The sequence below is a fragment of the Hoplias malabaricus genome, chromosome X2 (genome assembly GCF_029633855.1).
Source record: "Hoplias malabaricus isolate fHopMal1 chromosome X2, fHopMal1.hap1, whole genome shotgun sequence".
Taxonomy (NCBI): domain Eukaryota; kingdom Metazoa; phylum Chordata; class Actinopteri; order Characiformes; family Erythrinidae; genus Hoplias; species Hoplias malabaricus.
In genome coordinates this window covers 36709928-36854106 of record NC_089819.1, presented here as the reverse complement: position 1 = coordinate 36854106, position 144179 = coordinate 36709928, and the positions used below count along the sequence as shown (strand labels likewise).

The 144179-nt window shown below is 38.8% G+C and overlaps 6 protein-coding genes and 1 long non-coding RNA gene across 16 annotated transcripts; 3 read left to right on the top strand and 4 right to left on the bottom strand.

The window, feature by feature from the left end:
- Window positions 1-14776: 14776 nt before the first annotated feature.
- On the top strand, window positions 14777-21432 carry LOC136676636 (heme oxygenase 2-like). Of its 3 annotated transcripts, none has more exons than XM_066653751.1 (6): window positions 14777-14888; window positions 15584-15644; window positions 16678-16795; window positions 17999-18490; window positions 19273-19396; window positions 20010-21432. In XM_066653751.1, exons 1-6 carry the CDS (start codon window positions 14783-14785, stop codon window positions 20135-20137), a joined length of 1029 nt encoding a protein of 342 aa, XP_066509848.1. In that variant the 5' UTR covers window positions 14777-14782; the 3' UTR covers window positions 20138-21432. The 3 variants fall into 3 exon arrangements, with proteins under 3 accessions (XP_066509848.1, XP_066509850.1, XP_066509849.1); XM_066653753.1 differs by having other exon boundaries at window positions 14833-14888; window positions 15556-15644; XM_066653752.1 differs by lacking the exon at window positions 14777-14888 and adding an exon at window positions 15093-15178.
- A 2441-nt stretch (window positions 21433-23873) lies between these two features.
- Window positions 23874-28183, bottom strand: LOC136677280 (transmembrane protein 186-like). Of its 3 annotated transcripts, none has more exons than XM_066654772.1 (2): window positions 28052-28183; window positions 23874-25060 (listed from the first exon to the last, which is right to left on the bottom strand). In XM_066654772.1, the coding sequence occupies exons 1-2, from the start codon at window positions 28058-28060 to the stop codon at window positions 24350-24352; spliced, it is 720 nt and encodes a 239-aa protein (XP_066510869.1). In that variant the 5' UTR covers window positions 28061-28183; the 3' UTR covers window positions 23874-24349. The 3 variants fall into 3 exon arrangements, with proteins under 3 accessions (XP_066510869.1, XP_066510870.1, XP_066510871.1); XM_066654773.1 differs by lacking the exon at window positions 28052-28183 and adding an exon at window positions 26626-26689 and having other exon boundaries at window positions 23874-25063; XM_066654774.1 differs by lacking the exon at window positions 28052-28183 and adding an exon at window positions 26626-26687.
- A 1608-nt stretch (window positions 28184-29791) lies between these two features.
- LOC136677528 (uncharacterized) lies at window positions 29792-32591 on the bottom strand. Of its 2 annotated transcripts, XR_010796364.1 has the most exons (5): window positions 31625-32591; window positions 31437-31520; window positions 30674-30784; window positions 30517-30593; window positions 29792-30072 (listed from the first exon to the last, which is right to left on the bottom strand). It is a non-coding gene; the product is annotated as an uncharacterized lncRNA (long non-coding RNA). The 2 variants fall into 2 exon arrangements; XR_010796363.1 differs by having other exon boundaries at window positions 31437-32591.
- Window positions 32592-33774: 1183 nt separating this feature from the next.
- On the top strand, window positions 33775-40846 carry LOC136676845 (glycerophosphodiester phosphodiesterase 1-like). 2 transcript variants are annotated; one of them, XM_066654104.1, is made up of 7 exons: window positions 33794-33845; window positions 33971-34099; window positions 36340-36515; window positions 37039-37144; window positions 37332-37424; window positions 37754-37965; window positions 38560-40846. In XM_066654104.1, the coding sequence occupies exons 3-7, from the start codon at window positions 36409-36411 to the stop codon at window positions 38705-38707; spliced, it is 666 nt and encodes a 221-aa protein (XP_066510201.1). In that variant the 5' UTR covers window positions 33794-33845; window positions 33971-34099; window positions 36340-36408; the 3' UTR covers window positions 38708-40846. The 2 variants fall into 2 exon arrangements, with proteins under 2 accessions (XP_066510200.1, XP_066510201.1); XM_066654103.1 differs by having other exon boundaries at window positions 33775-34099.
- Window positions 40847-41898: 1052 nt separating this feature from the next.
- On the top strand, window positions 41899-48080 carry LOC136676731 (MAPK regulated corepressor interacting protein 2-like). Of its 2 annotated transcripts, none has more exons than XM_066653925.1 (5): window positions 41899-42425; window positions 42594-42663; window positions 44212-44345; window positions 45849-45950; window positions 47673-48080. In XM_066653925.1, exons 1-5 carry the CDS (start codon window positions 42371-42373, stop codon window positions 47678-47680), a joined length of 369 nt encoding a protein of 122 aa, XP_066510022.1. In that variant the 5' UTR covers window positions 41899-42370; the 3' UTR covers window positions 47681-48080. The 2 variants fall into 2 exon arrangements, with proteins under 2 accessions (XP_066510022.1, XP_066510020.1); XM_066653923.1 differs by having other exon boundaries at window positions 41903-42425; window positions 47599-48080.
- A 124-nt stretch (window positions 48081-48204) lies between these two features.
- Window positions 48205-68345, bottom strand: LOC136677267 (structure-specific endonuclease subunit SLX4-like). Of its 3 annotated transcripts, none has more exons than XM_066654756.1 (15): window positions 68284-68345; window positions 67030-67460; window positions 66435-66609; window positions 64914-65144; window positions 63475-63713; window positions 62507-62802; window positions 57373-57616; window positions 56886-56968; window positions 56346-56492; window positions 55765-55934; window positions 53272-55142; window positions 51964-52521; window positions 50686-50788; window positions 50161-50454; window positions 48205-49474 (listed from the first exon to the last, which is right to left on the bottom strand). In XM_066654756.1, exons 2-15 carry the CDS (start codon window positions 67340-67342, stop codon window positions 49093-49095), a joined length of 5106 nt encoding a protein of 1701 aa, XP_066510853.1. In that variant the 5' UTR covers window positions 67343-67460; window positions 68284-68345; the 3' UTR covers window positions 48205-49092. The 3 variants fall into 3 exon arrangements, with proteins under 3 accessions (XP_066510853.1, XP_066510855.1, XP_066510854.1); XM_066654758.1 differs by having other exon boundaries at window positions 56895-56968; XM_066654757.1 differs by lacking the exon at window positions 68284-68345 and adding an exon at window positions 68216-68251.
- Window positions 68346-82077: 13732 nt separating this feature from the next.
- On the bottom strand, window positions 82078-143346 carry LOC136676174 (CREB-binding protein-like). Its single transcript, XM_066653016.1, has 31 exons — window positions 142269-143346; window positions 119008-119675; window positions 108033-108203; window positions 107064-107304; window positions 106256-106369; window positions 102655-102918; window positions 101598-101703; window positions 101080-101217; window positions 100868-100985; window positions 100462-100633; window positions 99663-99725; window positions 99191-99312; window positions 98856-99023; window positions 98171-98422; window positions 97492-97656; window positions 97069-97249; window positions 95479-95597; window positions 93952-94191; window positions 93074-93162; window positions 92221-92301; window positions 91885-91941; window positions 91422-91499; window positions 91264-91331; window positions 90948-91098; window positions 88760-88906; window positions 88560-88673; window positions 87891-88056; window positions 87595-87762; window positions 87220-87381; window positions 85823-86104; window positions 82078-85383 (listed from the first exon to the last, which is right to left on the bottom strand). Exons 1-31 carry the CDS (start codon window positions 142357-142359, stop codon window positions 83200-83202), a joined length of 7140 nt encoding a protein of 2379 aa, XP_066509113.1. The 5' UTR covers window positions 142360-143346; the 3' UTR covers window positions 82078-83199.
- Window positions 143347-144179: the final 833 nt, after the last annotated feature.

Here is a 144179-nt window from a genome sequence, read left to right as displayed (position 1 = left end):
GGTGGGGGAGTGTGTGTGTTTACAGGTTCAAACCATTTGTAATAATTTTGATTCTTTACAGTTGGAATTTTCTATAACAAATGTCTAGAAATTTTTGGGTGAAGCCCAAAGAGGACACAATTTGGATTCCACAAAATGATATGATTAAACTTTTGACGTGCAAGACAATAGATCTGATGTTCAGGTGAATGCAGTCCATTGTCTGAAGCTTCAGAGCCTCACCCTCTTGAATAAAGACTCAAAGATGAGAGTACTATTGCTGGAAAAAACACAAAATTGTGAAGTGGACAAGCAGGTGCTTTTAGTCTCAAACAAATCTTCCCCGCTTCTGAGATTCTGATACTTGCTGTCAGTTTTCAGAACTCAGATTAGGGCAAAAAAGATATTTAAAATCATCAAAGCTTTTTTAAAATGTATCAGATTCTAGATATATCAGAGTCTCTACGCCAATGAGTAAGACCCACTTGATGGAGCATAATATTGTAATATTCAGGGACTACGATATCCCTAAGGTAATTTATAAAGGTAATTTTCTTCCAAAAAGGTGATTTTTTTAAAATCCTTTTCTGCAAGATCAACGTCTTATATAATATAAACATCTATATGAAAAAAACAAAATTAGGCAAGTTTAACTGGATTTAGTACAGTGTACTATAAGCTGACTTAATACTATAGTGTAACTGTACTTACACTATAGTGTGGTGTACTATAGTGTCCCATGGGCAGCGCCCAGTGACCACTGATGAAGGACTAGAGGATGACCAACACAAACTGCAGCAACAATTGAGCTACTGTCTCTCACTATACAGGTGGACCAACAAGGTAGGGCTTCTGGAGTTTATAACCTCTCAGTGTCATTGCTGGACTGAGAATATTCCACCAACCAAAACTATCCAACGAACAGTGTCTTGTGTGTGTAGTTTCCATAAGATGGACTAACAAAGCAGGTGTGTCTAACAGAGTGGACAGTGAGTGGACACAGTGGATAAAAACTCCAGTAGCACTGCTGTGTCTGATCCACTCATAACAGCACAACACACATTAACACACCACCACCACATCAGTGTCAGTGCAGAAGAATGAGCATGAATAATGGGGTGAAAGGGGGCAAGCAAATTATGCAGGGCAACCAATGGGCATCAGTTTGTAATTGCAGAAGAACAAAGTCCTGTGTGGTCAATGGAGCTGAGAGAATGCACAGTGAGGGTAGAAATAAAGAGCTGGTCAAAATATTATGGTTGATTGATTTAGGATTAAGAGACCTTGAGCAAGACTCTTAACACTACACTCACCAATGTCTGCAACGTGGATAAGAACATTTACCAAATTGAATAAATATAAATTATGCAATATAAATAAATATCACATTTCTAGGGAGACACTAGAACCAGCTTATCAAAATGAAAAACTTAGATATGTATCGTGAAATTATATTGTAATATAAAAATTGTGATTTATCGTTCACCTTTTCGTAGGTGTGATATTTCTAATTCTTTCTAATATGGTCCAGGTCATCCTTGATGTGGGTCATTTGAAGTAAAATGTCTTTTCCCTTCCAGACCAGTACAATCTGACTCCCCCCTAGAGAATGATTTGTTGAACCAGTACACTCCACTGTGATGAGGGCTCTATATCTCAGTTTTAATCTCACGATGTATCTTTGATAGCAGTCAGCTGAAGAAATGTGATCAGAACATCAATCACAATAAAAGTCCCAGAACAGAGGCTTTAGTTCCCATGCCATGTTTCCAAATGTTCCACATTTACTACTTTATTCCAGCTCCCCTGAGCCAGGCAATAGAACAGCTGAACAAAGTACAGGATTCAGTTTACAGCATCTGCTACACAGAGAAATCTGTAATCTCTAAAAAGAAGAATAAGGTAATTTTAAAGGTCCCTTGTGATTGAAAGAAGACTGAAAACGTTCATACAGAAGCCAACTAAATCAAATTGTTACAGTTTCACAAATTCAAAAAGAAGAGATTGTTGAAGACAATAGAGTTATTCAATTGAGAGCAGCATTTCAATATATTTTAAATGACAATCACTCAATACAGTTAATTGCTTTGAACTTTAGGGATTAAACGTGTATCTTTAATACTACATTACTATAACTAGATACTCCAATCAACATAATAACAAACTCCTTGTTTCCACATTCACTCTTAATTCTCTCAGTTCCTCTGACCACACAGGAATATGTTGTAATTCAACTATTAAAAACTGTAGTTCATTTGTTGCTCTGCATACCTTGTTTACCCCTTTTCAACCTTTTGACTCTGAAGTGTTGATGGTGGACACAGCAGGGCTGCTGGAGTTTTTTAACCCCTCAGTGTCATTGCTGGACTGAGAATAGTCCACCATCTAAAACTATCCAAGCAACAGTGTCCTGTGTGCGGCCTGTACAAGATGGACCAACAAAGCAGGTGTGTCTAACAGAGTGGACAGTGAGTGGGCACAGTGTTCAAAAACTCCAGCTGGACTGCTGTGCCTGATCCACTCGTAACAGCACAACACACTTTAACACACCATTTCATTGTCACTGCAGCGCTGGGAATGATTGACTTAAATTTTAGAACTACAAAGTGCTCCTGTGTTTGTGGTCAGTGGAGCTGAGAAAATGGACAGTGAGTGTAGAAACAAGGAGGTTGTTTGATCGGTGTAAAATTCATAGCGATTTTGGACCTTCTCTCTTGGTTAATTAATTTAGAAGATTTGATATGACTGATATGATCAATTAAAGCTCCCATCATATGGAAAACTGAAACTTTCATTCATTCATTTTCTGTGCTTCCATCTGTCACTCCAGCTCTGTACTGAATGAAACTAAAGTGTAAATGCATGATCTGTAGGCTTGGGTTCAGTTTATTATATGTAAATTCTTCCATTATTTTCAGACTCATTTTAAAATGAGTTTCATAGCCTCTGCCAAACTTTGTGTAACATGTGTTGTATGTGTAAGGCTGTAGTAGGAGTCAAAAGCAGGGCTTCAAGTACTTGATTTGATCAATGTCATCTAAAAGCATAGACATAAAAGCATAGTGCCTGCCTGTTTAAAACAGCCACTCTGCTACTGAGACATAACAGAAAGCATGACAAAGCACATACCTTTTGTGATGTCCCCATTTTGTTGGTTTTACTCTCAGTACACAAGAGCCACTTGGCCAGTCCTGCTTTAGAGTGAGGTTAGGAATGCCCACCCAGTTAACCTAAATATTAAATATAAAAATGCATAAATAACTCAACTTATTTGTTAGGACAGGGCTATTTTGGAAGGTTCTTGTTAGTTGGGCTATTTTAAGTAGGTGAGGTAACGAATTGACTGCTGCAGTTGTAGTCTAGTTTTTTTGTTTTTTTTTAAGTCGCGCCTGACGAGCCATTGTAGGACCAGATCTACTGGGACATGTATCTCCACAGTCCTGCAGGCACCAGTGAGTCTGCTTTTACACTATTGTTTTCTCTCCATTAGCCCTAGTGATGGATGCGGTCACTTTCCCGTGCTCTCTGCCCACCTGTACTTGGTAACGAGGGCCGCCAGAGTTCAATCATCCAGCATAATACCAACACGTTCCTCTCTTTGTTATCACAGCGGCACTCGGAGAACTGCAGCATTTCCTCAGCACCACGCCAGGCATGTTTCACATTATGCAGCCAGGGAGTGAGCCCACAGGATTTGCATTTTACAGACCAAATACCAACAACACTTCCCTCCTGGATTCCTTAGAGATCATTAATCCGATGATTAATCAGCGCCTATTGGGAAGCCTAAACTATATTTTGGGCCATTGCTGTGATGATTTGATTGCATTCAAACACAAAAGCACAAGTTACTGATGAGATATGCTTACTTTTGGAACTCTGTCTCTCACAGGAACTCTGTCGACAAAGTTCCACTGCTCCACCTCACAGTGTATGTAGGCCTTCAGAAGTGGCCATTCAGGTCTAGAAATTAAAAAATGAAGTGATTAAATCCAGAAGGGCGTGTCTGAGGTCAGACACTAATGTTGGTTAAGGAGAGACTGGCTTGAAATTTCCACACACTCAGAAAAAATAGACAGTCATTATTGGTCACTAAATGTACAGTGTATGTGTACATGTAAAAGGTAAAACTGTTGGTTTTAATGTCCATTTGTGTCCCCTAAAGTTATATTACGTTCTCTTCTCCAGAGGTAGAAGTGAATATTTGTAGGATTTCATTATAGAACTATGCAAACTAAAATAACAAAATATAAGCCCTGGAGATTAAATGTGACGTATGAAGTCAACAAAATTTTAAAATCTACATTTATGTCCCCTAACTAATGGTACTGAATATGTACCCTTGAGGGTACCACCACAGTGACAGTTTTTCTGACAGTACTATAGTTAATTTGACAGGTGTTCAATGAGACTGAGGCCAGGTTTCTGTGTGGGCTAGTCATGTTCTTCTACACCAAACTCACCCAGACATGCCTTTATGGATCTTGCTTTATGCACTGGGGCATAGTCATGCTGGAAACAAACAGTGTCAACCCCCAACTGTTTTCACAAGGTTGCAAGCATACAATTGTCTAAAATGTTTTGCTATGCTGAAACATTAATATTTCCCTTTACTGGATATAAGGGGCCTAGCCCAACCCCTGAAATTACCCCATAGCATTATCCCTCCTCCATTATGCTCTCCAGTTGGCATAGTGCAGTCTAGCAAGCAATGTTTTCCTGGCATTTGCGAAAAACCCAGATTTGTCCATCAGAATGCCAAGTAGAGAAGTGTGATTAGCCCTTCACTGAAAATGCTTCCACTGCTCCAGAGTTGTGGCAATGTGTTTTACACCTTTCCATCTGATGCTGATACTTGCATGCAGCTGCTCATCTATGGAAACTCAGGCAATGAAGCTCCTGGCATACAGTTTTTGTGCTCATATTAACACCGATAATTTCATTTTATACACCTGTATCAGTAGGACTGAATGAAACACCTGAACCAATGATTAGGAGGTGTGTGTATACTTAAGTACATATAGTGTATTTAGAATGAAATCCTGGAGAGAGGCTTTATGCTGCCTTCAAGTCCTGTCAGATATATAGTAATTACAAGCTGAGTATACATGAACACTATCACAATGTCATATTTAGAAGGAAACATGGATTTTTCAATAAACATTTAGAGTCAATAACAAAACCATACAATGAGAAGAGGAAATCATAATAAACATGGGGTAATAGGTGGGAAACATGTTAATCATTTTTAACTCCAAGCAGTCACATTAAAAATTTCAGTTGTCAACCACATTTTCCATGATATCCATTCTTCCCTGATCAAATCATGTTGTAAATGTAACCTCCAAACTTGTAAATAGGAACCTCTGTGGAGAACTTGAAGGCAGTAATATACCCCTTGGCTTTAGCCTCATTTGCAGCTACTCCACCTTGCCTTATTTCCGTTCATGGTTCTGTTGAGATGGGCATAACTTATAATAGCTGTACTTTTTATTATATTTGTCAAAATTTTGAACATACATTGCAAAATATATTGGAATTTATGGGGGAAACAGCACAATTGTAAAGTGACTGCCTGCAAAAAGTTACAAAATCTGATTTTGTTTTGTCATTGTCTGGATGTAGTCCAGGGATACCAGGGATAGCAAGACAATTACACACACACACACACACACGGTGGATTATTTTAGCCAAATTGTTTGTTCAAGAGAACAAGAGGAAATCCTAAGAGACGGGAAGGTTTTTTCCTCCCTTCTGTAAAACAAGACTCATTAAATTTTTGTGCTAAAAATAATAAGAGCACAAACAATACAGGGATCAAAATACCTGTCCATAAGCGGAAATAAACTCATCTATTTAGGCATGCTTTTCCTACACATGCTTTTCAACAGGACTCACTTCTTGCACTGCGAAAACTAACTAACTGGCTAATCCTAGAACATGATTCAAAATTTAACTTATGGACACCTCTGCTTTCATGACAGGGCTTGTTGGAAAACAAGTAGACAATAAATAATGCCTCTATTGGCACCAGATGTCTCAGTTAAATGCCTTTCTCTCTTTCTTCCTCTGTATTTCTGTGTAAATAAGTCACATCATGTACTTTGCCGTTCATATTTGGGCCCACAGTCACATAGGCATATAACTAATCACTGTGAAAAAATGCAGAAACGCCTAAACACGGGAAACTGCATTCAATATAAACCAGTGCGGCAGGGGAGTCAAGGTCAATGTAATATTGTTGATGAAAGGAAGCTCTTCCTCCATACACAAGTAAAAGTGGCCTCCCTATTGCACAGAGGGGGGGTCAGCAGCACTCACAAACATAAAAAGGTGTAGGCAAGCACCAGAGTGTTGCTATTCAATACTCGGACGTTTTGAAAGAAGTAGAAAAAAAAACTCTGCTTTGTTCCTTTGTGAAAGGTGAAGCCCAGTCTGAAAGTACCTTTAGACATTTTACAGTGGATGCACGTAGGCTATGTTTTCTTGAAAACAATATTAATTTGCGCAATTGTTTTCTTGTTTTGTTTTTGTAAGCAACAAATATTTACACAAAATCAAGAAAGAATACAAATGTTTTTAAAGTATTGTTAATGCTTGGCATATCAAATACATTTTTATACAATTAATTAGCTATTAAGAATCATACATTTCATGCCTGGGAAACAAGGACATTATGTCCAAATGTTTATAGCATTTATTTGCAGTCACCCTTTGTATAACCTTAATAGAAAAACATGAAGTCAAATGGTACAGCCTGGAGCGTCTGAATCAAAGGTCACCATGCCCAATGCCATGTGTCGCCTGGAGGGGTATGTAGCCCTTTATTATTATTACATAATATTATAATATTTTATAATACCCATAGGTATACTCAACCATGGTGTCTTGCTTATTATATTATACACCTATTTCTGCTAATTACAGGATTAATTTGGAAAGAAATCTTATTTATACCATTTATTTACTTAAAGGAACATTAGGTAAGACTCTGTATTTTTGCTCCTGGGTTCCTCCTACAATTCCAGAGTGTCCTCAAAACAAGAGGATGAGGGGAAGGAGGCAGAATGTTCCTTACCTTCATACAAAAGTTACGTAGTGCAGCTTCTGCATTGCTGAGTCTAGAGTAGCAGTGACAGAAGCCCTATTACAGGTCAGTGTAGAATCACAATTATTTTGAAGCTGTAATTTTATGGTAAATTTACCATTTAGTGTCCCTTTAAGCAAAAAGTAGCCCATTAGCCAGTTTTTAGAGTCTTATATTCGGTTCTTTAATTTAGTGGTGGAGCTATTAGAGTTAATGTTGGTAGCAAACACTGCAACACCTAGAAAATTTTATATCAAGTGACCAAAACACAAAAGCCTCAACCTGCTCAAAGCCGTCATTAGTAATGACTTGTCAATGTGGATTAGGATAATGCCAGATTTGAACTGTGAACTATGAAAATGAAAGGATTTCACATGTATCCTAAAAGAAAGAAAGCACACCTGTTATCTAAAATGGCTGACTGCAGCATTCAACTACAGTGTTAATTAGCTTATTTTAAAAGTTCACATTAGATCATACTGCCTTCTAAAGCATATCTACAAGTCTTCACAAACTTTGCTGAGATGTTTATATTTTTTAAAAGGGTGATAGTAGTTCTGGACATGTATTTTAAAGAAAGAATTTGAGTGATTGTTGACTTGTTAGTAACGCTAATGAGTTCCATCAAAGGTGAGAATCCAAAGCATTACAGTAAGCTGAATGGTGCAAGAGTAGGACTTTCAAACAATTTTAATAAATCATCATACCTTTAATGGATAATGTTAATGGACGTCCTGAGACCATTTCATCCACAGTGCACTATGTTCCTACCTCCAAAATCTCGACAAGCTGGTTAAGAGGTCTAGCTCTGCCCTGCGATGGTGGGAGACAGGAGTGTGATGGCCAGGTTTTCATCCCTGATGTAAAACGTGTCACACTCCATGCCGAACACTATGAGTTCACTGGGCAGGATCTTTAGTGATGAGGACATTCATGTGCAGTGGTGTACATTTCATTTTGTAATACTTTTTCTTATTATTATAACTTTTTATTTATATATTTCGCATTTAATTATTACATTGAATGCTTCTGATGCTATTGTACTATCAGCCCAGCTGCTGTGACACTACAAACATCCAGATGTGAGGTTAATAAGCTACAAACAAGTCAGATACTGAGATCTGTAGATGATCACAGTGTTTACTGCCATCCGCTGGTCGAAACCTGAAACTGCACACATTTAGACATTCATTTTGCAGGGTTGTGTAGTTTTGTCACACTTTAAAGGAGCAATATGCTATTTTTACCAACAAACATATAAAAAACTATATTTAAGTATTATTTTTACATTATTTTATCTCATATGGGAATAAAATTGCTTTGCATTGTATGAATGAACCCGTTTATAATCCCTAAAGTGACAAGAACAGAATTTCTGATTCAGTGAGACCACTGGGTGCCAGTACGACTGTGAAGATGACTAACAGCAGTTTTATATTTTTTTCAGATGTTTTTTATATAATTTATAACTTCTTATATTTGTCTCACTTCAAAATGAATTAAGTGCTACTTTATATTAACTCAAGATAACTTCTAAGAATATAAAAAAGGACAAAGTGCAAAACACAAAAGGAGATGACTGAAAAAAAGCATTTATTTTATATTAAAATGCTTATTAAGAAACAAACTAGTGTGGACCTACTTTCGGCTTCATCTGAACTAGCATGGCCTTGGTTCATGAGACTGCAAACTTTGTTCTGAGTATACATCAACATAAGCATAGCAAAGACACAAAAAATAGTGGCATATATCAAGTAATACAGAATATATTTTGTATCATGATTAAACAAAGTGAAATGGCAAGTTTTACAAATTACCATAAAACAAAGATGGGAGCTCAGTTTTCAGTGAATGGGCTGAGAAAATGCACCCAAAACAGCATAGGCATCAAGGAAAGGCGTGAAAAGGGGACAAACAAAACAAACAAACAAAATTCAAATAAAGTCCTATGAGTAAACTTCTGTTTTCCTAGATTGCAAACTGTGAAATTTTTTAGCCAGCATACGTTGCTGATGTTATAGTCTATCGTTCTGTTTTTTTACCCCATGTCACTCTAAAGGCAGCATGTACCTGTACCTCTGTTCATATTTAGAAATCATCTTTGTGGCTTTCGTATTCTGATTAAAAAAATACTGAGGTGAGGGCTGAGGTGACTGAGGCAGAAGGGTATCTGGGACTTTGGCAAGGGTTGTCAGAGACACAGAAGCATTGTGTCATATGGAAGACTTATCTCTGTGAATTTCTTCAGCAGTGTGTTGGACTTGCCACTTTCCAGAGATTGGTAGCATGCCACAGAGTGCCATCACTGAGAAGATAGGTAGCTAAGCCCTGTTTACGAGTAACTTGGAGTGGGAAGACCAATACGGACATTTTGTGACCCCAGTCTAAGGGTGCTGAGGTTGGTACCATGACCCGTTTAGTCTGGTCAAAGTGCTGCTTAATCAACTGCTGCTGGCGGCGTACTGAGGCACTGACCTCAGGAGAAGGCGCTGGAGGCATGATGGAGCAGAGGCTATCAAGGGGTAGGAACTATCCCTGCCAAGAATAACGGAGGCTGGAGATACACCTGTAGTTGAGTGTTGTTTGGCCCTGTAATATAGCAGTGTGAGGTGGGGGGAATGTTTAAACAAGCATAGGTGTGTTCTGATTCTTCAGCGACTGGTGAAATCGTTCAATGCTATTTGCCTGTGGATTGTAGAGAGCAGTGTGCACATGGCAGATTCCTTTATTTGCAAGATAGGCAGCAAATTATGCAAACAACATCTGGGGGCTGTTGTCGGTGGTGATTGTCTTTGGGAGACCACGGCATGCAAAGAGAGCGTCCAAAAAGTCCATAATTACACTGGAGTTCACTGAACTTGTTGCAGTGAGCTCAGGCCATTTGAAGTGCATATCGTAAGCGACCGCCAAAAAGAGTTGGTGATGGGGGACTCCATGGATCTCGCCACATATATCCAGCTGCAGATGCTCCCAAGGCTGGGATGGCCAGGTCAGTGGTTGCAAAGGAGGTGGAGCCTGGATAATAATAATAATAATAATACATTTTATTTTTGGCACCTTTCAAGACTCTCAAGGTCACCGTACATAATAAAATCAAAGCAAAACAACAGGTATATAAACAAAGCTAGTTAGCTAAACTGGCTAATTAAAGAGATACATAAAATCAAAAATCAAAGGACTAGGCTAAAGACTGTATGCTGTCCTGAACAGGTCGGTCTTGAGGCGTGATTTAAAAATGTCCAGGCAGTCAATATTACGAATGTCCGGTGGGAGGGAATTCCAAAGACGGGGGGCGGTGCGGCTAAAAGCTCTAGACCCCATGGTGGTCAGACGGGCTGGAGGGACAGTGAGACTGATGGATGAGGAGGATCTAAGAGTCCAGCAGGGTCTGTTTATGTGGAGGAGCTCTGTGAGGTATGGTGGGGCAAGGTGATGGATGGCCTTAAAAGTAAGCAATATGAGTTTAAAGTCAATGCGAGATTTAACAGGGAGCCAGTGGAGCTGTTGAAGAACAGGGGTGATGTGATCAATGGATGGAGTTCTAGAGATAATACGGGCTGCAGCATTCTGAACCAATTGCAACTTATGAAGGGTCTTGAAGGGGAGACCAGATAAAAGAGAATTGCAATAGTCCAGACGGGATGTGACCATGGAGTGGACCAGGATGGCAGTATTATCAGGAGTGAGGGATGGACGGAGGAGGTTGATATGACGAAGATGGAAGTATGCAGAGCGAGTGATGTTATTTATATGGGTTTGGAAAGACAGAGTGCTATCAAGGACGACACCCAGACTCCTTACCTGAGGGGAGGGGGAAATAAAAGTATTGTCAATGGGGATGGAGAAACTGTTTACTTTTGCAAGAGTGGATTTTGAACCGATGAGGAGAACCTCTGTTTTATCACTGTTGAGTTTGAGAAAATTGGAGGAGAACCAAGACTTGACATCCTCTAAGCAATTGCATAGGGAGGTGGGAGGGAGAGAGGAAGTGGGTTTGCTAGAAAGGTAGAGCTGGGTGTCGTCAGCATAGCAATGAAACTGGATGTTGTGTTTACGGAAGATATGACCAAGGGGGAGAAGATAGATTATGAAGAGAATTGGACCAAGGACAGAGCCTTGAGGAACACCGGAAGTGAGAGGAGATGGCTGGGATGTGAATGTCTTTAACTGAATAAACTGAGTGCGGTCAGAAAGATATGAGGTGAACCAGTCCAGTGGTGTGTTGGAAAAACCGATGGCTGATAGTCTATGGAGGAGGATAGAATGGGAGATGGTGTCAAATGCTGCACTCAGGTCAAGAAGAATGAGTATAGATAAAACACCCGAGTCTGCTGCAGTCAGAAGGTCATTTGTTATTTTGAGGAGAGCTGTTTCTGTACTGTGATGGGGACGAAACCCAGATTGAAACTGTTCATAGAGGTGGTTATTAGAGAGATGGGAATGAATCTGAGAGGCAACTGTCTTCTCTAGGATTTTTGAAAGAAAAGGTAGGTTAGAGATGGGACGAAGGTTATTGAAGTTGTTAGGATCTAGACCGGGTTTCTTAAGAATAGGGGTGACTGCAGCAGACTTTAAAGACGAAGGGACAGATCCAGAAGTGAGGGAGGAGTGAATAATGGCAGTTATCAGAGGCAATAGTAAATATATAAATAAATAAAAAATAAATAAATAAAAATAAATATAAATATAATAAATAGATAAACATGTTTTAACCAGGGGTGTTGGGAGAGGGTCAAGTTGAGAAGTGGAAGGTTTAGATTTATGGATGAGATCAGAGATATTGGAGATAGTTGGAAGTTGAAATGTAGTAAATGGGTGAATATAAGGGGCTGGAACTGGAGAAAATAATGTACAGAGAGTGTCAGGAAGCAATTGTTGGTGTATCAGATCTATTTTGGTATTGAAGAATGACATTAGTAAGTTGCAATGGTCGGCAGAGTAGAAATGAGAAGGTAAAGAGTCTGGTGGGCGGAGAGTGGAGGTGACCAAAGAAAACAGGGCCCGTGTGTTTCCATCACCAGCTCTAATTAGTTGGGAGAAGTACTGGGATTTTGCTGTGCGAAGGTTGTCTTTGTATAGAAGGGGATGGTTATGATACAGATCCTTATGGATTGTGAGTCCAGTTTTCTTGAAGAGGCGCTCCAGCTGGCGTCCAGTAGCTTTGAGCTGACGTAGGTAAGTTGTGAACCAAGGAGCGGAATGGGTGAAAAAGACAGGTTTATAAAGGAGCGAGTGAGTCCAGTAGAGAGTGAAGTCCAGTGTTATAGAGATGAACCAAATCATCAGTAGTGGCTGAATTACTCGGATTTGGAAGACTGTCAATACCTGATAAAAGTGAGGTTAGATTAACATTTTTGATATTACGATATGTAATGGTACGTGGTGGTCTATTTTTAGATTGCCCGTCTTGCCACTCACCAGGCAGATTGAACAATCCTTAAAAAGAGTCTCAATGTTTTTTTCTATCCTCGGCCATCAAACCCATTCTCTACAACATTGCTTGAACTTCACAATGCCCAGGTGGCCCTAATGTGCCATTGACCAATCATGTGCACGTAGGGCACCTGGGACCACTGAGCAAATCCCACGTGCCACACAGGTTCCATTCCAGCAGAACAGTTCCTGTCTGACTCGGGAGAATGTCACCAGCTCCTGTGGGACTGTGTGAGGCCATCCTTCTCGGATGAAAGTGAATAGCTGAGCGAGAACTGGATTCTGTTCTGAGGCATCCTTCCGCTCCTGCAGTGAGACAGTGGCTTGGAGGGATGTATGCAACAGTTGTATAAGGTCCTGTTCCCCATTGTCAGCCTCCCCAAAGCCAATGCCTCACTCTCACTCACAGAGTACCGCTGTTCAATCGAGCTGAGGGCTCGGGAGGCAAAGACCACAGGCTTCTCAATGCCATTCTTCGTCTGTGAAAGCACAGCTCCAAGTGACATTGCTGACACATCGCGGGTAACAAGACTGGGGCTGGAAATGTCAAAGTGAGCCAACTCTTAGGTTGCAGAAGTAACACAGCTACCCGCACACCGATTTTCAGCCGTTCTCCAGAAAACAATAAAGAGACCCCACCCTGCTCGGTACTGATTGTTAACACCTGGGAGCAGGATGCCATTTAAGCTTGGACTTTTAAATCATAACATACATAAGGTCTCTTCAAATTCTGTATTTAAAAATAACTTACAGTCTCAGGAAATGAGCCGCACTGGGAAGGTTTTACGCGAAGTCTTTGTGAATTCAAGGCTGGGGCGTTCCTTCTTAAGCCCTGGAGACACTATGAGCCTTTTAAAGTCAGGGCAGATTATAAATTGACGGGGTATTAAAATGTCTGTTTACCAGCATGTCTTATACATTTTCTGTCTCTCTCCTGAAAAGTTTATTTTTAAATATATATTTTGTTATTTATTTTAATTTTAATTTTCATGTATTAATTTTATTATTTATTCGTTTTTTCAATAACTATTTATTTTTTACATTCATTTACTTCCCGAATTTTTTTTTTTCGTTTTTCCTTGCTCTTATATGATAACATGATACAGATCAAAACAAGCTGCAAATGTGCAAAAAGCACTGCCAAAGACATGTTTGATTCCTTTTAAGTTAAAATTAGTCTTTTTTTTCTGAACTCCTGAACTGAAATCACATAATTGATTAAAGTATTTAGCTTTATTCAAACAGTAAACACATTTACGTATGTATGACACAGGACTAAAAGCATCAGGAGTAGCATCGCTCTTAACAAGCGGATACATACATTGCTCTACTTCATGCCAAACTTTCCCCCACATTTGTGCTCTGGGACACTTCTATTAGAATCAATTGCTCTGCTCCGGACTTGATTGCTAAGCCTGAATGTGAAAAAAACGCCCCATTCATTAGCATATATTGAGGAAATACATAAATAAATAAATGAATAAATTTAAAAAAATTATAAATAAATGAATGAGTAAATCGAACAAAAGTTGCCGGGCGGACTGACTGTGCTGCTCCGTGAAGCCGCGCCAAGGGTGTCTCACCCGCGCTGGTCTATCTCTGAGACATTTTAATTTATGTAACGTTTTATTTTTTTATTTTAGCTGGGGTTTTTTAATGTTATTTTATATCAATTATCTTTATTATGGAGTAAATTAATTTTATTGAGTCTTTTTTTATCAGGTTTGGTCCTTCATAATTTCCGACACGTCCCTTATTTTTTACAGCATCTACATGTCAAACCAATGGAACTCTGGGCGATACTCAACCATACTGAATTAGGTAAAAACAAGCGGTAAGGTACGGAAAAACGTGCACTGAATGCAGGCACAGAAAATAATCATTAAAAATTGCTTTCTTTTTTGGTTTGAACTAGATATGATACATTATTCCCTATGGCGGATAAATACAATTTGTTAACTCCGTTCACTGTAGAGGGTACTTACAAATATGATATCTATTTTCACCAGCAGAGGACAGTAGTGTGAATTCCATGATCAGACATGTGATCCTGTTTTTTCCACCTGTTTTCCGGTATGGCCACCCCACTGTGCTCTGATTGGATAATAGTACATAGCTCTGCTAGTGCTCATCGCAGGGTTTCGCCCACAGCGCTTTTGAAATATTTTTACATTTATTTAATTTAAGTGTTGGAATGCAAACGCAAATGCTTTAATAATAATAATAACAATAATAATAATAATAATAACAACAATCCCATTGTGACTTAGCCAATTATCGCGCATGCGCAGAAAGGCAGTGGGAATACGGGTGGGAAAACGAACTCAAAACATACAGAAAGCGGTAGCACTTAATCGCGAAGACGACTTCAACCCAGCAACAGAACGAGGTAAACATTAAAAGTAATTTTATTGCTCTAAATTAATTTATGTTTTTGAAACTGAGGACTGTTGTCTAGTACAATATCAAGTGACAACTGCTCTTAAAAATCTCTAATATTATTTCTAACCCTAAGAGGTTTTTTTAGATTGTTTTTTGTTTATTACAACTAACATTATATCCTTATCCTTATAGTGCCAAGCATAAGTATGCCTCGGATTGTACAGTAAATTAAATTTCTAAAAACCCCTGCACTGTCCTCGTTTGTGAACGTTTATGAAATTCACTGTATGTCCAAAGGTTTGTGAACTTATTAATTTAGTTGTCCATACTTTGAAGCCGAAATAACAGCTTTTATTACTTTGAGACGACTTCAGACTAGACACTGGAACATTGCTGTGAGGATATGATGGCATTCAGCCACAAGAATATTACTCACGTCAGATATTGGTTTTTGGATGATTAGCTGTGGCACTTAAGGTCAACCTGTAGATGTAGTTATGATTTAGTAAATGGGTCACTTCTATTTTTTTTACCAAGTTGACAGCAGCTGTGAATAAAGACCCCTGGAATGCCATCAGTGAAATGTTATGAAATATCTGTGACCTTGACATTGCAGTATGTTGTTAGATTGCTCTGCTTTTATATCTTCTTTTGTTTGTTATTTTATTCTATGGACTCTTAACATACGGACTGCCACTTTAGACAACAATATGGCTACTGAAGAAATACTGAAATATGAGGACAACGATGATGACATTTTCAGGTGATATTTATAACCCATTTCCAGATTAAAACTGACATTATAGTAGTGCCACAAGGAATCTGTGAAGTGCATAGTATCATAAAATGAGAACAGCAATAATTATTACCAAACAAAAATAGCAAAGAAAAAAAATGTATTTGATTATTAATTTATATTATATTCTATGAAGTGCAACTCACATTACAGGAATGTTTGGCCCAAATGTAGCATATCTGCAGTTCTCTTATGGCACTTTTCCACTGCATGGAACTTACTTAACGCGACTTGGCACTTTTGCTTTTCCATTAGCCAAATCATTTATTGTCTGTAACCTCTTATCCCACTCATGGTTGCGGTGGGTCTAGAGCCTGCCCGGAATCAATGGGCACAAGGCAGGAGCACACCCTGGAGGGGTGCCAGTCCTTCACAGCGTGACACACACTCACAGATTCACTCACAGATTCACTCACACATATGGACAATTTTAAATAACCAATCCAACAACCAATGTGTGTCTTTGGACAGTGGGAGGAAACCCACGTGGACACGGGGAGAAAACACCAAACTCCTTCCAGACAGTCACCTGGAGGGGGACTTGAACCCAAAATCCCAAGATCCTGGAGCTGTGTGACTGCGACACTACCTGCTGTACCACCATACAGCCCGCTTGTAAAATCCGTTCCAAAATATATTACAGCAGCAGTCAGATGGGTGCTAATACGATATCTGGTCGATCACTGGCACGCAACGAGGAAAACATGCCTTAACCCATGTCCAGCTTGGCTTATTATATTGGCCTACGTCACAACACACATCACTTACCGGTGCAGTAAATGAGCCGTTCAAAAGTGAGACAGATTTGGCCCAAATGTATCTGCTATCTGGGTTGTAGTGAATCACAGAATAAGTTTTGCATCATAGACCAACCCCCTCTTGTTTAAAATATGTTTCACACAGAACAAGTGCTCCAATAGATATGATTTACTGTTGTATTACACACAAATCCTGCTCAATGGATGTGAAATTTCTAATATCGCTTTTCTTTCTGCCTTAGGCCTGATGACCTGTCTGAGTATTTGACAGCAGGGACAAAGGAGGCTCACGACAGAGCTGAAAACTCTCCTTTTGCCAAAGACTTCCTCAGAGGCAGAATAAAGAGAGAACTCTTTAAGGTTTGTAAAAAATACTGTTACACTTGATGTCAGAGGGATGAGAGTTTGGGATAACCCTTACTGAAATTTCATCAGTATTGAATCACAGCAACTAATCTTTTCATTATTTGATGAACTACAAATTCATCTGAAAAACTTTTATGTTTATGTGAAATTAAATATAAGACATATTCTGAAGAGAACTTCACTAGGGCAATTTTCTAACATTTGTACAATTGACATTTTTCGTGAGTAAGCAGTTACAGACAATGAAAGAATGCAAGAGCGTAGAATTAGCATGGACAGAAGTGACATGTCCCCACCAATATACAGAGATTATTGAAATGTCCCCACCAATCATTTGATCCCCTCCAAAAAAAAAACATTCTGTCAATGTCTCTTTAGAATTGCAGAAAGGGTTAAATCACGTTCTCTACTCGAGTCCTACCTCCACATGCATTTCCCTGCTGTCACGTAGCTACGTGACTCTGTAGCTACGTTTGGTTGTTAGCAGCACCAAAACTGGGGGAAAACTTTCCAGTCATATGTGACACTTACTGTGCAAGACTCAGGCGCAACAGCAAAAATGAGTGGGGATGGCAGCAAAAAAGGTGTACATAAGCAGCTCACTTAAATTCTCTAATGAAATGGGTCCTTCATCATAATGTTAATGGCAATGCTAGGTTTTGCCGCACAGCATATAGCAGGCTAAATTGTCTTTGTTGGTTTTGTGAACATTATGCAGTGCTCCATCTACTTTTATTATTGCTGCTGTATGAGACCTGTTTCATTTGCATTATGGCTGAAGTAAACTGAAGTCTAAACTACTTCTTTAATTTAGTTTAGTTTAGTTCAACATTATATAATATTATATAATTCATTAATCAACTTATGAATTGTTATTCAGAATAGTTTAAAATCATGTAAAATAACATATGTAGTATATCAGTCCTTTATCAAGCAAAGAGGAAAAAAAAAAGTGGGGGTCCCCACCAATGTCAAGAGTAAATCTACTCCCTTGAAAGAATGAATGAACTTGCTGGATATTTGTCCAACTGTGTTCTTTTTTTGTAAAATTAATTTTAATTTGTACATTAATTTAAAGTTTGTAGTCTATAAAATGTGTGCTTAAATATTTTCACATAGAAAATCAAAATGTCTCTCAAAATTTGCATACCACTGTACATGAAATTCTATAATTTGCTCTCTTTTACTCTCCTGTAGCTGGGCACAGTTGCTTTGTACTATGTCTACTCTGCTCTAGAGGAAGAAATAGAGAGGAACAAAGACCACCCTACGTTCGTAGCAGTTTATTTCCCGTCAGAGCTCCATAGAAGGGAAGCTTTGGTCAGGGATCTGGAATATCTGTACGGTCCTGATTGGAGGAACCATATCCAATGTTCAGCAGCTACAAAGCCCTATGTAGAGCGTCTCCATCACGTGGGTCGCCATGAGCCAGAGTTGTTGGTGGCCCATTCTTGGAACCGTTATATGGGTGACCTATCCGGTGGTCAGATCCTGAAGAAAGTGGCCCAGAGGGCACTGAAACTGCCTCCAACTGGAGAGGGTGTTCAATTTTATCACTTTGAAAGCATCCACAACCCCACAGCCTTTAAGAGGCTCTACCGCAGCCGTATGAACGAGTTGGAGGTGGACGCTGAAACCAAAGACAGGCTGCTGGCTGAAGCCAACCTGGCTTTCAAGTTCAACTTGGAGGTGGGGAGGCTTTTTCGATTTAGGAAATCATCACTCCATAGAACAAGTCCCAAGTTTTAAATAGGTTTACTACAAAATTGCTAAGCCATTATATGTCAGTATAAAGGTTGTTTCTTAATGAGAATAAATATCACTGGAGAAATGCCCGAATGCCGTGCACTTGTTCTGGATATTTTGGTGGTGCTGCCCACACACCAGATACATCAGCTTATTGACCAGCCCTTCCTGAGCTTTAGTGGAGGTGTTCATGCTGGAAAACCCAAGCGTATACAGGACAAGGATTACTCCAGGACCATGGTTGGAAGCCTGTTATTTAAGCAATAGATCAAGACATCAGTTAGCATTTTACAACCATGAAAATCATTTTTATTCACTATAAAAGCATTAGAAGTATCCCTTTATCAACAAAACTTTGCATTGACCATCATCTGTTAACTTCCTCAATCAAGGGAAAGAAAGTCCTCATAACAAACCTGAAATGAGAATGGCAGTGGTGGTAAATCAGTCAAAATTGTAGTGTGCTAGATTTTTAAGCCTGTTTGCACAATTGCTACAGATTCTATCAGGCATGCTAAGCTGAAGGTTTGATGGATATGACAGTAATAATTAAGGGACATGGCAGAATTTTGCAAAAGGTCAGTAAAAATAACTTTCTTAATTTATCCCAAAAACGGCCTGTTCTGTTACTTTCTTTAGTTCTGCACTGTGTCTGCTGTATATACTGGCAACTATGAACTGTCCCTTTTATGTCATTCGTTTAATGTCATTACTGGTGTGTGAAGGTGTTTGAGGAGCTGCAGGAGATTGGGAAAAGCATTAAAGAAGATGTGCAAGACATCAGCTTTCCAGCTCATGGTGGAATGGGCGGAGACATTAGTAAATGTCCATACTATGCTGCTAAGATGGGTAAGAAGAAATAGTTAATTTCTTGATTAATAATACTGACTGTCAGTTAGCATTATACGTCCACTCTAATCAGGTATTATTCACTAAAAAACAGTAGAAGTGTTACTTGTTTCTGCGCTGACTGTTTAAAAAATTATGAAATTGGCTTCTCAGCCAATCACAGTAATGTTTTAAAGAAAGTCTAAAGAAAGAAGTGCTCTACTGAAGTGAGCAGTAAATTAGTCTGAAATTTAGTCTGACTTTTTAGTCTGTTACCACATGTGCTATGGATCCTACCAGGTATCCTTAAAACCTATTCAGACAGGATTTGTTTTACATGAGGAGCTGGGGTAATGACATTTATACAAAGGATGTCAATAATGTTTATCCTAGATTTGCTCTGGATGAGAAATGGGCTTTAGCTGAAGGATTGTTAGACATTTATTTATTTATTTATTTTTAGCAGCTTTTCTCATTTAGGCCAAACCTTGAAAGTATCTGTTGTTCACAGCTTTACTGCCCTTAATCGACTATGGTAATTTATCCTTGCAGATCATGCTAATATCTGGCAGTGATGTATATTAATTGGGCTTTTCATGGCTTTAATAAAACTATAATCTCCCTGTTTGTCCAGCGGTGAGTGGAAACACGATGTTCATCTGTCAGTTCGCCAGGACTCTGCTCAGAGATCATACTGCTCAAGTGCTGCTGGCTGCCTGGCTGGCAGTGATCACTGGATTGGCTGCTTGGTACTTCATATGATTACCAGAGGGTTTCAACTAATAGGATGTGACAATGCCAATGCCCCAAATGTGACCATTCATTTCATTACTGTTTTTAACAAGCCCTCATCCACTTGACCTTCCAATTTAAGAAGAGCCATTCCATTACTGTATTAGCTCAAATTAAATGTATTAGATTAGGGGTAAGGGATCAAATGAATATAAGGTTAAAATTTGTAAAACTGGTCCAGATATTAGTGCATGTGCCAATTCTTTTCCCAATTTACACATGTTAGGGTTGAAGGTATGTAAAATGTAAATGTAAAACCAACAATTGATTTGATTTGGACTGCTAACACAAAGACCCTGAGCAGCTCAAATCTTGGAGAACCAGCTAACAGACACAGCTAACAGACACCCAACAGCTAACAGCCAGCTAACAGACACCCGAGCCATCTAGCACTGTGTTTGTGATGAGGAGAGAGGGAGAATTGCCAAGAGTGCATGAGACCAACTTAGGAATCTGCAAGATAAAGGTTACAAGGCGTACAACAACAAACACAACACAGTTATAAGTCCAAATTTAAAGTCGTTAAGAGAAAAAAAAAAACTAAACACACCTGAAGTTAGAGCTGCACAATTTTAGTCTAAGAGAACTCATAGTCATTATCACAAGTACTGCAGAAGTCTTCAGATTTGATTAACTAAATGTTTATTATATGTAAAACAAGCTAATAATTTCTAAACACATTTCACTTGTCAGCTCTGACTAGGTGATGGTAACTTATTACTGCAGAACAAGGCATCATATGTACATCATATTTATCACGTTAACTTTGCAAAAAAGTTTTGCATTGCAAAATTTGAATGTATTGTTAATTAGTTCACCAAAGTCAACTTAGCTGGACGAACGTGTTCATCACTGTTCCGTACTCCACTTTAATCATGAGCGCTACATTGTGATACACAAAAATAATGTATTGAGATAAGATCATTGATCTGTACTTTTACTGATTCAGTCCTTAACTATTACTTGTGTTGTTTATGATTTCACTCATTTTACATATGTAATGAAATGGTGTAATACACATGAAAGGGAAAGTGCTTTATTCTAATTGCTCAGGAAAATGGAATTCTATATTAGTGTACAATCAGACATTTTTTCCCATGATTTCTCTTTATGCTGTGAAACAGCAGATTAAAGGCAACATCTATGATTGTGGGCAAACACTGTTGTCTCTTGTTTGTCTACGTTCAGCAGCTCAGCATCTTTTAAAGTGGAACGCCATTTGGGGGGTTATGGGGAGACTGTTGTTTGTACAAATCGGATTCCAAAAAAGTTGGGACACTAAACAAATTGTGAATAAAAACTGAATGCAATGATGTGGAGATGGCAAATGTCAATATTTTATTCGTAATAGAACATAGATGACAGATCAAAAGTTTAATCTGAGTAAATGTAAAATCTTAAAGGAAAAATATGTTGATTCAAAATTTAACAGTGTCAACAAATCCCAAAAATGTTGGGACAAGTAGCAATAAGTGGCTGGAAAAAGGAAATTGAGCATATAATGAACAGCTAGAAGACCAATTAACACTAATTAGGTCAACTGACAACATGATTGGGTATAAAAAGAGCTTCTCAGAGTGTCAGTGTCTCTCTGAAGCCAAGATGGTAAGTGGATCACCAATTCCACCATTGTTGCGCAGAAAGATAGTGCAGCAATACCAGAATGGTGTTACCCATCGTAAAATAGCATAGACTTTTAAGTTATCATCATCAACCGTGCATAACATCATCAAAAGATTCAGAGAATCTGGAACAATTGCTGTGCGTAAGGGTCAAGGCCGTAAAACTCTACTGGATGCTCGTGATCTCCAGGTACTTAAACATCACTGCACCTCAAACAGGAATGCCACTGTCAAGGAAATAACAGAATGGGCTCAGGAATACTTCCAGAAATCATTGTCATTGAACACAATCCACCGTGCCATCCGCTGTTGCCAGCTGAAACTCTACAGTGCAAAGATGAAGCCATTTCTAAGCAAGCTCCACAAGCTCAGACGTTTGCACTGGGCCAGGGGTCTTTTAAAATGGAGTGAGGCAAAATGGAAAACTGTTCTGTGGTCAGATGAATCATGATTTGAAGTTCTTTATAGAACACTGGGACGCCATGTCCGGACCAGAGAGGACAAGGATAACCCAAGTTGTTATCAACACTCCGTTCAGAAGCCTGCATCACTGATGGTATGGGGTTGCATGAGTGCTTGTGGCACATGTCTGGAAAGGCATCATTAATGCAGAGAACTATGTTCAGGTTCTAGAACAACATATGCTCCCATCTAGACGTCATCTCTTTCAGGGAAGACCCTGCATTTTTCAACAAAATAATGCCAGACCACATTCTGCAGCAATCACAACATCATGGCTATGTAGGAGAAGGATCCGGGTACTGAAATGGCCAGCCTGCAGTCCAGATCTTTCACCTATAGAGAACATTTGGCGCATCATAAAGAGGAAGGTGCAACAAAGAAGGCCCAAGACTATTGAACAGTTAGAGGCCTGTATTAGACATGAATGGAAGAGCATTCCTATTTCTAAACTTGAGAAGAAGGAGGTGAGTTGTAAGAAAAAGGGGGGATGCCACACAGTGGAAAAAATGGCCTTGTCCCAACTTTTTTGGGATTTGTTGATGCCATGAAATTTTCAAACAACATATTTTTCCCATAAAATGATACATTCTCTCAGTTTAAACTTTTGATCTGTGATTTGTGTTCTATTATGAATATAATATTAGATGTTGGCATCTCCACATCATTGCATTCAGTTTTATTCACAATTTGTTTAGTGTCCCAACTTTTTTGGAATCCGGTTTGTACATGGTTGAAGTTTAACTTGCCTGAAAGTTTTATTCACTGTTTGAATTACCACAGAAACTCATTTATTACTTGAGTTCTTTAGTTTTGTAGCACTTCCGGTCCGTGTTTACTTCATGCAGGTAGTGCTGTCTCACATTTAGGGTCAGTTCCACAACAAAAATCAATGTTATCCACCTATGGGGCAGGAATAGAGCAATATCCTCATCTTGGTTCATGATTTTTAAAGTTTGGAGTTCCCTTCATTGTGTAAAAACTTTCAAAATGCAGTTTTTATATCATGAGGAGAGAGAGTGGCTTAAATGTATCAAAGATCCTGTATAAAACTTGTATATATATTCTATGGAGCTTACGCTGATTCATTGAAGGATGACAAATTAACTCAAACTTTGTCTTATGTGAGTTAGTAAATGTAACTGGTTGCCCCTTGTAGGTTGTGTAAAAATGAAGTCTAGAAATAAAATGAAATGACATTTTTATGCACTTTCCTCTTCAGACAGGTTCTGTAATACTCAGATTTAATGTGCTTACTTTTCAAGTAAGAAATAAAACATGATAAATGGCTCGCTGGAAAGAGGGTGCATCTTTAATCTCTTGAATTCTTGGTTTTATGATGGTGCTGTATTGTTGAAAAGAACAGATATGCTATTGTTGTACTACAACTCTATTTTCTGCCCTTAGTCCCTTATGTGTTGCAAAGTTTTATAATATAAAGTAATGTTTATGTACAGTTGTACATACATTATTTTATGCATATTTGATACGTTCTATAATGTATACTTGGCATATTTTAAAATTACTTTCTTTTTGTAAATGACTTTCTTCATATACCTTTAAAATTTGTGCTAATATTCAGAAAGAAATAATAAATAACATTCAGATTTAAATGTTACTCACAGGATGTTATTTGTTTGTTTATTGCTTATCCTCAGGCAAATAAACTCAGTAAAGTTTAAGCTAATTATAAACCTAATTTTAAAATATGCACCTGTTTAGACTTGTGCAGAAAAACTCTTTTCCAAATGAATTAAACATTTTGTGATCAATTTCATGGCCCACATGGCTAGAGGCATTATGGCGCATTCACACATGAACTCCAGAGAATTTCTAGAGACACTGGAGTGTAAATGCTCCAGGAGGAAAACACTATACAATAAATCTTTTACATCTACTGTATTAAGACTTTTCCATAAGCCTAAAATGGAGATTAATCTAGTCATGGCTAAAGCATTTTCTGAACAAATGAAATACAGCAGAATGGTTTTTGCTATTACATTTAAAGAAACAACTTACTTTAATTCAACACAACTGACAATTAATACATATGACATGGTTTAGATATAATTTAAAGGGTTATGGATTAACACCTTATCATTTATTGAGGCAAAGTCCCAAACACTTTCTCAAAGCTGTGTTTGTCGACCACCAATCCTAATCGTGGGGAGAAATAGAAAGTGTCTGAGCAGCTGTATCTCTTCAGCTGGAGGATTGATTCACCTGGAGAGTCGCCTGTATCTCCCAAGGTCATGACGTCAGACACAGGCAGATAAATGTCCCTCCTGTGTCCCCAGAATGACAGATGAGACACCTTTAATTTGGTGTGGGTGGAGTCCAGGTACATCATCCCCACCACTCTCCTGATGTAGTAGCTAATGACATAAAGCATTACGGCAGCAAATGTAGCTATACCTGTGGTATAGGTCAGGAGAGTGATTGAGGCCTGGCCCTGCAGGTAGAAAAAAAAAACAGTGGGCAGGAGAGCAGCAGTGATGCCTGTCTGCATCAGCTTGAGTCTGGAGAGGGCCCTCAATCCTTTGATGGCTGGGAAGGCATATATTAATGAGTAGTTCTGTGAGGCCAGATCAGAACTGGATGATTGAGCATGATACTGCAGCAAGCCATGGGACCAGTTCTTTGGTGTGCTGGAAGATGTCAGAAATGTGATGTGCTTTAGTTTGATGGAAGACTTGGAAGTTAGACATTTGGTCCCAAAGTACTGGAATCGGTGGACACCCTGACATGGATGGGGACATTGCGGTCCTGAAGCTACTAAGGAATAGGTCAGCTTGAGAAAACGTTGTGACCTCTGCTGTAAAGAGACCACATTTATTAACACAATACAAACACCAGTACCAACAATGATACAGACCTTCAAGTGTTCAAATTCTATAAAATAATATTATTAGCAATAGTAATATAACATGAGATCAGATAATATTTTGTGCCAAATTGATAAATACATTTTTATTATGTGAATATTTTCCTAAGCGTTTGTGGATATTGTAAGTACTTAATGAACATGGACCAGCATCATACATACAAGTAACTATTACTTTTTGTTTTATTTATGCCATCACAAAAACAATGACTTTAAAATGGGCATACATTTTTGGCATAGTATCCATTAATGGAATAGGGAGTGAATTTTATACTTTTAAAGTTTCACAATGTTTTTGTACTTCATCAAAATCTTTGTCTGAAATAAAGTGAGTAAAAGAGCTAATGCTAAACTGGTATAGGCTTTTAAATTTGAATCAAGGGCAGCAAAAATGGTAGTGTTACTGCCACACAGTTCCAGGCTCCTGGGGTTTTGAGTTTGAGCCCCACCTCAGGTCACTCTCTGTGAAGATTTTGTTTACTCCAAAATACATAGTGTTCAAAAATGCCATTAGATATTTGTGTGAAGAAGAATGTGTAAATGTCTAAAGGACTGGTGCCCTGTGCTGTGTGTGTTCCTGCCTTGCACCCTATAATTCTGGGTTGGCTCTGAACCCACAACGAACCTGAACAGAATTAACTGGTTACAGATCATGAATTAATGTATACAGAAACAGCAATTTAACAGAATGAAGTTTTCATATTGCAAGATCTGCTATTTTAATTATAGTATGCACTGGCAATGTCTTATTGACATATTTAATTTGTGTGTAGCAGTATGTTAGACAGCCAAATCCTGTGCTGTGTACATGACAACAACCAGAACTAAATGACAGTATGTCACTCTGCATTCAGTATTCAAAATTAAAGTGAGGTCTGCTTTGTTATGAAATTAGGTTTGGTCCTTAATTGTTGAAAATAACTGCAGTTTAAATCGCAATCGCAATATTGGTCAGTAAAATCACAAATATGTTCACAAAATTATTCTGCTATTAATTGGTAGTAAAAATATCTAGTGCTCATTAAAATGTTCTGGTGCTCTCCAGTTTACTGTTATATTCCATATTTTTTAGGTTTAGGATCTGCAATTGTGGAGAGTAATGCTATATTTATGATATATAAATTGTGATCTCCAGTTCCTATTACAACATATAAAGAAACAGCATTGTATGATGAGGTCAACGAGAAAACTTAAATTTACAGCATAATAGAACATAAGACAGGTATATCCCATTTAATTTGAGGCTATTTCAGATTAACACGTACAATAATACGTTTAAATAATATATATATATTTTTAAAAGTTTAACCATTAAAAACATTTTACGTAATAGATATCTAGACATCTAGAGACATCATAGCTATAGCGCGTTAGATATTAAACCCTGTTTACCCCCACGATTAGATACGTTACTCGTTTGAGTGTTTGATTTAACTCTATTAAAAAAAAATTAACCGTCCTCGATTTTATTTATATTTCTATAAACCACTCACCATTTCAGCTCAGTTCTGCGAGAGCCAGTAGGTGAAACACGATGTGAAATGTTTTTTGTTTTGTTTTTTCAAAATAAGAGTCTTAGAATATTACACAACCAATCCTCTTTCTAACCCTGTCAATTTTTAATTGAAGAATTTATTTAAATTTTATTTTTAAAACATCAGCCCAGAGCCATGTTTCTACACCACTCTGGTAAAAACCTTGCTCTGATGAATTTGGCCCAGGTCCACGGGGTTTTCAGGGAAATAAAGCTCACATTTGAGTAACAAAAAGCAGTTGGCATAAGTTTTGTTATGAAAAAATTGTACCAATATAATAGAATGTCTGAGTATGTTTGTAACTGAAATTTTACAATTTACATGTTAAAGATTTCGGGTGATGGTTCTTATCCTCACTGGTGATTACCTACCCAGTAAACAAGGAACGTCCCTGAACGTTCAAAATAGGTCTAAAAGTAGTCTGTCCGTCAAGGACATATTTTAAACGTCAATGGACGTCCAAAATCCATCTTAATAAGTTAGTTTGGTCAATAAGTGGTGACCAATCGATAACGTCAGTGGACGTCCAAAATGCGTTTTATACAAGTAATTTATTTCGAGACCAATTATTAACGTTAATGGACGTCCAAAATACGTCTAATAGTCGTCTTTTCAATGTCTGTGTTTGGACGTCTTTTCAACTTGCATTTTCAACCTTAAGAGTACGTTGATTAGACGGCAGTCATTACGTTATTTCAACGTTAAATAAACGGCTTAATGTTTATTGGGTAACAGCTTAATTTATTTATTTTGTCGGAATGTGTAATCTACACATCTTCTGCATCGAACATTTACTGAAGAATATGATTTCAGGGTCAGCGAGATAATGAACGTGTTCTGCTTTTCAAGTGGTCTCGAGAAAGACCTTTACTCACATAAGTGGACGGCGTAAATCATGAAACTCTTATTTAATCTTGTAAGTGTGTGCTTTCTTTATTAAAATTAATTTGTTCGGGATAGGAGTAAACAAGGATAGCCTCATATTATACACGAATGCACTCTTGATTCGTGTGGCCTACTTAGTGCACTACTTAGGTAAGTAGGAGTTATTTGAGAGAGACCGCTGTCCGACCTAACGTCACGTGACCTGGTGGGGTCGGGTGTTTGACAGTTTCGGTTGTGAAAAAGGACTTTCACAATTTCATTGCAGTTTGACTCAGAAATTAAATGTCCATTCTTTGCTGAAGTGGCGTTTTTAAAAGAATTTAATACCGCGCAAAACACAAAAACCAAATTTTAGCGTCTGTTCTCGTCTTTCGACACCATAGCAACTGCAACTGAAACCCCACTTTAACCGTCAGTTTTTCAGGATATGAGTAAACAAGGATAGCTTCATATTATACAGGAATGCACTTTTGATTCATTAAAAAAAGTGAAACTTTACCAAAATCATACAGTTGATAGCCAAGCGGCCCTTCTGTTTGATTCGTTACATGAGTGTAGAGCGGCTGTTTTAATAACCCCCACTTTAACTGTCAGTGTTTCACTGGGGTCAAGCTATTCGCGCTTTGGAAATTGACGGTCAAGCCATCCGCGCTTCAAATCCGAATGCACGTATAGGCGCGTCATTACGGTTTTTCATTGCTGAGAACGCCACATCCTCTTCGGGACAGGGAATCAGAAACCCACGTCTAAGCACCGATGTCAGTTACTACATCACTAAATGCATGTAATACTAAAACTAATAAGTCATTATGAATATTTTTCGTTTTAAAACACTTTAAAGAGGCATTGATTATTTAATACATTTACGTACATTGTACTATTATATAAACAATTGGCTTTAAATGGTAAAACCGATGTACATGTAGAAATGCAGATTACATTTTGCTGTACAAAATGTAAATATTGTACCAAATGTAAATAAAATAATACCTACTTTGTTATGTTTGATGCCAAAGCAATTTCTCTGTAATTAAACAACTGTATGATTTTGGCACAATCAAAATTTCACTGTATAATTTTCTCATAAATTCATACTGAATTCTTACTTATATGGATTTCCCATATAAAATTCCCACAGTGCCTAAATCATTCCACTCTCTTTAAACAGAGGAGCCTCTTGGCTACCAACAGTATGATTTTGGTAAAGTTTCGCTTTGTTTCTTCCTATTTACTTTATTCATTAATTGTTCTTCTCAGAATAGGAGCCTGTTGAATTTTAATATCCTCGTATAACATTAATATTTATTTAACATTAATTTTGTCTCAACTATTCATATCAATATATTGATATATGATATATATATATCATATCATATCCTTCACAATATTCTGCAGAAGAGGCTGCCCTTTTCTACAATCAAAGCAAAGAATAAAAACATTTACTATTCCATTTTTCTTTAAAGTACCACATTTAAATCATGCAATATTGCAATATAAATATTGCAGTAAAAAAATAATGAATATGGTTACATATTTAACATAGTTTTCCTAAAATTTCAACAATTTAAGTGTCATCCACAAGTGGCACACTTTGTCAATTACTAGTACAGGTTTGGAGGATTTTACTTTACTTTTACTTGCTGATTCTAAAACATAATAAATATTGTTGTCTACGGTTTATTGCTCATCATGCATCATTGTAGGGGAAATATTATTCACTAAATGTTTCCCTATTCTCATATGAGACTACTGCCAGAATGTTATATACAAAACAGGTATAGAAATCCAAATAAACATTTTTTTACATTTTATTGAGTATTTACTGAGGTTTCATCATAACAGTTCCTAAGATCAAATATTTTTAATATATGAGAAATGCCCTTTACAATTGTGCAATTGTGGGTACCTTTTAAATTGTAGTTTTCTTTGACACAGCAACACCATTTAAAATGAATATAATTTTATTTTATTATATTTATTTACAACATGCACAATTAGGTAGACACCCAGTTGTCACTTACACTTGTGTTTGTTGAAGATGTTCTTATTGTAATGTAAAGTCTACCCCTGTAATTTTCACTATTCAGACAGGAATTTACCTTACATATTTGAACCTTGTTGCAGGTAATGGTGTTAAAATAATTACACTTTATAATGAATGAGCCCATTAAACATTCTTCCAAATAATTATTGTTTATTGTACATAATTAGTTACCAAAAAAGAGAAATATTCAGCTAACATTTTGGATGTTTGGAACTAATTTATAAACAAATATACATGCATAGACATTAACCAAACAAATATGAAAATTTTGCCTTCATCCTGGTGATGAAACAGGTAGTGTCGCAGTCACATAGTTCCAGGGATCATGGTCCAAAAACACACATTGGTAGGTGGATTGGTGACTCAAAAGTGTCCGTAGATGAGCGTGTCTTGCCCTGTAAAGTACTTGTGCCCCCTCCAGGGTGTGTTTTTTTTTTCTTCTGACTAGGCTGGGCTGCTTCCTTTGCAAAAGGTTGCTGTTAAAATCAATAAATTAATGCTACAATTAAATTCAGCTATACAAAAGGAAAGATAAAAGAAAGGAAAAGAGAATGACTTTGTTTTCATAAGGAAATACAGAAAACCTAAAACATTGTTGATTTGTTTCATGTGAGTTTTTTCTAAAATGTAAATTTATAGCTAACTATAACATGTAAACTCAGAATTTAAGGGAAATTAGGTCACGTGTATGTGCATTAGAAAAGAATTCAGATTACAAAAATATAACTTGTAATAATATAGAAATGCATTAATGAATTCATACACCATGTGTTCCCATAGAAATGTCCTCTCTTTGTCTGCATGATTTGGTATGTGGTGAAACAGCAGTCTAGTACAATACATTAATTTGTAAATGATAAAATTTGCAATACTATATATATATATATATAATTATTTTTTTAAATTATATGTATAGGTACCTCAGCAGCAGCAGTATCGTTTGGTTTGATGATGTCACCACATCCGAGTCCACAGTTATTGAATGTTTTTGTTTTTTCTTAAAGGAAAAGACAATTAAATATATTGCACTTTTGAATGAAAATCAAAACATAAATGGCAAATAAAACAATTGGTTACCTTTTATGAAGATGGACTCGGAAATTGGAATGGTCTTTTTATAGGTTCCACTTATACTCCCCACCGTGGTTGTTTCTTCTGTTTCCACTTCTCAGTCTCAATTCCATATAACTGTAATCATACATTTGGAAATAAATGTAATATCTTGACACTCTTCAGTCTTTGGATTACTGAGTCAGACAGTAATAAGGAAATTCAAATGCACTATTAGTAGTAGAATACCATTCTGATGTATCTTTTGCAGTCTTCATACTCCCTCAATAGGGCTATGTGAGTGGCTTGATAGGTGTTGACAAAGTCATCAAGCCTAGTCAGCCTATGTCTTTGAAAGCAAAGTTGCTTAAGATCCCTCTGACATTTCTCCTTGATGCCTTGAGTATTTTTTGGTTGTGTAGTTCTAATAAAAACTAAATCCGAGTTATATACTGTCCTTAAAATGTATTACTAAGAGCAATAAAATCTAGGTTAGATAGGGGTAATGAAAAAAATACATCAAAGCTTGATGTCTTTTGACTGTACATTAATGGGCTGCATTAAAGGTGAAAAGTAGAACTGTGACGGGAAAATGATGTAGTACAATCTACAAAGAGTTTCTCTCTTCTTTCTTCTCTTAAGAATATATCAACGTTTACCAATGTCTTATAATTAATATTTTAAGTTAAATTATTTGTTTTGTTTATTTCTTCCATCAAAGTTCCAAGTAGATAACTTAATTATAATTCCCATAAACATTGTAATATCTGTACATTTTGTTTAACTGTACCTGTGTTTTCTTTTTGACGAAATCTATGAAACATCTTGGAAAGTCTTTGATATGCGTTACCTTTACCATGTCTTCCAAGATCCCCTGAGGAAAAATAATGTTTGAAGCAGCTATATAACAGAGTTTCCATAGCCCAGTGTAACCGTAGCCCATCTGTTACTTTGTATACTTTGCTATCCTTCTTTCACCTTGTTTGTCAGTGGTCAGGACCCCCACAGAGCAGGTATGACACTGGTATTTTCACTCCTGCAATGAAACTGAGTTATTTAAAAACATCAACAGCACTGCTGTGTCTGATCCACTTGTACCAGCAAAACACACTAACACACTTAGATGACTTTCCTTTCTTCATTATGCTGCCTGTTGCATCAAGATATACAATGTCTTCTTCACATCTACTGTGGGAGATTTCCAGGCTCCTTTGTGACCATAACATAACACCTCTGGGATAAAGGATGACTTTCTGCAACACTTCCACAAGAGAATCTGTCTTATTCTCAACCATCATGCTAAGGCTGAGGACTTCAATTGAATGGTGGCTCCATGATGTAGTTTTCAGAACAGATGGCCTTGGACACTCATCCCGGTTTACAGACTCAGTGACTTCACTGCTCAGTTTTCCAAGGTTCTCCAAGTAAAGAGCTCCTGGGAGCTTGGTCTCTAGACCTTTGTTCATTTTTTCCCTTTCATCTGCTTTAATGTATCTTTGTCGCAGTTCCTTCCTGCAGTGTCGAGCAACCCCACCATAAAACTGCACTGTAGCCTTCAAATCAGTTTCATTCGGCAGAACCACCTTGCAAGTTATTGTGCAGTTACTGAATGTACAGTAACCTTCACACTTGAGCAATGGTGCTTTCCTTTGTGAATTTTGTCTTTTCACACTCTGACATATGAAACCAAAGCTGCAATGTGAGTAGAATGAACGAATGCCCTTAGTGATCACATTTGTCCACTCCAGGCTTTTGAAGCTACTTCTGTTCAGTTTTTTTTCGTAGACTGTTCCATTTTTCATGTGGGATATAGAAAAAAGCTGAGTCAGGTACATTGTGAACATAGAACTTCCACTATGAATTTGGATCTTTCACTGCTGATTTGAGTGAAAAAAGGTTAAAAAAATAGTTTGGAAATAGTTTGGAAATAACTTCAAGTACTTCTCGCTAGTATAAATGGAGTTAGGACTTGTATTGCTAGTGTCATTTTGGGTTAAAAAAGCTTGCCATATCCGCTTGTTAATTGGGCCCGTCGTTCAAGTGAATTTGTGCTTTCTGAAGATTGTGACTGCTTTCTGGTTCTCTAAACATAAATCATAACAATTTTAATAACAACAAATTGGCAAACATAATTTCAACTAGATGCTTTACTCATATGACACCCGACTATTTAAAGTTATCACAATAACTGGATATATTATTAGTCTTTGTTCCTCCATGGAGCACTGAGTGCTTGTATATCCAGCCTAGAATATATACTTTTTTTCATAAACTTTATGCAGTCTTCTATGGCATAATATGACCACTGACACTTTAAATCATATAAAACACACTTTAAATATACATTTAAATACTGAAGATGTGATTTAAGCATTATGGGAATTTTTTGAGACATCCATATCAGAATGTATTCAGTATAAATTTATGAGAAAATTATACAGTCAAATTTTGCCCAAATCATACAGTTCATGGCCAAGAGGACAGTTGATTTAGGCATTATGGGAATGTTATGAGATATCCATATACATATATATCACAATAGTAGGTATTTAATATGACTTAATCCTACAGTGAAACCTTTCCAAATTCATACAGTTGATAGACAAGAAGTCCCTCTGTTTAATGACAGTGGAATGGTTTAGGCATTATGGGAGTTTTTGAGAAATCCATATGAGTAAGTATTTAGTATGAATTTATGAGAGAATTATACAGTGAAATCTTGCTAAAATCATAGTTGCTTACTAAAGGGTCCCTCTGTTTAATTACAGTGGAATTGCTTTGGCATCAAACTTATCAAAGTAGGTATTAATGTATTTACATTTGGTACAGTAAAATGTAACCTGCATTTCTACATGTACATCAGTTTTACCATTCAAAGCCAATTGTTTACATAATAATGCCATATACGTAAATGTATTAAATAATTAATGCCTCTTTAAAGTGTTTTAAAACGAAAAATATTCATAATGACTTATTAGTTTTAGTATTACATGCATTTAGTGATGTAGTAACTGACATCGCTGCTCAAACGTGGGTTTCTGATTCCCTGTCCCGAAGCGGATGTGGCGTTGTCTGCAATGAAAACCCGTAATGACGCGCCTATACGTGCATTCGGATTCGAAGCGCGGATGGCTTGACCGTCAATTTCCAAAGTGCGGATAGCTTGACCCCTGTTGTATTTCCGCTATGCTGCAGTTAGGTGATGGATTGCCGTGTTTCTCGGCTTTGTTCATGGTGTTTCTGCTCGGTACCCGGAGTCCCTTATGGTCCACGGTTCTCACAGCCTCTATGTATATGTTTTTGGTAATGTTCCGTTTCCCCCAGCTACCGCAGGCTCGGGCGAGGCAGGTTCTGCGGCAAGGCTCCAGGCTCGCCCCCGGCGGGGTGTCGGAGGTGGCTCATCGTGGCGGAGGACACGACGCCCCGGAAAACACAATAGCAGCTATCCGAGCAGTGAGTTTTCGATTTAATACTCTCAACAGTCAAGAAGTCAGACCTACGTGGTGTGTATTCAATGAAATAACGACTTGTGGTTTTCAGGTGAACAACAATATACATTAATGCATTTACGTTATGAAGTTTGACAACTAGGAAGAAGCTGAAAAATTGGCATTAGGATAACATTTCATTTTAAAAATGTCCATACAACCTTCGAGACACACTATAAGAAGGGAATTCCGTAGTATTTAAACCATAACAATCCTACTCTCCAAATAATTGTGTCAGTGTGGCAGGAGTCAAATAGCTATCGCTAGGTGTATTTAAAGTTTTTGTATCAATACTCACAATTTTCTTTTCAGCCGGTGTGTACTTTTTAAAAGGGAAATGCCACCGTTTTTGCATAGTGCATATGTTAATATGTAAAGCAAAAAAATTAAAGAAGCTACCCATGATTTTACAGTGGTGAGCCAAATACAACTTTACGTGTCCTGTTGAAATCCAAATGTCAATTACCTGCATGTAAGTTTCTGACATGCATGTATTTTAAAATTATATGCCAAAACTATGTCTCAAAACTGTCAAAAAACAGTGACCAAATCACGTGATCGGTTCAATAAACGTTGAACCCTGGGGTTCTGTTGAAAGTGCAGGTTTTGAGCTCTGTGTTTGTTTCATATGGATAGCCCAAGTAGAAGCGGAGATATCATTTAGGTTTCGCTTAAAATAGCACGCTTACGCACTAGTAAAAATGTAATTCTTGATATCGGAAATAACATTTTCACTATTAAAAAATTGAAATCTTACTGGTGATAATTCAAGAGTTTCTTCGTTCATTTTACTAGTGAAAATTAAAATTTGATATCAAGAATTAAATTATTACTAGTAAAAATATTTTCCCCATTAAAATGAATGGAGAAACTCTTGAAATATCAGTAGCAAGAATTACCATTTTACTATTAAAAATGTAATTTTTGTTGTCTGAAATTAAATTTTCACAAGTAAAAATTCAAGTTTTGATACCAGAAATTTTATTTTTATTAGGGAAAATTTAATTCCTGATATCAGAAATTTAATTTTCAGTAGTGACAATTGAAATCTTACTAGTAAGATTTAGATTTTTACTAGCAAAAATAGCTTTTTTACTAGTAACAATTGAATTTTCACATGGGTAAATTGAATTCTTGCCATACTAATATTTTTTCTATTAAAAATGTAATTAGAGAGATCTTGAATTAGCATTTTTACTAGTCAGAATTCAATTATGGATATGTGAGCCAGGGCTTTTTACTAGTCAGAATTGCATTGTAGATATCTGAAATTACATCTGTACTAGTGAAAATATAATTGCAGATATATCAAATTGGAGTTACTAGTAAAAATGCAATTATGGATATGAGAGGGTGATATTCAATGTATGTCAATTATGATTAGTCATAATTTCATTAATGATATGTCCTCTGGAATTGTGACTTGTTGGAATTTCATTATGGATATGTAGATCTGTATTCTTACTAGTAAAAATGTCATAGTTGATATATGAAATGGGAGTTGTTACTAGTAAAAACTACTTTAGAGAGATCTTTAGATTGGAGTTCTCGCTAGTATAAATGGAGTTAGGACATATATTGCTAGTGTCATTTTGGGTTAAAACAGCTTGCCATATCCGCTTGTTAATTGGGCCCGTCATTTCCGGGTCCAGTCGCACCTTTGGTCCCTTGTCATACATTCATAAGACTTGTGCTTACTGTCTGATTGAGCTGAATGTCTCAATCAATTGTGTGATCTCAGTTCAGGAGTTCAGAAAAAAGGAATACATTAAACCTAAAAGCAAACATGTGTCTTTTGCAGCAAAATGTGTACATTTGTAGCTCATTCTAATGTGTGTGAGCTGATGTGCAGATTGAGGCTGCTTTGTCTCTGGGAGCAGAAGTGCCAGAGAGAGAGAACTCCTGCAGCTCTGTCTCTGAGAGCAAAGGAATCGCAGAGAGAGAACTCTGTTCTGCAGTTCTGTCTCTGGGAGCCAAGGAACCACGTATATAGGGCGAGCTGTGTCTTCCGCTGCTCCGTCTTTGAGTGCAGAGAAGCCGTATAGGGAGCCGTGTCTCACCCTCACGGTCAGTCCCAGTTTTTCAAGACAAGAAAATCTGACGTCCTCACACCAAATGATCGAGACGATGGGAGCCTGATGCAACTTGATGATTTTGTATCTGAAACTTGTATTTACTTCCAAATGTGCTTTTGTGGCCTCCCAGGCTAGTGTGAATGGGGCAACAGGAGTGGAGTTGGATTTGGAATTCACTGCTGATGGCGTTCCTATTTTGATGCATGATGAAACAGTGGACCGGACCACCAATGGATCAGGACCCCTCAGCAAACTGCATTTCTCAGATATTGGAAAACTGGACGCAGCAGCCAAGCACAGACTAAGGTAACACAGTTGAGGCCTAATGAACAGTGTTCTCTAACAAATGTTTAATTGCTCTGCCTGTACACAACGAGAAAGACAGTAAGCTGCAGCAAACTATTTTTTTTCTGGAAATATGAATGGATACTTATTTTTGATTAACATTTTAGGACAAATGGAAGTAGTAATTTTGAAATGTGAATAGCCTGGTTAAGGTAGTTCAAGATTTAAGAGTTGTTGTCTTTTGAATACCAGAGTGTAAAATATTATGCTAACACACAACAATGATGGGCTTCTCTAAGCAGCTGGATGAAAATCTGAAAATAATGCTGAATAATGACCAAAGGCACAGGCTATGTAAAATTCCATGTTTTTTAGCTCACATTTTTTGCTGTCACATACTTTCACCTGTGACATGTATTTGCATTTATGCTCAAAGTTTCAAAAGCATTGAATACTTAATGTTAGACAACCATTGTCTACCTCCAGTGATGTAATAATGTCTAATGAAGCCAGCAATGAGTGTGATTATGTTGGTGGCCCATAGTGACCGTTTCAAAGGAGAGAAGATCCCGACTCTGCAGGAGGCCGTGGAGGAATGCATCAAACACCAGCTGACCATCTACTTCGATGTCAAAGGTCATGCAGATGAGGTAGGATGTGCAGCGAGGTTTGATTCTGCTGTTACCATTTCTGGGTCTATTTTATACTCTCTCATTAATAGACTATATGCATCTTTTGCAGTATTTTTGCATAAATATTTCATTGGCTTATTCACATGCATGGTCAGAAGCTTTGGAAGCAAACTGTGTTGAAAAATATTGTTATTATTCTGTCTAGGCAGCTGCAGCTCTAAAGAAGCTATATCAGAAGCACTCAGTGCTCTACAATTCCAGTGTGGTCTGCTCCTTCGAACCCAAAGTCATCTACAGAGTAACTATTTTGTGTAGTTACAGATATGTTGCGTAACTACATAAAGATATATGCACATACTGCTTTACATCAACCAACTGTTGTGTTACCCTTCAGCTTGATAAATATATTTTATTATGTATTCTTAAGGAAGGTGGTACAGGATAAATTTGCCACTTCTCTCATCTTGCCATCTTGCTTAAAAAATGATAACTAATTACTAATAAGTTGTAACAGAAATTCATTTATACATTTCTATTGAACATTTCAGTTAAAAAGCATTTGTAACAGCCTATGTGTTAGACCTAAATGCACAATCTCACTGTGTCTTGATGTTTCCCATGCTCCAGATGCGGCAGACAGATCCAGATGTTGTTACAGCATTGACACACCGCCCCTGGAGCCTGAGTCACTATGGTGATGGTTCACCTCGCTTCACATCAGCATGGAAACACCAGTGGATGCAGATGCTGGATGTGCTGCTGGACTGGGCTCATCATCACCTGCTGTGGAACCTGTGTGGTGTGTCTGCTTTCCTACTGCAGAAAAATTACATCTCAACGTAAGTCACAATAACAAATAAAGATAATCACTACAGGCATTAGTTTCAGCAGAAAAAATGATATTTTTTGGTTATTCAGCCCCACTCCGGGTTGCTGTCTGTGAGGAGTTTGGTCTGTTCTCCCTGTGTCCATGTGGGTTTCCTCCCACAGTCCAAAAACACAAACTGGTAGGTGGATTGACGGCTCAAATATTGTCCATATGTGTGAATGAATATGTGAGTGTGTGTTGTCCTGTGAAGGACAGGTGCCCCCTCTAGGGTGTGTTCCCACCATGCGTCCAGTGATTCCAGGTAGGCCCCGGACCCACTGCGACCCTGAACTGGATAAGCAGTTACAGACTATTAATTATTAACATAAATATTGTTAAATAAGTCCAGTGTGTATGAAGAAGCAGTGGTGAAGCTAATGTAGAATGGGCCCAGTATGATTTGTAATGAAGAGTTCACTCAGTACATATGTGTATAATTTTCAAGGTATGAAGAGCTTCATTGTAAGTGGTTTCATAATGAATATGTGTATAAAATATAGAAAACTCAGGTCAGCACTTTCACTGTGGAGTTTAATTATAACCTGAATATTTGTGTGTGTGTCAGGGACGTTGTGCGGTACTGGGCTGATAGAGGTGTGGAGGTTGTGGCCTGGACAGTGAACACAGCTGTGGAAAAGCAGTATTACCAGCAGCACTTGAACATCAACTACATCACAGACAGTCTAACAGAAGACTGTGAGCCACACTACTGAACACTGCAGTGCCAAAATGACCTTTTCATTGTAGTTGTACTTACTCAGCTGAGGAAATGATTTTGTTTAAAATTAGTGCAATATACTGATATATAATAAACCGTTTTTGGCAAATTAAAACGGTACTGTAAAAATGTTAAGGGTATTGATTACTGTAAATTATAAGGTACACAGGTGACTGAAAAAAGGAAGATAAACACATGTGTGAATTTACAGTTTATTCACCAAATAAGCCTAATGTCCTATTGAACACAGTTGGCTAATGTGGAAGGATGATTTTTTTTTTTGTCTTACCTCTTTTGCAGTCACAGCAACTGCATGATAAATGTTCTCGTTGAAATTAAGTTTGTTTTTAAAAGTAAAAGACAGGCATCATGTGCATCCTACAATTGCTCTGATTAATGGTGCTGAGGTGTCTAATGTATTTATGTTCATGCAGGTGACCCTAGTTCACTTTGAGTTGATGAAGTATAGGTTATAAAATACATAGGTTAATATATAATTAGTATTTGTACTTAGCATAATTTTTTTCTGTTCAAATGTACTGCAAATACTGACTCAGGTGAGCAGATATATATAGGTTTGGTAAATTATGGCATCTTTCTGACAGTTACATCAAGATAAAACCTTAAGGATTTTCTTAGTATTTCATTTCACATCATGCTTTTTCCAGTAAAAGAAAATCTGTTTACTGATATATTGTGGCCATGTGTAGAACAGATTTCATTTTTGGGTTTAGTACTGATTCCAAGGTGAAGCTTGGTTATCACCATTATTTTGTTAGATGTTAGGCTTTAAAATTTAAGAAATTAATTAGCTCATTACTGCAACTTTCTACCTCTCAGGCAGTTATCTAAATATCACTTTGTCAAAAGAGATCACATTATTGTTTTTCATAATGAACAGGATCTCAGTGAATCTACCTTGAATTCTGTTACTGCTATGGTAATGTACTGTAAAGAAATGCATGGAATCATGATAGCTGTGATTTATTGTGCCTAAAAGAACACTCGCCAGGAGCCCTGCACTTGCTCCTAAAATTCTACCTAGCTCTAATCAAAGCATACCCGGCTACATGTTCAAATGTTTGTAGACACATCAATATAATTATGAATTTAGCCATTTTAAGCTTTACAAATTGTGAACACATGCATTCATACAGTTTTTTTATAATCTCCATTGTCAGATGGAATGCTATGTAGTAGCAGCATGTGAGCTTAAGCTCTTCATGCTTAATAAAGCCTCTAAGCACTGGACTGTGGAGCAGTGTTCACTGTGGAACTGTGTTCTCTGAAGTGATGGAGCACTATTAAGGACCTGTGGGATAAGCTGGAGAGGCTAACATCATTACCTGACCATTAATGCCCTCATGGCTAAATGCTGTAAAATCATCACAGCCATGTGAAACAACATCTAGTTTAGAGCCTTCCAAGAAGCTATTACTGCAGCAAACTGCCTCTTAATACCCTTCAGAAGAATAATGGATTAGCAGGTGTCCACAAACCTTTGGACAAATAGCATACTAACCTTAAACTATAGCCTGACAGCCTTAAGAGCTGCATTTGACTGCAAGGTGGCAGGATTAGGCCTGCTCCACATAAAACAAACAAACAAAACAAAATCAATCAATCCTCATTATCAGACTGAAGTATCAGCAATAACACTAGTATCCTCAGACTATAACCTGAGGTCAGCAGTTAGCCCAGTGGAATCAGCAGCTCATGACTTCAAAGTGAGTGCTATCTCCAGACTTTTAATAAATTACATGACTGCAAAGTCCTTTATGAGTTCAGACACATTAACTTACAATAGGAGAAAACTTTCAGTTTCAGATGATCACATCGGTGCATCTGGAAAGTGTTCTTTTGGTAAAAAGCTCATGAGGGTGAGTGCATTGTCAAATTGTCTGGGGTTGGTTTTTAGACACAGACAGTGTAGATGTAGCTCTAAAAAGGATTTGTAGTAACCCTATTAGTAATGTAGTCTGTTAAAGACCAGACGCAATCTGTGTAGAACATTAGCTTCTACTTTATTGAATTTAGGATTAAAACACATTTAAATAATGAGACATTTTGATGCACATATTTATAAAAAAAATCTGTTTCACTATGTTTGAACTGAAATAATCTGAAAAAAATAAAAGACGTTATATAATATTATATACCTACTGTTTCTGTTTTGTCGTTATTATTATTATTAAAATCAGTTACAGACAAGGACAAATACTGACTACATGTCAGTCTTTCTAAAGACCTGATGGTATATAGCTGTCCTAGTGTTAATACATTACATTTTTTATACATGGTTCATTTTTGATAAATGAATTAAACATTTATTTTGTCTTGTGTAAGTGGTCTTTCCCAAAAAAAGGATTCACCATAAAACTGACAGAAGTGATGCAGCAATTCAAAGCAATAATCACATATTTAACTCAATATTAAACCTTCACAAAACTGTTCATAGTAGTAACATAAAAATACATGATCTAGATTTTCTGGACATTTTGTGCAACAATCTGTAAGCTTAAACAAATTAGTTACATTATAATCTTATCTTTTACATTGTGTATAATTATAAGCAACTGTGTAAGGTTTTGGTATGCTGTGTATGCAATGTAACACCTATAATGCCTTTATTAAACATTATGAATACAGGATTCATAGGCACAGAGTTACAAATGTAACATACAACCCACATGAACCCACCCTATCTCAAAAAGTCCAGTAAGAGTCACATTACTGGACTCTTTCTCTAGTGGAGGGAACTTGAGGCAGTGACGTGATGATGCAACAGTTGCATCATGTTCATTTTCACGGGTCTCCGCTATCGGGGTCCAGCGGGTGTGCGGTTCAGAATAAACCTGTTCATTTTGCCCCACATAGAGCACACCGAGTTCCACACGCGGTTAAATAGCCTCACATTAGCTCCCGATCCGTGTCATGCTCTTGCGGCTGCACGCTTTTTGCGCAGGCTTTGAGTGAGCAGGATGTTTTTCATTCTCCTCAGTACATGTCCTGCTTCACAGATTTACCACAGTAACTAAATACATAATAAAATATACATGTCTAATGCTGATGAGCAGAGATGATTTTGAGGGATGGGGGTAATCAATCACATGCGGAGAGCATAAATATACGCGTTGTGGCGGTGAAATGGTTAATTAATGGCTCAGTCGGAGGGGCGTGTTCGTTGCGTCAGCGTGAAATGGGCGGGGTTTGGCTCTGAGCGGCGTGAGATAAACAGGGGTCACCTGCAACGGAGAGTCCTCCAGCTCTGAGCAGTGTGTCCTTCACAGTAACATTGGACAAGAGATATTTAACAGCTATCTCACCGCCCTTTGTACACCGAGAGACCTTCAGAGATCATCGGAGATCGAGGATATACAGAAAGGGGATTTTAGCTACAGGAGCCGGAGCTGGAGGGCTTGAATAAGGCACAGACGAACAGCGTTAAGTAACTTATCGGAGAAACATACACTGACTCAGGACCAACTAACATAAGCTCTGTGTGCTGTGGTAAAGCCGTTACAGTGCTTCATTTGGAAAAGCAGGGGATAGGTGACTGCGTCTACTGCTTTCTCTGTCTCTCTGACACACACACACCGGAATACTGTGAACGGTGGACTGGGTCTGCAAATTTTTTAAGGACCTCAGCTGCTCTCACATGATGTACACAATCACTAGAGGTCCCAGCAAACTAGTTACACAACGGAGGACAGGTATGTGTCACCTCAATTCATGAGACTTGCTTGTAAACTTAGGACGTGTTATAGTTCGCATTATTGATTTTCAGTTTAGCTTATACCTATGCATTGGATACTGTACATTTGTGGCACATACCTGCTCTGGATCATATTGTGTTATAGTTATGTTTTCCTAATTTCCAGGCCCCACGCAGCAGATTGACAGCAAAGCAAACGACTTGAAGCACAAACAGAGCCACTGGCTGGACTCAAGGTGAGTAAAAATAAAGTGGTGCTTAATGTGACTAAATATACTAAAACATTCTCCACATGTCCCTCACTGGATTACACCACTGTAGCAAAGACAAAGCTGTAAACTAAACATAATATGAACAACTTTTGTTCTCCCAATTCATTAAGAAGGTTCAACGTATAAAACTGTACTAATGTTTCTCTCATGTTAAATATCGCATATGACCAAAGTGAACACGTAACCTCAGCAAGATGGTACACAAGGAACTTAATGAAGAAAACAAGCAGGCTTAATGAAATAAAAGAACTTTAATTACGCAGAACACCGTTAATGGGAGAGAAATATATAGTGGGTCTCACGTTTACATTATGCTCTACAATGTGTATACCCTGTAATGTATAACGTGTTGTAGACTACAGGTGTTTGGAAGTAGTATTCAAGTTGGCTGTGAACAGGGAAAAGTTTGGTCATTGTTTAAGAACATCAAGGTTCTTAACCTCATACCCTCAGTTCCATGTGGACACCATGACGTCCTTTAAACCTTCCAACTCCTGATGTTTAACACCGCAGGCTAACGTCAAAAACAAACCTCAAGTACTGAATAGGTAGCACTGTCGCTTCGTGTAGACGTCTGCATATCTGAGGACGCTTGATTCAATGTGCGGAGAGACTATTTTGTGAAGTTTTGCTTTGTTTGTTGTAGTCTGAGGGAGTTTGACCTTGTCGGTGTTGCGCATGTGCGCGGACGGTTGCGAACACGAGCGTCCAACTCTGAAAAACGGTCGCCTTTGCAGTTCGTTTTAGAAACCTAATGACAATAAATACAAACGAGTTTTGAATAAACAGTGTAACATTAGTGAGCGCAACTACAGCACTTCAAACTCCGGAGCTTTTTGATTTTTGTCAATGTGTGTGTTATAACTTACCTAACCGTTAACGTTTGTGTTTACTAAAGATATAATCGCTAAAATCTAAAATACACAGATGTTTTAAGCATTATAGCGATATATGAACCCTAACGCCCGTAAAACCATTTATATACGCTGTAAACACGCTAACGTATATGTAGACGTTTACGCACTTTATTAAACATATGTATATGTCCTACACACTTTTTTATATAAGTTACCGTTTATAAAATACTATATTACTTTCTGCCCATATAACGAAAGCTGAAAGTATAATTTCATAACACGCTGCTGTGCTAATCTCCACAGAGACGACATTGTGTAAGGAAGTTAACTGAATCACAGCGCATGCGCAGAGCCGAAGACATGGCTTCTCTGTATAAAGGTCTTAAAGGGGAATTTCTCCTTTTCTTTTTTTCTATCCTGAACGACTGTTTGAGCGATAAACACAGTCGTGCAGCGAGAACTGACGTGGAATGATGCTCTGCGCGTAAAAAAAAAAAAAACCGCACAAAAAAAACAACACACAGTGGTTTGAAACCAGTGCTGCTGTTTATAAAGCTATAAGGGAAACTCACAGATTTTTCTAACGTTATGCATAAACAAACTGTCAATCATAAGGCTTTTATGTATGTTTTTATTTCAATGTTCTTGTTTTTAGCTCACCGGCACCTAAAATCGTGTTTCAGCGCCTGAATGGGAAGCGCTATCACAGATCAACTTCGCCGAAGGAGGACAGCACAGCAGAGGGCTTCACTCCAGCACACGAAGAGAATGTCAGATTTGTATATGAAGGTGAGGCAGATTTAAGTATCATTATGCTATAGAATTTTTTCAAGTCGGAGATGAAGTCTAAAATAATTTCCCACTCATTAAAACGGTCAAACTTTCTGTTTTTTATAATTATATATTCAGCTACGTAAAAGTCGCTTCTTTTAACATATTTGCAAAGCAAATTAGCATGTGGCTAGCATGGTTTACAGATTAGGCTAAAAAAAAAAAAGCAGTGGATTGCTCAATAATTCAGAGAATTCTAGCATACCCAGTGCCATGTTGGATAGAGTGGTATAAAACCTGGGCTGTGGGGCAGTAGAACCAAGTACTCTCGAGTGATGGAGCTCTGATACCTCCAAGATGAAATGTGACATTTATGATCTGAAACCAATCATCAAAAACTGAGCCAGTTCTGAATCCCATAGTATTATGAAAAGTTCCCAGTTAAAATGTAGTCCATGACTAGGTTTAATTCCAAGCCTGACAACCATTACAAAATGTACCTGGGTTTGTTAAACTGTAACTTAGATTCTCAAACTCCATGCTCCATAGAAAAAGGGCCAAGGCTGGGACAAAACTCAGACCATGACACTTATGATGAAAGGGAAAGATTAATTCTAGTCAAGCTGCCACAGGTTCATGGTCTTCCCAAGTATTCCTTGAGCTTGCTTGGAGTTAAGGTCATTTGTGCACTGTAAAAAAAAAAATAAATAAATAAAAAGCCAGTTTTGAAGTAATATTTTACAGGGTTCATTTTGTGCTCATGAGAGTATATATTAAACATTACTGTTAAGCTAAACAAATACATGGAGCACTCCTATCCCATTTTTGTAGTTTGGAAAACATTTTGTTTACTCAAAGAAAGTACAGTAGGGTTCACATTGTTTCAAACACTGCCACTTTCAACCCAAAAATAGAATTGGTGCTACCATGCTCTTTTTTAGGGAGCGGGGGAGGCCCAAAACCCTTATCTTCATATAACTGGCTTGCTTCAGGCCAGCCTCCTCCTAATGGCTGATGCAACTTCACATGTAAAGCATGTGAAGCTAGCAAGGATAGTCAGAACATAATCACATGTTGTGCAATAAATAGACATGATTTGTTTGATTAGAAAAATCATGGAAATGACTAGGTTTCAGGTTTTGTTTAGTTGGCAGCATTTGTTTGGCAGCAGTTGTTTCTCACCCTTGCAAATCTAGACTGTCAAAACTGAATACTGTAAGCACTTTGAGGTCACCTGCTGTCTAGAAGTAATCTCTGGACATGTGCCAAGCTAAGTAGCCTTTCTTACAAACGTTTCTTCTAGTTTATCTGATTAGTACCAACCCATGAGTCTGGAGGGTCTGTGAAGTATTTAAGTCTTAACAGAGGTCTGTGAACCTGGATTCAAAGGTCAATTAGGACAGTTTGTATTTAGACTGTAATCAAATGAGTAAAATACAGACAAGCACTCATTTGGATAACCAGTAATCCAGCTTCAACCCCTAGAGTTCTTTACTAATTTTGCGTTATCTGTGTTTGAAGCTTGGCAGGAGGTTGAACAGAAGCTTGGGGATGGAGCCCAGCCAGAGCATGGGAAAGGCCCAGTGCAGTATGCGGAGAGGAGTCCTAGCCCCAGCATGAAAAGTCAGTGTCTATTTGTATGTGGTTTTACCCATCAACATCAGCCATTATTTCCCATGGATACTTGATACCTGAAGTCCCAAACAATTAGGTTCAGAACACCTTAACCCAACCAAAAATAAGTAGTCCCCACTTTACCTAAAAAAAATCTACTGTCTTGCAGAGGTGAAAGTTTAAAAAAGGATGATAGTCTTATGGACTTTTATTTAAGCCAAAAAGTAATGTACAGATAACTTGTAGTGGTACCCTCAAAAGTACATATTCAGTATTTTAGAGAATTGTACCGTCTTCTATTAGAAATTCTGGAGAAGGTAATGTACCTTTAGGGAACACAATTGGATTTTAAAACAACTGTTGTATCTTTTTAAAGGTACATTTACACTGTTTGACCATGTGCATTCATACATGAAGATTGGTGACCACAAAAGCTAAAGAGAACTTTGTCTACAGGATGTTTATACTTGCTTTTCTATACCACACATGAGTTGGTCTGCCTCTGTAACTCTATTCTTTTGCTGATGGGACTGTTACTGCACAAGGCAGGATTTCTCAGTTAGCCTGAAACATTTCAAAATATTGTGCAATAAAAGCACCTTTTTCTCTATTTGCTTCTTGGACAGGCTTCAGTTTAGGGTTAGGTTATTTGGCAAAACTAATGAGTCTGATTAAAAATAAATGTGAATTCTCTGCTGGATTTGATTGAGCATTTCCTGGTGATTGACATGGCTCTGGCCAATCAGCACTCTGTAGGGTTTACACATCACCATTTAGTACCTACTCGGCACGGTTGGAACCCGAAGTGAGCTGGGAACAAAAACCTACCTGGTTCCAGGGACCTGATTTGGCCAGTAGAACATCAAAAGAGCCGTGCCAAGTCGAGTAGGTTCCATGCAGTGGAAAATCGCCATATTATGAATGCACAATTATGGCTCATGTTTGACAAATCTCAAACAAGATGCTTACATCACAAAGTAATGGGTTAGATTTGTCTGCCTACTGTGAATTTCTGTTACAGCAGCAGTATAAAGGTGATGCCAATAATGCATCTCACATGGGTGAACATTAAATAGCTGAACAACTTAACCCCATCCACCCCACTGCCCCCCCCCCCTCGCCTGGTGTTACTGAAACACTTCCACTTCAGTCTGTGGTACAGTCCAAGTGTAAATCTGCTGCAGCCAAAGCGACAGCTGAGTGCTCTAGCTCCACAAATGAGGTCTTTCTGTAGGCGCAGGCATCTGATCAGGTTTCAAAACATGACTTTTGAAAGCCTTTAGATTGCACTTTAACCCTCTCTAACATGTAGCTTTTGTAATTTTAATAACCAAGGCTGTGTTTGGTGCATACTGCAGCTGGGTTACCTTAACTATTAATGTTTGACTGTTCTTTTCGCAATAAAATGAAGTCAAAAGTGTGCCCAGGCACAAAACGGTACAGATGTCATTGACTGAATGGAATAAAATAAATGTAATGAGTAAAAAGCTAACTTTGATTTCTAAAGCTTATTAGTAACTAAAACATTACAATATTTACAAAAATATCCTACTTATAAATATTTTACTTAATATAACCAGAGGTAATATTAAGTTACACTATCAACTCTATATGGTTTATTCTATGCTGAATTGTTCTTCTATTATCCTTTCTGCAGACTTTGTGCCTATTGACCTGGAGGAGTGGTGGGCCCAGCGATTCCTAGCTAACATTGCTAACTTGTCGTGACAGGTGTATGACTGGTGCAGGAGTAGGGGCATGTGGTCTGGATTGAGGATGGGGCACTGGGGTGTGTGTGGGGTGGTGGAGGATGACTCAGGCTGACCCACCAAGTGAACTTAACAGAGCTCCTCATCGCCTCCACAGGACAGTGTTCAGAATCCAAAGGGCCAAACTGTACTGTATATAGAGAAGCAGGAGTCGTCTTCAGCCTGAACATGTGCTCTTCTTCTTCTGTAATTCTGCCTCTGCCTGATTGGCCAGTCAGTCTTACCCTCTCACAGAAAACACAGAGATAATGGTGAACTGACATTTTTCTTCTGGTTTTGTGTCTTTCTAACAGCGTGCCGAAAATGAGACGTCCGTTTTTCGTGGCTGTTCTTTGCATAAAAACAATGGAACAAAAAAAAAAAAAAAAAAAATTAAAAACAGTAAATTGTTTTTTCAAGCGGTGGTGTCCTGTGAGTTCTTTCATCTAATCAAATAACATTATTAAAAAATGTTAATAATTATGTACTTGGCGCATCATTTTAAAAAGGTTCTCGTTTAATCATATACAACATTGAGTTCAGTTAAATGTAGCGTTACACAAATTTAAAAACAATAACAAGACAGATTTTTTCTTTCCCCTTTGTCCTTGGTCCTTGGGTAGCCCTTTCTCTGATTCATCAGGCAGAATTACAATCGGTACAACTTTACTGACATTTCTGCTGTACCATAACACTGTACATTGTAGTGTTTTCTCTGGTCTCCAGTGCTTCATTTAACTCAGCACATTGATTACCAGTTTTTTTTAAATACTGTAACTGGTTACCACTGCAATGGACAGATTGGGTTCAACATATGAACAAATTACTAAACTATAAGATGTTAAATGAATTTTTGGAGCACAAAGGTGCTAAACTGTGCAGTGCAAATGTGCTTCTGGATCTAGATCAGGAAGCTCTGGTAAGGAGAGTGAAGAACAAAATTTTACAACCTCAAATTCATTATTTAGTCTATTACTGACTCCCTCTCCCCAACTTTACTTACTACAATATATCTCTTACAGTTCCTTTGCAGGGCTCATCCTTGTCTCTCATGCAGCTCAACCAGCAGGCTGGAGTTTTCTCTCATTGAGCTCATCCAGAGAGCTCTTCTATAGTCCCACACAGTCCATACTGAGGATGCTTCAGTAGTTCATCTTGTGTAGCAGAGCTAATCCAGGGTGCTTTTCAATAGCCCCTTTTATGTAGCTCAACCAGGGCCTCTTACACAGCCACTTTTATGCTGCCTATCCAAAGGGCACTTGTATATGGAGACTCTCATACAGCTTACAGAGAGGGCGCTTCAGTGGTCCCCCTCATGCAGCTCATCCAGTGGGCTTTTCTACAGTGCATGCAATCTCATCCAGCTCCCTCAGAAAACAATTCCATAGGTCTTGTAATGCAGCTCAATCAGCAGGTTTAGCCTTACGCTTCCTCCCACGACTCCCTGCACACCCTGTTCCTGCAGCAGGGGCTCTGACCCGTTTTCTCCTGCGTGAGGGCGCTGAATGCCCAGACTTAGCTGTGGTGACGGTAATGCACTGTGAATCAAGGAAATCCAGCAGCTTGGCAGTGCCCAGCCTTACGCCAGCTGCCCGGAGCTTGGCCTTTAGGTCAGAAAGGGAGAGAGGTTGGTATTGCAGCAAACGCCCATACAGCACAGGATCTGAAAGGATGAAGGCGCGAACTGCCAGGAGTTTGTCCTTCTCGCGTACAGCTGCCTGAGATGCTGTGATGCCCTCACTGTCTGAACCATCATCATCAGATTCACACAGTTCAGGGTTTGACCTGTAGATGAGCATTCATACTTAGGCACTGTTTTCATGGTCAAGACAATAAAAAAATAGCAGAATAGGATCACATGCACACAGAGAGAATTTTAATATTATACAGGATAACATGTAAAGTATCCTATGTCAATCCATTAGAGCTTGACATAGGGCCCACCCCACTCTCTCTCTACCTGCTGCCACAACATTTCTGTTATCACCCATTGTTTAAATCCTACACCTACCTAGTAAGTTTACTGTTGCTGTTTATGATCCAATCAGCAACCAGCTACATCTAGTAACGTTTACATGAAATAGTACCCTACACTTACCCACTAAGATTGCTTTGACCATTTATGATCCTATCAGCAGCCAGCTAAACTTAACAACTAAGGTTACACATTGAGCCCAGCAACATGAGTACCCAAACCACCCACTGCATCTCTAGCTCTTCATAGGGTCTTCAGGTAGGCACCAAAATTTAAAACCTTAAAATATCTTTTCAGGTCTACTCTATTTATGTCTAAATCATAAAATTATTATGTGTAAATGTGTTGTGTGTAATATATTATTAAGTGTAAACTAGCATAGTAAAACAAATTTAAATGAATGTGTTTGCTTTTCACAAAAAAAATTGATCTTAATATTAGAAATGTATTTGCGAGCCTGAACATTTGTGCGTTAATAAAGGTGCAGGTATTTTACCTCTCTGACTCAGCTGTCGAGGATGTGTTTGATTCCTGAGAAGCAGGTAGAACGTCATCCTCCTCTTTCCCAAACTGCAGTTTCCTGGGAGACACAGGAGGGGGCGCTGTAGGCTGTTTAAATGAGAGCAGCGCAGGGTGGAGGTTTTGCACTGCCAGGGGAAGCCCTGCTCTCTGTTGGCCCACAGGAGAAGCTTCCTCCTCAGACTCAGAACTTATCAGCTGGTGGGTGTACTGGTGGATCTCCTTCAGCTTCAAAACCATTTGTTTTTTAGGAAGACGGCGCACCCCATACCTGAAGGAATGTAAATAATAAAAATATATAATAACCATCAGCCACTTTCAAAAATGTACACTGTCCAGACTTATGCATTTTATGTTATTATAAACCTCATTGTTATAAGCACAATTATTGGACTAAAATATATCCTGGTACTAAATCTGAGACTAATTTTCTGTTTATATTCAGTCATTGATATTGCTTATATTCAGCAAGGATTACTGGATCAGTGGGACAAAGCATCACCTGTCCAGCCTTTTCTTGAGCTCAGGTGTGTCCATGTCTGAAAAGCCAGGCATTGGAGTGATGGGCACCATGGGGACTTGATTGTTCTTCTTCATGCGAGCCACTGGAAGGAATTGATAGTATATTTGTTTTCCAAACATACAGACTATTCAGGAACATAGGTTTGTAGACACCCCATGAAATTAGTGATGTTATTTAACATAAGTTGTACTTATAAACTCACCACATGTATAATTGCCATAGAAAACATAAAATTAATAGGATTAACAAATTAATCTTCATTAAAATAAAAATGTCATGATAATTTTTTTCTATATTGGTTGATACTATTTTTTTTAAACTGTAAGAATTTTAAAAGAAAATAATTCTAAAAATCACAATTTCTTCTCCACTAGCTGTAAATAAACAGATATGTTAAAGCTGTATATCCATATTTATGTTGTTGTTGTTAGCTGATACTAACAAGTTAAACTTTACTAGTTTCAAACATTTAAACACTTTACTACATTATTTAGCATGTATGGTACCAGACTGTCATTTTTGTAATACTGCTAACCGCTAAATAAGCTTGCAAGCTAAAAGAGCAGTACTATAATATCCCGCTCAGTAAACTGCATACACGTCATAAACTACAGTTTATATTCCTATAAAAGCTATCCCACGGGTGAGCTCATTGTTCCTTCTATCCAGCACTCTTACTCATTTTACACAGTTCAAAAGACAGCAGAATGCAACAAGTATTTGGCTGTTTACATGTCACTCATAGCACAATCCATTATTAAGCAACTTGATATGGTGTCTCAGTGCCAATGTGGGAGCAAGCATGGGGTGTGTTCATAAAGTCAAACTCTGCATATTCCTTGTGTGTTTTCCTGGTGGTTCACATTAATGCAGATAAGTGAAACTATCCAATGTTTTGCTGAACATTTTAATGTTACTGATGACATGACTATCATGATATATACTGATATCTTTTTATTGCTCCGGCCTACAAGAATCTACTTGAAATTCAACACAGCCAGGCATGTTAACCCCTGTATTGTGCCTGAACCTTTCATCAAACATCTGTCCTGATCTTACTTGTCTTATTGCTGAATATCATCAAACATTTCAGAAGAAATGCCACTAGAGTATGTGTCCAAAAACATATATAGTTCAGCAATTTTGGAAATATTCGTATATTGCAGACTACTGCATTTTCAGTATTGAGTAGGCCCTAATTATGATTGCCTTACAGACAAAATGCTATGAAATTGTACCATAATATTCACTACCAACCTGGGGTCTTAAGCTGAGCCACTCGCTTTGGGGGAGCTGCTGTACCCACACGCTGAGAAAGAGGAAGAGCAAGTTCCTCTCCATCTTCTTCATTTTCCTCCCAGCTGTCCCACGCCACAGGATCTGGCAAGCTCTGGTTAACAGAAGCTGCAGATTTATTTGCTTGGTGCACAGGAGGAGAAACAGAGTTTCGGGCTGACATCTCTCCCTGTACCCTGTGATCTGGAAGACTGCCTTGATCTTCACTGCTCTCCAGCCTCAGACTAAAGCAAGGATTCTGATCCCCCAATGCTTCACTACCAAGACCCCATGAGTCATTGAATGCAATTGGTGGCTCATCATAAGCACAGAAACTGGCTTCCTCAATCATCTCTACTTCATTCATGCTTCTGTTTTTGCCCTCCTCAATTCCATTTTTCTCCTTTTCTCTCGTGCTTCTCTCATCCCCAGTCTCATAATGGTCCACAGAAAGACACACGGATGTCTTTTCAAATGGTTCAAAAGTTGTGTGTGGGGGTCGCAATTTGTCAGACTGGTCATGATGCAAGCACTCAAGTCCTAAAAAAGAAAAATAAATAAAAATCATAAACCTTCTGCTAAATTTACACAACTCTACTGATCATGTTTTTTGTCTAACCCATGTCTAACCCAATACCTTAATTATTATATAACATAGCTCTTGTGGGAAAATACAGTGGAATATGTACAAACATTTACATTTGCATGATGTAACTCTAGCCATACCACATATTTGTTTAATTTTAGCATAATTCCATTGAAAGTTAAATTCTATTTGTTTTAACTAGGGTCTTATAGTATATATCTGCAATATACATAGTTCTTCTTTTCTGACACTAGAAATAGCAGAGCGATTTTTGTCCAGTATGAATCTGCTGCAGATTGTGCAGTTTTTTTTATTCTAACAGTAATAAAATTAAAATGATAATAATCCAGTATCGCCTTCTCAAGGGTGCCCAAGCATAGGCTAAATGGGCTTTATCCTGGCTAGCACTACTGCTCCCCTACTGATGCCACTTTGACAGTGGCATTGCTATGACAAAGTAATTCTCAGATTTGGCAGGTTAGAGCTGGCAGTAAATATCAATTTTTGCATCTTTTAAACTTCTTAAAACTGCATTACTGTATAAATATATATGTTGAATTTAGTATCAGTAATTTCATAGTTAGTGGCATAGCTTTAAGATTTACATACATTTTTATGTATTTAAACATGAGGGAGTGGCTTTTAACTTTGGCCTAGATAAAGATTCCAAAAACACAGTCAAAATAACACTTTTGCTTACTTACCTATGATTGTACGCTGAGATGTGGTCTTTGCAGGGCCAACTTGAAGAGAGAGGGCACAAGCAGCTCGCTCCTCATATTCTTCATCATAATCCTCAAAGACTCCTCTATTCTGCACTCTGAGTTTGCAGTGCTTCAGCAGGGGAGATCCCAAAGGCTCTGGAGGCTGTGGGCAGGGGGCAGAATGCAGGGGAGTGCTGCTGGTGGGCATGGAGCTAAGAAGAAGCCCGTTTTCAGAAGAAGCTGGCTTCTGAAAAACTGGAGAATGTTCAGGAACATCAATAATGGAATGGACTCTAGAGGACATCTGATCTGGACTTAGTCTTGGGGAAGCTGGTTTATCTCTGAGCAAACTAGAAGGGTGCGTTCTTGAATATCGAGATTTTTGAGAGATGTCAGGGACAGAGGAGGAGGATGAAGAGTCAGATTTAGGAAAGAGCTGAGTGCGCCGCATGCTGCTGTGGGTCTGTGTAGAGCTGGAGCATGTGGACACTTCTGGAGTGGCAGGGATAAGCCAGGAAAGCTCTGCAGAGCCATCCAACATGTTTTGACCTTCTGCCCCCCTACACAGACCATGCTCTGACTGATTAAGTTTAGAGCTTTCAATCTCTTCTGTTTCTTTAGGAGAGAGCCTAACTTCAATGCTTTCTTTAGCTCTAAGCGGAATGTACCTCTGACTGAGTTTTGGAGGAGATGAACATGGGGAAGGAGAGGACGCAACCCCTTGAGATGAACTCATGTCAACAAGAGGATCTACATCTATGTCATCGCTGCAGTCAGAGAGGACAATAAGTTCTGGCTGCTTACAAGAAGATCCTAGAGTGGATATGTCAGGCTGAGCTTTATTTGGCACTGGAGGTAGAAGCTTAGGATTCATGCTACTGACTAAAGGGACCAAACCAAATTTTATTTTACTGGACTGTGGAGGTGAGTGTTCTGAAGATGAGAGTTTAATCTGAATGCTTTTTAATTTTGAGGTAAAAGGAGGAGGAACAGGGTCTTGGGCTGGTATACTTGGTTCTCCTTCATCAGGAGACATGCCAGCCACTGGAAAGGATAGCTCACCTGGCTCTCCTGAACCTGGAGGAGGGCTGATGGACAGGTCAATCACCTCACTGACTGAGGATATTTGATGTGGAGCAGGTGTATTCTTCTGGTCAGCTGGAACTTGAGATGGCTCCAGATATTCTCCCCATGACTCGGAAAACAAACGGTTATAGCTCTTGTCCAGACTGGCATTGGGGTTGTTGTTTAGATCCTCTTGTGTGTCAGAAGTGTATAAACAAACATCTGCATGGGAATCCGGGATGTGGTGCATGTTCGTTGCACTAGTTACCATGGCAGCTGCATCCTTATCCTCTCCAAGCCTGTAACTATGGTGACTGGTATTGGCCTCCTTAAAAGAGGCTGCATTTACCTCTTTCTTTTGTCCTGCTTCAGTGTTTTGTTTTTCATGTTCCCCATTTACTGTGCCAGTGCTCTCCTTTTCTTCTTCATCCTCCTCTTCTTCCTCATCGCTTGTGGTAAATGATCTAGTTGCCTCCATCTTCCTCTGTGTGGCAACAAACTCATAAATCTCATCCAGCTCTTCCTCATTGACTCTATCTTCTTTCTTCTCTCCATCAACATTCCCACCTCTTTCCTCCTCCTCATCCATCCCTCTCTCAGCTTCTCCAGGTTCTGTTTCTCCAAATTCATCACTGTCATTCTCTTCGTGTTGCCACAAGGAGCAAAGGAGCTCCAGAAACTGTGTGTCAGCAAGGGTTTGTTGAGGCCCAAGATCAGGCTCCTGAGCTAGGCATTCCTCTTCATTTGAGCCCTCTGGATCTTCATTGTACTGCTCACACTGCTGGCACAGCTCAGGCAGGTCAAACCTAGTGTTAAAACACAACCATATATATATATATATATATAATTCTAACAACAAATTGAAGAACCTATGTGTAAACTGAACTTATTCCAGTTTTCGTATGTTACTTAATTTCACCTTTTTAAACATTAAGCATTATGTCAAAATAATCTGTTCAAATTATGGTGACGTTTAAGTTTTGTAATGCACCAAAATGTCTCCATTAAAATAAAAACATTAAAGTGAGATTCACAGTCACAGCTCTCAAAGATTCCCAGTTATTTTCCTTACAAACTGAAACTTGCCTGAATATACACACTATTAAAATTAAAATATTCAATAATGTATCCCAGGGTTACTTCCTCCAGCCTCTTGGGAGTTATTCTTTGACAGTGTTGTCTTCAGCTTGCTCGCATGGAGCTTCCTGATCCTTATTTTCTGTTCGGATATACATTTTCTAAAGCTGCTTTGTGACAACATCAGTTATAAAAAGTGCTATATAAATTTTTATTATTTTGATTATTATATACATTTTGACTAATTTGATTGAATACCATTCTAATGGTTATTATTGTTGTCCTTTCCACAGCATTGTGACAGCAGTCAGAAATATGTCAAATGTATCAGTTCTTGGACAGTGTACTAACCTGATGGCAAGTTGATGTATGTGGTGCAGCAGGGTCTTTGTGAGTGGACAAAAGGCAGTGTAGAGATACTGCAACAGCGAGTACACTGCTTCACATGGCACATCACTCAGCAACAGCCTCTGAGCCCTAGGCATGCCATCTTCTTCCACCCCAAAACCTGCATCATGGACCTCAGGGCCCACACAGACACAAAATAAAGAGTCAACCAATATATTTCTTACAGAAATTTAGCAGAATATAACACAATATAACCCTTAGTGTGGAGTTAGTATATGCGATATATATATATATATATATATATATATATATATATATATATATATATATATATATATATATATATATGTTTGTTTGTTTTTCAAAGCAAGAGTGGAACTTTGGATTTTCTCTTAAAGATGGAAGATAACTTTTTGCACTTTGCTTCCTATGACTTTCCCTTGCCCAGCACATCACTGTACAAAAGTAAACATTTTGAACAATAATATGTTAAAAACACAAAGACGAATACATTCTGAATACAATGAGAAAAAATGAACTGGTTACTAGTTACATATGCAGATCAAATTCATGGACGTGTTTACCATGCTGGCCAGCAGGGGGCAGCGTGTGTAGAGCATGAATGAGTGAGCGAAGTAGACGTCTCCACTGTCCACCTGCAGCTGTATATCACTGAGCTGAGGGTTGTTCACCATGCTGGACAGATCTGAACACAGCTTGGATACACTCACCTGCAACACACAAATAAAAACTCCTTAAAATATTCAAATAATTTATACATTACTGTCTGTCTTCAGAGAATTCTTAGGGACTGTCCTGTTTAGGATTTTCTAATATATGTCCCATATTTGTTATGGTGGAAAGGATGGATACATAGCAGTAAAGCAACAGTGACCTAGAATTTAACAAAACAAGCATATTCAATAATCATTATCCAAAGCAGATATTATGAACCAAGCACACCTATTATAAACTTCATAAAATAGCCAAAATTTCTGCAGTATCTTTTAAATGTAAACATTTTGCTCTTACAAGCTAAACAAGTTTGCAAATGACATATAAACAAGAAAAACTGGTTACAGTAAATGAACGAATCAGTGAATAAATGTGAAAATAACTGTTACCGAGCTCACAGGAGGCTTTGTGATTTTAGTTGTTTCAGGGACAAAGCCACTTAGTTGAAGCTCAGACCCAGCTGGCTCTTTATCTGTAGAGCAGAAGCAACGTTAGTTATGTGCCATGTTGTCATTATAGACATGACTGATGCAAGATTGTTTTTTGCTTTTCAATGTGAACATGATTGTATTAATGAAAGGTGCTGAAAGTGTTTTGAGAAAGAACTGCTTTAATATGTTTTTACATCAATAGTTTTCTTGGAAACGTTTAGATAAATAAGACTTCAAAAATCATAAGTTTAAAAAACATGTTTATAATTTTTGTAAATTTATGACCAACTCACACCCGCCTAATAGCTGTCAAAAGTTGATAATTTAAGCCCCTGTAACTTGTAATGTTTCACACAATAAAATGGATATAAAGAAAAAATCTACAAAGGCCCATCATATTCAGACACAACATATTCCACGCCTGTGTAAGAGCCTACTGTCAAACCTTTGTGTCCGTACTGGGTGAGAGTCATGCCCTCCTCTGCCAGCTCCACAAGGTCACGAAGGGCCTGTGAACCTGGAGTGCTCATGGCTGGGGTCAGAAAAATTGGAGTGGTAGGATGCTCTGATGGATTCTGATCCAGAGACGGTGAAGCATTGCTGGGCTGTTGTGAATCTGCAGTAGATTTTGAGGTAGCTGAGGAATGTTGCTTCATAGGCGTAACCTCTGAGGAAAGAGGAGGCATTTTCTGCAAAGTGAAGATTGGTGTAAGAAAACGAGTGATTTATAAAGTTAGCTGTGGATATTCTAAAATGTTTCTGAAATTAATCACAATTATTTGCATTGTCCCTTCTTAAGACAAAATATCTATTTAAACAAACTAGTTAATGTAAGATCAACACATTGGAATAATATTTATGAGCGTTGTCTATTGATTAAAAAATTTAATCAAAACATCCATCCATCCATCCATTATCCACTGCTTATCCAGGTCGCGGGGGAAGCAGTCGGAGCAAAGAAACCCAGACCTCCCTCTCCCCAGCCACCGCCTCCAGCTCCTCCGGGGGTATACCGAGGCGTTCCCAGGCCAGTCGAGACATATAGTCTCTCCAGCGTGTTCTTGGTCTGCCCCGGGGCCTCCTCCCCGTTGGACATGCCTGGAACACCTCTCCAGGAAGGCGTCCAGGAGGCATCCGAACCAGATGCCCGAACCACCTCAACTGGCTCCTCTCGACGTGGAGGAGCAGCGGCTCCACTCCGAGTCTCTCCCAGATGTCCGAGCTCCTAACCCTGTCTATAGGGAGAAGCCAAGCAATCCTGCGGAGAAAACTCATTTCATTCTGTCCATAAAAATTGTGAACAGAACCGGTGACAACGGGCAGCCCTGACAGAGTCCAACTCCGACTGGAAACCAGTCGGACTTACTGCCAGCCATACGAATCAGACTCCTGCTTTGTTTGTACAGGGACTGGATAGCTCGTAACAAAGAGCCCAGTACCCCATACTCCCTGAGCACCCCCCACAGAATACCCCGAGGGACACGGTCGAATGCCTCCTCCAGATCCACAAAACACATGTAGACTGGTTGAGCAAACTCCCATGCACCCCCCAGGATCCTAGCGAGGGTAAAGAGCTGTTCCTGTGTTCCACGACCGGGGCGGAATCCGCATTGTTCCTCCTGGATCCGAGGTTCAACTATCAGTCGGACTCTCTTCTCCAGTCCCCCCGCATAGACCTTAGCGGAGAGGCTGAGGAGTGTGACCCCCCTATAGTTGGAACACACCCTCCGATCCCCCTTTTTAAAAAGGGGAACCACCACCCCAGTCTGCCAGTCCAGAGGCACTGCCCCCGATGTCTATGCGATGTTGCAAAGACGTGTCAACCAGGACAGCCCCACAACATCCAGAGCCTTGAGGAACCCGGGGTGAACCTCATCCACCCCCGGGGCCCTACCGCCAAGGAGTTTCCCTACCACCTTGGCCACTTCAGCCCCAGTGATAGACGAGCCATATACAGTGTTGGTGGAAAACTGCTTTGCCCTCCTGAGTCGCCTGACGGTTTGCCAGAAACTTCTCGGAGCCAACCGAAAGTCGTTTTCCATGTTCTCACCAAACTCCTCCCACACCCGAGTTTTAGCCTCAGCGACTGCCGAGGCCGCGAGCCGCTTGGCTCCTCGGTACCTGTCGGCTGCCTCCGGAGTCCCCTGAGCCAACCAGGCTCGATAGGACTCTTTCTTCAGCTTGACAGTCCCCCTCACCCGGGGTGTCCACCACCGAGTGCGGGGATTGCCACCCCGACAGGCACCGACAACCTTGCAGCCACAGCTCCGTTCAGCCGCCTCAACAATGGAGGTCCGGAACATGGACCACTCGGACTCAATGTCACCAGCCTCCCCCGGGATGCAGTTGAAGCTCTGCCGGATGTGGGAGTTGAAGATCTTTCTGACAGGTTCCTCTGCCAAACGTTCCCAGGAAACCCTCAGCACACGTTTGGGCCTGCCAAGTCTGTCTGGCATCCTCCCCTGCCATCTGATCCAACTCACCACAAGGTGGTGATCAGTTGACAGCTCAGCGCCTCTCTTCACCCGAGTGTCCAGAACATATGGCCGCAGGTCAGATGATACGACTATAAAGTCGATCATCAAAATGCGGCCTAGGGTATCCTGATGCCAGGTGTACTTGTGGACACCCTTATGCTGGAACATGGTGTTCGTAATGGACAAACTGTGACGAGCACAGAAATCCAATAACTGAACACCACTCGGGTTCAGATCAGCGGGGCCGTTCCTCCCAATCACACCCCTCCAGGTCTCACTGTCATTACCCACGTGAGCGTTGAAGTCCCCCAGCAGAACAATGGAGTCCCCAGAATGAGTGTTCTCCAGCACTCCCTCTAGGGTCCCCAAGAAGGCATGGTACTCTGAACTGCTGTTTGGTGCATAAGCACAAACAACAGTCAGAGCCCTTTCCCCAACCCGAAGGCGCAGGGAAATTACCCTCTCGTCCACTGGGGTAAACCCCAACGTACAGGCGCTAAGCCGGGGGGCTATGAGTAAGCCCACACCTGCCTTACGCCTCTCACCCTGGGCAACTCCAGAGTGAAAGAGCATCCAGCCCCTCTCAAGGAGATTTCCAGATGTTCCAGAGCCCATACTGTGTGTCGAGGTGAGCCCAACTATATCTAGCCGGTACCTCTCAACCTCGCGCACCAGCTCAGGCTCTTTTCCCACCAGAGAGGTTACGTTCCATGTTCCAAAAGCCAGTTTCAGTAACCGAGGATTAGAACGCCAGGGCCCCCGACCCCCACCCGATCCACAATACACCAGAATCGGATTACTACCTCTCCCACAGGTGGTGGGCCCATGGGAGAGTGGACCCATGTATCTCCTTCGAGCTAAGCCCGGCCGGACCCCATAGGTGAAAGTCCGGCCACCAGGTGCTCGCCAAGGAGCCCCTCCTCCAGGCCTGGCTCCAGGGTGAGGCCCCGGTAACCCTGCTCCGGGCAAGGGAGGCTGTGTCCACGTTATTATCTTTTTCATCCGTGTCTTTATGGATCACTCTTTGTCTGGCCCATCACCTAGGATCAATTTGCCTTGGGAGACCCTACCAGGGGCTATTGCCCCCGACAACGTAGCGCCTAGGCTCACGCAGGCACACAAACCCCTCCACCACGTTAAGGTGGTGATCCAAGGAGGAGTTAATCAAAACAACAATGTTAAAATATTAGTACTTCCTTTTTTTGGGAGGGAGATCAGTGTGTAGTGAGATAAGCATGACAAACAATCTACAAGAATCTGCTCTTTTTACTTTATTATAATACCTCAGTGTAGTATAAATTAGAATCTCAATTTGCTGAGTAAAACTTTCAAAGCTTTAAAGGAATTATTAAATTCTTATTTAATTACAGTGTCATAATAATTGTGATGCTTCACTGACCTGTAAAACTCAGAGCCTCTGTTTTTGCTACTCTGAGCTCAGTACTGCAGAAACTGCATTATGTAACTTTTCAGGGAGGGTGGGAAACTACTCCACCTCCTTCCCCTCCTTATGGGTTTCAGTACAGTGCTTTAAAATTAATTACACTAGGGGAAGCCCCATGAGCAAAAAACCCTAATCTTACCCAGTGTTTGTATATTTATTGAGGAAATTAATGCTACAGGGCAGCTTGTGGCTCAAACACAGATATAAGTGATATTTATTTTCTAGTCCTCGATAACAGATGAGCGAGATGATGCCAAAAAACTTTAATAATCCTTCACACAATTATTATTCCTGATACTATGAACTGTTAAATTGTAAACTGAATAGGATGCATATTTATAACACATACGTAGACTGCTACTGTTCACAAACACTGCCAGAAGTTTCACTTCTCTGAGTGATTCTTTTGGTCGTTTTGTTGATTTAAGTAAGGTTAACACCTGAGCCTAACCTCATTGTTGAACTACATATTACAACACCAAACATACCTTTACCAGGAGATATGACAGAATATTCTCCCACATGTCAACTGGGACAGAATGAATATAACCTGGGGTTATTTTTAACTGCGTTTTAGACCAGTCAGCGTATATCAAACGTCTGATTTTTTTTAAATCTCGTAATATAAACTTACATACATGTCTGAATGTTTCCCATAAACAGACAATGAAAACAGCCATGTACACAACAAGCTGCCACTACAGAACACTCAAACCATAGAAATCTATAATACATTACACAGCGCTAGAAACACATCTAAATAAATGTATGAAAATAAAGCGTATTATCTGTAACAGATACTGCACACTGGACCACATAACAAGCTATTACAACTTTTATTAGAACTATATCATTATTTTTTATTGAACTTTAAAGGGAACATCTTTGATTTTAGGGAACTCCAGTTCTTTCTGGTTTGTTTACATTCCGAAATATGTGCTATTCAACCCACCTCCAACGCCATTGGTGTTATGCATACAAGACCACTTTGACCATCCATAAATTAAAGATTTTTTATTTTTTAACTGATTCTGCAAAAATATCTGTGCAGATATTTCTGCCCAGACGTTTATCGTACGACTGACATTTTTCCAGTATGGAATCGTGCACCCATCCATCCTCTCTATACACTGTTCTGAACAACTGATTTAAATGCTTTTTATTTAATAGTAATGGGCCACTGCTCACCTCACCCAGAGTGTGTAGCAGCTTTTTGCTTGATTCTCTTATTTTGACAGTTTTTCCTTAGATATGTAACTGCTTCACTCTCGTGTCTGTTATATGTGGTTTAACTTTGCCTTTCCACTTTCAAAGAATAGCAGGTACAGTACTGTAAGCAGAGATACTCAAATGTAGGGCAGTACAATTTCAAGGGGAACTGACATCACAAATGGAGCCAAATCTGAACAATTCATTAAATCCCATGTTTTCTCACTTAGGCAGCCCTTATTGTCTTATTTCAATATTTGTAGGTTTGCAGGTAATGCCACATACTAAATCTGTGTGTATAAGCACTGATAAAAGTCAGTTTTTCATGCCCACTTTAATACAGCTATACTGATCCATTCAAATATGACTTGGTTAGATACAATGTTGATCTTTAAGTGCATATAATGTAACTGTGTATGAGTAAGCATATATGTAAAAGCATCCCTCACCTCTGGTCTCACCCATGGCTGTATAAATGCTCCAAGTTCTACAGTGTAAAACTCTGAGATTGAGTGTGGTCCTCCTCCAGGCAGCGCACTCTTGAGCCAGAGGGGGGTACTGTGTGCCCACATGGGAAGTTTGGAGGGGAGGAGTTTGGGAGTGGGGGGTGTTGGCGGTCTTGGGCAGAGCAGCAGGGAGGAAACACGTTCCTGGATTCGATTCTGGGCAGTTTGAGGGTCCTGAATAAGTAGGAGTGAAGGGGAAGCAGCAGATGCACCCTTCCTCCTCCTCCCCCGAATCTTACCTGAAAGACAGTAGCAAGTTATGCACGTTAAAGTTTACATGCCTGGTTTATAATTGATCTATTACTAAAATTAGCCCCAAGGCTCAAATCATCAGTTAAACTGCAAAAGTCACAGAATCCTGCTTCTGAATCTATCTTTAATGGATAAGGTCTCTTATTCACTGGAAAGGCTGTCAATTTCTTGTCCTTTCTTCCTCACCTGATAGCTATAGGGTCCAGAGTTAACTTATGTTTATGAGTTTTTGAATTTATTAATCTATATATGAGTTTATCTTCACCAGAGGTTTTCATTTGTTGTGGGTGGTGGGGACAATCCTGCACATAGACAACTTAAGCAATGAAGCAACTTTTAAATTGTTTTTGATGAGTATAAAATAATGGGCCACATGTGCAAAGCCCTGAGTAAACTATGTTATAATTGTCTTTCCTGTGCTGATCAAGTGGGCCAATTAATATAGAACATGGTGCTATTTTGAACCACATTTGCTATTGTTTGATATTTACACTTTTGGCCTGCTCATAAATAAAAACAAAATTCTGCAAGCAAAGCTGACAGCTATAATGCTGTTTTGGCTTCGCAATAAAGACCTGCATAGCTAGATTTTTTAAATAAATGTAATGTGAACTAGTAAGGAGAAGAGATTTGCAATATTGAGACCTTTACATAATTACCCGCTCTAGGCTTCAACTGTAGCATAGGAGCTGCAGCTGTGGGAGGACTTGACAGCTGTGCCTGTATCTGCCTCTCGTCTTCAATTTTTCTCTCTCGTTCTTTCTCTTGCTCCAGCAGAGAACGAGACAAGGCCAGAGCCACCATCGTATCCTCATCCAAGCGTGGTGCTTTTTTTCTGGCTTTCTTCTTAGCTGGTATGCTGGACTCTGGTGGCCTCCTACTGCCCTCAGTCCGCTGCCTTAGAAGATGTTAAAGTTCAGAGACAATTCATATTTCCACAAATTTCCCTATATGCATATATAAGAGATTATGTAACTATGTGACTTTTTTTTTTATAACAAATGTGTTAAAGTCTAAAAACCCCCTATTTCTTAGCTACTTTAGAAATCCCGACCTGGCAAACTTTTAAAAAACTTTTTAAAGCAGTCGATAATTTTTACCACCAAAAAGTAGCCAACATTTATGTGAGTGATTATTATTTTTGTTTTACCTTTTTTTTCCAAGTAATGGGTAACACACGCAGAGCTGATAGTGGAAAAAAATTCCTAAGCCTGAACATTTTTCCATGCCCAGAAGGTGGTCAGGGGTGGGGGTGCTATGTATACGACACACTTTTAACACATAACTTGTTGGCCCCTGGGCCCAGATGTAAACAGCTTGTGTATAAACTTGACCATAATTATTTTCAAGTGGGGTCCAGGGGTATGCTCCCCTGGGAGAATTTTATTTTTCTTTTAAATAGTGCCTTAAATGGTTCTGGTTAATTTTGTGGAAATATATAGACAACATTCAGACATGAGATAAAAAAAAACCAATATAAGCCTGTACTACCACGTTTATACTTCTGCGTTTGTGTTAAACCGGGACAGCGGGAGTGTGTGGGAGGGAAAATGAGGCTCAGTGGACCAATCACAGCTGCTGTGGTGCGTGTCAGGCTGTGGTGTTTGGTCGGCAGCTATGCGACTTCAATCAATCAACTGGGCTTCAATCTGTTTGGCCAAGACCCAAGGCCCTCCCCGACCCTATTTCAGATTGGCTTATTGGTATTATTAGTAGGCCTATTGTTGGTGTGGTTGACAGTGAAAGAAGTGCCTCTCAGATCCAGAGATCTGTCAGATCACTAGGCGAACCTGACTTTTTTTTTTTTTTTTCGCAGCCACATCAGTACAATGGAGATCCAGCACGTTGCCCAAATGCTATCAACCCTGCACACGAGGTGAAGAGTCAAATAATTAAACCAGTATAAACCAGTACATGGCTCTATAAGGTGCATCCCCATAAAGTGGTTGCCATGCTTAAAATAGGTTTATCGAAAATTCCAGATCCTGTCTGTCGCAGCATAACTTCAACACTCACAGGAGAAAATGTCTGAATGCACCTTTAAATTTCAAGCATTGTCTACATTTTTTAATGGTTATATGTATACTGAGCTGCTTACAGGTGGTCAGATGCGTTGTCTCTCTCACTTTCGTCCGCCTGTCTCTGAAGAGCCTGTAGCAATTCGGCAGGAGATACACCCATGCTCGCAGAGCAGCGCTTCAAATGGGCAGAGCGACTCTTCTCAGACTTAAAGCTACGACCACAGATAGGGCACTCTGGCACTCGAGGTCGAGGAAGAGGACGAGGAAGAAGAGCTTCAGAGGCACTGTCCTCACTCTGATCTAGACACCTGAAACCAAGTAGATGAGAGCATGTATTAACCTAATGTGATACAGTTGTCATTAAAGCTGCATGACTTTTCATGAAAAACTGAGCAATTTGCCCGCAACAATTTAATAGAAATCACAGTCATGTTCATATGATTAGGCTATTCCAGTCCAGTGATTATTTTTCATGTTCATATCAGTCCTGTCCCCTGATAGTACAAGCGCAAGGAGCAATGGCAACACCCACAAAGAGCGTACAGTGTAGTATCCTACATCAACTTATTTCCAAAAGTTGATCCGTGTTTGTTTTTGGAGAAAAATAAATGTCTGTAAGAACAGCACAAATGCTCACAGGTCATCTACATGCTCTGCCAAATGCTCACTTCTGTTTACTCCCACTGTGCAATGCCCTCTGTTGATTCTAACCCTAACCTTCTGATTTTAAATAAAAGGATTCTGATGTGGCATTGTTAAGGTTGTATAACCAAATAGAAGGTATGCATCATATTTTGAGGCATTTATGAAAGTTACAAAAACTTTGGAATCTAGATGTCTGATATTAGATATATAACAATGTTCTGCTGCTCAAGTTAAAAATGTTTTTACTTGGTTGTAGCAAGGTTTCCATCCAATTTACATTTACACTGACTTTGTATAAGTGTACAAATATGTTTTAAAAGCATTTTGAGTATCATATCATTTTAATTAAATATTTAAACATTCTCCTGCCCTTTATTCAAAAGAAAAATAACATATAACATAAAATTATGTATTTTGGCAAATGAGATTAATTTATTCATCAGTGCATTTTTTATGAGCTGCATCAAGGAAAAAGCGCTGCAAAAGCATGTCCGTTCCTTTTTGGGGATAGTATTGTATTCAAAAACGTGTTTTGGTTTAGAATATTAAATTATGATGCTTCTAATGTTAGTGGCAATAACTGTAGCCTATTAATGCTTAATTTTTAGGTTACTTTTTTTTTTTTTTTATAAAATGAAAACTGTCATTTTTAATACTACACAACAACGTAAAATGGCAAAAGACTGGGATAAAGAATGTTTGGAGTTTAAATCATATCTTAGGGAAAAAAACTTAAATTATTTGTCCACCTAATACAAGAGAATACTTGAAACTTGTTCCTTTATAACTGAAGATAATTTTGTTAAAACCAAACAACAAGGACATTAATATTTTGGTTTTTGATGTTTTCATTTTGTTACACAAAATACATAAGTGGAAACCCAGCTACTAGCAGCTAGATACAGATGATGTAGAGGTATTTCAATACTATTAGTTAAAGCTGGGTGTAACACCTGTTGATGTGTTGGGTGCGAAGCTGAGGACTCATGGATGAAAGGTCTTTATGGCAGAGCTGGCAGAAGAACAGGTCTCCATCATCCATAGGCACCACGGTCTCAGCCTCACGGTCCAACTGCTGCTGCAGCCTCAAGGCCAGTACCTCATCACTTTCAGATTCCTCCATGGGCTCTGTTAGAGACAAATAAGTCCAAGGAATTCAAAAAGAAAGAAAAAAAAAATACAACATCCATGGAGATTGATGCTTGGTAAAAGCTCTAGAGCATGGTTTCTCAACCATTTTTCAATCACAGCACACTTTAAAAGTATGCAAAATTTAAGTCACCCCAATATAATATGTTATAATATTAATTCTTCAAATTAATAAAAATATTTTTCGGTGTTTTGTCATATCACCAAAAATATAGTTATCGCCAAAATACCCTGAAATATCACCCACCCCTAACACACACACACGAAATGCTAAGCTAGTAACTACTTTTTTTCTGTATGCTTCTAATCAATATAAATTACAGATAAAGACTGCAGTTGTAAAATATACATAAATTGTGACAAAATAATTCCAAACCTATGAACGGAAGAGGTTATCACCTTGTATTTGAGACGATGCTGTGTTACACTGGCCTTTTTCTTTCTCTTCATGGAAGAGTCGAGGAGGACTCTCTCTCTTAAAGCGCTCCATCCTGCGGAGCACATTCTCCTTCAGGCCCAAAGAGGAGGTTCCCTCTGTGTGGCAGTTAGCCTGTGTCTGAACAACCTTCTCACTCTGAGGCTGACTGTTTTTCTGATCCCTCCTTCTCCTAGAAGGAACTGCAGTCCTTTTCTTCTCATCTGATTCTTTCCTTTTTACTCTCTTCAGGAGTCGAGAGCAGAGGTCAGAGAATTCCTCGTCCGAATCATCCATGGCATGGCAACATCTAAAGAAAGGACTTGTTGCAGTCGTGTACTAAATTGACAAGGTTTTGCAGTATTTTGTTGCTGCAGATTTTAACTTGGAGCCCCTTTTCAGTCAGTTTGCATAGCTGCAGAAAATAAAGCATAGATCATGGTAAATAAGACATAATTACATTTATACCTGCTTCCTCCAGCAAGCCAAACAGAGAAATGTGAACATATTATAATATAGAAAATCAAATAACATGTCCTCTGACTAGGGGTGTTATATCTTTTGTATTTAAAATGCACAGAGGTTACATTCTGGTGCCTGAGACCCTGATGTAATTACAACAAGGCTAAAAATAAAATATATGTATATAGCGCTTTTTCTACACTTCTACACTTACATATTTCAAAACACAGGAGACAAAAACAGCTTCATATTCAAAAACATGACAGAACTTGTTACAAGGCTGGTATATGGTTGATGATTATAAACGAGAGAAATTGTTGATTTCAATTTAATATTTATATGTGGTTGTTTGGCATAACGTTAATTGCCACATTGTTTAATGTGGACTGGACAGCCCGAATAAACAGCTGGTGAATACGGAATAACGTAAATCGTTGTAGCTACCATTTAAAGTGTAAGAGGAATTTCGTGTAGGAAACTAGGAACCTCTATGTTGCACGAATGTAACCGCTGAACGTATTTTACGTTGACCCGATAAATCGACTGATTTAGAAAGAGACTGGCGAATATGTAGGCTAGTCTACTTCAGTTTGTTATTGTGTATACAAAAAGAACTCAAATATAGCTATATTTCCAAACACCCAATATATAACAGACCAGTAAACGCCGACACATTTACAATAAATTATGTCATTCGTATCGAATTACCTCCTATAAAACATATTATCATATAAAACAGTACGCTTAGTGGTTAGCTGATGTTTAAAATGCTTCACCTCAACCGCCTCGGCTCCTTGCTGTGACGTAGCAGCACCGCGGTGCATTTTGGGAATGGTAGTTCATGGCTTCGCAAAAAGATGAGATGGCAAAGCCTTTTTATCATTTAATTATTTTTTTTTTTGATGATGATGAGATGCATGGGCACCTCAGGCAGTTAATATTTATTCAGAACTGCTGCTCAAAACACTTTTTAGATTTAAGCAATTTGCTTAAGTATTGAAATATACAGTCTGTGTGGGTTTCCTCCCAAGGACCAAAAACACATATTGGTAGATGGACTGGCTACTCAAAAGTATCTTTAGGAGTTAGTGTGAGAGTGAATGTGAGTGTGTGTCACCCTGTAAAGTACTGGCCCACCCTGTAGGGCGTATTCCTGCCTAGCACCAAGTGATTCTGTGTAGACAGCGGACACACTGCGACTCTTTACTGGATAAGTGGTTACAGGCAATGAATGAATGAATGATTATATAATTTCTGATACTGCAGTGTATGCTAATAAATGACAGTACAGTGCATGCTTAAAACTCATACAAACTAGCAATCCAGTATTATGTGTAGAGCAGATGGCATTCATGCTTTTTCACTATAACAGGGTTGAGACATCTCAATGTGGAGACTCTCAATGAGAGACTTGAGAATTTAAATGGACTCTGGGGTGCTTTCCCCCATGGTATTCTGACCCAGGTATTTTTACAAACATTTAATTAAGGCCCCAAGGAAATGCTATTTTTTTCTAAAGTTTTTTAATACATTAACTTTAAGACTAGATACCTGCTTTCGATGGTATCCATGTTTAGGGTTCAGATCTCTACACTTTTAACTATTGTCGTTTCAGAATACCCTGCATTCCTTTAACCGGAGCACTCATTTGAAAGAGAAAACAAACTTCAAAGAATGTTGTTCAAAAAATGATGGTAAAAAGGCATGAAAATGAACTTTATTGACCTCCAAAACAATATTTGGATATTAGAACCAAGAAGAAAGTTAATGACAAACACTGAGGCTTAAAGCTAAAACACACCATGACAGAATACTAAATAACATGCTCTATGCCCAACAGCGCCACAATTTAAAAAGTTACAAGCAATGCAGAACCATTTGATTTATAGCAAATGTAGCATACAATTTGCAAGTCAGCATCCCAGATAGTAACATTCTTGCTTTGCTAAAGACTGTTAATAAATTCAATTAACTACCAACATTCAAAATCAGTAATGGTCCATCCAAAATCTTTAGCAAAATTGCAGAAAAAGGAAGGCTACATCTTGTCCATAATTGTACAAACTTTATACTTTCATTACAGCATTTACAAGCATGCTCTTCAATTGATCAAGCATTCAAAGGCTGGAAAGAAGGTTTAGGCTACGTTCACACTGCAGAGCAGATTCTGAAAACAATCTTCACAGAAACCACGAGAAATCTAATAATGACAACTTTTGCCATGTATTTAAAAAACAGAAAAGGAAGAAAACAGAAGAGGATTTTTTTAATGGGCAGAAATTACGGGCCTTTCCATTCAAAATACATTTTTTCTCAATCTGTAGAAAAAAATACTCTCCATGATGGCACAAGCAGAGCCAGCAGAATCCATGTCCTTCCATAGTATATATTGCCATTTTTTAGTGTAATCCACTCCACTTGAACACCGTCTTACACATCATATGGAACTGCCTTCATAGGAAGTGGCAATTGATCAGTCAATTTAGATTTAGAATTGGCTAAACCAATTTTGTGAATAACTCTTGGACTTCTCAAATTTCCAAATACAAAACACTATTTTTTATATTTTTAATTTATTGATTGGTGGTTGGGTAGTTGTGGGGTGTAGTTTTGACATTTTAGCTTGATTTAAAGGTCTACTTTTAATCACTGCCTTATCTTCTTGTCTGCTCATTCTATTTCAGTGTCGCAGTGGAAACAGGGTAGGCAAAGAAGTTCATGCATCTCTGTCACCCACAGCATTTTCTAGGATTTTTTTGTGGGGAGATCCAGACAAACCTAGCCCAGCTCAGAGATCACTTCAGCAAGTCCTGGGTCTGTCCTGGGGACTCCTTCTAGTTGGCTATGCCTCTAGCGGGGGGTGTCCAAGGGGCATCCTTATCAGATACCTAAAAAACCATATAGCTTTATATGAAGGTGACTTGTTTTTTAAATAAAATTTAATCTACATTATATGAAGATTCAGTCTGCTTTGTACTCCCTGAACAAGCCAATACATAAAGCCGGTTTCCCACATGGGGGAAGCCATGTTCAAAATAGGACAATTGTGAGGGTGTGAGGTACCCCGCAGGGGTTTACCCATGGCTTCCTGGCCAGGTCTGTGAGGGTGGAAAGATCCAAAAGTAGAGTGCTCAACTGGTGGACTTTTATTTACACAACGGAAAATACACAGCCCATGAGTGAAACAACGAAAAAATAAAAATATTTATAATATTTAAACCCACCTAGACAACAGGCTTGGGTTATTTTACATTTACCCCACCCAGTTACTCTAACACTAAGGGGAGCTAGTGTCCTTCTCTGCAAAAATCTTGGGAACAACAACAAAAAAAAACCTCCATCCCTGGGAATCTTTGGAACATTTAAGCCTAAAGCCCTGCCCTCAGAATTTTCCATCTCATCATTGAGGTTGGGTCAACATGTTCTAAACATAACACATTTTAATACCATATACACAGTCAGCCTAGGACAATTATTCGATTACCAGTAAATATTTTATCATTATGGCCATTTAAATTATAACAACTTGTTTTATCTTTTCAGGTTACTCAAAGAACGGACCCCCCTTCCTTTCCCCAACGGTGGATCCTCCCGACAAGGATAAGTTGAGTAGGGCTCTGTGTTGCCCCCTTTGGCTATTTCTGCTTCACAGGTGAAGCCAGATAAGTACATTCACAACACATATATACACTTCATAGTCCTTGAATCAGTGAATTGGTGATGGGATAGGTCTCGCCACACGACAATAGTATAGCACCTTTTTTACGTCCAAGACACTGGGTGTCTGTGTAATCATTGTTTCATAATATTAAGGTGAACGTTCTGGAAAAAAGAGACTGCATATGCTGATTGTTTATATACTACTAAATGTTAATATATATGACAATAGGATACCAGGGGCAGTGTAGCAAGAAAGACTGCAACCATAACCTTATTGGTATTAAAAGTAGATGGTGTGCTTCTGTGTTCTCCCCGTGTCCACGTGGGTTTCCTCTGGGTGTTCCGGTTTCCTCCCACAGTCCAACACAGGTGGATTGGCAACTCAAAAGTGTCTGTAGGTGTGAGTGTGTACCTGAATGTGTGAGTGTGTGTTGCCCTGTGAAGGACTGGCACCCCCTCCAACTGGGATTCATGGAGGTTGACGAATTCAGGGCCTGTGCCATGGGCTGGCCTGAGACTTAAAGACTCATTGTGGTCTGCAAAGAGAGTACCATGAATCTGAAATGACAAATTTGCTAAAATGAATATTGCACTTCAACTGTGAAATATATTGAACTGTCAAGTTGCATAGAAATAACAGTAATTAATTTTTATTTCGATAACCAGTTTAAAACAAGCAAAGTTTAATAGTGTTTCCCACAAAAAACATCCTTCCACATCACATATGACACCATAACAGTACCATAAAATTCACATTGCATAAAAATCAGTTACTTGTTAAAGCGAACCGATAGGATGCATGTAGATTTTACCAGCTGAGAAAATAATTTTCACTCTCATACTCACATACAAGCATTGTATGGAGTTGTTTCCTTAGTAGCCACCTGGGACACTTATTCTTCATATTTTTTTGCCGGACCATCTGCCAGGCCGGTCTAGAAGAAACATTTACGCTTACTGACTGACACCTAATGTTGAAACACACATGCACAAGTAGGAACTTTTCATTCAACCATATTTCACAGGGAGAATTTTAGATGGCGCCACAATAATATCTGTTGTTAGTTCAGCCATATTTCACATTCCAGTTCGTGAACTAAATTTGGAACTCTACCTAGGCCGAAAAAACGTACTCTTTTCCCCGGACAAGTACTTTTTGGGACCTAAACAAAGTGTCTGGGATTTTGCTGTCTGCAGGCTTTCGTCCCGTTTCTTGCCATAAGCTCTAAATCCTTTATTGAAATGTTAACTTTGATGACATTGTCGAAAGGTGAGCAGAAGGTGAGAGGGCTGAAGTGTTCAAGGGGTCATAGAATTGAGAGCTGAATTGGGACACCCTCGTGCTGCTTCAGCACTGTAGGTCCACCATTCACCACGGTGAGCAGTGGCGTTTTACTGGAGCCTTGAACAGAAATGTGTTGAACGTTGTTGAGGTAATATTTATCTTAGTTTCTTCTTTATGTTTGAAGAATATAAACTTTTTTCTTTTCTTCTGTATATATAACAGACAGAAAGTCATCTTCTCTGTCCCTATAATGATGCAAATACATGGACACATCTCACTGTTACTGACTTTCTGACGAGTAAATTACATCTGCACACTCGTTTCATGCCTTCCGTACGACTTCGGAACGGAGACAGTTTCCACATGTGAGCGGCAGAAATGCAATCCGTGTGAGGACCCACCAACGGACATCATCCTGGAGGCTTCGATTAGGCAAAGGTGGATTACATTTAATCAAGTTTAGTAACGTTAATATATAATGTAGCTACAGGTTGGGTACTTTATACATTTATACTGGATAATGCCAGTTGGCATTTTTGTATCTTATGAGTTTTGTAAGCAAAGAGGTTAATTAATAGTGCCAGCTAGCTAACATTAGCAACCGAGCTTAAAAAAAATGTGAGCTTAAACAGTGACCTTTAACTCGTTTTCTTTGTTTATACACTGCTACGTAAATTATTTTGTAAAATAAAATGTTAGTTTGTCATATACACAAAAATTTGTATTTGCGGTTCGGCAGCACAGTTTTAACATTTGGGAGCATATGATAAGCACACCAGAGACTGGTGTCTCTGGGTGATGAGGGACTTTTTTTTTTTTTTTAATGAACCCTTTAAGGTGGAATGGGACAATTTGAAGAAATGCTGCCAGCATTAAAACAGCTTCAAAATCAGCTTCTTATTCTTCAGCTTCTTGTTAAAATTTACCATTCCAAAAATTTACTGGTTACAGAGCTGGCAAATGTCATTATTAGGAAAGTTTGATAGCACAAATGGACTTATCAGGGTGCTAGGGGTACTAAGATTAATTTGGGTCTGTTCTGAATTAAAATTAAAACACAATAAAACATTTAATATGTTAAGTTATACTATACTATATTATACTAATATGCACATGCCTGTAGGATTGCTGTGTAGGTGAAGCACATTGTTAGAACAACCAGACATCAGCTCTCTTTCTCAGATTCAGACAACGTTTCTATTACTTCAACTAATATATGTTTAGCTTCAGACTCACCTAATGTATTTTAGGTTGCATAAAAAAAACATGTTTGTATTTTATAGGTTATAACAAGCTTGTGTGAGTTTAGTTACAAAAATTAAATTGATAAAAAAAAAATAGATTTTACAATAAAATTGATAAAAATGTTAGTTCTGTACATGGCCATTTACTAATCTTATTATCACATGTATGTATTATTCAGCTCGGTTTTAATCTTACTCCCTTTGCTGTCTACAGGTTCACTTGCTGTGTCAGTCCTCCCAAGGTCACTATGGATAGAAGAGAATATGCTCAGCATTGCCACCATACCTACAGGAGTTAAAGTATATACGTTTTTTTTTCTTTATAGAGCATTTGACTTGTTACATAATTAAATTTGGGGTGTGCTCATCTTACCGCGGTCACGCCATCTGCACTTCGCGAAAACGCAGTCACGCCATCTACACTAGGATTTCTAGTGCGCGTCCACATCACGGTTTACGGTAGAACGTGTGCGAGCGAGTGGTGGGACTCGCAGAAAAGAGCAGATATTGAAAATTCGTAAGAAATGCAATTTAAAATATAATTCAATACAGTTAATATTAAAAACAAGCCTGATTGGCTAAAAGAACGGTTTGCAACCCTTAAAAAGTCCATAAAGATCCATAAAATGGAGGGAATACAGTTTCACAATTATAATCAAATTGTTATATGGACAATTTTGTGTTCTATTAAAGGGTTAAATCAAACTGTTACCAAACCACTCCACTGTAGCCTTAAAGAACATGTTCTAGAGTACCCAGATTATAATGTTCATACATTTGTACTGTAAGAATGTGGAGTAATAGCATTACAAACTTCATTAGAATAACAACACAATTCCACAAATTGCAGAATGCTGAAGGCCATAAAATGGTTAAATCAAACTGTTACCAGACCACACCACTGCAGCCTTGAAGAACATGTTCTAGAGTACCCAGGGTACAATTGTCATACATGTTTACTGTAGGAATTTGGAGTAATAGCATTTCAAAATTCAGTAAAAATTGTTTAATTTGCAAATATTGCAAAATTCTGAGAGCTATTAAAGGGTTAAATCAAACTGTTACCAAACCACTCAACTGCAGCCTTGAAGAACATGTTCTAGAGTACCCAGGGTACAATCGTCATACATTTTTACTGTAGGAATTTGGAGTAATAGCATTGCAAAATTCACTAAATATTATGTTTAATTTGCACATATTGCAAAATTGAGTGCTAATAATGGGTTAAATCAAACTGTTACCAGATAATTTACCAGAAACTGTCCACTGCAGTCTTGAAGTACATATTTTCAGTTTCCCTGGGTATAATTCTCAAAACGTTTTACTCTAGGAATTTGGAGGAATAGTATGGTAAAATTCAGAAAAAATTATAATTTAATTTTATGAATCTCGTAATGTTTAAGACCATAAAACGTTTATAGTACTAGGTACTAATTACCAGGGATATGTACTGCATTTACGAAGAGCATGATCTCAGGTAAAAAGTATATGTTTTTTTTGTGTGTGTGTGTGTGTGTTCGGAATAGTAATATTTCAGATTTCCCTAAAAATTATGGTTAAATACAATTGCAGTGTTACCAGGGAGCCAATTGCAGTCTTTAAAACCTTTTTTCTTAGGTACAATGTGCATAAGATTTAATTATCGTTTATTTTTGATATTGTGGGTAAAAGCAGTTAATGATTATCTCCTGCTAGTAATTCATATTTCCTGAAAATGACAGTTATAATAAAATTTAAAAAATGTTTAAAAATGTTAAATTCAAAAGATGCTAGAGATCATGTCTGTAGTCTTGAAAACAATAAGACAATAACTTTCAAACTTTAAAAACTGTTTTCAAAACTACAGACATGATCTCTGATGATCATGAAATAATGAAATCTTATGCACATTGTACCTAAGAAAAAAAAGGATTTAAATACTGCAATTGGCTCCCTGGTAACACTGCATTTGTATTTAACCATAACTTTTAGGGAAATCTGAAATATTACTATTCCGAATACACACACACACACACACACACACACAAAAAAAACATAAACTTTTTACCTGAGACCATGTTCTTCGTAAATGCAGTACATATCCCTGGTAATTAGTACCTAGTACTATAAACGTTTTATGGTCTTAAACATTAAATTATAATTTTTTCTGAATTTTACCATACTATTCCACCAAATTCCTAGAGTAAAAAGTTATGAGAATTATACCCAGGGAAACTGAAAATATGTACTTCAAGACTGCAGTGGACAGTTTCTGGTAAATTATCTGGTAACAGTTTGATTTAACCCATTATTAGCACTCAATTTTGCAATATGTGCAAATTAAACATAATATTTTAGTGAATTACTCCAAATTCCTACAGTAAAAATGTATGACGATTGTACCCTGGGTACTCTAGAACATGTTCTTCAAGGCGGTCCGGGGACTAGGTGGTGAGCACGTTCGCCTCCCAGCGCTGGGATCTTGGGTTCAAGTGAGAGTTTCCATGTTCTCCCCGTGTCTGCGTGGGTTTCCTCCGGGGGCTCCGGTTTCCTTCCACAGTCCAAAAAAAACATGGAGGGTAGGTGAATTGGCTTCTCTAATAACTGTCCTGGTGTGTGAATGAATGTCTGTATGTGTGAGCCCAGATATGGATTGGTGCTCTATCCTGGGTTAAACCCTAGTGCCCGATGCAGTCCTCCAGGTGGTCGTTCCTGGTCGAGAGTACGCTGTGCGCGTTTGGCTGCCGCTTCTCACCAGTGTGTGTGTGTGGATTGAGCGTTCTGAGCAGTGTGGATTGTAAAGCGTCCTTGAGTGTCTAGAAAGGCGCTATATAAGTGCAAAGATACATACATACAAGGCTGCAGTTGAGTGGTTTGGTAACAGTTTGATTTAACCCTTTAATAGCTCTCAGAATTTTGCAATATTTGCAAATTAAACATTTTTACTGAATTTTGAAATGCTATTACTCCAAATTCCTACAGTAAAAATGTATGACAATTGTACCCTGGGTACTCTAGAACATGTTCTTTAAGGCTGCAGTTGAGTGGTTTGGTAACAGTTTGATTTAACCATTTTATGGAATTTAATATCTGAGTTTTTTTCAAGCCTATTACTTCTAATTCTTACAGTAAATAGGCATAAATATTATACCCTGTGTACCTGAGGACATGTTTTTCAATAGAACAGTGAGATTTTCTGGTAACAATTTGATTTTTAATTTTAATTTCAGTGAAACTGTATTCCCTCCATTTTATGGATCTTTATGGACTTTTTAAGGGTTGCAAACCGTTCTTTTAGCCAATCAGGCCTGTTTTTAATATTAACTGTATTGAATTATATTTTAAATTGCATTTCTTATGAATTTTCAATATCTGCGCTTTTCTGCGAGTCCCACCACTCGCTCGCACACGTTCTACCGTAAACCGTGATGTAGACGCGCACTAGAAACCCACTTTGAGAAGCGATGTCTGTTACATCACAAAATGCGTGCAATACTAAAATAGACTAGTCATTATATATTTTTAATTGCAAAGAACTTTAATGAGGCAAAACACGCATTGCTTCTTTTTAAAATTAAAACTTTATTGGCTTTGAATTGTCAAACTGATGTACGTGTAGAAATACAGGTACAATTTTACTTTACTATATATATATATATAAATTAATACCCATTTGATGAGTTTGATGCTAAAAACCATTCCACCCTCATTAAACAGAATGACCCCTTGGCTGTATAATTTTGGCAATATTTCACTAAAGTAATACTGAATATCTACTGATATGGATTTTTTCAAAAAATTCCCATAATGACTACACCATTCCACTGTCGTTAAACAGAGCAACCCCTTGGCTGTCAACTGTATCATTTTGGCAGTTTCACTTTGTTTCCTCCTGTTCACTTTATTCATTATTTTTGGAATAATTACTTCTCAGAATAGATTCATATTGAATTTTAATAGCTTTGTATAACATTAAGATACATTTACATTTGGCTTAATTATTCATATGAATCCCTCACAATATTCTGCAAAAGAGGCTGCCCTTTTCTACAATCAAAGCAAAGAATGGGAACATTCAATTTTTATGTGCTACATTTAAATTATAAAATATTCCTACATAATTATTACAATGGTTACATATTTAACTGGATTTCTATACCTGTTTATAATGTAGAGATATTCTAGAAGTAGTCTCATAGGAGAATGGGAAATCATTTGTATTTAATTCTAACACCCCTACAATGATGCATGATGAGCAATATACCATAAACAGCAGTATTTATTGTGGACTGTTTTAGAATCAGCAAGTAAAAGTAAAGTAAAATCCTCCAAAGCTGTATTAGTAATTGACAAAGTGTATGACATTTAAATTGTTGTAGTATTAGGAAAAATGTTAAATATGCAATCACATTCCATATCCTTGACTTTAATAATTATGTTGCAATATTTTATGATTTAAATATGGCACTTTAAAGAAAAAATGTATGTATTTGTATGCATTCTTTTCATAACATGCATATGTAATTCAGTCATTCATTATCTGTAAGCGCTTATCCAGTTCAGGGTCACGGTGGGCCCAGAGCCTACCTGGAATCATTGGGCGCAAGGCGGGAATACACCCTGGAGGGGGCTACATATGTAATTAATTCAAATAATTTAATCTTTAAAAGCTAAATTAACATCCTCTCAGTGAGGTGATTTCATATTTTTTTCCAGGTTGACAGAATCTGTTGTCAGTACACCATTGTTATTAGAGCCAGAGATTACAGCATCATCATCATCATCATCATCATCATCACAGTCTATTTAAATGATATGCAAAAGTTTGTTCATGTTTTTAAAATCTTTTTTAAAGGTTCTGATTTACAATAGGTAGGACCAATATTTTCAGGGAAAAAGATCCTTTATTCTATCTAGGCCTCCTCAAATTTCTAATTGTATTAAAAAGCCTGGCCTATCTATCTATATACTATAAATACATACTATATATACTTTTATATATACATACTGTATATACTTTTTAACTTCAGTATATCGTGTTACACATGCCCAAAATATGCAAGTGTTACTTTACAGCTTCAGAGTATTTACAATCTTATAGGACCACTACATTGTAATATATTGTTTTTATTCAAATTTGACACACAGGAGCAGTGAGTACACACACAACCAGAGCAGTGAGCTGCCAACCACCACTGTGACCAAGAAGCATTTTGGGGGTTGGGTTCCTTGCAAAAGGTCACTTCAGCCATGAATGAGAGGCAGCTCATCCAAAGATGTATGGCCTGGTCTGTCCATGTCTTTGGTCCCTTCAGGCAACTAACTTAAACTTGTATCATTTTAGTTCATATATAAATAACACATTAACTATTCAGCCCTAGATGGAATGATGAAAAGATTAAAACATCTTTCTAGGCTTTAGGAAAGTGTTAATGAGTTGAGTTCAGAGTTTATGCAGAGAATAGAAGAATGATTATGTATTGCAGAGAGATAATCTACTTGGATATCGGTGAAGGTGGTTTTACGTAGATGAGAGAGTTAGAGGATGTAAACTTTCCCAGTATATCGGCTGTTTCTCAAGAGAGATGGATGATTTCAGCGTGAGCCAAAGGCCCTGGAGGGCTTAGCGGAGCGCTGGCGCATCATCTGAGCTTGCTGAAGCCTGTGTTGCAGCTGATGCTGGCGGAGTTTGTGCTTGACGTTGAGGCAGAAGAGCACAGGGCACTTATTCTCCTGGCAGTGCTTGGCATGGTAGCAGCAGAGAGTGATAAGCTGCTTGCAGACAGGGCAGCTGCCGTTGGTCATCTTCTTCATCTTCTGGCAGGATGGCAGCGAGCAGTTGGCGCAGCGACATTGGCATGCACGCACAAAAGACTGAATGCAGCGTTGGATGCTCAGACGACGGCTCTCCTGAGGACTCTTGGATGGTTTATTGCAGTCACTGCACAAACTAGAGCCCTAAAAAGGGAGAATTAAGAGTGAGTAAAGGTGACTGAAGTCAAGTAATTTACTTTATTAGTAGCCTCTGCCATGGACAGTGAGCAACCAACCTTCATGTAAATAACTTTCAGTAAAATGAACCATTAAATACAATTAATTAATTTGTTACCAGGTATTTCTGAGACTGTTTATAAGATAACCAAATTTTAAGAGGGCAGAAAGTCAAACGGAAATAAGTTAGTGAGTTAAAAATATTGTCGCTGTCCAAAGAAAAACGTCTCCATTTTTGTTGATTTTAAGTTGGCTACATTTGAACACTGCAGTAGTCTTTCATTCATTGATTGTCTGTAACCACTTATCCAGTTCAGGGTCCGGAGCCCACCCAGAATCACTGGGAGCAAAGCAGGAACACACACTGGAGGGGGTGCCAGTTCTTCACAGGGCGACAAACACTCACACGTTCACTCACACTTATGGACACATTTAAGTATCCAATCCACCTACCAGCATGTGTTTTTGGACCGTGCGAAGAAACCGAAGCACCCGGAGGAAACCCACAAGGACACGGGGAGAACACAGCAAACATCTCACAGACAGTGACCCAGATCCTTATATATCCTTAACAAAATTAAAGTTTACAACGACTTATTTAACATTTATAAACCTCTAGTCTCTCCATATCGAGTGTATTACATGTATTTATGTAACTATTATATCTGTATTAATAATGTAATATAACACAATTGCCAGATCAAGAGCTCTTAGTATCGTGCGTTATTAACTCTCAGTCATGAGAAAAGAAATGAGACTGTTCTCTGTGTTGATACAAAGGGTTAATCATGCTGTCTTACTGGCTGTGAAGACATTATGGAGTATCTGCGGATGAAATTAACAACAGAACTATCAACTCTGCCCGAGATAGACTTATCACTCAGAGTGAGTAAGAGAGAAAGGGAGCGCGAGAGAGTTGGGGGGAGGGGGGGCTTAATCCTAAGCCCTTAAGATTTATTTTATAAATGTACACCTTCATGACATTGTTAGTCTGTATGAAGTCTTCAAGGCGGCAGAAGCTTAGTAAAATGACTGGGACTCGCTCAGCCCCAGCCTTGGCTAAATGAGGGTGTCTTGACTAACTAGTGCACTGGTCAGTGGCTAGATAGGGAAACAATAACACTCACAGGCACATGGATGAAAATGACTAGTGCAACTTTAAGAAAATACAATTGAGGTAAGATGATTACTGATTTGTGCTGTTCATAACTTCAGCATTTAAGTACACAACATTCAAAAATTCTACTCAATGGTTGGTGCATTTTATGGTGTTCAGAATTGGCATGTGTGGGGCAATAGCACCTGACCCAAAATTCTTTTTTTTCTAAGCTATTTCACTGAAAAGAACAAGGTTCCAGCTGCATTGAAAGCAGAAAGGAATGGTAGCAAAACTCATCAAATCACATCCATTTCGTTTCCTGTTGTGGACATGTTAATGAGCAGTGGCTAGAGAGGTAGGTTCAGTTATGTGCTTTTGGTCTCTCAGCCTCTAATGCCAGGCTTACCCCAAATGATGGAAGTGATCAATAAATGTGACTTTCAGTTACAAAATTGAGGCATTTCCTCACCATTTACTAGCTCTAGTTTGTTTGTGTGCTCAAAACTGGTCTAACATGTTTACAAAACATAGGTGTCTAAATGGTCGGGTATGCTAGGCATTCTCTCTGCTCGATGCAGAGGCATCTGGAGGGTTTTTTTTTTTTGGGACAAGGGAGAGAACTCCAAAGGTTGAAAAGCAGGAATCAAAATTAAGACATTGTTCTATTCCTCCTCCATAAGTGGGTAATTTTACTTACTTATTTTTCTGTTTTGGATCAATTAAGGTAGAAATGTCTCGATTTGTGTGACTGCTAACTGCATTCCCAAAATTGCTACAAAACTAAAAATTGAGTTACAAATGAATGTTGCAATTCAAACAGTAAATAAAAACTGAGACAAGTTAAAATTAAGCCACACACAAGTAGTTTTTTTTTTCTCCTCAAACACATTATCCACATTAAAAAGACAGCTTCTGAATGTAAACAAACCAGAGAACTGCTTTTACCCACAATTCCTTTTAAAAAGAATATATATATTTAAACTAATAGACATTGCATTTAATATTGAAAAAAAAATGATGAGTTGCGCTTTAGTTAAATTATACTATTCTTAACTCATTAGTTTGTTCTAATTTTGCTAGAACAACTGTTTGAAGTGAGCCTTTTTCATATCTTTGGGAGGGAAAAAAAAGTCTATTCGGATTCCAGTGTATGGTTTGTAGAAGACATCAACAAGGATCGAACTCTCATCTCTCGAACCTGTAAAATATTGCATGTAAAAATCTCAGGAATGTTAGCTATTTATTAATGCCAGAACTTTTCAAGTAGAATATGGAACATCATTACAAATAAATAACACATAGGTTTGATCTGTTGCACACAGTTTATTTAACAATATGGTATATAAGTAAGAAATAAGTTTTTTTTAACCAGTTTATACAGTGATTCCATTCTCTCTTCCTTATATTTATAGTATTTTGCTTAATAACTTGCATGATTTACATTAAGAGGAAAAGTGGAGCCCCAGTTCAAGTTTTTGTGTGAGAGGAATGAGGGTCGATGGCAGAACTCTCATGCGTTCCAAAAAGCAGTCAACCAGTGATCGCCCATTCCAAACCCATTCAGCTCAGGGGCACCCTCTTTCTCACTTTATACTTATAGATTCTGTATCACAAAATTAGGACAAAAAGCAACAATTTTCTACATCTGCAAGACAGAAAATCTGGATCCAGGCCATTGAGATGTTGTCCGTTTGCACATCCTCATGTGGTTTGTTGCCATGTTTTGTTTCTGACGTGTGTGTGTGTATGCCCAGTTGCTATCAACACAAACAAATAGTTCTCCTCAAAAAGACTTCACAATGAGGAAAGTGGGTTTCCTCCAAAATGCATGTCAGAAAACAAAAAAGAAAACAGTACAACACTAGAATACAATCGCCAGGTAAGATAAGAGCAGAGAGAAACATGCCCAAATCCCCAGACAAATTATTTTACAGTTTTTAAACACAAATGCTTTAAAGTTAGACAGGGTACAAAATAAAAATGTATGAATAATATAATGAAATTTTGTAATTTTTTTTCCTTAAAAAAAGACCAGGCATGTAACCATATCGCACAAAAAAGAAAAAAGAAATAAAGAAAAACAAAACAAAACAAAAAACCCTGAACACATAAAAATTTAAAACAAAACAATGACCACATTTTGGTCTGAACCAAAAATATATTCTTTGTGATTTAAATTTCTTTTTTTTCTTCTTTAAACAGCAATTTTCTAATTCCTCAACTCAAAGGAACAAATATCAGTCTTGCTTTAGGAAAACCAATTTCCTAGCACTGTTGCCTTTTTTTCTGTTCTTTTCGTATTTTTCCTTACGCATTTCTTGGAACTTTTTACATGTCAGTACAAAAAAAAAATTCTTTATAGAGGGAGAGGGAAGTGGTGGGGGGGTCACAAAAAAAAATAATGTTGGAGGAATAGGAAGTCTTGGAGAAAACGCTACAAGTCCTCCACAAATTTCAGCAGCGTGTCTCCTGTGGTGTCTCCCACCATGCCTAAGTCACTGGGCAACCCTCCGCGGTTGGGTGTATTGAGCTGTGGAAGCATGGCGCTCTGTTCTGGTGTGCCCATGTGTCCCTGCTCCAAGGAGCCAGGCATTGAGGCAGCAAGGCCTGGGTGTGGAGATCCAGAGTGTGGCGGAGGTGGGGCGTGTTGCGGTGAAGGCTGGGGCTGGATCTGTGGACTTGGGCTGGAATGCGGTGGCGGTTGCTGAGATGGTGGTCGTGGGGACTGCACAGGGGCAGGCGAGCGCACTTGGTTTCCAAGTGCACTGGCCATAGGCTGAGCAGCCAAATGAGAACCCTGCGTTTGCGTGGGCAGCAGGTGAGCCTGTGGGCTCATGGGACTGGGCTGGGCGGGAGAACCGATGGGTGGCTTGAGGACGGCCTGCTGCTGCTGCTGCATGCGCTGCAGAAGGCTTTGTGTATTGGTGTCCATGCCAAGCCCTGGCTGCCCCATTTGAGCCATGGGAGGCAGCTGGCCCTGCATGGCCATTTGCTGCTGCTGCTGCTGCATGCGGAGCTGAGAGTAGCTGGCTGCAGCCCCCTGAGCCTGGGGGAACTGACCAAGTGCTTGGGGCATCACGGCTTGCTGTTGCTGCTGCTGCTGCCGCAAAAGCTGCCGCCGATACATTTCCTGCAGCTGAGTGTTGTTTGCGTGGGCCGGGTTCATAATCTGTGTTCCGAGAGCTGCTATGCCCTGTGTGGTCTGCTGTTGGGGCTGCTGAGGGGGCATGCCAGGCCTCTGAACGCCCTGCATGGCTGTCATGGCCTGCATTGCAGGCTGCATGGCTTGCTGCTGTTGCTGCTGCGGCTGGCTGGCGTGATACTTGGCTGTTCTCTGCTTGATGAAGGCTGCCATGAGCTGTGGGTTGGACTTGAGAATGTTGAGGACTTGCTGCTGCTGCTGCGGTGAGCTGGGTGACTTCAGCGTGCGCAGCAGATCCTGCAAGGCATTAGGGGCAATGGTTCCGGTTCTCTGAGGTGTCGGTGGACGCTGGCCCTGTGCGGGCACCATCATGCGTTGCTGTTGTGGCTGCTGAGGCATCATGGGCCTTTGCATGGGTGTTGGCTGCTGGGGAGCCACCTGCTGTTGCTGCGGTGGAGCTGCCTGCATTCCGGGTTGTGGCGGTCCAGGCCACTGCCCTGGAGCCATGGGCTGCATGACCTGTGGTCCTCTTGGCCCCATCTGCATGGGAGGCGGCTGCATGGGGCCTGGCATGCGCTGCTGCGGTTGCTGCTGTGGCTGCTGGTGGTTCATGGGAATGCCATTTATTGCCATGCGGTAGTTCTGGTTCTGTTGAGCCTGAGCCACCATCTCTATCTGACGTGCCACTTTGACAGCTGCCAATGGGGGGTGCTGCTGCTGCTGAGAAGGCTGCTGTTGCTGCAACTGCTGCGGTTGTTGCTGTGGTTGCTGCGGCTGGGGGAGAGGAGATTGCTGCTGGTGCAGAGGTGAGGCCTGGGGGCCAGGTTTGCCTTGTGGTGCCTGTGAGGTGGGCTGGCTATTTCTGGGAGCATTGGGATAAGTTGGGGACATGACCCCAGCGCTGGGTGTGGCAGGCTGGTTGGAGAGGGGCTGTGGAGTCTGAGGAGTGTTGGGCTGCTGGTGGGCAGTGGGCGTGCTCGGGGCTGTAGAAGGTGGTGGTGACGGGAGGCTTTGGGGCATGGCCCTACCCTGCATTGTTGCCATGCGCCGCCGCATCATCTGAGCTTGCTGAAGCCTGTGTTGCAGCTGCTGCTGGCGGAGTTTGTGCTTGATGTTGAGGCAGAAGGGCACAGGGCACTTGTTCTCCTGGCAGTGCTTGGCATGGTAGCAGCAGAGAGCGATAAGCTGCTTGCAGACAGGGCAGCCGCCGTTGGTCTTGCGCTTGCAGCCCTTTGTGTGCTGGACCACACGCTTCATCTTCTGGCAGGATGGCAGCGAGCAGTTGGCGTTGCGACATTGGCATGCATGCACCAGAGACTGAATGCAGCGCTGGATGCTCAGACGACGGCTCTCCTGAGGACTCTTGGAGGCTTCTCCACTCTGACTATTACTGTCATCGTCCAGACCCAGACCCCACTTAACCATCTGGTGCTCATGGCCCTTAGTGTTATAGCAGTTGATGCACAAATCAAAGTCCTAAAAAAAAGGGGAAGCAAAAAGTTATTCAACTTCAAAATAAACAAAGCCAAAATTTAGATGCTACCCCCCTCTTGCAACAGCCTAGAAATATTGTTTACTGGATTTATTATATTCAACGTAACACATGGCCACTGTCAAATAAAAACACTTTGCTTTTGATCTCGTCAAGTGTATAAACACCTGTATATTTTATAGGTGTAATAATGTTTATTTATTCAGTTATATTTATGTATTTACTACTAGGAGGGACAATGCACCTTTTCACTTTTAAACCTGTGCTAATGTGATAAATGGATATTCTGCTTCTAGTTTAAACAAAACTAATATTAGCTAGAACAGGTAATGTTTTGCTTTATTGCACAGCTGCAGTAGCTAACTCTGACCCAGATTATACCACTATGTTCATATCTGCTATAGGGAATGTTTTGATTCTGACCTCGCAAACGGTGCAATGCCAGCGTGTCTCAACGTGGTGTTTGCACTCATTGCAGGTGTAGACGAAGCGGTCCTGGCCTTGGTTATGAAGCTCCACCAGCATGCACATGGTGCTCCACTTGCAGCGGCGAAGAGAGCTGAATTCCCAATGCTTGTCCCGTGCCAACGTAAGGAAAGCATCACGCCCATCCATCAGGTCACAGGTCAGCAGAGGATCAGGGTCCATTATGGGTGGCAATGTGTTGACCATGGGACCAGAATGCAAGTGGATTACAAAAAACACCTGGAGAGAGACAGTATTAAAGCAATCAGTCATTTTCTCCAATTGTTCCTCTTCATGTTAAACGCCTGTCCTACTGACACCCTGTGACTTGTGGCTGTGTCAGAGTTAAAAGGAGAGAAAGAAAGAAAGAAAAAAAAAAAAAAAGGACCTTCCAATGGGTGGGGAGACCCATTCTATCAAAAACAGGTTAATTCAAATATTAATTCAAATATAATATATCAATTGCATGCAATTTGCGCTTTTAGGAGAGCATTGTAAAAAGAAACATTGTCACCAAAAATTAGCAAGCAATGATTATGAAATAAGCAACTTAATCCTTGAAGAAACTTCATGACTTTAAAGTAAGGACAGACAATAAACAGACTGGGTATCTCACTACACAACTGTTTGTTTGTACAAAGGCAGGAAAAATAAGACAAAGAAAGAAAAAAAAATGTCTTTGGGTCATGGATGTGAAGACTTGGTCAACGCAGTCTCTACACACTGTAGAGAAAGCTGGATATTAGTATAATAATTGAGGCTATATTCCACATTCAATTGTTCAGAAACTTTAGCGGTAGCAGTAGCGCACACCACAGTGCTGCGTCATTTATGGTGGAATGGAAAATTTTAACAGCAAATTTTGTGGCTCATTGTTCTTTCTCTTACAAGTAATGATCATTATTTAGGGACATGGGGAAATGTATTGTCTTGTAGTTTTTACATTTACCATTTAAGCATTCCTTCACCAGAGAGCTCCACTGCACCCACCTGTGTTTACTTTCTGTGCTCTGTTCTCACTGGGACACATTCAGCCTTGAGTTGAAGAGTTTACACTATGCGACTATGTCCAAATTAAGATCAAAATAAAAATCAAACATGTTTGATATGCTGTGTCTGGTCTGCAACACAATTTGGAAGGAAAAATATTGGAGTCAGGGCCCCTTGCTTACTAAATGACGTTCCCCCCACCTGGCAACTGTACCCGAGTCTGTAGACTAGATCCAACTAACAGAATCTGCCCAACTTACAATCGGGGTTAAAACCTAGCTTAAATCATGTAGTGTAAACTCAACTTAAGAAAACCAAATAGAGTTCATTTAATAGCACTACATAAAACAATGATTATGCTGCACCTCTTTGTGTTTCTCCATTGTGGCGTAGAGTTTCTGGGATAAATCATTAGCTACATTCGGCATCCCGGGTTTCTTCTTATTGGCTCGGCTCACACTGCTCTTATTCTTGTTGGTCTTTTTGTTGTTCTTCTTCTTGGCATTCTTGCTGTCACTGGGTGTGCCCTGAGGGAGACAAGGATCAAGGGTTGTACCACTGGAGACAAATGAAAAACTATTGTAATTAGATATTCCTCCCAAATTGTTCAATCCTTTGTAGGGGTAGATTCCACAGCAACTACACTGGGTCAAAATTTGTCTACCTGTTTTCTAGATAAAGACAATAAAAAGATCACTGTGTGAGATGCTTTAATAACGGTTGTTAAAAGGTAAACTCACCTCTGGGGTTTCACAGGCTGCTGTGTTCTCCTCTTTTTTCCTCTCCTCCTCCTCTTGCTCCAGCTCTTTAATGCTCTCTTCCAGCACATTGGGCCAGAAGTCACCCTCAAAGTATGGCAGCTCATAAGCACTCGTCAAACGATCCTCTGTTGCTTGCTTGAAGATGTCCTTTAAAAACACATGCCATATGCATACTTCCTATTACACAAATGTAAAGTGCACAGCCTGCACTGCTGATTAATAAATAGTGGGTCTTACTCCATAGAGATTCACTATAAATTCACTATGAACATTACCTTGTAATCGTGCAGTATCCTCTCTGCAAAGGCTTTGTCCAACATTTTGCGGTACCATTCCTGCAGGCGCTTGGGTTTGGGGATCTTCTGGTCAGCAGGGTGACAGTGGAATATGTAATCATCACCTTCACTAGGAGGGCAAGCCCAAATATGCCCTGTCACATAGCTGCAGAGCAGGATTAAAGAAGTTGGTTTTAGAAAACAAATTTCATAATGTCCATTTTATCCATATAAATGAATTTTCCTCTTTGGAAAGTCATGAAGAGAAAATAAACACTCTACACGTAAAATTAAAAACATTTTTATATCAGCAAACATAACAGCTTTATTTCTAGTAATTTCTGACCATTTGATTTGGTAAATTTTTCTTGAGATTCACAAACTGTGAAAGACAGCCACATAAGCATTTGTAAGGTCAGTGGCTGAAGGTATTGTAAAAACAGTCAAAAACATGACTTCAGAGACTTTTTCCACAGCTGTGAAGCCAAGATGATCTTAGGCTCATGTTGGGCTACTCCAGAGCATCCCATTTTCAATGAAGATTACACAACTGAACATGTTTGCAAAATGGTGACAGGGTATGCAGCTAACCACTAATTATAGTAGTGTTTAAAGAGAGGGAAGAGAGAGGGGGAAGGGTGTCAGTGACATAATTAATAAAGAACATACCCAAGTTTCTTGACATACTCCAAGTAGCCAATGAGAATTTCATGATAAACAGCTGTCCTTAGCATGCGAGGTCGAAAGAAATGAATACTGTCAAGGTATGATATGTATACCCGCCTGTTAAGAGAAACATCAGCTTCACATCAGCGTCATATGAACATGTACACATAATGTATCTGTAGTATATTTGAATAGATGTTGACCTGGTGTTAGGGAAAGGGCAGTCTGAGCCATATTCCTGCACATGCATTCCAAAGAAACACACGTCCACTCCATCAATCTCCTCAAAGGCAAAAAGTGCTTTGGTTCTGTAGGGGAAGCTCTCTGCCATCTCACCTGTATCAACAAACCTGACAGGAGAGCTAGGGGTTAAACAATCTGTTCTTCAAGCAATCCACCCCCTCCCCCCGTAATAAAAAATACTTCATATCTAGAATTGTCATGTTTTGGAGCTAAATGTTTAGCAAAATATTTCATGTTACAGAACTACAAACCCCATATACAACACAGAAACACAGCAACACAGAAATGCAATTATGTGTAAAACCTTTAAACCCTATACTTGTCCATTGTGAATTTCATGCCAGGGACAGGGGCATATTTATCACTGTGTTGCATTACTTTTACTTTTAACAACACTCTGCAAACATCTGAAAACTGTGGAGCCAGTTGTTGAAGTTTTCAAAGTGTAATGGTTTCCCCAATCTTTCATGTTATAGATTACTTCTGCTTAACAGATCGGGGGCTCCATTACAGTTATGAATTTTTCATTTTATACTGTGCCAATAGTTTTCAATGGATCTGGACTACTTTAGAATGTGGACTGGATTTGTCTTTCTGAAATAAGCAGGTTTTTACCATAAAAGACCTTGCCTGGATGGCAACATGTTGCTGAAAAACCTGTATATATTCTTCAGCATTAACAGTGCCTTCACAGATGTGTAACTCACCCATGTCATGTGCACTAATGCATTTCGGATGCTGGCGTTTGAACTGTGCTTTTATAACAAATCAGATGATCATCCTCATTTTTAACCTGGCAGCATCCATAATCCCCCTCCATTTCAACATTTGAAATATTGTTTTTTGTACTTCAATTAAATAGTGTTCAAAGAAATTGTATATAATTTATTTTCATTTACATTTTGCACAGAGTCCCACATTTCTGGAAATAGGATTTTTACTGACACCCTCTCTCAGATCATGATTTATTATAAAAAATAATTATAATAAAACAAATAAATAATAATAATTCTCTCTAGCTTCCTAATTTACCCTCCAACTCTAAAATGATTAGCTCAAAAGAACAAAAGTAAACTTGCACGGCAAATAAAGATGTTATCAGCAATAAGTCATTATTGCTTGGGGGAGGGGGTGAAGTATAATGAACTGTGTTTCTATCGTTCTGTCTTGAAATAGCACTCTCACTGGGTATGTTGGCCTTATTTGCTTTTTTTTTTAGAGCAGTGTTTAAGTGTTTTCAGCATAATGGTCTAAGTTTAGGTGTTCATCTTAAAGGCTAAGCACCAGCTATATGAAAGTGTCAAACAAATAAATACAGTGGAATTTGAGTTCCTAACTTGTGTTTATTGATATATATTGGTCCACCCCCCAACGGTGTTTGGAAACTCTAATAGGCGTTTTGCATGTGACGTAGATGGTGGACAACTCTAGGAGTTGCACTTAATTTAATGCAAAATGACGAAAAGGTGTGTTGTTTTTGGCTGCAATAATTCAATGTACAGTGGGACATATGTGCACAAATGGCCCAAAGATCCCAAAATATCCAGAAAATGGACTAAATTTGTCAACTTTAAACGGGCACTTTGGAAAGGACCATCCACTCACTCCATTATCTGTAGTGCTCATTTCACTGGCGCTTTTCCAACAATATGGGCATGTAAGGAAACCAACGAGAGGTATTCAAGAGCCTCTGTATACATGGAGGTAAACAGGGTAAGTATACTTACTTCGCCTGTTTTAGTTGGTGTTAGTTAACGTTAGCTTGACTTGCTAAACTTGGTGGCTCATTATACTCAGCTACGTAGTTACATTATGGAGGTTTATAGTGTCGGATGAATTCGAGTTCGATCACATTTACAAGAATAACGGTAGCTCTAAATTTGAGTTTGGCTTATTGCTAGGCTATTGTCATGAATAATGGTTGTTATTTAGCTAGCTAGATACTGTCAGTCAGTCATAACGGGTGTTTTACCATGGCGTTGTTCAGCTGTTGTCCACCAGTGACGTCACAGTTGAGTTCAAGAATTTCTGTAGCGAGCTCAGGTTTTTCAATCAATTGAATCAAATTGTCAGTTTTAAAGCAAATTAAGCATGCTATTTTCATTTTAATTCATACTTATATATGTTAGTAACAGCTCATTTGTTTACCTGGCCTTCATGCCCGGTTTGACCTCCACTGTTTTGTCTGAACTGGCCACCACTCGCACAAACACCTCGCCAGCTTCTGGATGGTTCTGCCTCTTCAAGTATTTGTTCACTCGGTCCTCAATGTATGTGCCCAACCGTGTGGACTGCAACCCTGCAACAAATGCATATAAAACACATCAAAACAGAAAACACAAAATTTTGTAAATTTTCACCCATAAGACTTCACAGAAGTCAACTAACACTGAAGGCAGTTGGTTGTAAGGAACAATACAAAGAGTAACTGAGGCACCTTTGGCATAATATTAATTTAACTTACTTTTTGCAGTAAACTTGTTTTCCTTCCTTGTCTTCCCACTCTTCTTCAAACAGTTATCACAAATAAACCTGTAGAGAAAAAACAATTGCTAGTCCCTAATGCACAAAAGGTAAGTTTACTCAGAGTGGATAGAACCCAGTCTTTATGATAAGACTCACCCAGCAGGCCAGATGACTTCATAATGTAGTACACATATCTGGTGCATCTTGCGCCCACAATCTTTACATTCAACAAACCTAAGAGAAAAAGTGGAAACAAAACAATTAATAAATAATTGGATCAAATATTGCATGACTAATAACAAAAAGATTTATCAAGACATGTCCATATGGTCATTGTTAGGCTTAGTGTTTAATGGGAAATGTTTATAATGTTTTTAGTTCTATGATGACCTACATCTATGGGTGACCTCAAGGAAAATGGCCTTTGAAGTTGCTAGAGAGGGAGTGTCATTAAAATCAGAGTACCACAGCAGGTGGTGCCATTGAGTAGAATTAGTATTATGTGAAAAGGCTTGAAGTGAATTTTTTTTAACAAATCAGGCATACATTTAAAAAGTTCACTAACTTAAAATTGCATAACACAAAAGCAGTATCTGCAGCTGAATGATGATAAACTTACGGCTCAGGGTCTAGTGTATCATTCTTCTTTCTCTCAAACTGGTCCTTAGATATCTTACTGCAGGCAGAGAAATAGACATAATAAAAATAGGCTGCAATTGCATACACAGGAAGAAAATACAGCATCATGTACACACATGCTTTTTATTATTTTTTACATTGCTTTACTATCACTGAAGGTGTAGTATTGTTACACAAAAGAGTTCAACTTAGTGCTTAAATTATCTCTACTAAATATCAGCTATAAATTAAACTTAATGAAATTTGCAATATGTTTACACTTGTTCAAACTGAACAGAATAGCAACTGAACGTATTAACAACAAAAACATGCTCACGTTTGTGGCTGTGCGGGATCATCTCCAAGGGTCACGCTGTCCCCTTGAATCTCATTGAAGCACTTCTCACAGAAATGATACCTGGTATGAAAATAAATAAATAAATAATCAATTCCTCAATCTTCTTATTTCTATAAGATTTTATGTTTTTACAAGAAAAGGTGTCCATTTTAAATTGTGTTCATTAAACCAGTACTCAAATCTAAGACAGATTTACCCTGTGCCAAGGGTAGCTGTTTATATACTGGTGATGTTGAGTGCATGCATGCATACACACTAAATTATTTTCTGCTCTTAACTGGTAGTTTAACTTGTGTTTTCAGTCCATACTGCAGGGGGTGCTATGGAGTACATTATGCATAATCAGGTATTTTCAGGGGAGGGGGAAAAAAGTGTGCTGTCATGGGCCAGCTTGAGTATTGCAACAGTCTATCAATTAAACTGCAAAAAGAGCCAGAGACTGTATCTGTATTTTTACAGAAAAATATTTGTTTATTTCTGTAGAAATTCAGCAGCTCTATATAATAAATGAAAACAAAAATGTAGATCAACAATGAATAGACAGATAGTACCACTCAAATGAAAACTAATGCAAATTTACTTCACAATTTCTTTATAATAAAGAAACAATTATGCCCCTTTAGAATTGCTGAGCCTTTCAGGATTGATGTAAAGACTACATAAATGACTTGAATTCAGACCCGAAGTACAGACAGTCAGAAAGAACATTAAAAAGAACTGAACTTTCCGTGGAGTTTTCTTGCTGACCATGTAAGTAAGTAATGACTCATCTTACTATGGGGTGCTATTTACATGCATCAGTTCAGTTTGTCTTAGTCTGAGAGGCTCTCACCTGTTTTGGTAGCTGTAGTAAGTTCCATCTCTGGGAATGGTGCAGAGCTGCTTTCCATAGCAGCATAGTGTCTGAGGGGAGAACTCGTACTGCAGAGTTGAAGAAGTAAAAAAAAGATTAACTTTACATATATACACAAAAAATGTCAACCATTTAAGCTCAGTAAAGCCTGCGTATTAGAAGGGTTCTCTGTAACAAAAAGTAATAAAACACCAGATCTATATTCTGTAAAACACCTGAATTAGTAGGGCTCCAGAATAAGTTTGTGAACTTTGTGAAGGATTTTTCCAACCTTTCATATGACAGTATTTCAAACAAACAGCTCTGCTGCACAAATTTTCCACATATGGGAGCCTAATAAGTGAAATCAGATGTTTTGGAGGGAGACTGCAGATACATTTAGGATTGTAGTTTTGTATTCCATCACAATGCACATTCTCTTGATGCTTTAACTTTTCAGCCATTGTAAGATGTTTTGATCACTTTTCACTTCAATGACTTATACACAGTCACATTTCTGTGGGCAATTTCAAAGTAAAAACAAAAAGAGCGATTACGTTTTCTCCCCCTGAAGAACAAGTCAACAACAAATTACACAAAGAAATATGTAACTCTGGTTTCTAAAGTAATTTCTGTGAAGGATCAAGAACAGAAAGTCTTTAAAATATAAATTAGTCATATTCTACAAATGATTAATTTGATTTATTACATTATGAAGCAGCCATTAAACGGACACCTAGTTGCCTGGATGTATCAGAGGTTCTTCATTAAACCTATTTTAAAAACATGGCCAACAACAAGGTTCATTCAGGGACTAAAAAGTCCCTTTGACTTTAAAGTGGAGAGAGGCAGTAGTCTACTGCAGACTGAACACCCACCTTCCTTCCGCAGCAGTAGCCCAGTACCTGCATGACCGGGTCAATCTCCTGTTCAAACACTTCTGCCAGTTTGGAACAGTACTTGTACACTCTGGATGTCTTCCTGTTGTACAGCCAGGCATTGTTGAACATGAGCCACACATCATCCACATACTGCCATGGCTCCTGGTATTGTCCTGTGTCCAGCTTACGCTTTATTGTGGACAGGTCTATTGGGTTCTTCACAATGTCAAAATAGTCCTAAAGACAGAAAACAGACTAGTGTATTACTTAACGAAAAGCTACTTGATTATTCCTAAGGTCACCGCTGATTTAAATCAAGCAGAATATCAATCCAGAGTAATGACAATTTAAATATATATATATATATATATATATATATATATATATATATTATGAATATTAATTATAATTAACCAAAGATGGAAACAAATTTGGCCAATGAGTTCACTAACCACTTATAGGAAATTTCTGTTTTCTGTCAAATCTCTTGTTTATATATTTTAAATGATAAGAATACTAGAATGTCCAATTTGGGCAAATCAAGCCAAAAAAGACAATTTCATGTGACCTTCTGTGAATATTTGTCATCAAGTCAGCTTTCAGTTTTTGCCTTGATAAAAGATAACTATGCTGAAATGTTGACATTTTGACCTATCAGTTAACATGGCTTAATAAATATGCAGTGCATTAAGATGTATGGTCTGTGCCTTAATTTCAACCTAATGTGAGTGCTCCCCTCTTTCACCAAAACTGAATAGTTAGAATAAGCAGAAATCAGTTCAATCAATAACATACATACAATACTCAACCCTTTAAGACCAAATGTGTTGAAGCAAACGGGCAGTGCATGCAAGAGATGCATTGAATTCTGTTCACACATGCACTGATTCACTTTACATAGAGCTTTTACTAGGGCGCTAGGAGGATAATCCGCATACATTCAGGGACACATACTGCAGGTGTTAACAACTCTTCTGTGTTAACTCCAGAATATTTCTGTGTTACCATGCATTTGTAAAAAAGGGCTATATTAACAAATGCTAAGATTAAACTTATATAATTTTAACATCTTAAAAAAAGGCTCTGAGTTCCAGATATTCCTCTGAAACACACATTGAGACTCACTACTGTACATGTGTTAAAACTTAACAAAATGTAATCTACTCTAAGGCTATATAATAACATATAGATCCTGACATCTAGACATCAAAATGTTCCAGCTAATATGAATGATGATATGCAGCGTACCATTATTACACTCTCATTTGAATTAGTTTAAATATTAGGGGTACATATGGAATCCATGACCAGGAAAGTGATTCTAAGTGATTCCTTGTGATATTTGAGCACTGTCAGAATTTGACAAAGATGTAAGTAAAACCATTTGCGATTTACATACTGGATCAGATGAATATTGCTGATGTGTTAGAGTCTACCTGACTAAAATAACAATAAGGGGCATATCCTTCCATACATCCCAGTGGAGATTGTGTTGACTAGCTGTTTGAGATGTCTGTTACTTACTGGAATGCCCAGCAGTATGGGGTCTACTGGCTGACGGAATGGCAGAGACTCTGGATCCTGTCTGTACAAGGACTCCAGCGTGGGCATCAGAGCCTGACGCAGCTCCTCTGGCTTGAAAACTGGAAAGATGGCAGAGAAAAATATTCAAAGTGGTTATGTTAATAATAGGAATAAATCAAATTTGACTACACTCAGTTTATGAGCAAAAACAAAAATAAAATTACCTAAAAGCGATAAAAAGTGCAAAACACAAAAGTGTTATATATAAAACATATAAACATATAAAATATATACATATAAAATATAATGTATGGTATAAAAACATGTAAAAGCACGTCAACAAATTTCTGTACAATAGCATCAATAAAAATGTACAAATGTATTAAAAACTCAGCAAAAATGTAGAAATAGTAAGAGACTTGTTGGATTTGTGCCGTTATGAGCAATGACGGCATAGTTACCTTGAAAAAGTTATCTGATTACTCCTTTTAAATGTAACTTAGTTTCTTTCAAAATCAAGTAATCAATAAAGTAACTAAGTTAGATTAAAAGTTATTTTATTAGTTACATTCAAGCAGCTGAACGGAAAACACCCCCTGCCGCCTCAACATAAAAATGAAAACCAGATTTGTCAATATTCACATTATTGGAAGTGCATTTTTAACAGTAAGAATGTATCTCCTGACATTTAAATTTGAACTTAAAAGCCATTCCTTGCGATCTTGTTTATTATGGCACGAAACGAGAGTGAGTCAACTGTGTTTAAGGGCAGCATGTCCTTTACTACATACTGCCTGACCAACTTCAACTCTCCCAATTTACTGGTTTTACACCGAAGTCCAGCTTTTGTTATTTGGGTGGTGGGGGACCTCCTGCATTAGTCATAGCTCTTTGCTTCGCACCACCTGGGGGGACTTGTTCTGTAAGTTTGACTGAACTGTGCTGCGATTACAAATTTGACTTAGTGTTTTTAAAGCTAGACAGCACTTTGTCGCCAGCACAGAGTGTACAACAAACCTTGATATTCACATCTTTAGCTGACACAATCTCAAAATATTGCCTGTATTTCACGCTAGAAAATGCGCATCTCTCTAATCCCTCCATTGTTTACGTTTGTGTCACTGTGCCATATTACATGCGAGTTGTCCTCATGCTGAAAACGTAACTTAATTTGAGAAAAACAGTAACGCACATTGACTTGGATAAGTAACTTAACTTTAATCTGATTACTGGATTGGAAAGAGTAAGTTAGAGATGACTCGTTATTGAAAAAAGTGCTTAGAGTAACACGTTACCAAGTAAAACATTACTAACATCACTGGTTATGTGTTACTTACAACTTAGTGTCTAGGTCATTTTACTTGGATTATGTTGAGAGTTTTGAAACCTATTAATGACGTAAGGGGAGTTGTTTCTGTATACGTAAATGCATAAACTGATATATTAAAAGAGAAGGAATACTAGGATTCGGATATAATGAGGCAATTTCTTCTTGCAGGTAAAACATAAAATTAGTTTTGAAAAATAAATTCAGAAATATAATACTGCAACAGTTAATATCTTCCAGCATTCAGCAAATTTAACACTCACTTTTGCGTCGAGACTGGGTGGCAAATGAGGATGTTGTGCCATTTGTCCTCCCTTCTTCCTCTTCTTTTGGCTCTACCTTCACATCGGCCTTCTTTTCTTCAGTTTCCATTGGCTCCTGCTTGGTCTCTGACCCTTCTGGCTCCTCCTTCTTGACCATTAAGGAACTGGAATCATCTTCTGCCTGGAGGAGGTAAAAGTAATAGCTGGGAATCAACATAATAGAAAAGAGATGGTGGGAGCAGTGCTGTAGATCATCTTGTAACACATTTATTTTACAAAGTGTAATCCACTGTGCCCTCTTTCCAGGAATTACTGAGTTTTTTAAATTAGAATTTAAATTTGATTTGACATCAAGCCAAACATAAATTCACACTTGTCAGTGGCAATAAAAATGCTTTGAGGGTGGACAAAACAGATGCTGACCTCCATCTTGGGCTCTGTCTCTGTAGTGCTGGACTCAAAGTCCTGCTCTTCCTGTTTGGGCTCTGGTTTGGGCTCAGCCACAGTGGTCAGCTCAGAAACAGCATGCTGAGCATGCAGATCTGCACTTGCCGTAGATGCTGGAGTGGGCACACGGTTATCACCGCTCTAAACAAGAGAGGGACAGGGAGAGTGATTCAAACCATGTTTTTCCTGTAGCATCACAAAGACCCAAAACATTTCAAAGAGAAATTATGAAGGTTATAAAGAAAATAATAACTGAATAATAATAAAAATTGAAATAATAAAGCAATTTTTCAGAGAATTTGGACATGTCTACAATTTAGTCTTAAATACAGTTAACAAATGATGCCACTGCAGCTCTTCTGTTGAATGTCAACATATGTAAATCTGGACGGTCTTTAAGGTCAGTGTTCTATGGTCTTCCAGGATCTAGTGGAAGCCTTCAGTAACACATGAGGCAGCCAGTCATCTATGCGAATGCATGGCCAATAAGAAAGTGTCTCTGTGTAAGATACAAGCGCAATTATTAATAAGAATATATGATATTCAGATTTATGCTTTGTTTAAAGTGTGTTTATTTTACTTTATCCAGAAAAAGCCTTTAATTATTTGCCAGAAATTCTGACTCATTTTAAAGCATTAGATGCTGTGTTCTCACCGGTGTGTTGGGGAGCTGGGGAGCTGGGGCAGGGACCTCAGTTTGGGGCTGAGTGTGGGGTGGGGTGGCCGGTACTGGAGCAGGAGTGGGGGTGGGAGTGCTAGTCTGGTTGGGCTGCAGAACTGGAAGGTTGGCTGCTGATGCCACACCAACATTGGGAGGAGGAGTGGCACGGAGAGGTGGCTGAGGAGGGGCAGGGCAATTCATTTGGGGGCCTAATGGGCCAAGTGCATTCATAGGGTGGTTCTGTGGCTGTGGGAGAAGGAACAACAGAAATACACATTTAGATACCATATAATACAGCTTTAGACAAAAGTGCAAAACTGTTTGCTGTAAAATAATAATACTTTACTGAAATAATAGTCATCCCTATAGTCAAATGCTATGGTTTAAATTCTCCTGACCTTTTTTTAATAATATTCTCTAAAATAGTTGAAGCATTTGTATTTATATTCTGAATTTAATATATTAGGTGGAAAGCTAAACACAATATGAAAACAGGTGACATTTTTTGATTTATATTTCTCGTTGTGACGAGGCAAATTTTTCAAATTTCAAATTAAATATATCCAACTGTGCCATCTGCAGCTACATGTCCATTCTCTTCAACAAATTAACAAAATATTTGATGTATAGCTAAGATACGCATACAATCATTTTGTGCAGGTGCATAGGTCTCACTTACCTGTGTTACAGTTGCTTGTGTGTTAGGCTGCCCCATGTTGACGTTCATAGTGTTGGTGTTGGTGGGAAATGGCTGCATAAACTGTGTCTGATTTGGAGCCTGAGCCACCATGTTCCCGCTGTGACCTCCCATCATGCCCTGTGCCATCCGCGTGGGGGACACACCCATCTGGAACAAAGTAAAATTATCAATATACACACACATTTCTTTTGTCATTGTTAAAAGCAAATGGTAATGCGTTTCTCTTTGGGGGACTTAGAAACTAACAAGACATTTAATCTGACCAGGGCACACAGTTTTGCACACTAATATATGTAGCCATCACCATCACTGACCTGGGGAACAGAGCTCATGTTCATCTGCTGTGCGTGACTCATTGGGGAAGCAGCTCGAGCTACCATTGGAGCCTGAGACATGGGCACATTCTGCATGGGCATTGGGTTGAACTGGTTCATCCCTAAAACACAGCAGAACATTAAGAGTGTTTTTATATTTGTAGTTTGGTGTCCTTGTACACTTACATTTTATTAACAGCAAGTAGCAAAATGGATTTAAAAAGCAACAGAAGAGGCTCCAATTTGTTCCTCTGCACATTGTTTTGAACAAAGCAGTTTTGCAACGCATCAAGTATTACATTTTGTAACTGTTTGCTTTATATTTTGTTTATGCTTGAAATAAGCAGCATGACAATTAGTTTACAAACCTGCTCAGGTGGTGTTGGTCCACTTATTTGGTGCAGATAAGTATTTGAAAGGAAGCGTGGTTCTAATAAATCACAATAACCAAAAAAATAGTGAAAAGTAGTACCTTGGGCAACCTGCATGCGGTTAATCATTTGGTTTGGCACATTGGGCATAGGCATAGGTCCATCTGAAAAGAGAGAGAGGGAGGAGAGAAAGAGGGAATTAGAGAGGTTGATAGTATGGGTGCATTTTTTTTTTTTAAATTAACATTTCTCAGCACTTTAGTCATTGCCAGTTCCACCTAAAGACCGATTTATACTACTACACTGACAAAATATATTTCTGCGTTGGTCTGGGTTGCTCTGCAATTACACTTCCTCACCACTAAGACTGAATCTCAAACATCTTCATGTACACTATGTAGTGGTGTAGTAGAATTACTTTTATAAATATTTAAAGTGCACTATTCAGGGAATATGTCTTTGTTTGGGACAGAGCAGAGTTTACATGAGGTGCCAGGAAAGTAATACAAAGCCAGGTCTTTTCCCATGGGTTATCACTTCTTGTTTAGTTTTCTACATGGAGGCCTCCGTATTTTTCCTTTGTTCAACATTTTTATTCATCCCTGAAGCCCACACCATTTCTGAGGAAATCTCTCGCTATGAATGTGCTGCTGTCTGCATCTCTGTGTGTGGAGAGGAGTTGAGTTCATGTTCCTGTACTACTTCAGTTCTGCATAAATAAATGTCCATCCGACTTCTGACCAATCACTGTCGTTGCGGTCTGCGTCGAAGCAACGCATAGTTATATTTCTGGAGAGGTGAGCATCAGGCTACGTGTCAACGTGTTACCTACGGCACAGGTTCAATGCAGAAGAAAAAAAATCTCATTGGTTGGTTTAGACATATGCATATAAGACTCACTCTGGGGCCGGGGTCCCAGGGCATTGGGCTGATTCAGAGCTGTTTGCGGTGTCCCAGCTGCAGTCATTGGTGGCTGGTTAATAATCTGCTTCTGCAGCCGAGAACGTCTCTTCTCTTCCAGCTCCTTCTGAATCTTGTATATCTTCTCTGCCAGGAAATGATAGTACTCATCCTATAATCACACACAGAAAATATGCAACAAAACATTGAAAAGTACTGATTTTACGTCCATCACAAAAACGGGCAAGGTGTACCTGTGGTTGTCATGCCACAGAACATGACTCACCTCCAAGCATTACATGAGCAGTGTTTTACTAAGTTAACTATTCCTATATTTCCTATACATAGCTGATAAAAACTATAACTCTTGCAAATTTTCAGCACTATGGAAGTGTGATCATCTTACCCTGCTGTTGGCAGACTCGTACATGTCGCCTTCAACTTTTCGTGCGTATGCAACCAGGTTCTCCATCCGCCGATCTTTCAGAGCTGCAGGATCCGGAGTGGGGAAAATGGCCTGCACTCTGTACAAGACACAACAACGTTTTACACCCAATCAATAATAAAGGCACAGAAAGAGGAGTATAGATTCTTGGAAGAGTAGCTTTGTGTACTAACAGTTTGTGAACAAGGTGGTTGCGGAGGTCCTGAGTGACATGCTCATGCCAAGCTTTCCTCACCCCACCGGTGGACAGAGGGGCTGCCGTGGTCACATTACCCAGAGAGCCAACTGAAGGGCCATCTGAAATCAGCTGACTGTGGGAGACAGACAGAGGAAAAAAAAAAAAAAGTTTTAACATTTAGGATCTATATAGCATGTGGTACATACTGCAAATAGTGAAATATTGAATTGCTTCAAATATCGGTTAATGTGTGCTTGTGTTTGCTGCATATATTTGGCATAAACCATTTAAGTTCTTTCCTGACAAGTTTTGTGACTGAATTTTTATATATATATATACACAAAACTTGTCAGGAAAGAACATAAATGGATGGTCGTGGGATTTGAACCAATGACCTCTCAGTCCTAAGCCCTCTTCTCTAACATAACATTAAGATGAATTCTAAGGGAAGGGGGGCAGGAGAAAAAAAAAGACAGACTGCTGATTTAAGTGAGTGTCATGTGTGCCTCTTACTTATTGGCATTGAGAGTGGATGGTATGTTTGTATCTGGATGCAGTTTGGCCTGCTCTGATGTGGGCACCCCCATTGCTCCCCCACTCATGTTCATTTGGTTAGCACCTGCAAAGAGAGACAGACAGTTAAAAGAATAATGGAGTTACCACAGTAATAAAAAGCAGTTCTCTGACCAGGTAATGGGATTGATACATGGTAAAATGTTTAAATGCAGGATTATTGAATGAACAGGTCATATCTGAGTACACCCCCACAAATGCTACATTCACACAGCAAGTAAAAAGTGGCCCAAATGTCTCTGTGAACAGCACACATCGCATTGAATCGGACTTTTTAAAATCAGATTATGGCCAATTTCATATATGGTATTGAGATCTGATGCATATCCGATCCGTGACAATTCAACGGCCAGATTGGAATTCATGTGATTTTACGTCACTCCAGCCGATGAGAATGATCTCGCTAAAGAATTTGAAACAAACAAGAGCAGCTTTATTAGCAATTCTATACCAGTTTCATGTTGTTCCTGTTGGTATGAACTGCATAAATGTTAAACTTATTATGTCAGCGCTAGTTCTCTTTGGAGACCTTGTGTGCATGAGAGACCCGGGAAATTTGTGCTTAGGGCGAAGGAAACATCCGTTCACATTTTAATATTCTTTACAGCCATTAATTAATACTCTGTTTAAACACAGCTCATTTGGAATAAAAAAAGGAAGTTTTTAATGATACCGTGCTGCAGTAAAACACCAGTAATATCCCGTTCCTTCATTTAAAAAATGCTTTGTATGAAACTGATATTTCCTTCTGGTCAGTGCCGGAAGCACTTTGCTTTTGTGAAAGCGGATCAGATTATGAGAGTGATCTGTTCAGGCTGATGTCAAACATAAGTCACATTATATAGACAGTGTGAACAGCAGAACACAAAACCAACCTGATTTGGGCCAGTTTTACTTGCTGTGTGAAAGTAGCCAAAGTCTCAAAATCACAGAGACTTAAACCTTGTAGGATGTGTATGATTAACTAAGGCTTGGGAAAAACTGTATGCATGTTTACCAAGTGCATTGAGAGGTCTCATTTGCTGCTGGTGCTGGGTCTGTGCAGGCTGAGCTGAAGGTTGTCCAGCTGCGGGCGTCTGTGCAGGTGTTTGTGTCTGCGTGGGGGTCTGGCTGCTGTAGGGCAGGCCGAGAGCTGCATAGGCTCGCTGCATTGAGCTGGGATCAATGGGTGTGGACGTGTTCAAGGCTGGTGCTGTGGGCTGACCTGAGCCTACTGGGCCCATCGTGTTCTGCAGACCTGTGTTTGGAGAACTCAGCATTGCTGAATGATGGGAAGAGAGAGAACAATGTCAAGAGCCTAATTTGCTAAATTTGAAGAGTATAACCAACTCAGCTGTTATAAAATACGGCAGCGGATTGTTGCATATAAAGCTGCAAGTAGTCTATAATGCTATTTGATATTTAGAAAAAAGTAGTCATTCTGACAAAATGCAATTTACTAAAGGAAGTATAGTGGGCAATACAAATACCGTTTCAATGCACTATAAAGAATATCAAAATTTTAAAACAATGGTGACCATGTGATGGAGCCAAGTGTCGATATATGGACTAAATCAGTGGTTCTCAAACTGTGGTACGCATACCACTAGTTGTATGTGAAGCAGCAAGAGGTGCCATGCCAAATGACCTCGAAAAATTTGCTACTTAATAAAGGAATTTATTCAGAACTGAAAATCTAATGTTTGTGTGTGTAAATAACATGTGTTTCACAGTTTTCATAATTATGCCCCAATGAAATTCATTTGTTTTGGAGAAAAATACAACGTGCTACGCATACACCATAGTTGTCTGTAAGGGAACGTTACTCTTTTTCCAGGGAGGGAACATGATCCCCTAGATTTTTTCAGAAATCCATGTAAAGAAAGCCCAGTTTCTGAACTGAAAGCCCAGTACTGGACATAAGCAAAGGCTAGAGACAGAAGTGAGCAATTTGGATTTTATTATAAAAAGGGCAAAATAAAAACGAGAAAAACAAGCAGAGACAAAGCGTGAGAAATACTCCGAAGCCAAGGACTAAATCCAGAGGCAAAAATAGAGAAAAACTGTACAGATAATTCTGTACACGTGAAGACAAAAAAGAAGAACACACTCGGCTGAAGGAAAACGTGGCCGTTCTTTGCATCATTACAGCCCTAAAACAAGGTTCAACACACCGCCGGCTGCCTTCACCTACTGCTACAAGCGCAGAGAGCTGCTGTGATCACCTGCCCCAAGCACCGTGCTGTTTCCACATGTATCCTACTAAAGCACATAACTGATATTAAACTGACCTTGTCCCATTTATTTCTTTAAAAACACTTATTGCCCATACATTTTATAATGTTCTCATAAGTAGATAATTGTGTTTAAAACATAGTTTAGACCTAGTTATTTGTATTCCCTCTATCATTTTTAGTAATTATTTCAGATAATTTTGTGTTAAGCATGCACATTTCAAGTAAATAAAAAGCAGCCTAAACATGCAATTCAGTATTCAAGTATGATTGTGTCTTATGCTCCCGGAAGAGAGGAAGGACCAGGGGTGCACATGCTTCTGTGGTAAAAATCATAGGTGGTACTTGAAGGCTTGATAACCTGTTTGAGAACCACTGGTCTAAATGATTTCCCCAGTAATACTAGACAGGTCAATCAACTACAAGAGAAAACACTTGAGGTGCAACCACAACTAAAAATATGAACAGATTAGTTTTAGGCAAATTGGTTTCATATGAACAGATTTAGTTTCTTGTCCCAGTTAGCTCTAAGAATCCTTACTTCAGAACATTTATACTCCCAGAGAGCCACTATGTGAGTATCTCAAACCATGGATGCTATTTTGAAATTACGATGTGTATGGTGTGTAAAATTTCTGTTCTGTGTCTGACAAATTTAAGTCGGAGCCAAAGAGTTTATTCATGTGGATTTAAAAGAGCCACAAGGAGGGGGCGCTGTAGGAGCTCACTGACTGGTGATGTCACAGTTGGTGACATCCCAGTAGCCCCACAGCTGAGAGTTTAGAGCAGAGTTTGGCTTTATTCTCTAAATGTGTGTGATTTGAACTCAGTTCACGAGAAAACCATCTGCTGTAGTGTGCTAAACCACAAGTGCCCTTTAGCTGGCCAGTGGTGCTCCTAAATAACGTAGAGCCTGTCTTATTTCCCTTAATTTCAGTCAGAAACAGGATTTTATTGTCAACACGGTTTAATATGGTAATACTGTATGTTAATATTTTGAGATGGTATGAACAATCTGGATACCTATCCCCAGATAGGGCCACTGTTTACTTGAGAATGAGGACTAAAATGGCTGAACCTCCTTCACTTTGGCCATGGTGAAAGGTGATTACCAAGGGAGCATAAGTGTATGATGGCCAAAAACAAAACAAGCAAAAAGACTGGTAAGAGCCAAAACAAAGAAAAAGGGAGAGGTTGTTTAGTAGGGGAGGGAAAACAAATGTATGTATGTGTATGTGTGTGTGTGTGTGTATATTATATATATATATATATATATATATATATATATATATATATATATATATATATATATATATATATATATATATATATATAAATTGTGAATCACAGCTGCAGTATTATTTCATCATGTTCCCTTACCAACAAAAACTCATACAATTCAAACAATAACAGTAAAAAGGGAAACCTCCCAAAACCCCACAAAAATATCTTGTTTCTTGTGCTTAGGAGCCAGGAGCAAAATCCTCAGACACAAAAAAGTTAACAATGCATGTATTATCTAGTGAATCTGGTCTATTTTAATTCAGCTGGTGATTCACAAGCGCAAGATATCTGTGTGAACTGAATAATTGCTGAATATCCAGTTTTAAGCTTTCATCATAATTTGGTGCCAACATACTGGTGCACATAAAACGCACATATGCTCACAGTTGTGGGCAAAACAATTTTCAACATCAAGACATTACAAAATATATTTTTAATCAAGACATAATACCAATACATCAAACCAAATTAAATTTCACTCAGATTTGGCAGAAAAATAATGAAAATAACACTGATGATTGGGTGATATGAAAAGAAAATGCTTTCTGAAATATTTGTATACAATTATGCTCCATGTGGAATTTGAGCTCACAATTTAACAGGATACAACCTAACAACATAATCAGAGAGAGAGCTCTATCAAAATCACAATGCAATTTTTCTGCTTTGCTTTCGCAGGTGTCCATCATAGATTAATTCATATTTTGTGCATGTCTTACAGCTTCTGTAAATCCACTAAATTTATTTTATCCTCAATTTGACAAATACAGTTTTCTCGGTATAGCATGGTGTCATCAGAACCTAAAAGAACACTGAAATATTATTATAATAAATTATATTTAGAATTACTACAGGTTAATAGTTCCAATTTTTGGTTATGTTACTGGCATCAAATCCAAAGCGAAAATCTCAATTTCAACATTTGAATGTCCTATTATATATATATATATATATATATATATATATATATATATATATATATATATATATATATATATATATATATATAAATATAAAATAATATTCTACACAAAATATAGCAATAATGTCTGCCCTTTTGTTGTGTTAAGAAAGAGATGTTAAAGAGGGACAGAGACTCACGCTGCTGGTTGCGTTTATCACTAGCATTCTTCAGCGGGAGGCATACGGGACAGTCATGACGCGTGCAGTTCTTCCAGTGAGAGATGATCTGCCGTGATGATGCACAGTGAGCCACTGGGGAGAGAGAGAGAGAGGGTCAGAGGGATATACAGAGACGGTGAGAGACGTTTATATACAGTACATTATACTGTGTTTGTACAGGATTTACACAGCAATGCCAGATATTGAGAGATGTATGACAAGTTGTAGTGTAGTTAATCACAAGCCAAGGACCTGGGACAGAAAAGAAGTCTTGCTCTGACAAGTATATTTCCACACAAACACCTGTATAGATGAATGATTGTGAGCACAAGTGTATGAGACCTGAACATGTATATATTTGCTCTTACTGAGCAAAGTGGCTGAAATATTGAGTCAGCCTAAAAAAAAGAAAGTGAAGCAAGGAAAGAGAAACTAAAAGTAAGCGGGAAGAGAGGAAGAGGAGTTGAGTGAGCGGAATTACACTACGAGTAGATAAAAATAGCAAAGGACTGTGTATGTAAAAATCAGGAGTCCCAACTCATGCAGCTGACACAAAAGGTGGGTATCACCACATCCCTCCACGGGACCGATAAAAGGGTTCTATTATGAGCTTGGACATTCACCACAGAAAGAGTCCTTGGGCAAGACTCCTAACACTGTATTTGCATACATAGCATGATTTAAAATTTTAAGTCACTCAGGATTAAGAGTGCCTGGCAAATACCATAATTTTGACCTACATCAATACACATTAATCTCCACTCAAACACATCAATTTGGGACTCACCCTGGCAGGACTTTCCGGCCTGGCAGTGTGTCATGTGGTTGAGGACGTTCTTCATGGTTCTGCAGTGGGGCAGGGCACAGGCTCGCACCTCCCCATTGGCCTGCTCTCTTCGCTGGCACTTGTGGGCATGAAGCAGCAGAACCAGCTGCTGCTGGATCAGCTTCCTCTTCTCTGGGTCAGCTGTGGGTCCAGCAGATACTCCTTGACCCCCCACCATCCCAACTGATACCTGCTGCTGAGGCTTAAAAAATAAAAAAATAAATAAAAAAATAATAAAACAATAAAATAAAATAAAAATAAGAATGCAGCAGCTTAGAGCAGGGACGGGCAAACTTTTCAACTCAACAGCCACCCTGGGATTTAAAAATGGACATGCAGGCCAAGGGGTTGGTTAATTAATTGATTAAATTATCATGTGAATGGCCATACATGAATGTGATTTTGTAAATTATTATTATTATTATTATTTTTATCTTTTTTTCTGCTTTGTGTATCGCAGTCTAAACAAAACCAATACAGCATTTAAAGCAGCACTTTCAACAAAAGTAAACGGTTTGTGTGTGACACCTTAAACCAGCCAAGTGTTTAGATCACACTGGCATGATCGTTGACTCCAGAGGGGTAGTAGCACTCAACTTAATGGCAAAATGTGACAAATGAATATCTGTAGACCTAATAGACTCTGCTTTAGCCGAGACCAGTAGTATTTGGCATGCACCATCTAGTGGACTCACTTGAATGCAGGATATTGCAGGAAAAAGGTAAAATTAATGTGATTTTAGGACAGTTTTGTAAATACTCAGAGGGCTGGGTAAAACAGCCTAACAGGCCGTAGGTCTTCCACCACTGGTTCAGAGTCTCTTAAAAACTTGTGACCTGTGATACTGGCCATTAGGGTGTAAAGAGGGCAGAGACACAGCATTTGTTCACCAGTGAAGTGAGTCCAGCAATGAGTAGGTTGACCCTCACCATGTTTGGTACACTGCTGACAGTGCCACCCTTCAGGTCTGTGGGGAAAGGTGAGATACTATTCTGAAGAGCAGCTTTATTCTGCAGCTGAGCGTTCACTCCAGCTCCCGAGAGCTGCTGACCTCCTGCCTGGTACTGACCAAATGGACTACTGCTTCCAGCCATGCCCATCTACAGAAGGAGATAGGGAGGGAAAATGGAGGAGGAGGGAAAAAGAGAAATCTACATTGATTAATCCACAGGGTATATGTAACAGTATGAAATAAGCTTTAAAATTTAATCAGACGATAGTTTACGAAAAACAAGTGGCATAAAGCAACTACATTAATGTGTTTTATTTTTGTGCAGATCACTGCAAAACAACAGTAAATCTATTTTTACTTATAATATTAATATTGTTTTTAAAATAAATGCAAATTATACAAAAAAATGATTTGTATAATTTTTTTTGCATAATTTATTTTTATGTCTACTGTGCTTTTATTTTGCAAACAATATTACACACACTCCATATTTTAAAACATTACATTATAACAATCTAAATATAAATAAGAGAATCCACCTAAGCTCAGCGTTTGCAAGCTAAATTGGATCATAGCTTACAAAAAACTGCCAAACTTTAAGCTTTTTATTAATATAAATAATTGAATAATTGTTTGACCATTCTGTCAATGAACGATTGGGGGGAAAAAAAACCCATCCTCAGGTCTCTGATCATCCATTCTAAATAATATTGAAAAATTTGGGTTAAGAATCCCAAGAAATTTAATTTCACATGGGGCAAGTCTAGTAACCCTGTTGAACATGCATGACCTTCAAGCCCTCAGACAGCACTGCATGAGAAATTCATGCTACTTAGAGCCTCATTCACTCAGGAATACTTCAGAAACCCTTTGTCATTTAACAGTACTAATCATGCTGCCATATTTTGTGAGCACAAACTCGTCTCAGATGGTATTCAGAAAAATGGATAGAGGGACTTCCGGTATGACGGGATAGAAGGAAGATGTGGATGTGAGGAGCTCCGGGCACTTATCTTGTTTCAGCTATATTGATAGTAAACTCCATACTTAAAGACTTTCAACAGGATAAAACAAGAATCGTACTTTCAACAGACACCAAATAATATGAGTAATATAAACAATAAACGCAAAATACCCAACCTCCAACGACTCGAGCCTCCACCACCTTAGCGTGTAAATTAGCTGAAATGGTGGCCGCAACCAACGTCATGGAGAAAGAGTAAGTAGGTTAGGAAGTTAGTGAGCAATTGGAGCCTCTCTCAACTAGTTGCCAAGCTTGCAAAACACAGAGCTGACATGATTGAATTCTATACAGTTTTAATCCAAAGAAGGGCTGCAACAACTAATCGATTAAATCGATTAAAATTGATTGTTAAAATAGTTGGCAACTAATTTAATAATCGCTTAGTCGGGTCTAAGTTATTATACACAAAAGTACAGTTGCTACACGTGACGAACTCTGGAAGAAGGGTTTGAAAAATGGCGGAGGCGGTCACAGCAGAGGATAATGTTAGCACAAGCAGAGAGGAAAATGTACGACCCAAGTCATCAAAAGTATGGGAACACTTTACATTAACGCCTTCAAGGAACAGCGTTAGATGCAAAATGTGCACAGCTGATCTCGCAGGGCACAGCAGCACATCACTGCATGAGCACCTGAAAAGGAAGCCTCTTGGAGCTGTGTGTGAAAGAGATTAAGTATAGTAAGTTAATTCTACTTTTTCTCTCACTCAATGTTACTAGAGCCCGCTAAAGTAGTTAAACAACATTTGTTTTTCTTAGTACATTTATATTACACTCGCGTTTAGCGAACAAGCCGAGTTTTCTCTTCCACCTTAAATGTGTCAGCTCGACCAGCAGTTCCAAAACAGGCCATAGTTTTAGTCCAGCTAGCGTTAGCGATGTTAGTTTTTCTCTCACTCAATGTCACTAGAGCCTGCTAGAGTAGTTAAACAAGATGTCTCATTTTTAGTAAATTTATATCACTCTTGTATTTAGCGAGTTTACATTCAGAGTAAAAAAAAAAAAAAAATCCAAACATTTTTTAAAATAATATATTCAAAGCCTTTTCTGACTGGCATTGCGTGTTAGTGTTTGAGTATCACAGCCAAGTGTTTATTACATTATAAGTGTATATTACATTACATACACTGTGTTAAATACTGATAAATATAAAATTAATGTAATAGTTGGGTTAATTCTTCATGTAAACACTAATTTTTAATAATGGTAAGTTGTGTGTTTCTTATATAATTACAACATTAGTTCTCTAAAATCTTAAATATCTTAACCATATCTGATATGTGTTAAATGAATTTCCCTTTTATTCTCAGCACATGGCAGCATCGCCCAATATCCATTTATGTAATTTCAATTTTCCTGCATTGTTGATCAGTAGTTATTAACTTAAAAAAAGATGTATTTTCATATCTACACTTTCTTTCTCACCTCAAAAAACAGCCCAGCATTGCTGACTATGTTTTGAAGAAGATCTGCACACTACAGCAAGCAGCTGTTCTCACTGATGGTATCCTGAATATGCTAGTAACAGACAGAAAACCAAATTTGGCTTGTCTTCCTTTTTTATCCGTTTAATAATCGATTAATCAAAAAAATAATCGACAGATTAATTGATTATCAAATAATCATTAGTTGCAGCCCTAATCCAAAGCTCCATTAAGCCTTTCCAAAATGCTGTGAACTCTGTGCGACCCAGTGAACTCATTTAATGAGCACCTTGTCTCCACAGAAGCTCTTGCAGGGGAAAACTTGTCCAAGCCGAGGTCACCATCGCTCAAATTCAAAAACAAAATGCGACATTAAATCGACCACTTATACAACCTGGAAAATAGTTTGTTTAGAGGAAAATTGTTGTGTCTTTCCATCACTACCAAGAGAAAGAAAAGGTGCTTACATGGGCAAGAGCACATGGAGTAATCTACAACGGTAGTGCTTTAAGACTCTATCCGGAACTTAGTCCTGCTTTATCTAGGAAACTCGCAGCCTACAAGGAGATAAAACGTTCCCTATATTAGAGAAAAATGGATACCAATTTTCTCTTCCAAAGACAAAAGTAACCATCAAAGGCAAAAGCCAACATCTATTAGGATATGCGTATGCTTTACTTTCCCCAGCATGTATGAATTGCATATATGTGAAGGCAGCACTGAAATTGAGAAACAGATTCTGCCATGCCAAGTGTTAATCTGGGAAGTCCGTGGATATTTCAAGACAATGCCAAGCCTCAGTATGCATGTGCTACAAGATCATGGCTTCGTAGGGAGAGTGCATGCACTGGATTGGTCTGTCCGTAGCTCAGATGTCGACAGCATCGTTGCCGTCCAATGAAAATTAAGTTTTTATAAAAATTTAAATTTTGTGACAGAAGGAAAAACCATTCAACGGAAGTCAAAGTAATTCTGGATAATTTCTATTGGTCTGTTTGTCATAAAACAATATTAAGGACAGCTGCTGTGTTCAAATGATGTAGTAAATTAAAAATCTACTAAAATGATGCATGTATGGCACATCATGTAGTGATTCAGGCAACACTTCTCACCGACTGATCTGCAGCTGAAGTAATGTAATGCATCAAGCAAGAAAATTCCACTAGCAAAAAGTTTTGCTAGCAAGTTTTATTCTCAAATTCGTAAGCAATTGGAAATAATAATTAAAATGAAATATGTATTGCTGTGGTAAACATGCCTCTGTCCCTATGTATTTTGGGGGGTTTCCACAACTTTTATATTCAGCTGCTAATGCTAATGTTGCAAAATGATGTAGCCTGAAATTTCAATACATTTTTATTCAATTTCTCTCTTCAGATTTCTGACTGTGCTGCAGGCATCAGCTTGCTAACATACTTGTGAATACCGTGTCCATAGTGACACCATGTATGCATAAGTTAACCAGAGCTTTATAGAGGTAATCTTAATTCAACATTAAAACTGACTAAATTAATGGTACCTTTGCCATGTTGTTGTAGTGTGTTAGGCTGTTCAGGCTTCATTTAAGACCTTGTCTATTGACGAGGCAGAATACGGGTGGAGTACAAGGGGAGCAGAACCTTTTTTTTTTTTTTGGGGGGGAATGGAGCATTGCCTTTATCGCCAGCCACATTGATTCATAAAAACAGAACACTTTGTATCTTCATTTTTGAAAGCTTATAGTTTTGACAACTGCCCTTACATTTCATAATAAACTGACCAGGAGAAATGCTACAGAATTACTTATTAAGAGATTAAATCTCTTACTTAAAAAGTCTGTGGCTTTGGACACCGGTACCATCTTTGCAGAGCTCCTGTAACATGGCTCAGTAGCCAATGAAAGGCTTCTTCTGCATCTGTTGGGAGGGGGGTCTTTAGAATCCCCCTTCTCTGATTTTCCTTCATCTACTCCTCCTCTTCCCCCTCCCTCAGAGCTGATCTCCAGCAGCATGCCGGCCGCTTGCTCTCCTGTGTTGACATCGCTCCAGCAGACCAGATAAAAGAGCCCAGCTGAGCGCCACACACTCCACCACACACACGCACGCACACTAAATGCTAGAGCACACCCCTCCCTTCTCCCCCTCTGTGCTTACTCATTCATATACGGTTTTGCTGCTCGCACTCTCCCTCCCCCTCTCTGGTGGACTGCTGTAAGCTGCTGCTGCTCTAGAGAACAGAGTCGAGAGTCATTCACTTAGGCAGCCCAACACAGCTCTCTCCATCATGGAGATACAAGGTCAAAAACCTTTTTACACTTTTAATAATACATCAATTATTACTACATTAATTTCCAGATTGTTGCTAATCTAAATTTGGAGAACAAAAGGCTCTTAAGTTGAGTAAGGACAGCCTGGAGCAGCAATACCCAAGACTAAGATCACCATGCTCGTTTTAACGTGCAGACTATAGGGGTAGTAAAGCTCACAGAAATGGTCTGTGGCACAATAAAACTCTGGAAGAATGGAGATCCATTAAATACATATAGTATGAACTGGAGTAGTATTTGCAATGCAGAACTAACCGTAAAAGAGCAAAGAGAAACTAAGCAAGCGTAGTGTTGCCAGACCGCCATCATTCACATGCGGTTTTTATTATGTGAGTGAGTTGTACAGAAAGTATAGAGGGCAGGTAATAAATACAGAAATGAAAAAAGGAGAACAAATTGTGTTCATAATATATAACACTGAAATTCTTGTTTTTCTTATTCATTTTTTTAAATAAATACTACATGATATACCACCAAAGAATAAAGACAACCAAGAACATTTTGATTTTAAGAATTACAATGACTTATTTACTGAACGTATCTGGTTAGAGTAAAACACCAAGTTTAAGGTGGCTGTGCGCAGCTATACGAAGTTTTATACACACACTAATACCACCCAACTACAAAGACACACATGCGAAATTAGACAAATTCAGCAGTCCTCCTCTCTCTGAGAGATATAATACGTGTGTGTTAATGTTGCAGAGTTCTGAGCCATCCTGCTGAGCTTGTGAACTAACCCACGACGACCCGAGGCTCTGGCCAACGCAGCCCCAGAAATACACAAACTGAGCGCATTCCTGTCTTATTTCTTATTACTCAGTCACGGTTGGAACTGAAGAACCTACTGTTCTTTGGTTCCAGCTGGGAACAAATTTTTCTGGTTTGTGAACCAGTTTATGTAGATGGAAATGCACCGAATGGTTCCAAATTTAGTTTATGAACTGGAATGTGAAGTATGGCTGAATTTAGGGCTGCAACAACTAATCAATTAAATCGATTGTTAAAATAGTTGGCAACTAATTTAATAATCGATTAGTTGGGTCCAAGTTATTATACACATAGGTACAGTTGCTACACGCGACGAACTCTGGAAAAAGGGTTTGAAAAATGGCGGAGGCGGTCACAGCAGAGGATAATGTTAGCACAAGCAGAGAGAAAAATGTATGACCCAAGTCATCAAAAGTATGGGAGCACTTTACATTAACGCCTTCAAGGAACAGCGTTAGGTGCAAAATGTACACGGCAGCACATCACTGCATGAGCATCTGAAAAGGAAACCTGTTGGAGCTATGTGTGAAAGAGATTAAGTATAGTAAGTTAATTCTACTTTTTCTCTCACTAAAATGTTACTAGAGTCTGCTAGAATAGTTAAACATTTGTTTTTCTTAGTACATTATTACATTCGCGTTTAGTGAACAAGTCTTAGCTTCCCCCGAGTTTTCTCTTCCACCTTAAATGTGTCAGCTCGACCAGCAGTTCCAAAACAGGCCATAGTTTTAGTCAAGCTAGCGTTAGCGATGTTAGTTTTTCTCTCACTCAATGTCACTAGAGCCTGCTAGAGTAGTTAAACAAGATGTCTCATTTTTAGTAAATTTATATCACTCTTGTATTTAGCGAGTTTTCCGTTCCACCTTAAATGTGGCGGCAGTTACATTCAGAGTTAAAAAAAAAAATCAATCCGAACATTTTTTAAAATAATATATTTAAAGCCTTTTTCAAGGTCTTTTCTGACTGGCATTGCATGTTAGTGTTTGAGTATCACAGCGAAGTGTATATTACATTACTTACACTGTTAAATATTGATAAATATAAAATTAATGTAACGGTTGGGTTAATTCTTCATGTAAATACTAATTTTTAATAATGGTAGGTTATGTGTTACTTGTACAATTACAACATTAGTTCTCTAAAATCTTAAATATCTTAACCATATCTGATCATATGTGTTAGTTGAATTTCCCTTTTATTCTTTTTATTCCCTTTTATTATATAAAAACAGCCCAGCATTGCTGACTATGTTTTGTAGAAGAAGATCTGAACACTACAGCAAGCAGCTATTCTCACTGATGGTATCCTGAATATACTAGTAACAGACAGGAAACCAAATTTGGCTCGTCTTCCTCATTATCCGATTAATAATCGATTAATTGAAAAAATAATCGACAGATTAATCGATTAATCAAAATAACCATTAGTTGCAGCCCTAGCTGAATTAACAACAGATGGTGTAGTAGCACCACCTTAAGTTCTCTCTTTTGGCTGAACTAACAGTTCCTACTCACTCATGCGCGTTTCACCATTAGGTGTTAGTCAGTCAGTCAGCTAAAATGCCTCTTCTAAGCTGGTGCCGAAGGCAGACCGGCAACAGCACCTATACTCAATTTTTAAGATTTAACAAAATTTCACGGCAAAGTTCCAAAATATATCGTAAAGCTTTCCTATAAAAGTTACTGGACTTACCCCTTAAATAAGAAAGTGTCCACAAACTATATGTATATTCTCCATGATAACACTGCCAACTAGGGAACATTATTAAAACAAGATCATTAATGGGGCTGTCCATTTTTAGGGCTTCAGGGCTTTGCCCATACTATAAGGTAAATATTTGGGATGAGCGTGCCGGGTGTGTGGTGTCATTCAGAAAGTCTATATCCAACACCCGCTAACCTGCTCGCTAACTCATGCATACAGAGTACACAAAACTTAAACAGAGCTCCATGGAGGCTCTCCAACTAGAGGTAAAAAATAACAAAACTGTAGCTTTGCCATGAGGTTGCTGTACCGTTTTAGGCTTCATTCAGGACATATGTTGACAAATCTGAAAATGAGTGGAGCAAAGAGATTTATTAAACTGCTGGAGAGTTTGAATAAAGGTGGAGCGGAGTGTTGCCTTTAATAACCAGCCACATTTACACTTCCCCCCAACCCAACCCCCCCCCCCCCCCCCCCCAAAAAAAACCCCAGAATATCTGAATATATTAGTTTATCAAAAAACTGAATACCTCTACATAATGAACAAATAGTGGAATACTCAGCCCTAATCATTACAACTTCCATACAAGTGCTGAACCTGCCATTTATGCAACAGCATCTTGATCTGGTATAAAGAAGGATCAAATTGGTGGCTGTAGTCGGGTGTTTTTGTGAACACTGGTGAACTGGTCTGTTTCTTTGAGGCCATATACAAGAGAAACTCCAGCAATGCTCTGATGTGGTGGGGTAGTAAGAGAAGTGTAAGACACGCACAAAAGGGCTCCCTATCGATTTCCTGTGAAACCACAGTAGTGGCTCCAAAAAGTAAACAGTGTTTTTTCATTCATTCATTGTCTGTAACCGCTTATCCATTTCAGGGTCGACAAGAATAACCTGACAACAGCATAAACAACTTCCAGTAATGTGCAGATGTACAGTCATTCCTCATGATATTGTCACAATGCTTATGCAATGTACAACATTAAAATGTAAATTTACACTATAATCATACACAAAAAAAAAATTAAGGCGGCCATCTATTTAGTGTTTTTGCTGCAAGAAATGTGATACATGTTTGTGCAGCATGTGCAGAAAAAAATTCCTGAACATTAGTGGCTGTGTTCACACATGCTAACTTTATCCTGCTAGCCCCCTAGTAGATGACTTTGTTTGTTAAATATATAGTAGAAAACAAAAGGCTGCCTCACAGAAACATTCTTCAAACATAAAGAGACTATGATAAATATTACCTCAACAATGTTCAACACATTTCTGTTCGAGGCTCCAGTAAGACACTGAGGTGCTCACTGTGGTGAATGGTGGACCTACAGCACTAAAGCAGCATGTGTAAAGCAGCAATTCACTCAACTCTCTGACACCTTGAACACTTCAACCCTTGCGCCTTCTGAACACCTTTCAACAACGTCAACAAGTGTATATTTTAATGAAGGATTTAGGGGTTATGGCAAGAGATGGGACATGGAAAGCCTGCAGGCAGCAAAATCCCATACATTTTTTGGCGATTTAGAAATCCCCCTTTTTTAGGTCCCAAAAAGTGCACCTGTCCAGGGGGAAAAATATTGCGCTTGGTCACCACCAAATGGTTCCAAATTTAGCTCACAAACTGGAATGTGAAATATGGCTTAATTAACAACAGATGATGTAGTGGCACCACCTTATATTTCTCTGTGAAATATGGCTGAACAAACTACTAGTTCCAACTAGTGCATGTGTCAGTCAGTCAGTCAGCGTAAATGCCTCTTCTAGGCCGGTCCGGTAGGCAGACCAGCTATAGAAAAACATTTTTTTTTTAAATTACATTTTATTATATATTAAATTTGTTTATTCAGCCTGCAAAAATATATTGATTTATCATCATCATTTGTGATGCATGAATAAGAATACATATATATATATTGCTTAGTATGAACCCTCATATAGGTCCTAAATTTCCCAAAGTCTGATATCATTAACTTTAATTTAAGGTCCTCAGATACAAAATTTGTGGCTAATGAGCAAGCCACAAAACACACTCTGATTAGATGGCTTCAGACTGGATTGATAGAAGCGTATTATATGAATAAGTGTCAGGGTGGGTCAACCAGTGTCTGCAGCTACCTTATACACCACCAAGATCATATCACTGTTTTGCATTTGGTTAGTTATATTTGGTTTGTTTAAATGCATCCTAGTTCATGTTAGTTAATGGAAAAAATACATGGAGGCATTAGACATGGTGTGAAGGTCCCGTTATTGTTCCATTAGACAGAAAGAAGAGGAGAGGGAGGGGGGAGAGGAGAAGAGGGGAAAAAAAAAAACAAAAAAAAAAACACAACACACAAATGTGAATATGCCTTAAAACATGTTTCCCAAAATAATAATAATTAAAAAAATGCCCACAAATATTTTTTCAACACGAACAAACTCAGGGGGTGGGGGTGGGGGATCACCATACTGATTCTGGAATGCTCAATTCTTTCAAACTGACCTATTCAAGGCATCTGATACAAAAACCATAACTCTGAATTATGTGAGAACTCATAATTCTCACACACACAACGCAGACATGCTGGCAAGTGATTTTTTGCAAGTCCAAGTTAAGTCAAGTTTTTGAGCTCGAGTCCAAGTTCAGTCTCAAGTCAGCCATGGTTGAAAAACATGAATGACATCTGTTCTGGCCCATAGCATTTTATTGCCATCTTATGCGTTTAAAATCATGTACTATACTGTCAAATATTAGCACACACCACTGTATTAACATTGATCAGTTTTATGTTCGATTTTAAAAGTACATTTCAATGCAAAATGAGGAAACCCACAAAAAAGCTTCAAGTTTACAACTGTACTTTTACAATATTTGAGCAATTTTCTTTGTTGTATGCGTTTAGCCTCAGTTATTATTAAGTAATACTGCTGTGTAGCCAGACATCTCACTCATGACATTTCAGTGTTTCAAGGGGGAAGGGGAAGAGAAAGAGGAGAGGGAGAGGAAAAAAATAAAAATAAACAAACAAACCCTATAGGCCTGTTAACACGACTTATTACATTACACAAAGATTATTCACATGTCACCAAACTCCTGTACTTGTGCTCAATGATGTCTGCCTGTAAGATGGCAAAATGGATGCAAGGGGCGATCTAACAGCCAGAATGATGAAGCTGCCCACAGCACTGCCTGTGTGCACTGTGTAAATATCGGACTCTGGCGCTAATATATCGGCCGATGCCGATTATATAAAAAATGCCAAAAATTGGCAGATTAATCGGCCGGCCACTAGTCTAAAGTGGTAGTTTGAGCCATGACCCATATTTGACACAAAAGTTTTTAATGACACAAATATTTAAATAACACACCCAGCACTTTAAAACAGCATTTACCCTTATCCTTGGGAGCAAACAATCCAATAACAATCACACGTTGCAATACATCAAACACCACACTCTAGTTGTTTGAATAAAACTCTTTGAAACAGTGCACTCTATAGTCTAAACATCTACCCATCCAGTAGGTGACTATCATCACTGTGATAATATTTCTGAAATACGTTTAAAAAAAAAACCAAAAAAAAAAAAAACCACTAAACTCATGGAGTTTTTTAAAAGCAATTTTTTGCTTCTTAATATCCAGTTGGATACAGATGAATCTGTTTTACCCCTTGGTTATATATATATATATATATATATATATATATATATAAGAAAATTACCAACTGTGCCTTACTTACCTTGTTCATGTTGCCAGCTTGTTGAGCATTGATTCCCATCTGCTGTGCCCCCTGTGCCTGTGTGAGAGTCTCAGCCAGGACACTGCTACCAGGTGCTGCTCCAGCTGCTGTCACAGGGTTTCCTACAGTGGGAGCCCCCTGCAAGGCAGGGTTCTGGTACTGCATTCCGGCTCCTCTGCCTCTTCCGGCTGGACCTAGAGCTCCATTGATCACCTGACCCTGCTGGGCGGTTGCATTCTGTCCCATCATACTGTGCTGCTGGGCACTATTTAGCATAGTCTGATTAAAGCCTGTGTTCAAGCCCATGCTGGCTGCTCCTGCAGCATTACCCTGGGCTCCTGCAGGACCCCCTGGCTTCTGAGTCTGTGAGGGGTGTGAGGGTGACCCCTGACCCATGGGGCTCTTCCCCAGAGCTCCGAGCTGTGTCCCCATGCCACCGGGAGCAGGACTGCCTGTGTTCAGCCCCGCTGGCAGATTAGAACTGCTCCCAGCTCGGAGGAGCTCAGAGAGCTGCTTATGTTTAGCTGCAGCATCAGGAACCAGACTTCCAGCTGCCCCACCACCATTAGAGGGCATGGTCATCAAGCCCAGGTCCCCATTGGGACCATTAGGAATCAGCTCATCAGGCAGATTACTCTCCAGGTCATCCCACGACAGGGAGTTAAGCTCTGCAGAAGAAACAGAATGGGGAGATGGGAAGAGTATGATTAGATATATTTTTTCTTTTAACATCTAAAAGCTTTAATTGTGCATCATCAGGCTTTAACACTCAAGTCCCAGGACAGTATTATTCAGGATACTTTATGCAGACTTCATGTTTTTTTTCCAATATGCTGCTTTCAAAAGATGTATTAACAGGAGACAAAATGGCTAAAATGAATGTTCAATAGTGCCTTTCTCAAGATGGTTTTTCCTCTTGAAAAACTGGAACCTCAACTGCTCAACAAAACAAAAAACAAAAACACAAAACATTTTGCTAGTTAGTTCTCAATCTTGGTCCTAGTGGGCCATTTCCATGAACAGTTGAAGATTCCCCTGTTCTCAGCAGCTAAATAACAACCGCTTCCAAAATTGAAGTGAGTGTGATGGAGTGAGGAGAAAACTACAACCTGCAAGGCAGTGGCCCACTAGGACCTGGACTGAGAACCTCTGTACTAAGATGCTACTTTATAATTTACAAAAAAGCATGCATGTATGTAAAAAGCATCATGAACTGCTCTAGATCAAGGCACTGAATGATGGATACTCACACTTCAACCATTATGTATTCAAGCTTAAGAGCAACATTCTTGCATTTAAGAAGACCCTAATTCTTACGTATGCCCAGATAAAACTAAACAAACAATGAAAGACAAAGCAAAACACTTAAATCCAAGTAACCATTTACTGACTCCGCATTAATTTAGATAGAAAACACAAATGTGCATAAGAGGTAAATAAATAAATACATAAATAAATAAATAAAAAAACACTAAAATATCCCTCCACATAGAGCCTAATGGACTGTGTGCTGCTTTTCAGAGTACATTGCTCATTGAAATGTGGGCATATGGAGTACCCATATTACCACTGGATACAGAGTAAAGCACAAACACAGCAGGCCAGCAGGTGCTCCACATAAGCATGTGTCTGGAAAGGGGATCATCCCTTTCTCTTTTATCGCTCCAACACACTCGCTTGCTCACTAACCCCCCCAAACACACACCCTTAAATCACTACCCCTCCCCACCTTGTCCCCTACTCATTCACCCTCACACACACCCTTGTCTGTGGATCTCTTTGCTGAATCACACTTCAGCAGGCAATGTGGACTTAACTGCACACATTTAACTCTAACAGTCTCTCTCTAACTGACACTCAGCAGGGGAAACCACTGATGTGATTGTCGTAGGGCTATCCCAAATACCATTATAAGGGCTTCTAAGCTTTGTCATTCTGAAAATCTGCATCCAACACCTGCTTTAACCCCTTTGAGTATGAGGCCTTTCAGTCATGTCTTATGTGATCTGACATGCCTTGATAATAAAACAAATAAAAACCTGTTTGTTCCCAAAAAAGCTACACATGCTAATATTGAGCACAAACCCAGCAACAACAATTGAGAGAGGTATGTATGTCATTCATCTGTTTTTTTTTTTAATTAACTAAAAACTGACTTCCCAAAAACCTAATTTAAAAAGGTGCTGCTATGTAGTGAAAATACACATTGTGAACATTTAAATTTTCTTTAGAGCTCCAAACTGTGTAGACATGGGGTGTTGGCTACACACTGGTGTTTACATCCATCCATCCATCCATTATCTGTAACCACTTATCCAATTTAGGGTCGCGGGGGGTCCAGAGCCTACCTGGAATCATTGGGCGCAAGGCGGGAATACACCCTGGAGGGGACGCCAGTCCTTCACAGGGCAACACAGAAATACACACACTCACACCTACGGACACTTTCGAGTCGCCAATCCACCTGCAACGTGTGTTTTTGGACTGTGGGAGGAAACCGGAGCACCCGGAGGAAACCCACGCGGACACGGGGAGAACACACCAACTCCTCACAGACAGTCACCCGGAGTGGGAATCGAACCCACAACCTCCAGGCCCCTGGAGCTGTGTGACTGCGACACTACCTGCTGCGCCACCGTGCCGCCCCCTGGTGTTTACAGCTTTCTGATATTTTAATTAGATTTTCGTTTCTATTTTCTTTCTTTTCTATTTTGTTATGAATCTGATGTGGAACAATTTTTCTATACCCGTGGCTCACACTATTTATTTATTGACTATTTATGAGATAGATGTGAAAGACAGGTGAGAAATCCCCTCCCCACTATCAACGATAATGGCCCATTAGCCCCCACCACATCAGTGAGGCCCAACTGAATAAGCTGTGGCATTTATTTATTAGGCAAAGAAACAGACTGTTTGGAGCAACAAAATCATACATATGAGCTCCAGACCTTCTGCTTGAAAGCAGCAGAGAGCAGCCCTATTATCATATAGCCCAGCTATTATCATATGAATATCAATGGGTGGGCCATCAAGGATCGTGGTCTGAGTCTCAGAGAGAGACGTGCCTCTTGTTACTTATCGTTATCATAGACAATCACCCAGAGCAAGGCACAGGTCCCAGGACCCTGGAGCTGTGTGACAGCAACACTAGCTGCTGCACCACCATGCTGCCCAGTCTTGACTAATTTGAGGTAGGTGTGTGCGATTTTGTCCACGATACATCATCCCACAGAGATTGTTAGATCATGCTAATTCAGTCCGCTGCAGTTCTTATAAGTTGTTTAAATGCTGTGTACATATCAATCAATTGGGCAGGCTCTCGGAACGCAAATAATGTAAGTCAGTACCGTAAAATGTATGACTACGGAATAAAAAAGGTTGTACACTTCAAAACAAGACCGAATTTGAGTCTGTCAATCCAAGAGTAATCCTCATGTTCGTGTAGAGTACTTGCAAGAGACCAAAAAAATAAAAAAAAGTTTAAAATAAAGCAAAACAAACCAAAAAAAAATTTAAGTATGTTCCCTGTGGGTCTCCGCTATGGCTGGAGACGAATCTGGGTGAAGCTCAACCAAAGAGGCGGGGAGGCAACAATGATTCGATGCCTGACAGACATAGACTAAAAGAGACAATGCAGGCAGATTTACAGGGGTTGGACAATGAAACTGAAGCACCTAGTTTTAGAACACAATAATTTATTAGTATGGTGTAGGGCCTCCTTTTGCGGCCAATACAGCATCAATTCGTCTTGGGAATGACATATACAAGTCCTGCACAGTGGTCAGAGGGATTTTAAGCCATTCTTCTTGCAGGATAGTGGCCAGGTCAATACGTGATGCTGGTGGAGGAAAACATTTCCTGACTCGCTCCTCCAAAACATCCCAAAGTGGCTCAATAATATTTAGATCTGGTGACTGTGCAGGCTGTGGGAGATGTTCAACTTCACTTTCATGTTCATCAAACCAATCTTTCACCAGTCTTGCTGTGTGTATTGGTGCATTGTCATCCTGATACATGGCACCGCCTTCAGGTTTGAACCATTGGATGCACATGGTCCTCCAGAATGTTTCGGTACTCCTTGGCATCTTGCCATCTAGCACAAGTATTGGGCTGAGGGAATACCATGATATGGCAGCCCAAACCATCACTGATCCACCTCCCATGCTTCACTCTGGGCATGCAACAGTCTGGGTGGTATGCTTCGTTGTGGCTTCTCCACACCGTAACTCTCCTGGATGTGGGGAAAACAGTAAAGATGGACTCAGAGAACAATACATGTTTCACATTGTCCACAGCCCAAGATTTCTGCTCCTTGCACCATTGAAACCGACGTTTGGCATTGGCATGAGTGCTATAGCAGCACGGCCGTGTATATTGACCCTGAGGAGCTCCCGATGGACAGTTCTGGTGGAAACAGGAGAGTTGAGGTGCACATTTAATTCTGCCGTGTTTTGGGCAGCTGTAATTTTATGTTTTTTGGATACAGTCCGGGTTAGCACCCAAACATTCCTTTCAGACAGCTTCCTCTTGCGTCCACAGTTAATCCTGTTGGATGTGTTTTGTCCTTATTGGTGGTATGCTGACATTACCCTGGATACTGTGGCTCTTGATACATCACAAAGTCTTGGTCACAGATGCGCACCAACAATTTGTCCTCTTTTGAACTCTGGTATGTCACCCATAATGTTGTGTGCATTGCAATATTTTGAGCAAAAATATTACCCTGCTAATTGAACTTTGATACTCTGCTCTTACTAGTGCAATGTGCAATTAATGAAGATTGGCCACCAGGCTGGTCCAATTTAGCCATGAAACCTCCCACGTTAAAATGACAGGTGTTTCGGTTTCATTGTCCAACCCCTGTATATGGCAATATCAATCAAAATAAACAACAAACAAAACAAGAAATACGTTTTCAAAGCTTAGATTCCTTTCACAATCTGCCTTTTCCCTACTGAATCCATTTGAACACAGGAGGGAAGTGAGGGAGGTGGCCTCACTACAGCTAATCGGGAAAAGCTCCCTCCTTCAAATACGCCTGGCCTTAAAGGGGAAGAGTACTGAGTTAGAAACAAGACTAAATATCAGAAACAAATCTAGGTGAGAGATGTTTTTTCCTCTTTGGTGGGTAAAATGTCATTTGGAGAGGTGCATGAGATTAGTTTGACATGGTAGGTAATATGAAAAAAATGTTGCCATTAAGTGTAGATAATACAATATATATTTTGTCAGCAGTAAAATTAACCATTCATTCAGAGAGAGAGAGAGAGAGAGATGCTTGACTGAGCCACTTTTTTTTCCTTTTAACGTGTTTACTCACACCAGGGTATTACTGAAATGTGGAAGCATGTAGGAACCACAGTAACTCAGAGCACTGAGTCACCCGCTGCATAAAATTCACCAATGCTCTGCTGATTCACAAAACACAGAGCTCCAAACCTCCTCTGGCATTCACATCAGCACAAAAACTATACATTGCGATCTTCATGGCATGAAGCAGTTGTGTACAAGCCTTACATCAAGTAAAACTATCCAAGTGTCAAATAGAGTGGTGAAAATCATTCTGCCACTTGACTCTGGAGCTGTGGAAATATTTTGTGAAGTGACAAATCATGCTTCTCTGTCTGGCATTCTGATGGACGAGTCTGGATTTGGTGAATGCCAGGACGACATTACCTGCCTGACTGCACTGTGCCAACTGCAGGGATTGGTGGAGGAGGGATATTGCTATGGGATTTTTTTTTTTTGGCCAAGGCCTCTTGATTCCAGTTACGTTAATGCTTCAGATGATTGTATGTTTGCAACGTTGTGGAAACAGTTTGGGGAAGGCCCTTCCTGAGCCAGGATGACTGTGCCCAGTGTGCAACGAAAGGTGTTTGGCGTATAAGAACTTGACTTGCCTGCAAATAAATAGGTATAAACAAAGGGAAATATGACAAAAAAAGATAAAGCTTAGACATTTGTTCCATAAGTTGTTCACATGTTTTATAAATACTAACAAAAACCTCACATACTCAAAGACAGAAGTAATAAATAATAATATCATCCTCCTCAACCCAATACTGTTGCACCTTTCCTTCTCACTTCCTCTCTTTCCCAACTGCTTCAACTGCCCAAACAATACTGCCCCCCAACATTCAAATCATTGATTCTCTTTACAATTAACACCTTCTCCATCTTTCCCTCTAGTCTGGACTTCGTTAGCTCCTAGGTTCGGCAGAAAGTTATAAATAGGAGTCTGGGCAGCTGCAGCTGTCACATGTTGGCCCTGGTTTTGATGGTTGTGTCTACATTGAGACAGGTGCAGTATGGCTGGGATTTCACTCTTAACCATAGCCTAAGGACCCAGAGGTGCAGCCTCCCTCTCTCCATCACACTCTGAGCATCTCCAAACTCTCTCTCAGACCATCTCTCTGACAATTCCCATCTTAATCATGCTCTCCTTCAGATCATATTCTCCCTCTTTTTTAGACCAAATTCTCCTCTGCCTCCTTTGGCCCTCTCTAACCACATCCATAGTGTTTTCTCAGACTCCTCACTATTTCAGATCCAAGTCCCCCATCTCACACTATTTCCTTCTTCCTCCCTTTTATTATGTGCTATGGAAATACTTACTGCTTACTAAACAATGACACTGAACTTTTATTTGGAGACGTTTAGATTGATTGCTATACATGCTGCCAATTGTCAACTGCACAAAACAGTAGTCTTGGTTAAAATCAATTCTGCTTCAGACCAACTTCAGTCATCAAGAGCTGTCTTTTCTCAGTTTCTAAATGCTTTTGTAACTTTTGTTCTGTGAGATGGACTGATATTGTGCTGTAAGTTTCTGAAAACCTAAGAGCTTGTGTAAAGTTGTGTAAAATCAAACTTAATCAAAAAGAAGAAAAAGAGGGAGAACTGATCTCCATACAGTTTTATTAACTGTCTAAGTCTGGTCCCTTTGGGGATTCAGTTCACGCAATTTGTTCATTTTTGACCAACAGGCTGTGGGAATTAAATTTACAGTCACAATTTGGAAATCCTTTAGACTGTATTTAGGAGAGGAGACAATGTTCAACTATTCAACGTCATCACACTTTCATGTGGAGTTTGATCAAAGCATGAACAAACAGTTTGCTCTCCCAATTAAACCTACTGTTTGTACCTTTTCCTACATGTATGATTTCATTTGTTTGGTCTTTGGCAGTGTTGGGAAAGCAAGAAAAGTATCTGGTAGTTCTATTTTGTGCATGAAAGAAAGTGATTTTCAGATACTCAGTCAGCAGTACATATAGATGCTGTCTGTCCTAGACAGCTGGCTTTTCCTGTGCTTGTTTCAATGGCCAGGTTTTGGTCACTTATTCATTTTCTTGTTAGGATTTGCCTTTGTTTGTTTCAGTCTGATTAAATAATTTGCCTCAATCAAGTATTTCATAACATATCAATTTGCTCCGGAGTGCTGGTTTTTCCAATACCCAATAAAATGTATAATTTGCCTTTATATTGACATCAATATGTTGACGATTGTGCAGCTTTGTTTCTGAGATTATTGTCCTGGATAGTTGAAAACTTTGATCATAATCTGATTGATTGGCAGCGTTTGCACCAGAATCTTTTCCTCTGCGCTGAGAATGAGGGGGGATTTGTCCAAGTTCTGCTGGCCAGAATATAAACACATTTGTTTCTCTCTAACCATCACCTTCTCTCTCAGACCACACCTAATTCTTTCTAAGTGTGCAAAGGACAAGTGTACAGAATTTGTTCACTTAAAAAACTGCTTCAAGAGAAGGACAAAATGCACATTCTCAATAAAACAAAAGCAAAAATAGCTGAGATTACACTCAACTTGACCGTTTGTATTCTGATAACCTGATGTTATTATTAAAGCAACTTCCATTTCTGGTCACATCTCTTAGGCACATAACTCCTTTACAAAATGAGCAAACTTCAAATGTTTGATTAATACAAACATCTGGGATAACAGGGCAATTGTACAAAAGATTTGTATCCAAAACACTGCATTCAAGTTTACATAATGCAAAAGCATTAAACTAGCCATCAAATTAAATCTCAGCCTATTTAACATGCAGAGATGAAAGATTAAGCACATTTACACTGCATGCACATTTACCCATAAGTCTGATTTCTGAGCTGAGAATGAGCCCAGCAAGCTGACATGTTCCAGATAAACATTCAGAAAACCATATACCCAAGGTTTTTGTTGTTAGCTTCTTCCTGGTTAACACTGTTAGCAATATCAGCAGATAAAGTCTTATGTGATATTGTACAAATCCAAACACCATGGAAACATGTCCACATATAGAAGCTGAATAGTGCTATACACGTAATTGATTTAATTAAACTTGTTTGTATCTCTGAGCACAAGTCGAGTGAATGTAGCCAAACACAAACAATGTTGATGATAAAATCCGTTTCTGAGAGAGCAAATATCACAGAAAAGGAAGAGAAAAGTTAAAAAATAAGCGAAAAGAAACAGGTCTACACTGTAGAATCGTTAGCTGGTGCCAACAGGCAGTTGTTGTTTAGCACACCACAGCAGATTTATCAGTGAATTGATGCTCAAAACACATTTAGAGGATAAATCCATATACCTGTGAGCACAAAGTTGAGTGAAGGATTTCTGCGTATTTTGTCTGTTTATAGCTTTCTTCATCCCTCTTTTAACACAAACTCATTGCTAAACCTACAACTATGGTGAGCTACTGGGCTTGTGCTTTTATCCATCCGCCCCCTCCCTGTGGCTCTCAAATGCACATGAACATTTTAGCCGCCTTTTAAAGACACAGAACAGAAATATGACACACCACACGTCAGAAATACCGCCCTCATTTTGAGATACCGTGCACGGTATTATCATTGTACCACCCAACCCTAAATGACACACAAATTGCTACTACAGCTTTTACACACTGCTAATGTGTGGGCAACCATCTTGGATCCTGAACTGAGAATTGGTGAGGCTCTGCCAAGTTTAAGAGAAGGAAATCAAACTTGTGTGGGCTTTCCGTTAAACACTTTCATAAACTTGCATTCATCAGGATATCAAAGCATAAAAGACATGCACACTCACATTGGGTTAAGCAGCCCTACACTGGTACATATTCTATATTGCATAAAGTATTCACTCATCCATCCAAATAATCAAATCCAGGTGCCCTTTAGCTCAAGTGAAAGAAACTCAGTGCTTCAGCATACCATGAGATTCTGGAAAATTTCATGTTCACTTTGCGGGAACAATTTGGGAATGGCCCCTTCCTGTTCCAACATGACTGCACACCAGTGCACAAAGCAAGATCCATAAAGACATGGACAAGCAAGCTTGGCCTTCTCATCAGGGTCTGACCTCACAAATGAGCTTCTGGAATAATTGGCCAGAAATTCCAATAAACCTTGTGGAAAGCCTTTTCAGAAGAGTTAAAGCTTTTATAGCTGCAAAGGGTGAGCAGACATCATACCCACAAGCAGGGCAGTCGCAATAACCGCAATATGGTAATACCGCGCATTTGACCAGCCAACCGCAAGGAATGGCAAGAACTGTCACCACCACAATGTATGCATATTTTGTTTTACACTTTGGGAGTTGAATTTTAAATAAATTAATTAAAAAAAATAACAAGTTAAGGAGTGTCATCACCCCCCCCCCAAACGGTTGCCATCTGAACTGTGGCTGAACAGCTGAGTGTCAGTCTTTGCTTTATAAAAAAAAAAAAAAACACTATGGCAGCAAACCTAGTCACAAAACCAAATGCAACTGACAATTCATATGCAACTTCAACAAATGAAAAGTGAGAGCCAGGCAAATCAGATGAGGCGAATTTGAGATCTCATCTAGCTACCCATAATCCAGCTTTCCAAGCCCAACTGCAGCCACTGGCATGACTAGGGTCATGGAGTAGCCTCAAAAAGAACAATTCAGGCCTGTTCTATGTGACACTGAGGAGTGTGGAGCTAGAATCAGGATGAATTAAGTAATTTGGGATGGTAATATTGCATTTTGCATTGTTGAGCCCCAATAAAACACAGCATAGGAAATACTTTCACCGCGACAGCTCTAACCACAAAATTAAGTAAAAGGGATGTCACTCAAGTTCACAATGGTGCCAAGGCAAACAAGCTAATACTTTAGGCAAAAATGTGCATGACAAATAAGGACCCATGGCATGATGGCTAAAGGCCATTGACATCAACTATCCTAGCTTTAAGGATTATGATGTTTACACCAAAATTTCACCTATAAATGAGTGGAAATGTCACTCTTCAGAAAAACTTTTGACAAAAAAAATAAAGATAAAATAGACCAGGGGAGAATTTGTTTTCTTCATGTGAAATAAATTCACTATTTCTATCATGAACATCACACAACAGATTTATAACATTCTGCTTATAATCACCGTTTGTGTGGTTTACAGCGAGACACCATGCTCAAAAACCTCTCCATTACAGATGTCATGTACATAGGCAAAAAATGTGACAGCACTAGAGATGCACGAAATTTTAACGTTTTGGGCCGATACAATAACTGATACTTAGCCTTACACCTTAGTAGCCGATAATGATATTAATAATCAATAATTTTATCTTTTTGAAATTAAAGCAAATTCACATTGCATTAAAGCAAAAATTATTTTTCTTAAAGGACTAGCCTTTTTTCAGTATTTGTATATTTCTGTACTTTATTTATATTTTTATAAAAGATTTACTGCTGGTCCTGCATGAATGGTTTCTAGAGTGGTGCTAATTTGTGCAGCACTGGGTTTGTTTTGGAGAGCGAGAAAGAGCAGCATAAAGCAGTCCCAAGCGTGTGTGAGAGAGAGAAGCTTTGAGCAGGTGTTTCTAATCACATATCATCGTGTTTCAGTTATAAATTCAGACTGTGAATGACACTATTTTTGTGTGTTTTATATACAGGCACTGATGGTTGAGAACATCTTTCTGTTGTTTAACCTGCTCTGTGCGTGCGGTGTGTTTATACCGCTATCTGTGCGCACACGTACTGAGCGTCTTTGATATTTTATGTTACTTTTTACTACAGAGAAATTTAATCCCAGAAAGTGTTCTCTGCAGAAACTGCGAAAAACGTCCACATGGCAGAGACAGTTGTGTATTTATAGGCGTCTGTGCATATCCACAAGCCCATAAATGTGCTAAGTTATCAGTTGTAACATAGGCTAAAATTCCAATATCGAACTGATTACTTATAAACTGATTTAAAAAAAACAAAACAAAATCCACATATTCCGCCGATATATATAGTGCATAACTAGACTGCACCATTTATGGCAGAATGGAGATCTCAAGAGACTGTTAGGAGCCAGAATATAAAGCTGTAGAAATTAAATTGGACAGGACAACTCCATTTAAAAAAACAAGCAAAAAACAAAAAAAAACAAAAACAAAAACAAAAAAACCCTTAGATAGTATAACTTTTATAGTCCAATATTTAAAATGAAGCAAGAAGTTCCTTAATAAAGCTTAGATGCCGTAATGTGTTTGTTATATTTTTTTCCCATTTTTGGCCAATTAAAGTCTTGATTTCTGGCAAGTTTCATCTAGGAAATTTCATACAGCTATGTCAGTTTAACACCCTGCTGACTGGCTACAGTACGGCAATGCTTTTGGAAAGCACAGCTCAAACCTGGAGGAAACCAGAGCTGTGCGGTCAGACAACAGCAGACCACCACAGAGCCACCGCTCGCACAAATACTTCCTGTCGGCGGTGCTCATGTGATTTACTAATACAAACTGCTGTTGTACCAATTAAGATGCCTCTATTTAGAAAAGTGAAACCTATACACATTTACTGGAGAAAATGAAAGGGGGATTTAAAAAAAAAAAAAAAAAAAAAAAAAATATTATATATATATATATATATATATATATATATATATATATATATATATATATATATATATATATATATATTAAATCCCCCTTCCATTTTAGGGGGTTCCATTTTGTTTGTATATATATATATATATATATATATATATATATATATATATATATATATATAATATAAAAGTTATTCTCTATATTTACAGTGACAATGAATTAATGAAATTATCATATTCTGAACTGTACTTAAGTACATTAAATCATTACACCTAAATTGATGAATGTGCATATATACAAATTTTCCACCCTCAAAAAAAAAACCCCATGCATGGACAAATCACTAAATAAATCTTGCTAAAGATATCATGCAAGTGGTAAATCTAGACCACTGACTGAGCAGTCAGATTAAATTTTAAAGAAAATGAACAGTAAAGTATTGTAATTTCTTCATACAATTAACATTTAATTTAACTTTGCACTTTTTTAGTCTCTTTTTTGCCCCTTTTAACAAATAGTCTTAAATTATTCTGGTATTTCAATATTTTAATGTAAAATATGGATTACCAAATACAGAAAAATTCCCATGCTTACTACTCTGGATAAGTGATCATTTAAAAAGCACTGTTTTAAAGTGTTTGAAAACTGAAGCGATAAATCACAGCTCTGGCTTCTATCAACACCAGCCATGGTAATCATCTCAGAGCTGAATGAGTCACTACCCCACTCAGAGCTTGTTTCATTTATGACCACACTCTAATCCAACACTAGGCCTTTGATTGAGGCTGATTGGCTGGATCGCTTTTCTGTTGGCTTGTGCTCTGCCCACGTCAGAGCAGTTCTCAATTACAAACACAAAGGAGAGGTGAGCCAGGCGTCCCGGGCTACTCTAGCGGAACATCCTCCAGCGATGCCTGGCGTCAGGTTACACACCATTTGGAGGAGTGTTGACTTTTCAGGGCTTTCGTATAAGAGACAGATTGCAAACACGTGCCCCATTGGCCTTTTCCCTGCATCTGTCAGTTCCCTGGATCTCAGAGTTACAATTCACCTCTCTACATCACGCACGTGTGCACACATACACACACACACACCTTTCCACCAATCCGCAAGCAAACTGACATCCACCATGGCATAAAACATCTAAGTTACAAAATGCTAAATTCTCATAGGGGACAAAAATAAATAAATAATAATAATAAATAAATAAAATAAAAACTTACTTTACATGTTATTCACTCCAGTCAATTCTGGACTATAAACACACATACAAAAAAAGTAAAGACACTGGCATTTTCAAATGATGAGAAAAGTATGATGACAGCCTTGGATAAATTATTCAGTTACAAGGTTATTTGTTAAGGGCTTTAGAATTGGAATTTATTGTAGCAGCAGTGTATAAACTTCAATGTTTGTACATAACTTGTTTAGCTACCACAGTTCCAAGCCTGCAACTTAATTGACACGGTGAAAACCCTAGATTTTTAGAATACCTGTTGGTGTAAATACTGCATTAAAATAGCAAACTAACCAAAGCTGGTCAAGTGTTACAGGGGAGTGCCTGAATGAAACCATTTTACCCAGTGGAATGTTTGTAAACGAATATTTACTTTCCATTCTTTTAATTTAACTTATTTGTGGCACTATTCCATTCCCTGGTACCTACTGGCACGCCTCAACCAGCTTTTTGTAAGATCAAGCGCTGATTACGTTTTTTTGGGCGGCGTGAACACTGTGCTATGTTCCAATTCTCACAGAGCAGGAGAATTTTTAAATCTTTGTTGAGCATCTGCCTCTGACTGGAGTTTTACCTCAGCTAACAATCAGAGCATTTGAATCCTTCGGAAAGACCACGGCATAATTTTTACGTGCTTCCATTGCGAGTCAAATGAAAACAAATGTGATCACTGCCGTTTGTGCTGGAGGTCTACATTTTGTTATGAATTAAAAGTCTCTTTAGACAAAAAGCACTCTGCAAGGTCTCCACGTCACATTAATGCCCTTTTCACACCTGCACGGTAACACAGAGCCGTATGTGTGAACGCGACCACCCATGACGTTCGTCCTGGACCTTATCCTCCTCAAGCCCTGGTAAATGTTCTGGCTAAAGTCCGAAACGGCACATGTGAGAATGGTGTGGGACATGGTCTGTGCTATGCGCCACAACTAAAGTGCGTGTTTCATCTCCAGCTGCGAGAGCGCATCTGAATCAGAAAATCTCCTGCTGTAAGCTGCATGTATGCATGACCTTTCCAGGACAACTCCGGACCCGATACTCCAGAGTTTCTCTAGAAATGTTTGAAAGGGGCAATAGTCTCTACTCTCTTGCAAACCCATATATAATTTTTTTTTGTACACATAACAGGTATGTGGTATGGTTGAGTTCACCTCCCTGTTTTGTCCTTTATAGGCTTAAGTGCATACTAGCAAATCATCCAGAAAATGTTAATTTTTTCTGAAACTTAATAACAAACAGCATTAAGCATATACACCTTCTAAATAAAAAATTCAAACTAGTTTTTATAAATGTAATTTATTATTTCGGATCCATACGTATTAGGCAGGTTGGCATGCTTGGAATTGTTTGATCTCAACTTTAAGTAGACCTCAGGTCTTGAACATTTCTTAGGATAATGCATGATTGTTACAATGTTAATTATGCTCCAGTAATATGGGTGTGCACACAACAGAGCTAAACAAAATGTCAAACTTACCATTACTGGACTGCACTGATTTTACATCAAGTAATATATTTAAAATAATTTAAATTTAAAATATATTTTTAAAAGATTTATATAAATACACAAGTGATGAAATGTGAATTTAGTCTAAATTTTTACCCTGTCAAGACTTCCCTCATCACTTAAGACGTAAAAGATGACATGTAAAAAAAAATAAAAAAAAATAAACAGATATTTCCATGTCATTTGGTCTGCATGTTGGTAACCAGTCTAATCTGATTACAAAGCCCCTGTGTCAGTCATAAGCATTAAGATTCAAGTTATTTGTATTATGTATTTTAGACAAAGAATAGACCTCTAAACGCAGAAAAGCATGAGCCAAAATGAGGATATTGCTCTATTCCTGTTCCATAGGCGGGTAATGAGTTACTTTTTCACATTACTTAAGGTTGAAATGTCTCAAATTGGAGAGATGGCTAACTGCATTACCGAAAGTGTTAAACAACTCGAATTACAAATGAGTTTGAATTACCACAAACAAATAAAAACTTCAGTCAGTAGTATTTATACAAACATACCATTCCACCTTAAAAGACATAGCTTCCAAATGTAAACAAACCACAATCATAGACATTTTATTTAAAAAAAAAAAAAAAAAAAAAAAAAAAAAAAAAAAAAAAAAAAAAAAAAATGTTTGACAGCCAGACTTTTTAAGCCAGACTAATTTAACACTGGATCCCATTTTTCTGGCTTCAAGCTTAAATTCAGTGCATTTTGTGACAGACTGCCAGTTAGTTTACAGGCACGTCACAAGTTGGTGAAGTCACATGACTGCTATTGATATTGCAAATTTTAAGTAGCATTAAAACCGAGGTCACTTACAGTGCTTTGAAAACTTCACATTATCCAAAAATCTCACAGACAAAGCTGTATTGGGGTTACACGTAAGGTGGGTTTGTTTTGTGACACAGGAGATCCTGAAGACTCAGGAAGTTAAAAGTGAGCTATGGGCATGCTGGTGATCTTGTAAACACACGTTTTTCTTATTTCCTTTAATTTTTAAATGACAAATAAGACACCCCATGCCAAAAATTATTTAAATAACACATTCTAGCCAGAATTACAAACTCTTCAATGTGTTCCAACCGAACTGGTGCAGTAGCTTACATTTTCAGGCAAAGAAGCACATTAACAACAACTTGTGCCTAATCCAACAATCAGTCATGAAAAAATATTGAAGCTTACTTAGGCCCTGTTAACACTGATCTGTTTTTATTTACCAAAAAAAAAAAAACAACACAGATTTCCCTCTCTCCATTTTTGAAAATAGCCCCATCCAGACTAATACAAAAATGGCTGCATTCTCATGCAAGGCCACTATGGTGCCATAGTACCTCTTTTAAAGGGAGTCCTCAAAACACCACTACGTACGAGTGAAACACTGGTTTATTTCAAATCAGTCCATACTCCCTATGTAGTGCACTACAAAAGTCATGAATTTAGTTCAGTGAGGAGCTGTTTGCGTTTCAGCCAGAGACAGGCACATTGTGATAAAATATTAGTTTACCTTCATCCACACCAGGACAGTTTTCAGTGAAACCTCCGTTTGTGACCTAAATTGCAGTTTGTGTGGGGGGGAGGCCAAAACGCAGAAAAAAAACTTCCTTTTATAAAGATAAACGAATCCAGGTGGAGAGTGCCTTAGCCGTCAAGTTACTTACAGATCAACGAGGGGAAAAAAGCGCCAGAGTCATGTCGGAGGCCTTATACAGTTCATGACATGCTTTAACACCTCATGTGTTTGGTCTAAACTAAAATAGCATGTGTGAAAGTTGCCTCGGACCTCAGTCACACCAAAATTTGTGCCAACCCAAAAGGGTGGGATCAAGCTGAACCAAGGTTTTTTTTATATATATATATATATATAAAAAGGTACAAAACATGTAAAACCTATGCACAGATTAAATATTGGAAAATTATTCTGGATCGGGTATTGGATAATTATGCTGATCCATGAAACAGATCCACATACAAAACAGAGTTTTTAAATCTAAAACAATGGATATAGAAAACAGAAATGTGATTATGCCATTCTACAGTGACCACTTAATCACTGCACTAGAAAAGAGCCGCAGTCACAGGACCAACTCTAAGTGCTTATTTTAACATATTTTACCACTTATTTATATTTTGAATATGAATGCTGAGCTAAGGCACAACTGATTTCGTGACAAATTCAGTAGATCTGTGTGTTTAAATTTGTTATATTTTGATTTACAAAGTCAGCAAAGTAGTTTTTAAGTCAGTCTTGATGCCTCAAGTCTCTCCCACAGGGTGAGGTAAGCAGTTTATTAATTAAACTAATGGCTTTTATTTATCTGCATACATTTATGTATCTGCATTTTATATTGAAAATCGGCTGTGCGCATCCCTAGTAAAAACCTTTTATTTTACTGTATAACCATGCCGCTCTGCCTTAAATGAAAACTGCGCCATCAGTGAACATCATTTGATCATTTTCAGTGGCTATGCGCGTTTTAACATTGTACATGAGAGAGAATGCCATAACGCCTCCCTACAGCCTAATACATTGATTGTCTTGGTTTTTGTGTTACTGTACTAAGCATACAAGCTAAGATTTGAGGTTTCTACTGTACTACTACTTCCCACAATACATTGGAAATAAAAATAAATAAAAAAAAATCTGCAGCATTATCAGAATGGTACTCTGTAGTATAGAAGTTAAAATGCTGGCAGGTGTGATCTGGCATACCCCAGCATGAGTTTAGTCTTTTAAAAAGATGGAACCAATACAATGACTTCAGTCATTTAAGATGACAAATGATCTTGGTAAATAAATGCTCAATATAGTTTGCTTACCACCTGCACTGGGATACAGTTCAATTTGAGCTAAATATATACAATGTAACAATTGGCCTTTTTTCCCTTTTTGTTCAGGACTTTCAGTTTTAAAAACTCTTGTATTCTCCATCTCAGAAAATCCAGTCCAGTTTTGAATCCTGTCTTTCGGGGTTGCTTTTGTGTCGTTCTCTGTCAAGAGGTGTAGCTTAAGAACCTTTTTTTGCATGCATACACTATGCTGCTTCTTGTCTCTTGGGATGGGCAACAGAAAAAGTGGGAAAGACCAAAGTTTCTACAGGGACTAATGTGCACATATAGTCATATTTGTGAAAACAAGAGGCGCAGAGGGTTGGGTGGTATAATGTTAAAACTGTATACCGCGGTATATAAAAATGTGGACAGTATCTCAAAATGATGGTGGTACTTATGACATGAGGGTGCTGTATCAAATTTCTGTTCTGTGTCTTTAAGAACATGGCCAAACACTATAGTGTTTAAGGGCTCCCTGATTGAAAATGGGGTTCGTGAGTTAGCACTGAGATAGGATGTAAACAGACAAAATACTCAGAAGACCCTTCACTCGACTGTGCTCACAGGTACGAGGGTTTATCTTCTAATTGTGTGTTTTGAGCCTCAGTTTGCTGGAAAATGCTATGCTGTGGTGTGTTAGGGCAGCACGGTAGGGCAGCAGGTAGTGTCGCAGTCACACAGCTCCAGAGACCTGGAGGTTGTGGGTTCGATTCCCGCTCCGGGTGACTGTCTGTGAGGAGTTTGTGTGTTCTCCTCATGTCCGTGTGGGTTTCCTCCGGGTGCTCCGGTTTCCTCCCACAGTCCAAAAACACACGTTGGTAGGTGGATTGGCGACTCAAACGTGTCCGTAGGTGTGAGTGAATCCAATGATTCCAGGTAGGCTCTGGACCCACCACTGAACTGGATAAGCGGTTACAGTTCATAATGAATGAATGATGTGTTAAACCAAGTGCCTGTTAGCTGGTCAGCTCTGCTTCTAAAAACAGTGTAGAAATGTCTTAGTTCACTTATTTTCAATTTTTTCTCACTAAAATTGAAATTTTAGGTTATTTTTATTGTCAACATGTGTTGGTGTGCACTGTCAGGCTGTGCTGAGCTAAACTGCACAGCACAAACTTTCAGTAAACCTTTCACAGATAGCTATAAAGGACAGTGCACCACCCCCCAACAGTAACACGGTATACTGTGATAAAATTGTATGTCGGTATGAAAAATGTGGATAGGGTGACAGACTTCATTCTCTGTTCAAGACACCTTTACTCATATTCAAATTGAAATTGGTTGTTTGCTGCTATATTGATGTTTAATATGTCAGATACTGCACTACTGGAGTACATAGTTTTAAACGTGAAAACATCCATATGGACATAAATGGAGGAAACAAGGATGTTACTCTAGGAGGGCAAGAAATAAGGTTGATAATTAAAATTACTTTTTCATGGGTGGGGCCAAGGGGGACAGCTATAGAGCACTTAAAACCTTCAATGTTATATAGCATTTAAAGCCTTCAACGTTAATCAATGAAAAGATGGAAGTGCAATCAAACAAAAATATCACTATTTTCCCCTTTAATAAACTTTAACCATTGCATTATCTTATTTTTCATATAGTTTCAATGCACTGTGCCCCTTTACTTATAACAAGCATAAAACATCACTAATACTTTGCTGATATCTTAGAATTTCCAGTTCCACCTTAAATTGTTACGCAATAACTTTCTGGCGCCCGAGGCTACTGCAAAATTTGATGTGGAACAGGATATGTCAAAAAAGACATGGTATAACAGCTGAATTTTGCTTCATATCATTAAGTTAGAAGTGGGTGACAATATATGACTTTTAAAGGAATGGTGCTCTAAATTAAACTAAGTTAAAATCCAGAATCTCAGTTATTGGTTCAGACTCTGAGCAGAGAAACACTGCTTTATGTTTTGATGACGTATCAAACTCTGGAAGAGTTGTCCTGTTTGTAGGGGAGGGTTTTTAACCACTACACCTTGTCACTCTGTTCCAATGGGCAAGATAACACTCGAAAACAAGAGGTTCGAGTAAAGTAAAAAAAAATAGAATTCAGTCTTAGTGTTGGAATATTTAATTTGCTTGTTATTTAGATACAAAAGATTGTGTCTGATTTCCCCCTTTTTGAAGCCATTGGCTACATCACAGTAGGTAGTATTTTTACCTTAAATTACAGATTCAAATTTATTGTGATGTTTTATTGACCTGTAATAGGGAGAATAGATTTGGTGACTACATATACTCTGAACTCAGCACTGCAAAAACTAAACTATGTAACTTTTAGGGGAAAATAGGAAACGACTCGCCATTCTCCCAGTTAATTTAACAACAGTGCTGTAAAAACAATTTACCCTGCAACTGTAGGAGGAGACCAAGAGCAAAGGTATTAAATCTTATCTGGGGTGCCTTTTAGGCATTTTTTGTCTATTATTTTGTGTATGTCAACTTTTTGAATTTAACACATTTTAACAATACTGCTGTTATACGGATAATCATGATATTTTGGCCACAAGTTTTAACACTTAAGATTTTAAATTTTCTTACAATTTAATGTCTATACTTTAACATAACCTTGTTTAAACAAAACAACCAGCATTTTGTATTTTACGTTGCATTTTTTATTTTTTAAAAAATGCATTGTTCAATGGATTTTATTTAATTCATGCAATATGACCTTAGATGTTTAGTGTATTTATATATTTTGCTCAAATAAACAAAGTAATCGATTGATTACAAATACATAATGAAACATTTAAAGTTGCAGTCCTAATGCACGTTTTTCCAAATTACAGTAGTTAACTTGACATTAGACAAATGTAGGTAAAATTTGTTAATGCTGAGATTATGGCTATGAATGTGCATCCATGATGACCATTTTTTTACAAGAACCTTCTACACTGAACGTCTCGGGTTTGTTAACATTTAGAAGCTCTGGGGTCTTTTAGGGTGGAGCAGTATGTTTGAGGAAAATTAATTACTATTTGTATGCGAATGAAGTTTAACTTGTAAGCTTTTATTCACTGCGTGAACCACCACAGAAACTGATTGTTACCCCGATTTGCTTTGTTTTTATAACAATTTCAGCCTGTTTACTTTCATGCAGCTAGCCTTCCCAAATTTGTACACATTTCCAACTGAAGCAATTCAAAACAGTAAAAAGAAGCCAATATTACCCACTTATGGAGCAGGAATATAGCAATATCCTCATCTCCTTTCATGCAGTTCTCTCAGTTATCTACAAACTCCAGATACCTTTTGACTGCTGCGAGCTGAGAGAGCGAGAAAGCCTAGCATAGCAGACAGACAATATTTTTTTAGCCATGTACTGACACAAGGGTTTTGTAAACACATGAGACTAGTTTCAAGCAAACAGACAGGAGAGAAGAATTTTCAATAAAAATTTTGAACACCGTTATTAAATGATGCAACAGTTCACACGTGGAACAGGAAAGTAGTGATAGAAATAAATTTCTAATTAACTTTGTCACAGCAGTGGTATACACACTAGATTAGAGGTTCTTAGACAGGAATCCTAGGAGTCCTCTTACCAAGTTTCAACACACCTGGGAGTGTAGAATCAAACATGAAAGGCACATGAAAGTAAAATTTTCAGTCAATTCCTTCTTGAAGAACACTTTTCAGTATTGACATGTCAGTTTACGCACATGAAATTAACCTACAGTTGTCCATACCCTAGACTGTTTTCAGCAAGCATGAGTCATTAACTGCCGGCTGATTGATGGCACTGTAGCCATTGAAATTGTTTCATAAGCTCTATGAATAAATTGCAAAAAAGAAAGCTGCACAAAACTACAAGGAGACCTATCCCCCTCATGATGTTATATTTGTTTGGAATTAACTACATTTAGGCCTTGACCCAGACTGTAGCATTCCTACCGAGTATTACCACGAGAGTGAGACACGGTTTAGCCATGAAAAAGCAACAAATCTCAATAAAAAAAAACAGTGGACCCGGATAAATATGATTATGGAATGAATAATTTGTTACAAACTGAAGCTGACACACTACAGAAACTATTTATGCTAGTTTCTGATCCTCACTATAAAAGGTTTGGATGATGCTATTTTGCTGTCATAACAGGTTAGTGTTAAAAATCTTGCCCCCCCCCCATATCATGTTGGTTTGATCGGGTGAAATTAGAAAAAAACTAAAACAGCTAAAATAAAGGCATTTTTGCTTTAAGTCAGCAAAATTTGGCTAACGACTTTTGTCTAATTTACTTTTAATCACAGAGAAAAATCTTGACTTCAGAAAAGAAAAGTGGTCTGTAATCTCGACATAAATTGTATTATTACATTGTCACACCACCAGTGAGTGGAAAGTAAAAGAGGGAGGCAGTTTTACTGGACAAAATGCTACTATATACTGTTTTTTTACTGTGTTATTTGACTACAACTGACCAGTTTTGCCTTCAGAAGGGCTGATGAAGACTGCCATAGCCTGACAAGACACTGTCCTGCATCTGTAAGGTGTGTGTACTGCAGCGCCTACTGCAGCACAGAGAAATATTTCATTGAATGTTGTTGTTGGGGAGAGAAAATACAGCTGAAAAACAAACATGTCTGTGTTTTATACACAAACTCTCCTAGTTAGAATGTGGCATTTAGCAGAATGGAGTTCTTGGAGAATGGAGAATGAGCACTTACAAAAAGGGTGATACACTTGAGCTAATTTCTGGTTGACTATTTGAATGAAGTGTAGGACATAGGCCCTATGAGGCAACATTACCTGCCAAGTCTCAACTGCTCACACTAACACATGATTACTATCAGTATGTAAATTTAACAAATATCTTAAATAAAGCCCCAACACACAACTGAAGTGTGTTTGGGGGGGGGGGGTGTGTAAGCCCATTAAATTGACAATCTACCTTCCCCATCTTACCTGCTGCAATTCTGATGCTCAATTTCAATTTAATGCTCATTGCTCATTTTCGCATTTCAAAATAACGTGTATTTCGAGAAATTAGCAAAAATACAAGAGAATTAAGTGAACCGTTTACCTTTATTAAAGAGGTCTTCACACCTTAATACACAACTGCTACTTTCTTGTTTAACAAATTATCATTTATAATTTGAAGCTCCATTGTAGTATATATTTTTTAATTTGTCAACGCCAGCATTCACAATTTTAAAAAGTAGGCATATTGGACCTTTAAGTTAACATTACATATACCTGCTCACTTTTTAGGCACAATTAGTGTAGTCTCTCAGAGCCTTCAGATCTGCAAAAGTAGGATAAAACCTTTAACTGAACCTAACTGCCTGCAAATTGAGGTTGTGTACAGAATATGTGCCCTTTAATGTTCGCAGGTTAACCTTACCTAAAACGAAAGCAAATCAGTGTTTGTGGAATTCATCATAAACTGAAGCAGTTTAAAAATAACTTCATAAGCCCCATGAGGGAAAAGTAATAATTATGTTTTTTCTTTAAGTTTAACATGATGTGTTCTCTCTTTAAAGCACACTTGCTGTTTGCAACAAACGTGTTCATAACCTCACACACTAACGCACGTCACAAGAAGAACCGAGGAAAACACAAGTTCCAGAATATGGACCCTTTAAAATGTTACCTGTTCACACTGTAAAAGCACAATTACTATTTAAATAGCATTTACCGTTTTTTACAGCACAACTAATGCTTATTTGATTAATTAGTTAAATTATAAGGCACATATGGCGTTATAAACCCACACCCATCACAGAGATTAGAAGAATAAGTGAAGCTACAAGAAAACAATAGGGCCATGTCGTCCCTTTAACAGAACAGTTTTCAGTGTGTAATTTAAGAGTAACGCTAGGTGTGTTTTACCTGCGGAGTCCGTGGACGGGGGCAGGGCAGGAGCAGAGAGTTTCTGTCTCTTGGCGGTCGGCGGCCCGACCTCAAGCAAATTCTCCGCCATCGCCTCTTAGCGGCGCGGGGGACCGAAAACGAGCACGAAAAACAAAAATAAAACGCGGGAGGAGGGGGGGGAACGAGTCGTCCCAGAAACTTATCGTTATCACGGACGTTACTTTCAGCGCGTTAGCGGAGGGGAGGGGGCAGTCGGAGGAGCAGAAGAAGAGGTTTTTCAGAAAAGCGACAACAGCGCCGCGCTCCGCCGCTGCCGCCATTCAGCCGCCGATAATCCGCCGCCCAATGGCCACATTCTCGCCCTCGATCCGCCGCGAGACCCGGACACTACCGCGCCGCTCCCTCTCTTTCACAGCGACACACGGCGCCTCCACACAGGCAAGGCCTCATGGACGTGAGGCCGGGCTCCGCGGAGGCGCTATAGGACGAATGTCCGAGCCTCCGTTGAGGGCCGCCGTTAAATGTGCATCACACCGAACGTGCAAATAAATAAATAAATAAATAAAACGGAGAAGGAAAAACTGACGCTTAGGGCGCGTTTAAAACTGCGTATCGCCGCAGAAACGCTACATTGCTGCAGCGCGGCTCACCCCGCGCTGTCCGCCCGCTCGATCTCACACGGTAAACAATACGGAGACACACGGAACCGCGTACACCTCACAGCGGTGCGCGCCTCTCCACCGACGGAAAACACAGGCGAGAGGAGAAAAATCCGCCCGATTTATGGCGATCTTTTCGACCAAAAACCTTCCGTTGCCGTCCCAAGCGCTTAGCTCCGGGCCCCGCCGAGCCGTTACTGTAGTCCGCGCCACGCTCCTATTCCGAACACGAGCTTGCGCCGAGTCCGAGTCTCTGAGTCCCCGAACCCGAGCCGCGACAAGATGGCGGCTGTTGATTCCTTCGATACAAAAAGTTTTTTTCTCTCTCTCTTTTCCCCACCGCGCGGCGGGGGCGGGGCTTATGCGTGGACTGCGTCACACACTCCCAGTGCCTGCGTCACAGCGACAGAGCAGAGCTGCGGCTCGCCGCCAGAGGTGCTGTAGCCCCACAAAATAAGAGCACAGGCAGCTAACATATTCAGGATGTAAAACAAACAAATACTATTTAAAACTCTTATGGTTAAAACAACCCCAAGAATATGCCTACCAAATGATAGCAATTATACGTTTTACTTTATGTTTAAAAATAACTTTTTAATCTAATAAAAAACATCAGTTAATTTGCCCTCCATAATTGTAATAGAAGGTAATACATTATGGTACTGAAAAGCAAATGGTAGCAATTTAAAGAGCAAGTGTAATATTTAGATTTAATATTTTTTATATATATATTTATATATCTATAATAATCTGACCACCCAGTAATTTATTGTATGAACGAAAATGTTTTATAAAATTTCTACATCAACTTAAAAAAATAATAATAATAAAAATAAGTAAATTCTGGCCCAAATCATGAAGCTTTTATAGCTCATACACATCTAATTATTATGCAGTACATTTCTATCTAGAGTTTCTGGGCAAAGGGCCACTACAGAATTACATTGAGTGGATTGGACTAATATTGTTATTCATTTGTGAATAGTCCCTGAATAAAAGACATGCATTATTTGATACCAGCTTTATCGTGGTTATTTTGCATCAGATTTGGATGCATTCAATATACTTCAAAATATTATTTAGCACCTCAGACTTTTTCAATTCACTTTTATCTTTTTTTTTTTTTTTTTAAACAATCACAACTCCAGTTTTAACTCCCTCTTTATGCTGTTCATATTTTTCTTTTAGACACTATCACAACAGCAAAGAAAAAACACACATATACACACAAAGCAACACACCGGATACAATACCTTATTCATTGTTTTTC

What these genes read in the sequence shown, in the direction of transcription:
- LOC136676174 (XM_066653016.1), bottom strand. Translation starts at nt 142,359, where the DNA reads ATGGCGGAGAATTTGCTTGAGGTCGGGCCGCCGACCGCCAAGAGACAG. An exon ending in CCGCATGCAGGTTGCCCAAG is followed by an intron (nt 99,313 to 99,662) that starts GTACTACTTTTC and finishes GCTGTGTTTTAG; the next exon opens with GGATGAACCAGTTCAACCCA. An exon ending in CAATGGAGAAACACAAAGAG is followed by an intron (nt 86,105 to 87,219) that starts GTGCAGCATAAT and finishes GTCTCTCTCCAG; the next exon opens with GTGTTTTTTGTAATCCACTT.
- LOC136677267 (XM_066654756.1), bottom strand. Translation starts at nt 67,342, where the DNA reads ATGGATGATTCGGACGAGGAATTCTCTGACCTCTGCTCTCGACTCCTG. An exon ending in ATACATCAACTTGCCATCAG is followed by an intron (nt 55,143 to 55,764) that starts GTTAGTACACTG and finishes TTTTAACACTAG; the next exon opens with GTTTGACCTGCCTGAGCTGT. An exon ending in CTCAAGAAAAGGCTGGACAG is followed by an intron (nt 50,455 to 50,685) that starts GTGATGCTTTGT and finishes ACATTCCTTCAG; the next exon opens with GTATGGGGTGCGCCGTCTTC.
- LOC136676636 (XM_066653751.1), top strand. Translation starts at nt 14,783, where the DNA reads ATGCGCAGAAAGGCAGTGGGAATACGGGTGGGAAAACGAACTCAAAAC. An exon ending in CAACCCAGCAACAGAACGAG is followed by an intron (nt 14,889 to 15,583) that starts GTAAACATTAAA and finishes CTGCCACTTTAG; the next exon opens with ACAACAATATGGCTACTGAA. An exon ending in TAAAGAGAGAACTCTTTAAG is followed by an intron (nt 16,796 to 17,998) that starts GTTTGTAAAAAA and finishes ACTCTCCTGTAG; the next exon opens with CTGGGCACAGTTGCTTTGTA.
- LOC136676845 (XM_066654103.1), top strand. Translation starts at nt 33,833, where the DNA reads ATGCTGCAGTTAGGTGATGGATTGCCGTGTTTCTCGGCTTTGTTCATG. An exon ending in AACCCAAAGTCATCTACAGA is followed by an intron (nt 37,425 to 37,753) that starts GTAACTATTTTG and finishes CCCATGCTCCAG; the next exon opens with ATGCGGCAGACAGATCCAGA. An exon ending in CAGAAAAATTACATCTCAAC is followed by an intron (nt 37,966 to 38,559) that starts GTAAGTCACAAT and finishes TGTGTGTGTCAG; the next exon opens with GGACGTTGTGCGGTACTGGG.
- LOC136676731 (XM_066653923.1), top strand. Translation starts at nt 42,371, where the DNA reads ATGATGTACACAATCACTAGAGGTCCCAGCAAACTAGTTACACAACGG. An exon ending in AGCCACTGGCTGGACTCAAG is followed by an intron (nt 42,664 to 44,211) that starts GTGAGTAAAAAT and finishes TCTTGTTTTTAG; the next exon opens with CTCACCGGCACCTAAAATCG. An exon ending in TGTCAGATTTGTATATGAAG is followed by an intron (nt 44,346 to 45,848) that starts GTGAGGCAGATT and finishes CTGTGTTTGAAG; the next exon opens with CTTGGCAGGAGGTTGAACAG.